General features: G+C 46.4%; 4 protein-coding genes across 8 annotated transcripts; 1 reads left to right on the top strand and 3 right to left on the bottom strand.

Moving 5' to 3' along the window:
- Positions 1-13,749: 13,749 nt before the first annotated feature.
- On the bottom strand, positions 13,750-22,537 carry ZBTB47 (zinc finger and BTB domain containing 47). The gene is made up of 6 exons (XM_056129361.1): positions 22,342-22,537; positions 17,724-19,322; positions 16,600-16,747; positions 15,237-15,352; positions 14,585-14,729; positions 13,750-14,139 (listed from the first exon to the last, which is right to left on the bottom strand). The coding sequence occupies exons 1-6, from the start codon at positions 22,465-22,467 to the stop codon at positions 13,775-13,777; spliced, it is 2,499 nt and encodes an 832-aa protein (XP_055985336.1). The 5' UTR covers positions 22,468-22,537; the 3' UTR covers positions 13,750-13,774.
- Positions 22,538-28,387: 5,850 nt separating this feature from the next.
- On the bottom strand, positions 28,388-81,645 carry NKTR (natural killer cell triggering receptor). Of its 3 annotated transcripts, none has more exons than XM_056129569.1 (17): positions 81,596-81,645; positions 81,369-81,449; positions 68,348-68,422; positions 66,204-66,311; positions 64,864-64,908; positions 63,093-63,180; positions 52,973-53,002; positions 51,746-51,891; positions 50,225-50,447; positions 48,221-48,364; positions 45,022-45,109; positions 43,993-44,138; positions 40,140-43,010; positions 35,336-35,431; positions 34,726-34,782; positions 33,386-33,490; positions 28,388-30,955 (listed from the first exon to the last, which is right to left on the bottom strand). In XM_056129569.1, the coding sequence occupies exons 2-17, from the start codon at positions 81,424-81,426 to the stop codon at positions 30,868-30,870; spliced, it is 4,368 nt and encodes a 1,455-aa protein (XP_055985544.1). In that variant the 5' UTR covers positions 81,427-81,449; positions 81,596-81,645; the 3' UTR covers positions 28,388-30,867. The 3 variants fall into 3 exon arrangements, with proteins under 3 accessions (XP_055985544.1, XP_055985545.1, XP_055985546.1); XM_056129570.1 differs by having other exon boundaries at positions 28,389-30,955; positions 33,386-33,487; XM_056129571.1 differs by lacking the exons at positions 68,348-68,422; positions 81,369-81,449; positions 81,596-81,645 and adding an exon at positions 64,532-64,559 and having other exon boundaries at positions 28,390-30,955; positions 66,204-66,240.
- Positions 81,646-91,968: 10,323 nt separating this feature from the next.
- SS18L2 (SS18 like 2) lies at positions 91,969-96,348 on the bottom strand. The gene is made up of 3 exons (XM_056129577.1): positions 96,168-96,348; positions 95,836-95,912; positions 91,969-92,497 (listed from the first exon to the last, which is right to left on the bottom strand). The coding sequence occupies exons 1-3, from the start codon at positions 96,234-96,236 to the stop codon at positions 92,410-92,412; spliced, it is 234 nt and encodes a 77-aa protein (XP_055985552.1). The 5' UTR covers positions 96,237-96,348; the 3' UTR covers positions 91,969-92,409.
- Positions 96,349-101,467: 5,119 nt separating this feature from the next.
- On the top strand, positions 101,468-131,121 carry SEC22C (SEC22 homolog C, vesicle trafficking protein). Of its 3 annotated transcripts, none has more exons than XM_056129574.1 (7): positions 101,468-101,581; positions 112,950-113,158; positions 116,266-116,429; positions 121,221-121,400; positions 124,342-124,460; positions 126,533-126,598; positions 129,710-131,121. In XM_056129574.1, exons 2-7 carry the CDS (start codon positions 112,977-112,979, stop codon positions 129,908-129,910), a joined length of 912 nt encoding a protein of 303 aa, XP_055985549.1. In that variant the 5' UTR covers positions 101,468-101,581; positions 112,950-112,976; the 3' UTR covers positions 129,911-131,121. The 3 variants fall into 3 exon arrangements, with proteins under 3 accessions (XP_055985549.1, XP_055985548.1, XP_055985550.1); XM_056129573.1 differs by lacking the exon at positions 101,468-101,581 and adding an exon at positions 101,687-101,928 and having other exon boundaries at positions 129,710-131,115; XM_056129575.1 differs by lacking the exon at positions 101,468-101,581 and adding an exon at positions 110,146-110,226.
- The last annotated feature ends 9,251 nt before the right edge of the window (positions 131,122-140,372 follow it).

Genomic DNA, 140,372 nt, shown 5'->3' with positions numbered 1-140,372 from the left:
GCTCTATCCCTGTGTGGCTATTCCGTTGGAATATTCATATGTGAAATATCTCTTCCATTCATCGAGAACCTGCTATGTACTGTTGTCACTGCTGAGGGTTCAGCAGTGAAAATGAGGCAAAAATATCCTCTCTTGGGCCAGAGAGATAATATGGAGGCTAAAGCGCTTGGCCAGGATGCAGCTGTGGCTGTGACATTGGTTCGAACCCTGACACCACATATGGTTCCCCAGGCACCACCAGGTGTTACCCCTGAGCACAGAGGTAGGTGTGGCCCCTGGACATTGCTGGGTTTGCTCCCAAAACCAAAAAAAAAAATCCTGTCTTGTGGAAGCCTATGTTCTGATGGGGTGGGGGCAGATAACAGCAAATAAATAATTATGCAGGGCAGCGATTATTGCTATGATGATAAATACCAGGGAAGGGGGAGGGAAGTAGCAGTCAAGGTGGTATCTAATGTATTCTTAGATTATTCTAAGAATTATGCCATTATTCTACCATTATTCTTAATGTATTCTGAAAAGATGACTTTTCAAACTCTGAAAAATGAAACTTCCAGGGGCTGGAGCGATAGTACAGCGGGGAGGGCATTTGCCTTGCATGCGACTGACCCAGGTTCGATCTCCAGCATCCCTTATGGTTCCCCAGCACTACCAGGAGTAATTCCTGAGTGCATAGCCAGGAGTAACCCTGAGAATTACCAGGTGTGACCCAAAAAGCAAATAAATAAATAAATAAATAAATAAACTTCCAGGAACAGCTTGAGCAAATGCCCGAGGCAGGAGGGCAGGAGAGCAATTAGAAGATTCTAGGAAAAGTGAGGCGGACAGCCGGGTGAGGGCAGTGAAGTAGGAGGCAAGCAGGAGAAGAGCCTGGAAGTCATGTGGGTCCTGTAGGACAGTGTACAAATCTGGGCTGTTCTTCATGAACTGGGGAGTCACTTTTATTCAAAAATTGTAATTATATATATACACACATATATATAATTACAATTTACTTTACACAGAGACTATAAAATCCAGATTCCGGACGAGAACAGTGCAGTCTCTGCCCCCGCGCCTGGGTGTTCCTTCCCGGAGTCCCTTGGAGGGGAGCGGGTTGAGCTTTCCTCCCCGCCCCGACCAGGGTTCCTGCAGCCGAAGACCTCCAGGACCAGCCACCACCATGCTGAGACCACTCTCCGCACACATGAAGGTACTGGCAGACAGACAAAGCCACGCGGGTTCCGGGGCCGAGACCTCCAAGCCTACTCGAATTGGAGTCGAGCATCTTCCACCCAGATCCTCCAAATTCCAGTAGGCGGGGGTCACACCCAACACCTGGCCCCCTGGTGCCGTGTAATCCCATCAGCGGCCAAGACTCAGAGACTATAAAATCCAGATCCCAGAACCGCGCGGCCGCAAATGCGGCCGCGCGACATCTTATCAGAACTTTTTTTTTATGACATCTTATTGTCTCATTACTACTTTGGACAAACTTGCAGACTATCGAATGTAGCCTGCCCACAGGGCAGAGTCTGGCAAACTCCCCGTGGTGCACCAAATATGCCAAATACCAGTAACTATGATGGGTCTCATTCTCCTAAAAAGCCTTGAATATAATCTCAGGGCTAGGATGAAAGAGACGTTACTGGGGCCTGCTCGAGGCAATCGACGAATAACAGGATGATGAAATGAAATGAAAATGAACTTTACACACACACACACACACACACACACACACACAGAAATAAAGGGCTAGAGCGATAGCACAGCAGTAGGGCATTTGCCTTGCCCGCAGCCAATCCGGCCGAGCTGGGTTCGATTCCTCTGCCCCTCTCGGAGAGCTTGGCAAGCTACCAAGAGTATCTCGCCCCCATGTTAAAGCCTGGCAAGTTACTCGTGATGTATTCAATATGCCAAACACAGTAACAACAAGTATCATGATGGAGACATGACTGCACCCGCTCGAGCAAATCGATGAATAACGGGAGGACCGTGACTGTGACAAAAGTAAAGAGAATAACATTTACCTTCATGTACCCATCATCCCCAGTTCAAGTATCAGTTCATGAAATCATGACCAATCCTGTTTATCTCTGCCCACTCCCTCACAGCACCCCCTGTTCATCTTTGTAGATGCTAGGAATTGGATGTGTGTATAGGCAGGAGATGGAAAAAGCATGGCCTCATAGCTTTTAGTTGAATTCAGAGAAAATGTGATCTCACCATAGACTTTAAATTTTACTTACTTAATTTTCACACCAGTATTATAAGGTAGGTGTTATTTATCCCATTCTACAGAAATTGAAGTTTAGAATGGCCAGCAAATAGGCAAACGTCTTTTAGGAAGTATATTTATAGAGGTGTTCAGGAGGCCATGCCCGGCCAAGATGGAGATCCATGGCCTTGAGCATGCTCGCCATGTGTTCTACATCGTTAGCGCTCTCCCCAACCCTGCTGTTGGATACTGTAAGAAGCATTTAGACAAGCCCAACACCTCCCTACCCCCATGCTGAGGGCAATTCTGGCTCTTCCATTTGTCATCCTGGGAAAGGGGAGTGGGAGGAAGGAAAGGACAAAGGAGCAAGTCAGCACCAGGATGGTTTCTTCTGTCCCATTCAAACAGAAGACAACCCAGCCTTGGCTTTTTCTGATCCCAGCCTGGCAACAGAAGGTAGCTCAAGCAGGCTCCTTCCTTTTGCAGATGGAAGCGGAATTCCTGTGACAACACCAGGCCAACAGACAGCAGCAGCAGGGGCATTAATCAGGTGCCCAGTGGCTCAAGCTACCAGGGAAAGCATTTTCTTTGCCACTTCTGGCCACTCCTTCCCCCTTCCCAGCCAAAGACACTGGGAGGCCTGACCTGGGGAACCCTCTTCTATCTTTCAGGCAATAGCAGCAGCAGGAGGAGGAAGAGAAACAAATGGAATCTCCAGCAACACCAAATAGACTGAGAGGATGAAAATAACACTGCAAAGAATCCGTAATTTGTCATTGGAAACCCAGCACACCACAGCAGGTCAGCACCTGCTTGGTAAACTTTAATAGGGCCATCGCCTTTTACAAGGAAAGGACCAACCAGAATACAGAGTTTCTAACCTCATAGCAAAATATCAAGGATGCACTAAAATATCCTCCATCACCAGGGCCAGAATGCTACAATCTTGAGTGTGGAGAGGATTGACCGATGTCAACACCAAGATGCATCTGATGTTAAACTCATCTGGAAAGAACTTTAAAGCAGCCACCATAAGAATATTTCAAGAATCATGGCAAATTCTCTTGAAACAATTTTTTTCCTTTTTGGGTCACATCCGGCGATGTGCAGGGGTTTCTCCTGACTTTGCACTCAGGAATTACTCCTCGTGGTGCTCAGGGAACCAAATGGGATGCTGGGAATCAAACCCAGGTCGGCCGCATGCAAGGCAAACACCCTACCCACTGTACTATCACTCCAGTTTCCTTGAAACAAAATTTTTAAATAGAAAATTTCTTGGACCTGGATGATGGATCAATGGCTTAAAGTTCTATTCCTCAAGCAAGAGACCAAGAGTTCATACCACAGTGTAGACTACCCTCTACTGTTTGGAATACCCTGTAAGGAATAATTTTTTAAAGCAATGACTAGATAGAATACTTCACCAGAAATACAAATTATATGTAAGAAACCAAATGGGAATTATTAAACTGAAAAATAAAATAATAGGAAAATGGAGATCCATCTCAGTGCCTTAAGTATGCTAGTCCTGTGTTCTACCATTTTAGCTATCTCTCCAACCCTGCTGTTGGATTCTTTAAGAAGCATTTAGACAAGCCCAACATCACTCCCCAGGCTGAGGGCAATCCTGGCTCTTTCATTTGTCATCCTGGGAAAGGGGAGTGGGAGGAAGGAATGAACAAAGAAATGAGTTTGCTGGATCTTGCTAAATCATTTAAGTAGGAAAGAAAAGAAGACCTAGTATAAAATCAGTATTAATGAATTGTATTTAGTCAGTCAGAACAACAGAGAGAGCAAAGTGGGGAGGAGCAGAGAACCACATCTCAGGCCCATGAGACTGTAGCTCATAGTGGAATGTTTGTATCATTACAGACCCAGAAGAAGAGGAGAAAGAAAATAGGACTTAAAGAGTAATTGAATAAATAGTAGCACTGTAGCACTGTCCTCCCGTTGTTCATCGATTTGCTCAAGCAGGCACCAGTAAAGTCTCACAACAAATTGTGAGACTTGTTGTTACTGTTTTTGGCATACAGAATACATCACGGGGGAGCTTGCCAGGCTTTGCCATGAGGGCAAGATACTCTCGGTAGCTTGCCGGGCTCTCTGAGAGGGGCAGAGGAATTAAACCCAGGTCGGCTGCGTGCAAGGCAAACGTCCTACCCACTGTGCTATTGCTCCAGTTCATAACTGAATAAATAATGGTTGAAAATTTACAGAATTTAATGAAAAAAATACAAAGCTACAAATTTAAGAAGCTGAGCAAATACCAAACAAGATGCTTCCCCCCAAAAAAGACCCATGCAAAATCATACCATTATTACAGTTGTAAGAATGAAACACAAAAGAAAAAAAGGTGGGGGTGGAAGTCTAGACCACATCGGGCAGTGTGGGGACCAAACTTGAGTTGGCTGCACACAAAGCAAGCACCTTAATCCTTGTGATCTTCTCTCCAAAGTGAGGGAAATTTGCCAAGAATACAGGTCAATGGATCAGAAAAATTCCACACCCCAAGTACCTTGTTGTGTAGTTTCACAATACCCAAGACAAAAGACCTGGTACTACAGACAGGAAAAAAAAAAAACCCCTGTACATACACATAGGACAAACATACAAAATCCCAAAATGGCGTTGGGATTCTCCACAGAAATAGAAATTTCTCGCAACTAAAAGTCTGAGGGAGAATTCTATACCCAGACAAACTATTCTCATGCAATATTAGAATGATAAAAAATCTTCAGAGGCTAGAGATGTGGCTTAGCGGTACAAACCTCCCATGTATAATGGTCTGGTTGGGTTCCATCCCCAGAGTTTTGATCCTTCCCTCCCAATTCATTGAAGTGGTCATAAGGAGAAGGTAAATTTTAGAATTAGGTAAGACATACAGAGATATTAAACATCAATGAATTAACCATTTCTGCCATGAACATTGGGGAAGACAATCTCAAAAAGAGTCGCACTGTACCCTGGCTGTAATATGTTAATTAGTTTTTCCAGACTCTCTGTGGGAGATGGTTCCAGTTTTCTGCACATCAGGGCTACTGCTCATGGGTTTTATTAATGGCTAATTGTCATACCTGTGGTCAGTTTGGTAGCTGTGGCGACAGGCTTGTTGACCACCAACTTTGTCATCTTCCTATTAAGGCCCAGTCACATCAGGCCTGGCCACAGATTTCTCTGTGCCCCTAAGCCCCTCATTGGGAAGCTCTTGAAAGAGTTGCTTTGCCGAAGTGAAGGAGCACACCCAGAATACGGAAGATAGAGGAAGATAGAGAAATAGAAGATTCATATAAGAACTAGGGGAGGGGAATCCATGAGGATGAGGAAACGAGATCATAGGATGAGAGCTGGAGAGCAGCCATTCAGATTCAAGTGAGGGCTCTGGAAGATGACACCAACCAAGGGCCTACTGTATCTCCACCTGCTGGGAGAAGAATTACACACATGGCCTAGAGTTTGGGGACACAGAAACCCAAGTAATTATTTTATTATTATTATTATTAATTATTATTATTATTATTATTGCTTTTTGGGTTACACCCAGCAATGCACAGGGGTTACTCCTGGCTCTGCACTCAGGAATCACTGCTAGTGGTGCTCAGGGGACCATATGGGATGCTGGAAATCGAACCCGGGTCGGCCATGTGCAAGGCAAATGCCCTACCTGCTGTGCTATCGCTCCAGCTCCCCAAGTAATTAATTTTTAAAAAGAGATAAAAGTTGTACAAGAAATGTAGGGGCCAGAGCAATATAGTAAAGTGTGGGTAGGGCATTTGCCTTGCATGTGACCAACCTGGATTCAATCTCTGGCATTCCATATGACCCCCTGAGCACCGAAGGAGTGATTCCTGAGCATGGAGTCAGGAGTAAGCCATGAACACCACCAAGTGTGGCCCCAAAACAAAATAAGAAAAGAAATGTAAGTATCACTTATTCTACTCCTCAGTTGATTTCAGCGATTCCATTCTCATATAACATGTACAGGGACTATTACTATAACCCTATATGATAATATAACCATAGTGGGAGAAAGGGGAAGGGAAACCATATGTTTATACATATGATATAGTATACAAATAAATCAATAGCTGATGCCTAAGCTGAAGGGGAGGAAATAGAGGTGGCATGAAATCAACAAAATGCCAATTGAACTGGAACTTGCCGCCCATTGAGACATGAAAGAAAGACACAAGGAACTGCAGTTTGGGAGTTTGATGGTTTTGCTGTTGTTGAGTGCCTCCTTGGTGCTCAGTATCACAGTGACTGAATTTAGGGATGACCAAGGCCATACCCAAAGGTTGGTTAGGGGCCACTAGGGCCACTCCCAGTGGTGCTCAGAGGTATGCATTGCCAGGGATCAAATTCAGGGCCTTACTTGCAAGGCATATGCTCTACCACTTGAGTCACTTCCCTGCATTCCCCATTTTTGTTTTTGTTTGGGTTTTCTTGGGGGGGGGTCATTAGTAGTAACCAAGGAACTGGGGAGGCCCCTAGAAGAAGAGGAAAGTGGAAAGCCAGAGAGATTGCACAGGAGGTGAGGCACTGGCCTTATATGCAGCATGGCAACTGCAATCCTGGTTCAAAGCCCTGGGGCCACATATTGTCCCCTGAGCACTGCCAGGTATATCCCCCCAAAAAACAAACAGAAAAAAAAAGTATGTTCAAGTTCAACTTTAATTTTACTTTTTTTGGGGGGGGGCAGGGTCACACCCGGCAATGCTCAGGGGTTACTCCTGGCTCTGCACTCAGGAGTTACTCCTGGTGGTGCTCAGGGGACCATATAGGATGCTGGGAATTGAACCTGGGTCGGCCAAGTGCAAAGCAAACGCCCTACTAGCTGTGCTATCTCTTCAGCCCCTCAACTTTAATTTTAAAAACTAGATTATCTCTTGGGGCCAGAGAGATAGTACAGCAGGTAGGACACTTGCCATGCATATGGCTGACCTTGCTTTGATCCCTGGCACCTCATATGCCACCCCACCCCATCCCCCACCAAGTATAGACAGGAGTAAACCCTGAGCATCACTAGGTGTGTCCCCAAAACCAATCAATCAATAAATATTAGACAATTTCCCCAAGAATTCACTAGAAAATAATGTGTGGCATTGAAAATAATGTCAGAACATGAACTGATCTTACTTGTCACCTGGGACAGCTGGTGCTAGAGAAAGATGACACTGTCCAGGGAAGGATGGGTTCTGGCAGAGCCAGACACTGCTTTGCAAAAGTTGGGGGGCCTCCCACAGCAGGCAGAGGACTCTCAGACTGTGCACGGCATATTGTGAGGGTTCTCTCAGGATGCCTGGGTCCCAGGGTCATGATTTGGGGTGGGAAAGTGACTTCCCTTTTCCCATAATCAACAGTCTGCTCACAGAACTTGTTATCTTGTATCTTAGAGTCTTTGCTATTTGATTCAGAGCTCCCTTCTTCTGGAAGAATACAAAAAGAGGGAGTCAGAGCTCGGTGACAGATCCGGCTTTTAAGGATAAATGTGTATGCTGTCACATAGTGGAAACAGGAACTGGCCTGTCAGGAACCTGGCCTCTTTGAGGGTGATTCCTCTTGCTCCAGATCGAGATATTAAAAACAGTGGGATATACTCTGCTGCTGGGTAGCTAGCCATAAAGAGAAATGGAGTAATAGTACACAGAACAATGACATGTGTTACCATAAGGATGAGCCTCCAAATTCACACCCTGAGAAAAGATAGGCACAAAATAGAATATTTTTAGGGGGTTGACCATATCCCAGCAATGCTCAGGAGTTATTCTTGGCTTTACTCTCGAATTACTCCTGGCAGTTCTCAGGAGACCATATGGGATGCTGGGGACTGAACCCCAGATTGGCCATGTGTAAGGCAAACAGCCTACTTGCTGTCCTATCACTCTGGCCAAGATGGAACATTGTGTGATCCTACTTTTGTGAACTCTTTAGAAAGGTTAAATCCACAGAGACCACATGGATGCATGGTTTCCAGAGGAAGCAGAAGGGGAATCAGGAGAAATTGCTTAATAGTTAGGAGGTTTCTTTCTTTCTTTTTTTTTAATTTTATTTTTTTATTTTTGCTTTTTTGGGTCACACCCGGCGATGCACAGGAGTTATTCCTGGTTCATGCACTCAGGAATTACTCCTGGCGGTGCTCGGGGGACCATATGGGATGCTGGGAATCGAACCTAGGTCGGCTGCGTGCAAGGCAAATGCCCTACCCACTGTGCTATTGCTCCAGCCCCGAGGTTTCTTTCTAAGGTGATGAAATTTGGAGGAAATTAGAGGTGGTGGTGACACACCCTTGTGGACACACCACACTCCACTTTAATGTCATTAACAGTCACTTAAAGATAGTTGACATTATATGATGAGAATTTTACCTCCATTAGAAAATAGAAGGGAAGAAAATGGAAGGAAAATGACTGCACCCACAGTCTTCCCAGTGCCTGTCACTTCGGACTTGAGTGTCTGCCCCGCGGGTTCCAATGACTTCCCAGGGCACTGTCTGGAGGCCCAGCGCCATCTTGGCCTCACACCCAAAGTCTAAATCGGATGGGACCCCTTCCCACCTCTCCCTCACGCTTTTACTCTTCCCTTCCCTTCAGTTTTGTGGAGGATTCGTTTGGTGCTGGCTATGCTTATTTACACCCGCCCGTGTCAGAACACCGAGACCGGAGCACAGTTGAACCCCAGCAGCTGTCCCCACAGGGCTGGACTGGGGACTGGATGCGGTCAGTGGTAAGAAACGACATTATATCTTTTGGTGGTGGTGGTGGGCGGGAGATGAACTTGTTCGTACTTGTGTAAAGGATGTTGTGAAGACCTTTTCTTCTTCACGTATCAGAGTGTGCTGTGACAGTGAGGTAGGGAAGGGCGAGGCTGAGTATTTGCCAGCACTGTGAACAGCCTCTTTCTGATTGGGAGAGGCCCACCTGCCTCCAGCAGGAAATGTCACTGACTTTCCCAGCCTCCCTTGGGGCAAGGTACAGGTATGTGCTCTGACCGTGCCCTTGAGATGCACCCAGGATAGGAGAGCAAGTAGGAAGGCAACAGGCTCCAGTGTTTTGGGGGTGATGGTGGCAGAGGAGTAGTCTGCTTTGAATTGGGAGGGAGGCAGTGCAGACAGCATCTTGTTCATCTTCAGCATCATCATCGTCAGCTGGGAAGGCTGTCACACATCCCCTGGAGCAAGTCTCCCAGAGCCTGAATCATAGGCTCAGTGGAGATTTAATTAACACCCTCTGAAGGAAGCTGGGGGTGGGGAAAGAAGCAGCGAGAGGGGGCCTCGTCACTTGGAAGCAGCAGCCCCGGTTCGCCACCCACCGCCCTGCTGTGTGGAGCACCTGAATGGCCGGCCGGCTCTGGGAGCAGGAAAGGAGTGAACAGGGGGAAACAGCATGGTCGGGGGCTTTGGAAGTAGACTTGGGTTCCAGTGCTGGCGCTAACGCTTCTGGTCCCACATGAGCTATGTCCCATCTCCCTTGGGTGCTCGATTGCCTCAGAAGGTTGTGGAGTGAGGGGCCACTGCATGGCACTCCCGACATGAGAGAATCTGTCAGCAGAAGGATGTCAGAGTGACTCTGCTCTGGGCAAGGCCACAGTATAGAGTCACTGCGGGTGGGTTAAGCCACAGAAACCGGAGGTATTCTGTCACTGCGGCAGAACACGGCCTGCCACCGCTTACTCTGCCAAAGCTTTGGGCAGAGTTCTCAGGACAGTGCTTAGCCGGCTCTCACCTCCTACCACCCCGGCTTGTCTCCAGCAGGCCCGCCACACTCGGCCGCTGCTTCAGGCCAGGGTGCTGAGTGAATTGCTCAGGCCCAAAGAGCCAAACCTGGGGGAGGGAGGGGAAGTGAGTGCTGGAGAAGACAACCTTGGTGCCCCCCAGCCCATGGCCCCCAGCGTCCTCGCCTCCTTACCTGGAGTGCCAGGTACCCCGGAGGTCCTGGAATGGAGTGAGAACTGGTGAGGCTGCAGGGGGGGCATTGTGGGAGGGCCCGGGAGCGGAGTGACCCACAGAATCTTCCACGCTACCAGAGAGTAGTCAGGCCCCGGGAGCCTCATTTGCAAGGTGGCTTGGGTGTACCCCGTTTTTCCAGAAGGGTGGGACTGTGGGGGACAGCAATGTCCCTCCTCTCTGGCTGTGCCACCTCAGCGGCCCCTCAGCGCTTTCTCTGTGTCCGTGCTGCAGAGGGGCCTCAGCTGCCCTGTTCCACACAGCCTGTGCTCCATGGGCCCTGCCAAGAGCTGCCTGCTCCCTCCCACGAGGCCTTGATGGGCTTGCACCGGCACCAGCATCACTGCCACTTGCCTCCTTCAGGCTCCCCTCACCCCTCTAAGGCTGTACACAAGGCCAGCCTCTTGTGTATTCACCCCTCCCTCAGCGCTGGGCACCAGGAGAGGCTGGTGGTCCCTGCCGGCCTGGGGTGCCTAGAGCTCCAGGCCTGGTACTCCTGGAAAACCACATCTGCAGGGACTTCCGGGCCGGGGGGTGGAAGCTTCTGCCTCGCGCACCCCAGGACCCCCGCCTCTTCTCCAAGCCCCTTCTGCATCTCTGCACTGGTCTGGGGTGCATCTCTGTCCAGGCCTCCGCTCCTGCAACCGGATGTCCTGCCAGGCCCGGGTCTCAGGGGCTCTCCAGGTGTTCCGGGTCCAGAGGCTGAGCTGGACAGCTCCTCCCCGGCACTTGGACCCAAAGCCATTCCAGCAGGCAGAAGAAAGAAGAGGCCAGGCCAGGGGACAGTTGTATTGAATTTATTCTTCCCTCTTCTCACTCGAGCTCCTGATGCTCCCCACACACTCAGCGTGCTGTGGGGTGGGGAGGGGGTGGCCATGCATGACCACACACATCAAGGGTCCACACGCCCGGGCACAGCTTCCCTGTGTGGCTCCCACACCTCGGCCACTGGGCTGGCGGCCCACTGGTCCTTCTCCACTCACCCTCCCCCATCTCGTCTGGGCCCAGGAGCCCAGGAAGAGCTGTGGGGGGACGGGGGAAGAGTTCAGGTGCAGGTCCTGAAGTCTGACCAAATGGGCTGAGAAGTCCAGAAGGAAGGAGAAAGCCCACCACCACCCCAGATGGCCAGTGAGAGGTGATGATGCCAGGCTCTGCACCCCCACCCCCTCCCCCAGGCCCCTCACTCCAAAATCCAGGTGCTTGTTCGTTTGTTTCAAAAAATAAAAAGGAAATGTGAAAGCTGGTAAAACGAGAACCCCGCCCCTTACTGGCACTGCCGAGGTTCCATTATTGCTTCAGACCTTGTGGCCTGGCCTGAAAGAAGTTCCCGCCAGCACTGGCCCAGAGGGGAGAGCTGTTAGCACCAGGGACATGGGCCCGGCCCCATGGGGACAGTTCTAGGAGAGGGGCCAGCCATGCCCACTTCAGCTACAAGGACCATTTCCTCCAGTACCCAGCCTGCTGCCTCCATCCCTTCTCCCTGCCCTCAGTGGGGACGTTAGCAAGAACAGGACCCCCAAGTCTTGGAACAGGTTTCCCCACCAGCTCCCCCCTAACCCACCTCTGGTCTCGCTTGTCAGCACAGTCTGACACACCTGGGGCCCCCAGGCTTGCTATAGCTGCTGGGTAGCTAGCCAGTGACAAGGAATAGATCTTGGGGTCAGTGACGGGCTTGGGGAGCCCATCGGGACCCTAGGCTTACAGCCCATGGCTGGGGGTGGAGGGTGGGGGGAGGGAGAGACCAACGTTTTGGTTTTTTTTTTTCTGTTTTTTGTTTTTTTTTTTTTTGAAAACGTGAGCCAGCTCTGAAGAGCTGCCAGGCACTGGACCAGAGGTTAGAAATAGCAAGGGGTTGGGGGGTCAGGGTGGGGAAGCACAGAGGGGCGGGAGGGGGGACCCTGAGGACATCGTGGAAGCCCAGAGATCAAGGGGTGTAGGAGAGGGAGAGAGTCGCAGGAAAGCAAGAGGCTGGGAGGCCCAGGCCTGACCCCATGAGGCTGGAGTCAGCCTGCTGTGGGGGGGAAGGAGAGACAGGGGGGTGGGCCTTCCTTCCCCCCCAGGGGGCAGCCTGAGAAGCCAGGCTCTGGCTTGGAGTCTGCAGCCCCAAACTCCGCTGGGCCAGGGCACTGCCCCTCCGAGCCCGCGGGACGAGCCGGGCTGTGTGGACTGCTGGACCATCCACCCTCAAATCACTCGGGCTCCTGGGGCCTGCCCACGTCTGTACAGAATAAAGTGCTTCGTTTATTGATGATTAAAATGATCCCAGCCCCCACCCTGGAGCCCTGGGCCTCACAAGGTCGGGGGTGCTGAACCCCATCAGCCCTGAGGCTGGCAGGGCCTGATCTGCCCCCCTGGCCCCAACCAACTAACTCCCTTGGACTCGGGCCTCTCCCCCCCTCCAGCCATGCTGTGAAGGTGGTGGCCGTGGGGGGGTGGTCGTGGAGGTTTAAGGTGCAGAGAGTGTAACAAACAAAACTGTATAAACACGCTAGGAAAGGGCTTACCTAGGAAACGTAGCTTATGGAACCTTCCTCCCCAATCTGAAGGCAGGAGTAAAGACGTTTAAATGGCAACCAAAAAAAAAAACAAAAAAAGTGTCCTATGAGTCCTGGCCTCACGGGGGCAAGCGCCAGGCATGAGTGGGGACTCCCCAGGCTGCCCCCACCTGGCCTCCAGGGCCTGAAATGCAAGAACCTCTTTCTGGCTGTGCCGCGCCTGCCCGTGCAGAGGCCAGGAGGGCTCAGGACGCTGGACACCAGCGCCAGTGGGTGGTGATCCCGCCGGAGGATGAGGCCCTGTGCTGCCCTCAGGAGTGGAGACAAACATGGATACACGTGTCCTGCTGGCCAGGGCACGTGGGCAGCTGGGGAAAGGCCGGGAGCGCTGCAGGCCCAACTCAAGCCCTCCTGATAGCACCATAGAACCTTCACACCTTTGACCAGGCTTCCTCCTAGGACCCTGCCAGGGGGGTCTTCACCTGCAGGGGCTGGGGGGTCCTTGACTGCAGAAGCTGGAATTTCCGGTGGCCGCCCCCCCCCCACCCAGGAGCATGGAGGGTCCCTCTGTTCTGCCTGGTATGGGTGGTAGGGTCCCTGGGCCTGCGGGACAGGGGCAGTGGGGGTGAAGGGGGAAAGTCAGTTTTTGGGGTCCAGCCCCTGCCTGCCCCTCTCCCCACCAGACGGTGTCCACTCTCAAGTCCCTGCTTCCATGTCCACTACCCTCAGAATGGCTCCCCAGCTCCTCCAAAAGGGGACTGGCACCCCAATGTCTTCGGGAACCCCCAGAATGAGGGGGGTACATTTGTCGGCATGGGGAGGTCGGGAGGAGAAGCTGGCTGGGACTCAGGCCCCCTCCAGTGACCCCCTCCCCTCCCTACCTCCTTTGCACCCCTCTCACCTGGAGAGGGGGGCTGCAAAGTTTCACTTCGGAACAAAAAAAAAAACAGCTCCCCCACCCCAAAGCGAAGGCTTCCAGGAGTCACTGCAAAGGGGGCACTTGGGAGTGCGGTGGTCTCCAGGGACACGGGGTGCCTGCGCCCCCGGGGTCCCGCGTCCAGCTGGCTCTGGATGGAAATGGGGACGCGGCAGGTCCACGCCCTGAAGGGAGGCTCCAGGGTGCAGGTGGAGGGTCTGCAGTTAGTTGGCGCCCAGCCTCCCGCCCGCGGGGGCCGCCCCTGGGGCGGCGGTGGGGAAGAGCGGTGGGGGCGGCGGCAGGTGGGGCTGCGGGGGCAGGGTGGGGGGCAGCCCCGCGAGCAGGGGCAGGGCCGGGGGCTGCGCGGGGGCCAGGCCCGGGGCCGCGGGGGCACCGTCGGCGGCCAGGGGGTGCGTGACGCGGAAGCACTTCTCCTTGTGCGCCTTGAGCATGTTGGAGAAGCGGAAGCGCTGGCCGCACACGTCGCAGGGGTACGGCTTCTCGCCCGTGTGCGTGCGCCGGTGCCGCTTCATGTTGGGCCGGCTCGTGAAGCTCTTGCCGCAGATCTCGCAGATGTACGGCTTCTCCCCTGCAGGCAGCAGCGGAGTGGGGCGTCAGGGGGACACCCACCCTGCCCCAGCCATGCACCGGCGGAGCATGCATGTGTGCGTGCATGGGCGCGTACCTCCGTGCATGTGTGTGTGTGTGTGTGTGTGTGTGTGAGTGCGTGCACGCGGTGCAGGTGTGTATGCCTGTGCACGTGTATATACACATGTACATGTGAGCACGTGCACACATCCGCGCATGTGTGTGTGTCTGCCCACGGGTGCCCGTGCATGTGTACATGTCGTGTGAGCATGTGTGTTGCATGCATGTATGCATGTTTGCACATGTGCACATGGAAGTGTGCGTGTGTGCACATGCACACAGCCCAGACATACTGATCCCCCCTCCCTGGGCCATGCCACACCAGCATTGCCCTGAGGGTGCCCTGGAGTCCCTGAGTTGGGGGGCGGGGGCAGGGCCCTCACTACCTGTGTGGGTCTTCATGTGCTCGTCGAAGTACTGCTTCATGTTGAAGTCCTTGCCGCACCACTGGCACATGAACTGCTTGTGGCCAATGTGGATGCTCATGTGGGAGCGTAACTGGTACTTGTACTGGAAACGTTCGTTGCAGTTCTGGGGGCAGTGAAGGAGGGACACACATGGGATCACTCATTTCCTCTCTTTTTCATGCCCTTCTGAGCAAGGAGGTGCTCCTGGGGAGGGCAGTGTACGGGTGGGGCATGCAAGGCCTAAGTGGGATGGGGTGAGGGTGTCACAAAGCAGGGAAAGGCCGAAGAGCCAAAGGGAGTCCTTATGTAGAAGGCCCCAGGCCCCCTCACCTTTCCTGGCTGTTGGAAGATCCCAGCCCCACCGGCAGCTCCCCAGCCAACCTGACACCCTCCTCCCTCAAGCTCTCCAGACAGCCTGTTCCTGCCCCTGGCCCAGGCTGCAGCCCCCCAGATGGCCCAGCCTCAATGAATGGGGCCAGCTAGGTGTGCCGGGTTCAGGGAGGAGATGGGGAGCAGGGACCCTCTTTGGGAGCACCGTGCTCTACCCCCGACACCTTTAAGCAGTTGTGTCCCTGACGACCCCCCACCGCAAGGCCCAGGGTGGTCAGGGAGTGGGGTTTGGGGCACTCACCTCACACCGGAAAGGCTTCTCCCCCGAATGCTGCAGCGAGTGCACCTTGAGAGACATGCTGCGCTTGAAGGACTTCCCGCAAGTCTCACAGGTGAAGGGCATGTCCTTGGTATGGGCTACAAGGTGGTCACCATGGCTGTCACAACTCCCAGGCAATTCCTCCCCCAGGCACAAGGCCACCTCCCAGCCCCCACCTTCCCCGGAGCCTTCCTGCCTTCTGGTCCCTCTGGGGAAGCACCCCTCTCTGCACAGAAGTTTGGCTCTTCAAGAGTGAGGGTCACCATGCTCCTTAGCCTCTGGCCAAGAGAAACAAAACCTCACCCCCAGTGCTTCAGGGGTTCCCAGTCGGACTGGCCTCAGCTCAAACCCTGGCCCAGCTACTGGCTCTGTTTGGCTTCTGGAGGCTTCAACAACTTCTATAAAAGGAGACATGACAGTGGGTAGGGGGTGCCTGCCTTGCATATGGAGGACCTGGTCTCAACCCCGACACCCCATGTGGTCCCCTGAGTACCACTAGCAGTGATTCCTGAGTGTACAGCCAGGAGGGTCCCTCTACCCCCATCCCTCCCCCCCCCCACCCCCCCCCCACACACACACATACAACCAAAGACAGGAAGAAGGCCTAAGCATTGGCTGACTGGCTGGTGTGTGAACTCAGCACCCTGAGTTCTAGGTCCAACTGTGGGGGTCTGGGGCACTAAGCAGTCCAGAGGGATAAGTGAGTGCCCACAGTCTTCCAGAAAAATCTGGGAGGAATCAACAGAAGATGGGCAGGACCTCCTCAGTGCTCTAAGCTCAGACACTCCAGTCCAGGAACCCCCTCCTCCCCCCCCCCCCCCACACACACCAGCTCTGGGTTACTGGGCATATTTTGCAGGGAGGTGCAGCTCTCCACCAGTTTATACTAGACAGGTACTGACCAGTGTTATAAGGGGCCTGGGTCTGGCCAGGAAGAGAGGGTGCCTGGACACTAGCATTGATGGGGCCCCACGCGCCTTTGGGAGGGACCTTCTTGCAATGTGCAGGGGTGGCCCTGGGGGAGGGGCGCACTAAGAGAAGGCAGAGGCCTACATCTGAGAAGCCTGTGCTCTGGCAGGGCTAGAGGGGGAGGAAGTGTCCCAGGCTGGGCTGTCCTCACGCTCTGGAGGCCGGGTCCCTAGGAAGCTGCATTGATCGATCGATCCGGAAAAGGCGCTCCTTTCCCTGGGGCACACTGCCCCCACACAGCAGCGCACAGCCTGGTGGGCAAGGGCCAGCCGGCACTCTGGGGGAAACCTGCCCCGCCCCCTTGGCCAATCAGTGCTGCCCGCCCCCCCCCACCCCCCCTCCCCGGTGCTCACGGGCGCGCCCTGGCGGGACTTACCGACCATGTGCTTGCGCACGTGCGCCATGGTGTAGAACTTCTTCTCGCAGATCTCACACGAGAATTTCTTCTCGGCGTATCCGTGCACGATCTTGTTGTGCTCGTGGAGGGACCAGAGCTTCTTAAAAGCTTTGCCGCAGGTCACACACTGCGGGGGGTGGGGGGCGAGAGAGGGCGTTAGGACCAGCGTCCTGACCCTGCCCACTCCCTGAATGTGTCTCCACCTGCCTCCCTGCCCCAAACTCAAGTACGGTGCTACTTGGGAGGGGGGAGCACAGCAGGGGGGAGATCCGCTGCCCCGTCCGTGGGGCGGCCCCTCGCTGGCCCAGGCTATCTCTGCTGCGGCCACGTTCACTAAAAGAGGGCTGGAAGATGCTGGGGCGGGGTGGGGGTAGGCGAAGGGGGCTCATGGAGCCACCTCCTCTTTCCTGGCCTCGTCCACCCTGCATATACAATTGGGAAGCCAGGGTGGGGGTCCACATGGGAAGGGGCACAGGTGTGGCAGGCCAGGCAGCAGGTAGGCAGGTGGAAACCGGTGCTGCACCGGGGTGGGGTAGGGCGGGGCTGGGGAAACCCCTGGGGGCAGACTTTCTCCACCAGCAATTAGCACTTAACGCAGGCAATTAGCATCCACCTACCTGCCCCTCACGCCCCCTGGGCCCCTGGAAAGGTGAATCTCTGTCTGGCAGCCCTGGCCTGCCTCACCGCTAGGCCCCAGGTGGACACAGACAGGCTGGTGCGAGACCTGGCAGCCCCCACAAAGTCCTCAGCACGACCGCAGCCCCTCCAGATCTTCCCAAATTTCATTTCCGGCCCCCGCACCCCCCCCCCTTTCATTCAGCCTTTACTGCGGGTGGGAAAGGGCGCCCCCCTCTGGGCGAACCTTGTGCGCGCAGCCTGGGCCGCAGGTGCTCTGCGGGAGCACTGGAAACAGGCTAACCCGGCACACAGCTCTCCTCTCGCCCCTACCTGGGCCGCCCTGGCCACGAGCAAGGGAGCGAGGGCTGCGCCTTCCGATCCTGTGCGCAGGCTCAGGCCCCGGTTGCCCCCTCCCCCAGGAAGCTCTCCTCCGGCAGGGGCCTCGGAGCCCCCGTGCGCGTGGCCCACCTGGATGTTGCGCCCACCTGGATGTTGCGCTCGCAGTCCGTCTGCCGGTGCAGCAGCAGCTCGCTCTCCAGCAGGAAGCGCTTCCCGCACTGGTCGCAGATCTGCATGCGGCTGTGGGTCACGTTCATGTGCTTCTCCAGGTACCAGCGGTTGTTGAACACGCGGGGGCACTTCTGGCACGGGTGATGCTGCTTCTCCTCCAGCTTCACCTTGGCCCCAAGTCCGTCGGCGGCGGCGGTAGCCGGGGTCCCGCGGGCAGAGGCGGCGGCGGCGGCGGCGGCGGCGGCCCCCCCTGGGGGCGGCTTGGACCGCTTCCCACCCCTCCGCCCTGCCTCCTCGGGTTCAGGGGCCCCCCGGCTCCGGGCATTCTCACGGGACCGGGTGGCCATGCGACTGTGGGGAGTGGGGTCTGCTCGGCCGCCCCTGCGGCCCCCGGGGCCCTGCCTGGCCCCCGCCTCCCCCTCTTCTTCCTCTTCCTCCTCCTCTGAGCTCTCTTGATCCTGGTCGCTGTGCCCTTCCTCTTCCTCCTCCTCTTCCTCCTCCTGCTCACTCTGCCCTTCCTCACCTTCCTCCTCCTCCTCTCCCTGACTGCCACCCTCCTCCTCTTCCTCCTCCTCTTCCTCCTCCCTTCCACTGCCACCACCTTCCTCCTCTTCCTCCTCCTCTTCTTCCTCCTCTTCCTCATTGTCCTCCTCCTCGTCCTCCTCTGAGTGTCTCTGCAGCCCCTCCTCCTGGCCCAGCACCATGGTGGCAGGGCCCGTGGCAGGGCCCGGCTTCCCCTCCGGCCCCGTGGACACGTGCAGCGTCTGGTTGTTGAGGTTCACCTCCACGATGATCTGGGACTGCTCCCGGCGGCTGTAGGTGCCCGAGTCTCCCAGCTCTTCCTCGGGCTCCTCCCCTGTCTCCAGCTTGCACAGGCTGCCCGGGGCACCCCCAGCCTCATCCGCAGCCCCTTCTTTCTCCTCCTTGAAGAAGGGCTGGGTGGGCGCCACAGGGGCGGGCCCAGAGCCCCCCGGGGTGCCAGCTCCGTCCTCCACGCGCACCGAGTAGGGGTCGGGGCCCTCGCGAGCGAAGATCTTCGGCAGCCCCGGGGTATCGGCCTCCTGCTTGATGTCACAGTAGTAGGGTGGTGTGGCCGGGGTGCAGCTGGCGGCCGGCTGGGCCAGGGCCACCGTGCCGGGGCCCGGGGGGCCCAGGGAGCGGGCGTCCAGCAGCTCCTGGCAGGAGGCGGCGATGTCGGCCATCTGTAGCAGCGAGGCGGCGCTCAGCACCTCGTGCACGTTGGCGGCGTTGACCAGCAGCTTGGACGTGTAGATGAAGTTGAGGATCTGCTGCAGGCCACCAGGGGCCAGCGCCTCCAGGGACAGCTCCACGCGCTGCAGCTGCTTGTTCTGGGTGAAGAGCGAGTGGAAGAACTGGCTGTAGGCGGCCAGCACGCCCTTGTGGGCCGGGAAGACGCTGCGCTGGGGCACCAGCACCAGGTCCACGTCGCAGAGGTCGGGCTGGAAGAGGCGCTGCTCATTCAGGCGGCCCATCAAGCAGGCGAAGTGCAGCGCCACGTCCTCCACCAGCGAGAACTCGGCCGCCGGTGAGTCGGTTGTCTTCTCAACCAGCAACTGCAGGGCAGAGGGGACAGGAGAGGTCAAGGGCCAGGTGTGGGGGTGGGGCGCCCGCGAGCACGGGGACGAGAGGGGGATTTGGGCCCCTAGAAGTGCAAACACCAACAATGACCTTCTGAAGTCCACGGTGGGTGGGTTGGGGGTTATGGGTGGGTGGGTGGGTGGGGCCCCCAGCTCTCTCCTGTGAGATGAGAAAAGTCATCACAGAAGGGAAGGGGAAGCAAGGGTTGGGGAAAACCTAGTGGCCTCGGGAACTTCTGGGACTACAACGAGGGTCTTCCTGGGCAGGGCCCAAGGGCAGTACCTGCCACGACCCCCAACAGCAGTCACCTCCCCGCAGGTTTTGCCACCACGAGGTGGCTCCCGGTGTGTTAGTACAGGAGGGCTTCTTGGAGCCACCATGGGAAGTTACCTAATCCCCTAAACCTGAGGATTAGGTGGTGGGTTTCCCAAGAAGTGACGTGGGTAGCATTTCCGGAGCCCCTAGGACCTGCTCACAAAGGAAACAAGCTTGCAGGGCCCAGGCACCCGAAGGCTGAGGGCTGGGAGTCAAGCTCACTTGCTCTCTCCCGTGCCTCTGGCTGAGGAGTGATCAGGGCATTTATTTAAGGGCAGCATCTAGAACAAGCCCCCTTCCCCCCCCCAGCAGTGGCCCCCAAGGCCCAGGCTGCAGAGGGAGACGCCTCTGAGAGGATCCCGGACTCGGAACTTCAGCCCACGCTGGCCGGCTCCCTGCTGCAGGAGGTTGGGGAAGCACCAACTCCTTCATTGCTCGTCAGAGCTCAGGCCAGGCCACATGCATGCACAGACACGCATGGACACACACAGAAGCAGGCACACGCCCAGTCACCTCAGTAACTCCCCTGGGGGGGCGGTGGTTCTGAGGACACGGGAAGACACAGCTGTGTCACCTCATGCTTGGAGGCAGGATGCCCCCGGATCCCTTTCCTGCTAGGGGTCCAGATGGGAATGTCTGGGCCAGAGGTAGCAAGAATGTGTCAGCCTGGAGCTGACACCACAGGGGCCTCAGGGAGGCCCAGCCTGGGGGTTGGCTGTAGTAGGGGTTGATCTAATCATCCCTGGTTCCCCCACAGTGGCCTCCCCACACAGGGGCTGCCAACTGTCCTACAGGCTCCAGGCATTGGCGCTTCTCAGGCCCCCTACAGCTAAGGGGCTCCTGTCCACTGCCACAGACCATTAGCTCCCTATTCTCCCCTAAGAATCTCCCGGGGGCTCCAGGAAGTTCCGATTCAGTACATTCACTGCCCACTAGGACATGCCAGCTGGTGGGGCAGCAGCAGAGGGTGGGGCCAAGACTGGGCAGGGGAGTGAGGTCTTTGTGCTCAACTTTCCAGGCAGGTGAGTGAGAATCCAGGCCTCAGGATGACCCTTAAAGTGGCCCTCAGCGCCACCTGCTTCCAGACCTGCCGGGGGCCTCACCCACCGCTGCTCTCGGGCCCCATGCAGGCCAGGATGCCCTCCACTCTCCAGGGTCAACATCTTCGTCTTGTTCTTGCCACCAGCAGGCTTCCTTCCCCCACCCCACTCCCCCAAGACACGCCCCATCCCTCCCTGTCTCCATGCTGCTGGCCATGCAACAGGGGAGAGAGGGCCAAGTCCCCGCCCCTCCCCCTGACTCAGTTTGATTCATCCTTGGGCCCAAACGCTAGTGCTCATGCTCAGTCTAGCCGGGGACACTGAGGTTCAGAGCAGTGGGGCCCCCAGTGAGCGCAGAGGACTCAGCAGCCCAAGGCTGGCTTTCTTGGTCTGTCTCAGAGAGCCCCTGACCCCAGGAGCTGCTCTGCTGACCACTCCCCCAATCCCACTTAGAGCCACTTCCCACCTCCAGGGCAGAGGACTGGGGTAATGTGGGGCTCTGAGGAGTGGCAGGGACCAAGGGAGGCGGGGGAGGAGGCTGGAATGAAGAGGTCTGTTCGGGGAGCCCACTCAGGGTTCTGCTCCCCCTTAAGGTAACGCCCTTGGTGCTCACCTGTCAGGGAAAGGTGAGGCTGGGCTGAGGGCTGGTGCCACCCTGAAGAGTCCATGTGAAAGAGGGTACCCCCTGCCGAGCCATGCCCTCCGGGGTCTGAGACCCTCACAACCTGCCTGGATTTCCCGCCAAGGGGTCATCCAGATGTCCCTTCCAGTGCACTGCTGCCCGTCCCAGTGCCCCGCCCCCAAGTAGTGCCCACCAGATGTGCCCGTTTCCCACACTGCGGTCATACACCCCACTCCTGTGTTCAGGCCAGGAGGCCCGCGGCAGTGGTCAGGCACTCCTGTTTCAGACCCGGAGATGGGCGGTGGGAGTGTTCCTGGCTTCAAAGGTTCCTCCAAACCGTGCTGCGGCAGGGGGGTGGGGTGGGGGGTGGGGGCTAAGTGCCCAGGGCACCTGCTGAGGCGGCCCCCTGCACTCTCCAGCCCCTCAGCGATGCTCCTAGCGCTGGGGAGTGAGGAGGGGTCCTGGGTGCTGGCTCCTCCTTTGGGGGTGGGGGTGGGGGGTGGTCTGTGTCAGCCTCCCCCCCTCGCCCCCCAACACACACCGGACCCACCCTCCTTCCTAGGGAAACGGGCCCAGAGAGGGCGGGGGACCGGCCCAAGGTCACACAGGAGTTCGAACCCAGATTGCGAGCCTCGCCCCCACCCCGCTGGGCCCAGGCGCCCCCCGCGAATCCCGAGGCTGGGCGGCTCCAGCGCCCACGTGGCCCAAGGCCCAGGCGGGAATCGGAGCTCGCCCCCCGGCCACCCCCTCCAGCCCCCGCCCCCAAGCCCGTCACCCGGGCGGAGGGCGGCGCCGCCGCGTCCGTCCGTCCGGGGCTCGGGGAAGCGCCCCCCGCGGCCGTGCCCCGCCAGACCGCAAGGCGCGCGCCCCCACCCCAGGAATTTAACCCCTTCCTCCCCGCCGGGGCAGCGGAGCCGCGCCGCGGGGGAGGGGGGCGGGCGTGGGGGTCGGGGGGGGGGTCACGCGGGCGGCGGGCAGGTGGGCGGATAAGCGGGGGGACAGGCGGGCCTTGCGTACCATGGTGCCGCGGCGCTGGGGGCTCACAGGGCCCCGCGGGATCGCGCTGCCCCCGGCGGCCGGGCCGGGGGCCGCTCCATGAAGCGCCGCGCTGGGGGCCGCCCCCGCGCTCGGCCCCGCGACCATGGCCCCCGGGGGCGCGGGCGGGCGGAGGCGCTGGGCCGGCGAGTGCGGCCGCCGAGCAGCTGCGGCCCCGGAGCCTCGGGCGCGGCGGGCGGGCGGGCGGGGGGCGCGGGGCGCCGATTGGAGCCCGCGCGTCAGCTGGGGCCGCCGTCTGGACGCTTAAAGGGCCAGGCCGCCCTGCGCGCCGGCGGGGGGCGCGGACACGCGTGGGGGCCGACGCGCGCGGGCCGCCCGCAACCCCGCGCCTGCCCCGGGCCGGTCGCGACCCCGGCTCGGGTGCCAGGCGGGGGAGGCCCGCCCTGGCTGGCCTGGAGTCGAACCCGGGTGTCCTCCAGCGGCGGCCCCCTGAGATGGGGAGCCCTGGGGCGCCCGGGGCACCTCCCCCCCCGCCCACCACACACACACCCCTTCCCCAAGCAGCTGCAGAACGGGCTTCCTTGCACCTGCTGGGATCCCTGAGCGACCCCAGGCTTTGGGACCGAACCCTCGGACCCCAGCTGCACTCAGCACCCGACTGGAGAGTGAGTGGGATCTGCAGGCAGCCGGGCCCCTCGTGTGCCTCCCCGGGGCTGCCCGCTTCCGAGGGAGCAGCAGTGCCTACCTGGCGGCGCTGCGGGGCCCCAGGTGCCACAACCCGGACCCCCAGTTTCAAGGGACCAGGAGCAACGAGGCTGGAGCCGTGGGGGCCCGAGGCCCAGCTTGGTGACCCGGCTGCTGCCGAGGAGGCGCCGGCTCGGTCTCTGCTGGGGAGATGCAGCCAGGCCTGCGGAATGCTGCTCTGGCATGGGCACTGGTGGGGGCAGGGGGCTGGCTGGGCTGGCAGGAGGCTGCAAAGGAACTGCCAGGCTGAGCAGTCAGTCGGGTGGAGACCACGGCATGCTGGGCCTGGCAGGGCCCAGGAGGTGGAGGGCTCCCCCCATGGGTAGTGGGGCCCTCTCATGGGATGCCTTTCTAGGCCCCCAGCACACTCCTTGCTGTGTCAGCCCCCACTTTTGGTCACTCACTTGCTACCCTGGCAGGACCACTCGGACCCCCTAACCACCACAACCACACACACACACACACACACACACACACACACACACACAGCTCAGGATTGCACTCCAGCTCATGCCCCATGCAGCAGCACCCCTGGGATTTACCACCTTTCACTCATGGGCAGGATTCAGGGACTTGCTCAGCATGCCCTGGGAGGAAGTGGAAGCCAAGACCCGAGGCAGGCCCTGTTACCAAGTCTGGTAAAAAGATGGGGAGATCCTCAAGACCATCTCGGAGCCAGAGAGAACATCTCAGGGGCAAAGACGGGGCTGACCAAAAAATGGGGAGCAGGAGGGAGGCATGCACAGAGCCCCTGGGTGGAGTGGGGTGGGGTGAGTGAACAGAGGAAGGGTGGGAATGCAACCTTGGAAGGGGCCGCTGCAGACTTTTAGCACCTGTGTGGCCGTGGTAGGTATTGGTTTAGCTCCCAGGGGCCACAGGCTGAGGCCTGGCCCAGGCGGCCGGCATGCCTGTCAAACCAGTCACCTCGGCACTGCCGCCCGCCTCTTCCTCTTCTCCCGTCCCAACCCACTTCCTCATCTCACTGTGGGTCCTGCAGCGGCCTTCGAGGTGGTGGGCAGGGCTTGCATACCCAGTGGTCAGATAAGGACCAGGAGGCCTAGCACAAGGGCAGATCCCACAGCCAGAAGCGACCCTCAGGAGCCAAGGAAGAGGCTGGGAGTGAGCCCCCTCCATCTCTCCCACGGGCTGGGAGGAGCCTGGCAGAGAGGGTTGCCTGGGACCCCAGCCAGGGCTTGGCAGGGGGTGTGGCTGGCGTGACCAGGATTGATTGGGACAGTGGTAGTCCAGCAAAGTTTGGGTGAGACGAGTCTGGGGAGCTGATGTCCCTGAATTCCCTTGTGTTTTCCTTCTCTTTTCTCCTCTGGCCCAGGTGCTTGGGCAGAATCTGGGCTCTCTCAGATGCCACAGAGCCATGCCCCACCCCGCCCAGCAGGATCGCTTTGTTTGAGGAGTTCAGTCTGGTGGCTCAGAGGGGACTGCACAGAGTAGAAACTTCTAAGTTGATTATCTAAAGCAAAGGAAAGGGACTCCAGGCAGAGACCAGGAGGCAGCAGATAGCTGAACCCCAGCAGTGAACTAGGTCAGACTGTGATGCCGTGACAGCCAGGTTGGGAGTGGCAGGTCATGGGAGGGGAGTGGGGGGGGGGGGCAGAATGGATGGAGGTGAGCCCTGCTGTGTTGGCCTCAGTACTGGCCTGGCCCAGAAAGCTGTTCCTCAGGGCCAAAGCGGGCTTCATGGAGGGGTTAGGGTGGGACTGCATTATTGGGAAGGATTCCAAACTAGGATTGTGTGCCCCAGGCAGAGCTCAGTGATCTGGCACTGGGGGTTGGGGATCAGCAAGGTCAGTGGAGTCCTGTCTCTGCCTCGAAGGGCAGCTCACCATGTCCCTTTCCACACCGAGCCCTTAGATTCTTCCGGAGGGTGGGGAAACAGACCCACCTTTCTCGGAGAGAGAACTTGGAGAACCAAACTCACCCTTTCTAAGTCTGGAACAAACAGCACAGGCCTTGTGTCCGTGCACCCGCGTTTAACCAGATTCTCCCTTTCTCAGCCTGCAAAGCAGAGTCCAGGCCTGGGTGTGCGCCTGTGGTGCGGAGCCTGGCCTGCCAGGGCGTGGGTGTGGAGCCTGCGTGCGCTACAGGGCTGGCTTCCCCAAGGGGTCTGCAAGGGTGGAGCTGCTGTGGCTGAGATGGGGAAAGAGGGGGAACAGAAACGGCACTGCAGGGTGGCGGGCACAGATCTATGGCTGTAACAGGGTGGGGGGACCTCCTGCCTCCACTGAACTAACAGATTACAGCTGTTGGGGAGGAGGGGGTGGGGGGCACGCAGAGCACTAATGCAAACCAGCAGATCTCCGTTTCCTCAGCATCCGCGTCACAGCCTTGGCATTCAAAGCTTTCCTAGCAGTCTCCAGGATCCTCTCCCACCCAGTGGTTCAAGGGAGCCTGGCCCTCTGTGTGGGACATCTTCCCTCTTCCTGGAGACAAGCCCAGAAGCTAAGACCCCAAGTCACTGATGCAGGCTCCCCAGTAGGCACTTCTAATCCCACCCAGTTCTAGGAGTCGCTACGATCTGTTTTTCCAATGAAGAGCTGAATCATAAAGACCCAGCAATTGATCTCGAGGTACCCACCTAGAAGCGGGGCAGGGCAACACTAGAACCCAGACAGGTTGGCTTTAGTTCCAAACCCTGAAGGACTGTATCAGATCGAGTACCATGGAAATCAAATCAGAGTCAAATTAGGTCAGTGGGGGATCCTTCAGTCATTCTCTGGAAACTTGCCCTTACAGTGGTTAGTTGCACGAAGCCCTGGGTGACCAGTGGTTGAAGTGCGCCCCAAATCCCTATCCCCAGTGGACCCCCTGGCAGGCCAACTCATCCCTAGCCTGGTCCGCATGCCTGGTTTCACCAGTCTTATGCACCCTCTTGGAACTTGAGTGGAGCCAGGCCTGTCTAAATGAGCAGAAGCGTGGGGTCCAGTGCAGAATCCAGGTCACTCCTTGTTTTACTCTGACGTCTCGGCTGAAACGGGACACTCTCCATTCTGGTCTGGGCCCTACACTTTGCCTCAGTTTGGGTTAACTGGAGCTTGATGGGCAACAGATGGTTCATGGTGGGTCTGAAATCTCCAGGGACAGAAGTACTTCCCCTGTGATGGGCACAGCCCCATTCAAGACTTTCTGATTCACAGGGATGAGCGAAGGCAGGACAAGGGAGCACTGCTTCAACCCTGTATGAAAACCTTTCAAGAAAACAGATGAGGGAGCTGGAGGAGAGTGCTTGTCTTCCTTGCATGTGCAAGGAAGGTGGGTTCGATCCCTGACATTCGGTCCCTTGACAACCACAAGGAGCGATTCCCTGAATGCAGAATCAGGTGTAACCCCTGAGTATGGCTAAGTGTGTTCCCAAAACAAAAACTAAGGAAAACAGATGGTCTGCAGCCCCCTTCTCTCCCTCTGCCTTGCTCCTCAGGTGCTACATGTTATCAGAAACTAGAGGCCTTGTCCAGTATAACCAGCGCTTTTCCCTGAAACCCCTCAATGGGCCAGCCACCACTTCAGCACTCTTCCCAGTTCATTCTAACTGTGCCCCCTGAGGACTCCAGCTCTCACCTCTGGCCCTGGCAGCAGACAGCTCATTTCTTTCTCAATACCTGTCACTGGAGGCTACGTAGCTTCCAGGACCCTCCCCTTGCCAGTTTGCACAACAAGCGTGCAAGTTACTTACTAAGTACAGCTTCCTTTCCCTTCCAGCAAGGCCCTGTGTGCTTGCTCCTGCTTCCATTTCCTGCCCAGCTGATTCAGCACAGTCAAGACCTTGCACTCCCTGGCCAGCTCCTCCAGAGCTGCTCAAGATTATCTGGGAGACAGCCTGAAGCTCACTCAAAATATAAGACTCAGAACAAACCTGGGATTTCCCTACAACAAAGACTTAATGGATCCAGATTTCAGGAACTCCCTAAGCTGGGAGTCTCGCTGTTCATTCACTTGAAAACTCACTACCTGCAAGTCCATGAGAAGCTATGTTGTGTTCACCCCCCCCCAAAAAAAAAAAAACCACAAATTCTTTTGAGTTCTAAGAAGAAAAAAAGTTAATTGTACTTGCCCTGTAAAATTCTCATGTGGATGCTAAAAATATGTCTGAGAGTGAGTGCCACGTGTCTGGTGAGCAAGCAGGCGTGGCAGCTGTGAATTAGCAAGGAAATGTGCTGGCCTTAGGGGCCGGACCTCTTTTTTTCTCCCCTTTTTTTTTGGGTCACACCCGGCGATGCACAGGGGTTACTACTGGGGCATGCACTTAGGAATTACTCCTGGCAGTGTTCGGGGGACCATATGGGATGCTGGGAATCGAACCCGGGTTGGCCGTGTGCAAGGCAAACACCCTATCTGCTGTACTATCACTCCAGCCCCTCAGGACCTCTTTCTCCCTTAGGGGTCATCTATCCTGTCCATGGCAGGACAAAGACCAGCACCATCAATACTGAGCAGCTCTGTGTGAAATTCTCTCTAGTTCCACCTCTTGCCAATATCCACAACTAAAACCACCACTTAGCTAGAAGATGAAAATGAGTTGCAAAGAGAGGAAGTCAATCCACTGAATCGGTCAGCAAAGAGAGTCAATGTTTTCATTTCTACTTCAGAAAGACTATTTGAAGTCTGTATGAGTAATGAAAGATGAAACATGCGGAGATGTGGTCTTAGATTAAGTATATATATTTTAATTTTTACAGGTCCCCTTTTCAAGTTTTAGGGAAATTAAAATGAAGTATATACACATTAAACATTGACAGTATGTACAAAAGAATTTCTATAAGTTCTGAACACCAGCTGTATCAGGTTTCATTTGCAGTAAACGGGACATTACAAAAACAGTCCAGTGATGCATTTTCTGTTGAGAAGCACAATACATAATTCAGTTTTATTAAAAATAACTTAAAATACAGAACAATCCCCTTTAGGAAGAAAAGCTGTTTCTGCAGTTCATTCAGCAAGCACACGGGTTGAAGGCTGCACTAGAGGGCTGTTCTCTTCCATGGAGAAAACAAAGGAAATTTCTAAGGGCCACCCTCTGAGGACAGAACGTCACCCACAGACAAGATGGGCAAAGTTACAGCCTGTGTTAGAAAGTTCTAAACGTTCCTCTTCCCATTCCATGCCTCAATCCCAAGAATCTGTGAATAAATCACTGTGGTATGTCACTGTCCTCCTGTTGTTCATCGATTTGCTCGAGCAGGCCCAGTAACGTTTCCATTGGAGACTTTGTTGTTACTGTGTTTGGCATATGGAATACATCACGGGTAGCTTGCCAGGCTCTGCCGTGCAGGTGAGATACTCTCAGTAGTTTGCCGGGCTCTCTGAGAGGGGTGGAGGAATCGAACTCGGGTCGGCCATGTTGGCTGCGTGCAAGGCAAACGCCTTACCGCTGTGCTATTGCTCCAGCCCGTGAATAAATCACTCCTGTACTAATATGTTAGATGGTCATGGGTCATCTAAACAGGGATTTTCTTGGTGGGCTTGATCTAATTACGTGAGCTCTTACAGGAGAAAGGCAGAGAGCTCTGAATCACAAGGAATCCATGGGCCACAGCTGGTTTGAAGAAGGAAAGGACACAGAAAATGTGTGCAGCCCGGAAGAGCTGACAGAGTTTGTGTCTGACAGCAAGGGACTGAATTCTGCCAACCTGAAAGAACCCAAAAGCAAATTCTTCCCCTGAGCCTCCCCAAAGGATTGCTACCCTGCTGACTCTTGTTTCTTGTGAGGACCCTGAGCTGAGAGTCCTGCCTCTCCAGGCTGGACTCATGAGTTTCAGAACCACCCAGGAGCTTCCTAAATAGATATTGTTGTTTGGTTTTGGGGCCACACCTGGCAGTGGTCAGGGTTTACTCCTGGCTCTGCACTCAGGATCACTCACTCCTGGTGGGGCTCAGGAGAACATTTAGGGCGCTGGGGATCAAACTTGATGCAAGGCAGGCGCCCTACCCATTACACTATTTCTTTTGGCCCCCTGAAACAGATATTATTCTATGATGCTAAATCTGGGGTAATTTGTTACACAGCATCAGAGAACTACACTGCTCAAGGGTAATTTTATTTAACCTAATTAGATTTGGCAGTTTTAGTTGGGTTCTAAGTGGGGCTTTTTCCCCCCTGAGCTCTATTAAAGTAATATTTTCCGCTGTGACAACTTATAAAAATCTAGTGATATAAATTACACACTGTTTTGTATTCACTATCAAACAAGTTTCTTTGATTCAAGTCTTGTTGCCTAATATACTGCTATCAGTCAGGTAACAACCCTGTGTATGAACAATCTATGGATGATGTTTAAAACTTTGAAAGTCACCCCTCCATTCATCAAGGGTGTCAGGTCCCTCCAGTTGAGGGTTCTTTCGCCTGGGAGAAGGCAGCACAGAGCTCTACATCAAACATCCAACAGGAATTTCTTCTGCATAACTGGGTTAGATTGGCACTAAGGTGATTAAGTACACTTGGGGGGGGGGGGGGGAGAATGTTGTTTTTTTTTTTTTTAAATAACACAGGTTTTTACAGGTAAATTAGTTTTAAAGGAATCCCCTCCAACTGTGGCAATGTGTGATTTATGTAGTCCTCTTCACCCTAGTTCTGTTATCCTGAGTCGATTCTTGGCATGGCTTTATTGCATCACAGCAGAAATAAGAAAAACAAGCTGCTGGTGCTTAGAACAGTTCAGCTGCTGTGGTAGCAATCTCACTAGATGTGAGATGTGAAAAGGAAGCCCTGCAAAATGTCTCCAGGATGGTGGCAGTTAGATTTTTGGTGTTGCTTTTGAAGTCTGTATTTAGTTTTCCAGATGCACATGCACTGGTTCTATGCAACAGACCTAGTGGCCACACAACTCTCCTCCCCACCCCCCGGCCAGTACTGGCTGCTCCAGGGACCCAGTCCACACCCGTGTGCGAGAACAGCACTCTGAATATTCAAAGGAAATACAACTTAGAAGAACCATATTCAGTGCCAGTGAGTTTTAAAAAAAAAATCCTTTTCCTCTCCTGTGAGATTCAAATATATAGCACAAAAGAACATGCTTAAAGAGGCACAAAAAAGTACCCAGCACCAAAACATGAACTAGAATATAATTGTTTTTCTACAACTGAAACTTCTGGGAGTATTTATTACAAAGTATCATAAAACATTAGGTCCTTAGAGACTGAACAGGTATAGTTAAGGCTGATTTATTCTTAACTTGCCCACTAGGCCTGAAGTGTCAGTAGACTACACGAAAACCACTTTCCTATCCTCTGGCACAACAAAAAAGTAAAGAATGAATAAGAACTCCAGAGCCACTGCTCTATACTCTGGGCTCCATCAGTCCTAATTTTGGGTGGTTTGTTTTTAAGAGCACATTATGTATAAAACTCCCTATAACTGGCACATAAACATTTGGCCACCTTTAATAATTCTCCTTCGTGGTTTTATACTTGGCAGCATATATGCTAAAATATGAAAGAAAATTTAAAAAAGAATCAGAAGAATCTATTTTCTAAGGAATATGTTAAATAGTTTATATCTAGTACAATACTGCAAAATACACTTAAAATTTCATGATTTCTTGATTCAAGAAAATGAAATTAATTTCCAGAGTTGGCTAATGAAGAATGAAGAATGTGGCATAAAAATATTTCTAGGAGACATCTGTATTTTAAATTCTTCACATATATAAAAGAACAACAATTAAGCATCTATTACTAAAATTCATATCTAATACTGAAGTAGAACAACAGACTGCATTAAGTTTCTTAAACTTTTAAGTTATCAGATATTTACAAATAAGATATGATTTATATCAAAAAGAGGGTGCATTTTCAACTGTATCTGCTGCTTTCACTGGGGCTCCGGTGATGAGAATAACTTCGGTCACTTTCACTGTCAGAGCCGTAAGATCTACAACTCCTATATAATAAGAAAACACGTAAAATATTAGGTCCTTAGAGATTGTATAGCATTCATAATTACAAATACACAAGAACCTTCTCAGCATTCAATTATTAATCCCTCACACTGTTCTTTTTTAAATCTGAGTGCCTTGAAAGTGCAGTACTTAGTTCAGTAGTGGATGAATGAGGTGCTGACTGGCAGTACTGTAGACTTTACAAAGATGTTTTAAGTGGAAAATGGTTCTAATATAAAGATTAAGATAAAATAAAGAAATATCACATCCTGGGATATTACTTTAAATCTACTCATGCAAATGAGTGGAATGATTCCTCAGGTTACCCAAAACAGATGTCAATAAATAACCTTGACTGAGGAAGCAATGGAAAAGGTGCAGAATGTTTTTTGTTTTATGACTACATCTGACTGTGCTCAGGGCTAATTCCTTCATCTCTGCTCAGGGGTCACATCTGGCGGTGCTCTGGGGAACCATAAGTGGTGCTGGGATCAAACCAGAGACAGTGGCATGCCAGGCGAGCAAGCACCTTACCTCCTGTACTATTTCTCTGGCCCAAAGTTTTATATTAAAAAAGTTTCATTACAGGGGCTGGAGTGATAGTACAGTGGGTAGGACATCTGCCTTGCATGCAGCCAACCCAGGTTTGATCCCCAGTATCCCATATGGTCCTCTAAGCACCGCCAGGAGTAATTCCTGAGTGCAGAGCCAGGAGGAACCCTGTGCATCACTGGGAGTGACTCAAAAACCCAAAAGTAAATAAATAAAAGTTTCATTACACATATGAAAATAAAAATTAATGAAGGTGGGCCCAATGAAAGGTTGATGCATGGGCAGTATCACTGGGGTGAGGTAAGGGGACCTGGTTACTGTCATCAATAACAAAAGTTCACCAACACAAATTTTTGGTATTTTTTTTTCAGTGGTGCCAAGAATTGAACCCAGGGCCTCATACATACAAGGCAATAGCTTTACTGCTGAGCCAGTCACTTTGTGACAAAACAAAAAACAAAAGCTAAAACAGACTTAGTTCAGCTCCGGGACTGTACATAAAATAAGTTAAGGATCATATGAGACTCCGATAAACAAAGGCTACCCTACAGATGCACAGCAACCCTAGGTCACCTCTCAGGGCTTCTAGAGGGGAAGGGTACAAAGAAATCTGACACTGCCTGGGAATTGGCCATTTCAAGAGGCAGGAGAGTTGAGATACTGTGTTCTAGCACATTTAAGGAGGACTGTGGGGAGTTCTGTTTTTGTTTTAGGGCCATGCCAAACTAGTGGCCAGGGTTTACTAACCTGACTCTGCACTCAGAGATCATGCCTGATGGTGCTCGGGGAACCATACAGAGTGCTGGGGATCGAACCTGGGTTGGCTGTGTGCAAGGCAAATGCCCAGCCTGTTGTTCTATCTCTCCGATCCCCTGACCAGTTTCAAAAAAGGAAGTACCTAGGTCACACCAGATCATGCTGACAGTCTATAACGATTTTCGTAACTGCAGTGGATGGGAGAAGTGTAACATAAAAAAGCACTAACCAGGAAAGGATGATAAAATACAAAGTCATGAAAAAGATTTTTGCAGTTCAAGGACCTAATGTGGTTTAGCAATAGAACATGTCTCATATGTGAAACGTTGGGATGGATCCCTAGCACTGCCAAAACAAAAAAAAAACCAAAACACCCCAAAACCTTTTAAGTTCTAGTCAACATATGTTTTATAAAATATGATGTTTACATTAAAGCATTCTTATTAAACTGTGAAGGTTTTTTGTAAACCTCAATTCCGCTGCTGTAATAAATTATTAGGGCATTTTATTATGCATTACCTCTTATTAAATAAAAAAATTGATAAACTGGCTTTTCTAGTTCTAGTAACTAGCCCCATTTACAGACCATTACGTGATTTAGGTAGCCTCACTTCATTCCAAAGAAATGTTTATCTACGGTTATGTGAATATATAAAAATCAATTTCAGAAAAATTGTAAATCTACAACTTTAAAAAAAATAAAATAAAATAAAGGGAAAAAAAAATCAATTTCAGAACCGGAGATACCTCAACGGGCTCAGTGCATACAAAGCTTGCTTTGTATGTGGAGGCTGAGGGTCGGTCTCTGGCACTGCCCAGTGCCCTTAGCACTGCCAGAGTGAATCTCAAGCACAGAGCTGGAAGCAGCTTCTACTCCTACAAAGGCCCAGCACTGCTGTGTGTGGCTCCCAAAACTCCACTGCAGAAACAAACATATTAATAACCAAACAACATTACCTGACAACTCTTATGATGAGCCACTATTAACAGCTATATGTTGGTTGCTAAAATTCAGGGAAGCATAAATATTTGTCTTCGGATTATGTTTTCTCCTCCCAAAATAGTCAATCACCATTCTGCCACGTACCCAAAGTAACTTACAGTGCTCCAAAACAGAAACTCACCTGGACCGCCTATTATAACTTCTTCCTCGGTGGTAACTGTCACTCCTCTGGCTTCTACTCCGACTCCGACTTCTGCTGTAGTAGCTATCGTAAGTGTAGGACCTGCTTTAACAGTAACAACACATACTAAATTTTCTTCTTTTTTGTTTTTGGGCTATATCTGGCTGAGAACAGAATTTACTCTTGGATCTGCACTTAGAAATCACTTTTGGAGGGGCTCAGGAGACCATATGGGGTGCTGAGTCACTCGGGTCAGCTCTACGCAAGGAAAGAGCCCTGCCCTCTGTGTTATCTCTCCATCCCCAGTACATAATAAAATTTCCCATAAATGTATTCCATTTCTTTCTAGAATCTTAGATATCGGTTCATTATTTATTTATTTTTCTGTTTGGGTTACACCTGGCGATGCAGAGGTTACTCCTGGCTTTGCACTCAGAATTACTCCTGGTGGTGCTCGGTGGACCATATGGGATGCTGGGAATCGAACCTCGGTTGGACACGTGCAAGGCAAATGCCCTACTCGCTGTACTACTGCTCCAGTCCCCGGATATCATCCGGTTTAGAACACAGTACAAGGATACACTAGCAAAACATTGCTTTTTGAAAACATTTAACAACTGTCCCAAATCAAACAGTAAAAGCTCATTTATTTTTTGCAACAAAAATATCATCACAAAATTTAAGACCAAGTTAGTTTTGATTAAATCTGCTAAAAGATTGTCCAGAGGCTAAGGTTACTTGACTTGCATGCAGCTGACCCTACTTCTATCACCAGCACTGAAAATAGTTCCCTAAGCACCATCTGGAGTGGAGAGCTAGCAAGAGCCCCTGAGCACTGACAAGGATATCACAACCCCACCTCCAAACATGGTGGCTTTACATGTTCACTTCAGCAGTACATATACTAAATCTTATGGTTTATTTTTTGGGGGTGAGGGGTCACATCAGCAGTGCTCAGGGCTTACTCTTGGCTCTGTGCTCTGAGATCACTCTTGGCAGGGCTTGAGGAACCATATGCAGTGCTGGGATCAAATCTGGGTCAGCTGTAAGTGCCCTATCCATTGTGCTATTGCTCCAGCCCCTAAGTCTTATGATTTTTAACAGGCAGTTGTATTCAAAAAACATCTGCATTACAATTTGATGCCAATGGTCACTTTTGACACTGACATGCAGTGGGTCAATAGGCAAATTTGTTAAAAGACCGCATATAGAAGGTATGCTTTGAAATAAATACATGCATTTAAGACACTCAATAAAAGGAGAACATAGATCTTTTTTAATGTGAACTAAGGGTCTTCTAAAACAAGGTCTTTCAATTCCGCCCCCACAGCTGGCCATACCTTGATCGACTGCGGACATCATATGAGCTGCTCCTTGATCTGCTCCTGCTGGATGTCCTAAAATTAATCATTAAGAGGGAACATCAGGGTAAGAGTGATAGTCCAGTGGGGAGGGCGTTTGCCTTGCAAGTGGCCGACCAAGGTTCGATCCCCAGCATCCCTTACGGTCCCCCACGCTGGGAGTAATTCCTGATTGCAGAGCCAGGGGTCACCCCTGTGCATTGCCAGGTGTGATCCAAAAAGACAAATCATTTCAAAACAAAAAGAGGGAACATCACATGGTCAGAGCAAAAGATGCCATATCAAAATCCAGAGACATTTATTTTCCCATCAATAAGAAAGCACAATAAAACCCAGCATCTTTACTCATTTTAGTCAGGAGGGATCCCTGAGTGTAGAGTCCTGAGCACTGCCACGTGTCCCCTCCAAAAATCCAAAAACCCAAACAAAAACAGAAAAATAGGAATTCAACAGCTCTTTGAAAGAGATGGAAAATCACATCAGTCTGATATTCATCAATAACAGGATTCTTCTCAACAGCTACCTTGCTCTACATGTACAAAGCTTGAAAAGCAGGAAGGACAGAATAGGGCAGGAGTCACAAACTCACCTATGACTTTTGTAACTGCGGTAGGAGCTGCTCCGGCTTCTGGTGCGGCCTCTACTGTACCATCCTCTGCTCCGACTCCTGGAGTAGCTTCTGGATCTATGATTAATAGAGTAAATATCGAATTATATTCACTCACTGTGAAGTTAAAATCAAGTGCTAGTGAGGGACACTGAAAACACAAGAAGGCTTGGAAGAGTTTTGTGGAATTCTCACGGTGCACAACAGTGACAGCTTATGAAGCTTTAAATCGAACAGAATGGAATAAAGAACCAGAAAAAGCTGGTACAGGTACAATGATAAGGAGTCCTGTTAGTAATAACACGGGAAAATCATCTCCTTGTCCATTTACAGTAGAGTGAATTTTATAAAAATTAAAGCAGGGGGGCTGGAGTGATAGCACAGCGGGTAGGGCATTTGCCTTGCATGCAGCTGACCTGGGTTCCATTCCCAGCATCCCTATGGTCCCCTGAGCACCACCAGGAGTAATTCCTGAGTGCAGAGCCAGGAGTAACCCCTGAACATCGCCAGGTATGACCCAAAAATCAAAAAACACAAAACAAAAACAAAATTTAAGCAGGGACCCACAAATGGCTCAGTGGTAGCACTTGCCTCCCTTCTATGCCAAAGGCAGCAAGTTCAATTCTTAAACAAGTGCATGACTTCTGGTACACCACAAACAATTGTGTGATTCCTGGCGAGGACCCCAACTGGCGTGCAGCCCCTGCAGCACCAATAAATGTATAAGCACTACAACCATGACAGAAACAAGGGGAAGACACAGGAAATGTTAAAAGCATAGACCCATACTGAAATATTCTAAAGCAGGAGAGGCAGTACAGAGATTAAGGCCCCTGCACTGCATGTAACCAGCTTTGTTGGTCCTTAGCATCACATTTGGAATCAGCACCACTGGGTGTGGGCTGAATCTGCCCTCTCCCCTAAATTCAAAGTAGGAAAATGAATAAACTACAGAAGTATATCTTTGGAACATAAAATGTAGAACAGTTATAGAGATATAAATATTTATCAGATCTAGAGCTATATGTAGGAGCTATATAAACTCATATATGTTTATAGATAGGGACTTCAGACAATGCAACATTATTATTTTTGGTCACACCTGGCTATGCTTAGGGCTTACTTCTGGTTCTGTACTCAGGAATTACTACTGGCAGGTTTGGGAGACAATATGGGGCACCAGCATTTGAAGCTGGATCAGTCGTGTACAAGGCAAACGCTTCTCTTCTATACTATCACTTTAGAGGCAAAACATGTAACTTTAAGTGAAGAGTGAAGAACTATTCTCCTAAAAGATGCCAAGCCAAGGGGCAATGAAACCCACGGGTACACCGATCTTGTATGGGAGGAGGGTAGGCAGAGTCCTCGCCCTGCTGCAGCCCCAACCCCCACCATATAAACGGTCCAACTTCACTGCTTCATAACTAATCTCTGAAGAGACGTGAGCTGAGGTAACACACTCAGGTACACAGGTTTCCAGGATGAAAATTTTGGGGTCTTCTCAGAGTGGGGAGACACCCATACCACCCCTCCTCCTGTACTGCAAGAAGCCACATTCAACATCCCACAGCCTCCAGCAGGTAAAAAGCCCAACTTCATAATTAACCTCAGAAGAGACACAAAACTGGTAAGTCAGAGGTTCAACAGTCTTTAGGCTGAAACTAGGAGTGGGGCAAGCTGAGAATCACCCCAGTTCTAGAGATTCTGGAGCTCCTGGAGTACCTGGCTACATATGTGGCCATACAACACCTCCCAATTCCTCAATATGATAGCCAAGTAGAAGCATACCAAATTAGATGGTGAAGAAGCCAACTACGCTCAATAAGCAAAGAACAAAAACAAACCACACACAGAAGGCTCAACTAGCAACAGACAGCTCAGTAAATCCTCAATGATTTTACTAACTCCATTTTGAGATATAAGAATTTACAAAAATTTTCACTGAAAAAAATTTTTTTTTTTTGCTTTTTGGGTGACACTTGGTGATGCACAGGGGTTACTCCTGGCTCTTCACTCAGGAATTACTCCTGGTGGTGCTCAGGGGACCATATAGGATGCTGGGAACAGAACTTGGGTCGGCTGCGTACAAGGCAAACGCCCTACCCGCTGTGCTATCACTCTAGCCCCATTGAAATATTTTTTGTTAATTTCACTTATCATTTTGTTCTAACAAAAAATATAAATCATTTTGTGCCTGTCAAGGGGGCAGGCTTGGGGTGTGAGGGTGAAATGGGTGACAATGGTGGTGGAATTTGTTTTGCAACACTGAATGTCCAAATAGCCATATTATGAACAACGTTGTACACCACAGTGTTAAATAAAATTTAAAAATAAGTAAAAGTGAAGAAGAATGCTAAATCTACCATAGCTAAAGCAGGGTTGTATCGGGTAGGCTATCAGGTACAACAAAGCTCTGCTGTGTTGTCTATATGGATTTTATCACATAGTAACTTTATTTATTTTGGTTTTAGGGTCAAACCCAGAGGGGCTCAGGAACATTCCTGGCAGTTTTTAGGGAGACCATATGGGTTGCCAGGGATCGCATCTGGGTTGGTCTCAGGCAAGTCAAGCATCCTACCTGCTATACTATTGCTCTGAGCCCCATAATAACTTTACCTTAATTTTTATCCCTTACCTCCTACCTTCTTCTTTCACTTCGATATTGTTGTGATGATCAGGGTCAGTCACAGACACACACAGCTGGCTATGTAAGAAGGCTGCTCGTCAAGCTAGATTATAGCTATACAAGCTCTCTATTTGTGGGGTGGGTGAGGGGGTCTCCCAAGCAATGTTTAAGGGAAGTTCAGAGGTGACTTCCAGTGACACATGGCCAATGTGTCTGGACAGTTCCATGACAGGGCCTAAAGATGACAGTGCTGCTCAAGCCCCGGGGTTCAGAGAACACCAGGATCACCAGAAAAACACCACATCCTGGCCCCTGGGCTATCTCTTATCCCCTTTGCTTTATTTAATAACGTTTTATTTTTATAACTAGTATTTTTTTTTCGGTCACACCCAGCAATGCTCAGGGGTTACTCCTGGCTTTGCACTCAGGAATTGCACCTGACAGTGCTCAGGGGACCATATGGGATGCCGGGGATCGAATCCAGGTCAGCTGCATGCAAGGCAAATGCCCTACCCACAGTGTTATCAGGCCCTTATAACTAGTATTTAATGAAACATAATTTCTGACCCTTTGAGTTCACTTGGTTCTTCACCTTTCTCCCCGAACTTTAAATCTGTATAAAGAATTTTTTAAAAAAATCACTCTAATTTATTTATATAATCTCTCTCTAGGTTGTATTCAGTATGGAGTCAACAGTTCAGAAGACAATATCTACTTCCAGTTTATCTATAAGACAGCAAGTATATTCTAGTAAGACTGCAGTTATTTACTGAAAATTCAACTGTAGAGTAGAACCTTTGAGGTAATCGATGAATGAGTAAGACCCCGTCCCTGACTTCAGAGAGTTCTTAGTGTATCAAGTGGGGATGTTAAGGTTCAGGCATGTAACCACAACCGGGAGGCAGAGGTAATCAATCACCTCAGTACCCTATCTTAAAGTCAATTCCTTCCTTACTTTTTACTGCACACTCTTCATTTATAGGAAGCAGGTAGAAATGGAAATGAGAAGGCATAACTAACAGATGGTGAGCATGCAGGATTGCTCAGAAATGGGGGGGAAGGGAGAGGAAGAGGAGGAGAAGAAGCTAGAGAAGGAGGGCCGTGGCAGTAGAGGGGAGGAGGAGGGTGGCAGTCAGGGAAAGGAGAAGGAAGAATGGCAGAATGAGCAGCATAACCATGAAATGGTTACAACGAAAAACGAAGTACACAAATTACTTATAAAATTCTTTTTCTGAAAAGGGAGGGCATCCCTGGCAGTGTGCAGGTCTTATTCCTGGTTGTGCTCAGGGGTCACTCTGGCAGGCCCCAGGGACCATCTCTGGTGCTGGGGCTCCAATCTTGCCTGGCCACTGCAAATTGAGTGTTGTACTATTTCTCTGGCCCCACTTACTGTCTGCCACCAATATGTTACTTAAAAAAAAAATTCCTTTTCTCTGCAACAACCTAGTCTACTCTTATAAAAGTTAGATGCAATTTGAAAAACAAAACTTCTAAAAATGATCGTATTCTACCGTTTTTTGAAACGGGGTGGGGGTGGGGTGAATTGGGGAATGCCCTATCTGGCAGTGCTCAAGGTTAACCACAGCTGTCTGCTTAAGGTATGATATGGGATGCAGGGGAATCAAACCTGGGTCGGCTGTGTGCAAGGCAAGTGTCCTACCTGCTGTACTATCACTCTGGTCCATCTTTCAACTGAATGAGTATCAATCAGACATATGTCTTGAACCTCTGTGACCTTCACCTTCAAAAAGGGAGGGTTAAGGTTTTACCTGAAACCCCTCTTCACTGTGTAAACTCAGGATTCTCTTCTAAGGAAATAGGTAACAGGCAGAAGAGCAGCCTCACACCTTTAAGAATAAATTTGACATCTATGGCAACTGATTGATTCCTACTGCCAGAGAATGGAAATCAATAGAAACAGTTTTTCTGCACTGAGCCCGAATTTCTTCCCCAGAAATTGCCACTCCCCATGTCCTCAATTGGCTCTCTGAGTCAGAAAGCATGCGACTTCTGACTCCCCTTCCGGTTGTTTGGAAATAGTGATCTGATCCCTAACTGATTATTCCAGGCTAAACAATAACAATCTCCTGCAGGGTAGGGAGTGGGGGTGGGGTGGGGGTGAGGCGGGGGGGGGGGGGGGGGAGAAAAATCACTGCTCACCGGTAAGATGATGTGGAACTTCGAGATCGACTCCTGGAGGGACTATAGGAGACAGATCTTGTTCTGTGTCTTGATTTGGTTTCAGATTTACTTCGAGACCTGCTTGGACTCCGGGACTGGCTATCACCATCCCGACTAGGCGTCTGCTCATCACTTGAACTCTCCTGATTTCTTGGTCTTCGGTTTAAACGTGCTGTCTTTCTTACTTCATCAAACAGAGAGCCAGGGCGAACTTTATTTTTGCTTTTAATTTCTATCCTCAAGCCCTGCGGTTTCAATTCAGATGTAGTAGTCAGTGTCTTTACTTCCACAGTGCTAAACGCTGTGGCAGCTGGGGTCACCAAGTTCCCCACCCCCTGTAGGGGCTTCCATTTGTTATCCATGAGGCTGACCTGACTCTTCTCAGCCCCCTCCTTGTTCACAGTGCTCTCTCCAGCACTGGACAAGCTGACAGAGCTATTGTCCTGTTTTCCCACTTCAACTGCCGTTATGTTTTCAGACATGCTGCTCTCCTGTACTATCTGCCCTGCATCAGGATGCTCTGTTTGTACATCCTGCTTTAGAACAATGCTTACATCTGTGGTGTCAGGTCTTGAATTTCCAAGAGGGAAAGCTCCCTCTACCTTTGCCGGGGAACTCCTGTCAGGAGTACAAATTTCCATGTTGTCATCTGTTTGAAGCACATCCTCCACTCCATTAGGGGCATCTTCTTCAATGTGCTGAGTGTTTGGGGTACAAATGGTGACACTTTCCTCAGCTGTGGAAGAAATGCTGGGTTTACAATCACCTTTCACAGGCTGTTCAGTATCTGATGAAATAGCTACTGCACTGTGTTTATCTGAAAGGTTGCTGTCTTCGCATGGAGACTCTGCTTTTGAAATGTTTTCTTTTATAGTTTCGCTGTTTTCAGAAACATGTTTTTTCTCTTTTGATTGGTGAGTAACTTGCTTTTCATCAATTTCCTCCTCTTCTTCTTCACCAAATTCTAGTGGAGGCTGCCAATGAAATGTCTGTTTTCTTTTTGGAGCCTTATGCCTTTTGTCTTTTTTCCCTTTGAACTTATCTTTCATTTTTTTGATGTGTTCCCTTTTAGGATTTTCCTTTGACCCATGCTTGTGCCTCCGTGGTTTTCCTACCCTGTTTTCTGAATTGGAATAGGACCCATCAGAATCAGAAGTTGAAGACTGCTGTTTGCTTGACTTCCAAGCATAATTACCATCAGACAATGACACATTTGCTGAAGACTTTGTTGTGGGCTTAGTTTTGATGCGAATTTCAAGAAACTCTGACTCGGAATCTGATGTAGCTTCACCTTCTTCCTTGTCAGAAGATGGTCGGGAATTATTTTTACTGTTCTTAGTAAAATCTCGTTCTGAATTTGATTCAGAGTCCCATTTACTCCCAGCGTAATTCTTCTTTTTGGTCTTACTGCCATTTCTAAAGTGATCCGAAAGATTCTCTCTTATACTTCTTTTTTTTGAATGAGGATGTTGCCTTTCAGACTTGCATTTCTCTTCATTCCTCTTTTTCTCTTGTTTATTTTTCATTTCCATTTGGATATGCTTCTCTTTTTTGTGGGCTGACTGAACAGCTGGCTGTTCACTGTCTGAAGAATAATCTAAAGATGATCTGCTCTCACTATACTTTCTTTGACCCGAAGACTTATCTCTGCCTCTGTATTTTCTGTTAAGTGTCCTCTCAGAGCTACTGCTGTGCTTTTTATTTGAAATGCTATTTTTTTTCCCACTGGATCTAAACTTTCTTTTGGCTCGTCTTCTATCATCACTGCTGTCAGAAGAGTATGAAGATGATCCACTACACTGTGAATGATTGCTGTATTTATTTCGTGAATGAGATCTGGATGAGGGTGATCTAGACCTCGAATGGGAACTAGCCAGACTTCGAGCCCTTCTGTAAGATCTAAAGTAAGATCTATTCCTAGAAGATCTGCTTCTTGATCTTCCTGAACTTTCTGAACTTCTATCACTGTATTTTGAATAAGCACTTCGATCACTCTCTGAATTTTTTTCCCTTTTATGGTAGGATGATAAGCTACTAGTCTCTTTAATATTTGCTAAGCTATAATTGCTTTGAATGGGCAACAAATGGGTTGTTTTAGCTTTCATCTCCTGGATTCGCTCATAAGAGGGTTTCCAGGGCTTCTGTCCGGGCTTCCACCTTGAAGGAGGGGGACTGTCACTCAGTGGTATTACAGGAATATTTTCTGCCACCACTGGTTGTGCTATGGCATTTTCATTTTGTGGCACTGTTGCTCTTAAAGGTTCTGTTTTAACTGGTTTATTTTCACTTAACTGAGAGGTTGTTCTTTTTGGCGATTTTGATGCTGTCCTTTGGCGCCCTGACTTGGAACTTGATCTGGATTTTGATCTACTTCGAGAATGTGATGGAGATTTTGAGGGAGTCCTTGATCTTGAACTCCCTCTAGAATAAGACTGTGAGTGAGATTTTGATCTACAGGATTCTCTGCTGGAATGGGTTGAAGAGCTCTGGTCATCCTTATCAGATTTAGACCAGTCCCTCTTAGATGAGTGATGAGAAGATAATGAGGAAGAACAAGATCTCCTTCCCCTATCACAAGAGGATTTCATTCGTCGGGTGGATGATTTTGAGGATACTATGTTGGAGGGTACAACAATCCTTCTCTTTTTAGTCTGTTTGTGTCTTCTGCAATGTTTTTGCTTTTTAGCTTTCTTTTTATGTTTAACCTTTTTATCTTTTCTGCGTTTTTTATGGTGACCATCAGAATGTCTTGTTGTACTAAGATCAGAATAATATCCATTATAGGACCATGATCTGGATCTCTGGGACAAACTTCTTTCATCCCAGCGGCTTGAACAGGGGTCACTTAATCTAGAGAGAAGAATGTACTATGTAGTTATTTATACACATGTTTCAATGCCTTAAAAATACAATATATTTGTTATCAATACAAAGATACTGAAAAAATCTAGTTACAAGAAAAGTACTAACTCTACCAGCACTACGAAGCCTCTGTAATAAGGATAAATGAAAGAGTAAAGGGCCTGGTCTTGACCTTTTCTTTTTAAGAAGAGACACTGACAGCTACATAATTACTCACAATCGGTAAGCAAGTAATTCCAAATGACAGAAAAATGGTTCTGAGAATCAAACCAACTATAACAAGTAGATAACAGTATCCCTATTTCCAAGAAGAATTTTTGAGAGTTATGTCAAATCCATAAACAATTCTGTTGATTCTATGCAGATAAAGACCAGCCAACTCAACTTTAAAAGAAGCCTCTTTTTCTTATTACTTAGCATGACTACCATTTTAACCTCAGTCTCACTGAGGTAATCATGACTTCTTCCCTAAAGTTCGGTAAAATTACTGATTATGGAAACTGAGAATAAAGTTCACTCAGGCTTTAAAATCTCATGACTCAAATTTGAGAATTTTCTGTATCACTATGGATAAACCACTTTCATTAGGCAAATGCACCCTTTTCCCTCCCTTATCCAATTTCAAACCTTTCTGCTGGACACTCAGAGAGGAAAAAAAGAACTCAACCATAAGTAATTTTACAGGATCCCACTGGTATATTTTCCCCTAGCTCATCTGAAGCCAGCCACATTTCTAAAAGCCATTACACTCTGAAGCGTCACTAGGGAATGAAATGAGACTTCTGAAGCAGGACCTGCCTGGAGTCAGGTATTAAACAATGAGAGCAAGGGATAAAGCCCAATGGCAGGGCACAAGTCGTCATGTACGTGACACCTTGGGTTTGATTCCCAGTAACTCCCCAATTACTCCCTTCCCTAATTGTGAAGAAAAAAAAAAGTCACTTTTTTTTCTTAAATATTTTTTTCTTACTTATCTCCTTTACTCCACTTTTCTCCACTGGGTGGTCTATATGCTCTTAATCTCTGCATTTCCTCTTTCCAGTGAGGAGGAGTCTCACTGCTATCATCATCATCTGATTCAGAACAAGATCTTGATCTTGGAGGTGTGTGATAACGCTTTAAAAACAAAGATAGAAATAAGTATTTTAAAAGACTTCTCATTATGGCCTACTATAGGACAGTTCGATACAAAACCCAACCTCAGGCCCCACTCAAAAACAATAATGAGGTACATAGGAAAGGTATGAAGTAGTTTTTAACATACAAGACTAAAAGATAGGGGAATGTTTGAGATTCATCTATAATTAGACATGAGTTTCCTCTTTGAATCCTAATGGCTACATTCATTAATCTACATTATTCACCATATTAGTATTTCTCAACAGGTAAGACAGTACAGAGATTATTGAGGCACTTGCCTTGCATGTGGGCTGGCCCTGGTTTGATTCCCAGCACTGCATATGGTTCCCAAGCACCACCAGGAGTGACCCCTGAGCACAGAGTCAGGAGTAGCCCCTGAGCACCACCACCAGATGTGGCTCACATCCCCCTGGTCCCCAAAAAGATTTTTCAATAAACTCAAGTCCATTTCATCCTTAATCCACTTCAAACATAGCAGTAAACTTTTATCTTTCCATAACTCTGGCGAATACAACTAGAACCTTAAATGAAGTTTGGATTATACCTAAGATTAAAGTTAAGGTTTTGCTTATACATTAAAAAGGATGTGGCTTACAGGTTAAAAAAAATTTCAGTTTAGATGAGCAATTTAAATTAAGGATACTCTTGGACTGGGAGGTAGTACAGAGGTTTGGGTACATTCCTAGCAGCATTAGCTGCAGCCCTGAAGGCCTCCAGTACCTCTGAGGTGGCTTGGGTAACCCTGGCACATAGAACCGAGTGTTAAACTGCTGGCCAGCTGGCTGAGAACCACTGGTGGCACCCCTGCGCCTCTTGAGCACCGCTTAGGATGTCCCTCAAAATGGAAAGTCTTACATACAATTGTACCCCTTCCTTTGATCTTCCGTCCGGACTTTGATACAGATGGTTTTTGATCATTTGCAATAGGTATAGCATCAGGAATCTTCCTAGGGGGAAGAGGGAAAAAAGAAAAAAAAGCAAGTGATAGGCAATTTTCTTAATGTATAAATGCAGAATTTGTGTCCCTATAATACAAAAGAATCTAAATATCATACTTTTACTAAATGAGACACTCACATAAACTAGTAAATCCTTTAAATGCCAAAACTTGGAGGGAAAAACATAACCCATCTGGGTAGAAATACAAAATTCTAGTATTAAGTATCTAGCAGAATTTTTAATAAAATTGTTTGTTTGGCTCTTGTCTATGGTGATATGCCAAAGAAATTCTTATGTATTCCTGAATCTAATGCATAATCGCAATTTTAAAAAATGTTCGGTTTGGAAGCTGAGGATACAGTTCGAGAAGGCAGAGCACATGCTTACTCACGGGGATCCTGGCACAGTATTTTCCCCACTTTAATTTTATATACTTTGTCTTCCTCATTATACTATAAGGAACACCTCCTTTGGTGCTCTAAAACTGCTCTTTTTATGGGCAATGCTAAGTGTATCACTTTTGTGATAGATACAGTCTTACAGGAGATCTTTTGTTACCTCAGTTTATTTTGTACATGTTATTAACTGAGACTAGCTTTTGTTGAGTTCTTACTACTCTGCCATATATTCTGTTAACAAAAATACTTACATACTATTTTTCAAAAATAAAGTTAAATAAAAATTGGCCTTAAAAAATATACAACCCAGTCACGCCTGGCAGTAGTCAGGGATCAAACCTGACATGAAAATCTAGCTCCTTAAGCTATCTTGAGTTCAGAACTCACTTTTTTTTCCAGAATACAACTCACTAGCATTATACTCACAGAAGTGTGCAACCACCATTATTACTATCTTTTCAAAACTTTATCATTCCAAACCAGAATTCTATTACGGTTAACTCTCCCATCATCTTACATTCCCAAAGCCTTTGGAAAACTAACTTATGGCTGAACAACCTTCCATTCTATGTCTACAACATCATTCATCTATTAACATTAGAATTATTTCTACCTTTTTACTACTATTAATCATGCTGCAAGGAACACTGATGTACAAATACTATTTGAGTTTCTACTTTCAGTTCCTTTGAATACACAGCTTGGAGCTGAATCGCTGGGTTACACAGCAAACCTATGTTCAACATTCTGAAGAATCACCAAACTGTTTTCTGTAATAGTTACAGAGTTTTCACATATCAGCAATGCCTAAAGATTCCAATTTCTCCACATCCTCATCCACATTATTTTTTTGACTTATTGTAGGTGATAAGAATCTCACTGGAGTTTTTGTTTTCATTTCCCTAATAATTAATGATGTTAACCATTTTCCACTCATGTACTTAATAATCATTTGTGTATCTTCCTCAGAGAACAGAGTCCTTTGCTTCAACTTTTGAACTGTCTATTGTTATTACTTGTGTTCTTGGTGTCAATATAAGAATTCATGACTAGGGGCTAAGGAAATAGTGCAAGAGTTATTGGTGCTTGCCTTGCATACAGCTGACCCTGGGTGAATCCCCAGCACCCCATATATTCCCTAAGCACTGAAGGAGTGATCCCTAAGTACAGAGTCTGGAGTAAGCTCTGAGTTACAGCTGAGTATGACCCAACCCCAGGTCCACCAAAAAAAATTTCACGGCCAGGAAAGAGGATCAAGAAGTGCACATGCTTAGCAGTGTTCTGAAAGGCTTACTGTGGCATGACCCCATTGCACTGCTAAAAGTGGTCCCTATTTAGAAAATTAAAAAAACTAAATTTTGTATGTGATACATAGGAAATAGGTTGGTTTTGTTTTTTAAATACCCAGCAATGCAAAAGGTTTACTCTTGGCTCTCTGCTCAGGGATCACTACTGGCCCTACACGGAAGACCATATGCTATGCTGGGGATTGGGCAGGGGCAGTTGTATGGAAGCCATGCAAAGCATGTGCTCCATACCTTTATCTCCCTAGCCCAACATTTCATAGTAATACACACACACACACACACACACACACACACTTTTTTTTTTTTTTTTGCTTTTTTGGGTCACACCCAGCAATGCACAAGGGTTACTCCTGGCTCTACACTCAGGAATTACCCCTGGCGGCACTCAAGGGACCATATTGGATGCTGGGAATCGAACCTGGGTCCACCACGTGCAAGGCAAAAGCCCTACCCGCTGTGCTATCGCTCCAGCCCCAGTAATATATTTTTTAAATTAAGACAATACCAGGTTTTAAGAAGAACATTTGATGAATTAAAAGATAATCTTATGAAGAGACCCAATTTGAACATTTCCATAAACTCTCGTCTGGAAAATCTCCTCACAGGAAATTTAACAATTACACCGATCATATTTCTGTTCATACAATATGTCTTTTAATAATTTTAAAATTTATCCAGTATGCACCAGACAATAGGTAGTTTATTTATGCCAAACTTAAAATGCCATATTAGCTTTTCCAATGTAGAGAGGGTATTGCTAAGTAAGTTAACAAAAGTTACTTCTTTTTGTTTTTTTGGTGTTTAGGCCACACCTCAGGGGTTATTCCTGGCTCCACACTTAGAATTTATTCTATGCAGTGCTCGGGGAACCACATGGGATACTGGGGATCAAACCTGAGTTGACTGTGTGCAAGGCATGCACCCTACCTACTATACTATCGCTCCAAATACAACATATTTATGATACCAAATTAAACTCCCAGACACCATGAAACTAACTATGCAATAATCACATCAGAAATGTTTTATCATTTGATTGGTCTCCTCTTATGTTTCTTTTTTTACTTTTCTTGTATTTAACTTTCTAAAGATGAATCTGAAGAGGATGAGGAATCAGACGAGGAACTCAAGTCTTCTAAATGTTCTGACATCCCAAATCTCACTATTTAATGAAATAAATTTTATCTTTCCAGAACTCCCATAAAAATGTTTCCCCTGACCAACCTGCCTAAGCCCCTTTCCCTACTTACAGAATATAAATTCTGAAAAGATAGGGTACATGCCATTCTTGAATGTATTTCCAAAAGTATCTTTGAAAGTAGTCGTAAGGCCATCCTCAACAAGTGTGAAACAGCTGTGAGTTGCCAGAATCATCATTCAATGGTAAAACATGTAACTCAATCATCTTACTTACGGTTCAGGCTCCACTGTGACATGAGGCATGTCTCTCCTCAGTAAAAATCGGTTCTCAGGCACTGGAGGAATCTCTTCTGGGCGAACTACAGGCTTTTCCCGTTTAGCATTTGAATCAACTAACTTTTTTTCATTGGTATCACTCCTTTCAGAATGACACGAGAATAAACCAAATAACCAATTATAATTTGTAATGTCTGCATTTCATAATGAAAAGCACATAAAATTATACATTAAAATAGTAATAAAACAGGATGGGAGACTAATACCCAATGACAGTAGAGGTAAGGATCAGAAGAGTTGCTCCATGGCTTGGGAGCTGGCCTCACATGCTGGGAGGAGCTGGCCTCACATGCTGGGAGAAAAGTCAGCTCAGATAGAGAAGGGACCACCAAATAAAGGATGCTTGGAGGACCTGCTTGGGATAGGAAAGGTGTTCTGAAAGTAGACTAGAGACCGGACATGCACTGTAGCACTGTCCTCCTGTTGTTCATCGATTTGCTCGAGCGGGCACCAGAAATGTCTCCACAGTGAGACTTGTTGTTCCTGTTTTTGGCATATTGAATACACCATGGGGAGCTTGCCAGGCTCTGCCGTGCGGGCGGATAACTCTCGGTAGCTTGCCAGGCTCTCCGAGAGGGACAGAGGAATCAAACCCCGGTCCGCCACATGCAAGACAAAACAGACCGAACATGATGGCCACTTAATATCTGCATTGCAGACCACAACACCCTAAAGGGGAGAGAGTAAAAGAGAATGTGCCTGCCACGGAGGCGGTGTGGGTGGTGGGTAGTGGGAGGGATACTGGGAATGTTGGTGGTGGAGAATGGGCATTGGTGGAGGGATGGTTTCTGGATCATTGTATGACTGAAACATGGAATCATGGAAGTCTGGAAGTCTGTAATTGTACCTCATGGTGATTAAAAAAAAAGTAACAAAATAGGGGGTTCAGGACAGAGAATATGCCTTGCATGTGTAAAGCTCTGGGTTCAATCCCTGGTTCCTCTTTAAAAACAAAAAATTACTGGGCCTAGAGAGATAGTATAGTGGGTAGGGCACTTCCTTACACAAGGTCAACATGGGTTCAATTCCTGGCACTCATATAACCTCCCAAACACTGCAGGGTATGATTCCTGACCTCAGAGCCACTCCGCCCTGACTGCCTCCAGGTGTGGCTCCCTACCCCTGTCCCCATCAAATTTTGGATAACTTACAAATCTCACTTTAAAGTTTATAGAATTTTCTCAAAATATTGATAGTTGTAAGTAAAATAAAATCATGAAATAAAACTCCAGTATAAAAATAGTCAAATGAGTCTACATTTTAATCTTTTAAGAATTTCACGTACTGAGCTGGAGCACTAGCATAGCGGGTAGGGCGTTTGCCTTGCATGCAGCTGACCTGGGTTCGATCCCAAGCATCCAGTATGGTCCCCTGAGCACCACCAGGGGGTAATTCCTGAGTGCAGAGCCAGGAGTAACCCCTGTGCATTGCCGGGTATGACGCAAAAAAAAAAAAAAAAGAATTTCACGTACTATTTTTACCTGAAAACACACAAATCTGATGTGGTTGTATTGTCCCTATAATATTTGCCAGATTAAATTCCCAAAAATACTTCCATTTTCAAAAATGGGTTGTAAAACTGGGTTTATACATACTATCCTCATTCCCACATGTTAATTTTCAGGGATCACATTGGTCAGTATTGAGTGGTTGCTGGGAAGTTAGTGTCCAGGAGGACCACGTGGTACCAGGGATCAAACCTGAGCCTCTTACCTACAAACCATGTGCTCAGCCCTTTAGACTACTTTTCTGGAGTTTGTTTGGTTTGGGGGCCACATAGGCAGTGCTTGGTGGCTACTTCTGGCTCTGTGTTCAGGGAACACTCCTGGAGATGCGTGGGATGGGGTCAGCGCATGCACGGCAAGTGCCTTTACCCTATGCTAACTCTCTCGCCCCCCCAGTGTTTTTTAAGTATACAATTATGCAGGAATTCTATATTTACCCTTTTGGGCTCGTTGTATGTTTATTCCTTAGCTCCTCTGAACTGCTTGCTTCCTTTCGTCTCTTTTTAGAATATTTAACTTTTGGTCTCCTCTTGTGTTTCCTTTTTCTGCTTCTCTCGTGCTCAATTTCACTTTCTGAAGATGATTCCAAAGAGGATGAAGAGTCAGAAGAGGAGTCCAAGTCTTCTGAATGAGTTGGTTTCTTCCTTTTCTTCTCAAAAACTTTTAATAAATATGAGCAAAATTATTGGTACTATATTTCAGTGAATACCTTTCCAAGTTAAATAAATGGTTGTAAAACATGTTTTATGTATAACTAATTAAAAACAATGTAAATATGCCTTTTTTCAAGTGATAATGTAATTTTCTAGAGACAGTGGTAACAAAACCCTTTCCCTCATAAAGTCTATATTACAGCTGGATTAGTAAGAAAAATAAGCAGTACATGCATAAAATGACAGTGATAAGTACTAAAACAAAAAGAAAATAAGGTAGTGTAAAGGGAAGAAGAGGGAGGAGCTAGAGTTAGTTTAAGTCAAACTGAGATCTGAAGGAAGCGTGCCATAGAGAAATGTGAATAAAGAGCGAGCTAGACAGAAGGAACTGCCAACGCAAAGTCTTGAGTGTTTGATATGTCTGAGTAAAGGTTACATGGCCAAATAATGAGGAATGATGAGGTCAGAAAAAACATAGAAAGCCAGAATTCCTTGTACACTACTGAAAAGATTTCAGCATTCCCTGACTTAGAAGGGAGCATTAGGACTAGAGATATTCAAAGGGCTAGAATACATGCTTTGTATTAGATCCATGGGTTAGATACCTGGCACCTTAACCCAGGTACTGCATACCCCTAAAGAACCACTGGAATAGTTTCCTGAGTGTCCATGAGAAGACAGCACTTGGGCCAGAGACAGTACAGGAGGTAAAGTTCTTGTCTTGCATGCAATGATGTGGGTTCAGTCCAGCACCATATATGGTACTATGAGCACCACCGGGGGTCATTCCTGAGGATAAAGTTAGTAATTGTCCCAACATCACAGGATATGGCCCAAACCCCCCAACAATAGAAAAAGCAGCCACCCTTGAAGATCACTCTGGTTCCTGTGAAGGAGACTGTTAATGTGTAAGCAAAGAAATCAATTAGGAGGCAATAAGTATTAAGAAAAGTTAATAAAGGAGCAAGGACAGAGTCAAAGTGAATAGTTTTGAGGCTACTGTTATAATCCAGAGAAGAGATACTTAATTTGGACAAATTAAGAAAAAAAAAATTAAAGTTTGGTAAGATTTGCTGATAGAATGGATACAACGTACGATACAAAAGCAGTGGTTTTCAGCCACTGAACTGCACACTAGTGGCAGTCCACAGAAATTTCTTGCCAGTCTGCAAAAAGTTCTTGCTGCTGGGCCAAAAGATAGTATACAGCAGGCAAGGCGCTAGTCTTGCAAGTACCTGACCTGAGTTCAATCCCTGGCATCCCATATCAGTTGCCTAATTTCCTCTACCACGCAAAAACTCTTACCATCTTTTGTTGATTTTGTGGCAAGTACTCCACAGTCGATAACTCTCACATCTGCATATGGTCTACTTGCAGCATCAGTTTTCAGATTTTCAATTTGTTCAATTACTTCAAAACCAGAAATAACTAGTCCAAAGACAACATGGACCCTGTCATAATACAAATTCAAGAAAGAATTGGCTTGCTTATAGGTGGCGAGCAATAATTAAAACAAATGTTATAAAAAACACATCGACAGACATGAGAAAAAGGCAGTGCTTGATGTGTGAAGCAACTAAAAGGGAAGTAGAACTGGTAATCTGCTTTATAAAACAAAAGACAAAAATATCTCAAACTGGGCCTCAGTTTGCTGTCTTTAAAATTGCAATCTGAAAACAGTTTACTGCAGAGTCAGCAACATGGTACTAAATACTCAAAAAATCATCCTTATAGGGTGGGTCACTCAAAACTGAACAGTTAAGAAGCCCATTGATGGGGTCAGAGAGATAGTAGGTAGAGCACTTGCTCTGCACACAGCCAAGTTGGGTTCGATCACCTGCACCATCATATGGTTCCCCAAATCCCACACAGATTTACGAGTAAGCCCTGATGACCAATGCATGTGGCCCCCAAATTAAACAAACAAAAAAAGACTATATAAGGATTTAGGTAAGTATCCCGTTAGTGAAATGAGAGCTAGGGGGTGCTCTCATTTCAGGACATTTGAGGACAGAGATAGTACAGGGGTTAAGGGACCTGCCTTACATGTAGCCAACCCCAGTCAATCCCTCATATTGCCTATGGCCCCTGAGCATTGTTAGGAGTGACCCTGTAGCACAAAACTGAGAGCTGCCCCACTGGGTGTGAGTGTGACACAAAAACGAAAAAAAAAAAAAAAGGAAAAAGAGCCAAAGAGATGTACTGTATTCAAGACTACAACTATAATATAGTAGGTATGGTTTCCCTGCATGAGGTAGACTTGGGTTTGATCTCTGGTACCATATGTGGTTCTCTCCAGCCCTGGCAGGAGTAATTCCTGATTGAAGAGTCAGAGTAAATCCTGAGCACTACTAGGTATGGCAGAAAAAAAAAAAAAAGGTACTGCATTTGATCCTTTAGGAAGAGCTTGGCAATGAGAGATTGACTCAGGAATCAAGAGTGCCACCTTGAGAGCTAACCCATGGTACCTGTCTTGGGAGCAGCCACCCACCCAGTCATCTTCCCCAGAAGGTAGTAAACAGTATCTCTTACCCATCCAAGTGTGGAGCAGGTTTCGTGGTACTGTACAATAAACATCAACACAAAGAAGGTGGCAAAAACCAGGTGTTCAGGTGAATAGAGCAGAAGGGTTTAAAAGCACAGCATGTAGAAAACAAAGAGGCAAAGATAAAAAGATAGGAAAAAGTTAAACATGGTATGTATCTACATTTAAAAACCTTAAGAGTAATAGCTATTTTATATGTATTTTAGATCCTCAAGAATATAACACAAAATCTTAACTTCCCCAATATGAAACAAATGTATTTTAAGTATGAAATTTAAGTATATGTTAAAAATGAACCTACATTTGCCCTACAGAAAGAAAAGGATGACAAACACCATATAGTAACTAATTTCTTTTACTTGATCATATATCATACTTCTCACACAGAGTCAGTACTCATCTTCTAGGCAGGTAGATGGAGGTAGGACCATGAGTTCTTTTTCAGAACTTCCTGCCCCTTTTTTATACCTAAGGTTAAAGCTCCTGCAGCTATTCTGAGAACGTTATAGGGAGCAAACCTTCAATCTGACAATACTTATTTACAGCAAAATAATAGTGGAAAGTGGAAATAGCATTATAGATATTTTAAAATTCCATAACCCAGAAAATACCTACAAGGCTTCCTGTACATCACAAATAGGCAGAAAGTCAATCTTGGGTACCTAGCCTACAGGTACAGTATTGACCAAGATAACCCAAGATGGTTTTCCCATAGTATTTTCACAGATTTTGGCACTATGTGAATTGTGTGGAAAAATAAGCCCAAAGCAGCAATTCAGACTCAGAAGTACATATCACCAACATCTTAGTTTTAAGGATAAGCAACACATATTTGAGAGAAACGTCACACTGAGTGTTAGGTCATGTTAAACCAGTTGATTGCATTAGAAGTTTCTATATCAATTTTTATGACAATTCTAAGACATGTAAGTCAACAGAACACAATTTTTAATCTTTACAACAGTGCTAAAAGTCCCGATCCTACAAGAATTGTAACACATCACAACGCTTAGTTCAGAGTTTAAGATTTAATTTTTAAGGGGCTGGAGCAATAGTACAGAGGGTAGGACATTTGTCTTACACATGGCCAACTAGGGTTCGATCCTGGGCATCCCATATAGTCTCCCAAGCAGTACCAGGAGTAACCGCTGAGCATTACTAGTTGTGACCCCAGAACAAAGCAAAACAAACAAAAAAAAGAACTAATCTTAGGGGGCAGAGAGATAGTACTGCAGGCTGGGAGCTTGCCTTGCATGTAGTACTACATATGGTCCTCTGAACACTGCCAGGAGTGATCTCTAAGTGCAGAGCCAGGAGTAAGCCCTGAGCACTGCCAGGTATTGCCCCTGCCATCCCCCACCAAAAAAAAAAAAAAAACATATACGTTAAAATTTAATTTTAAATAATTTGAATATCAATTTTAAAAATTTCAAATTTCAAGAGGAATTTGGAACTTAAAAAGCATTAATTTCAGGGGCAGAGATTATCACTAAGCAGTAGAGCTCTTTCCTTCATGTGGGAGGTCTAGGTTTGATTTGTTGTTAACACAAAAATAAACACCACAAGTCTTAATCCGTGCTCATTCAATCAAAGTAATAGTAATAAAAGTCAAAAAGAGGCAGGAAAGAGGAGAGGAGAAGTGGGGAGGAGGACACAAAGAGAAGAGGGAAAGGAAAGGGGGTAAGTGCAAAGAGTAAAATACACAAGCAAACTAGTGGGGCAAACTAGTTTAAGTCAAACTAGAAGTCAGAAATTACTCTGGACAGTAGACCGGCAAGCTACTGAGAGTATCCTGCCCACACGGCAGAGCCTGGCAAGCTCCCTGTGACGTATTAGATATGCCAAAAACAGTAACAACAGGTCTCACAATGGAGATGTTACTGGTGCCCACTCGAGCAAATCGATGAATAACGGGAGGACAGTGCTACAGTGCTATAAGCTAGATAATAATTCCACTGTAAAGATATAAAAAATTAAAAAATTTCATAGTAAGCCCATTCTACCATGTTAAGAGATCTCAAATATGTATGCAGCAGTGAAACAGTTGACTGATTAGATACAATCCTTCCTTTGTTGATTTCTTTTTTAAAATTTTCAAATCTTCAAGTATTAGAAAAGGCCTACCTAATTTTTCTTTAAAACACAAAGGTCTGTTTAATTTGCTACCTTGGCTAAAACAACTGATAGCAAACCTTTGGAGCAAATGATGACTAAAACATTCTAGGGCCAGAGCAATACTACAGTGGGTAGAACGTCTGCCTTGCACAGTTGACTTGGTTCAATCCTCAGCATCCCACTTGGTTAGTTGAGCCTGCCAGGAGTGATTATAGAGTGCAGAGCCAGGAGAAATCCCTGAGCATTGAGGGTACGGACCCCAAAAATAAATATTATAATAATATTCTAGCTAACTGCAGTGATGCATCAACATAGTAGTTGAGACTCAATTGAGGATGAAATATAGCTAAGTTTTATTTTCAGTTGAAGCTGCAGAACAAACTTGGTTCTTAATTCCAATAAAGAAGAAAACAAATTTAGACAGGAATTCTTTCAAGGATGAATCTTAGCTGTCCAATTATGCCTAAACTGGTGTGAAAAAAAATTAAGTTTAATATCTGCAATTCAGAATGCAGAAATACTTATTTATATTCTAATTGGGTTAAATCACATATCAAGAACATGAAAAAGAGAGATAGCTCAACAAACTGAGTACATGCCCTGCATATAGGAGGCCCGACCTAGTAGTTCACCCAGCAGTACCTATCCCAATATAAAGAAAGCTCATTGGCTCTGGACAAATATTAGACATGGTGAGAGGACACTGCCAAATGTGGTTATAAAAGGAGAGGGGTAAATGATATGCTCAGGTGGTTAATCAGTTCTGCAGAATATAGATAAAAAGATGTCATCTCACCAACTCTAATTGTAATGATCTTTTAAAACTATATACTCATTTAAAAACCCATGCAAGAGACATGTTTTACTACCATGCCAATACTTAAGTTATTACCTTAAGAAAGCCAGAAACTATAATGAATTTGTAAATTTATATATGTTTATGAACACATACCTAAAGGAAAAACCACATTTCAAATTATAAAACATTCAATATTTCCAAGATTTTCATTTTCTCTTATCACACAAACAATGATTTCCCAGTTTTCTCCATTGCTCAATTTGTTTTAACATGTATGAGCGAGGATTCATTTAAACTATTTAAATATTCAAAACTGAAAAATGTCATCATTATTCACACACAACCTACATTTTTATATCATTACTACACTTTTCACCTTCACAGAAATTAATAGTTCTATACTGGAATGAGATCTAAAACCATTAAATATTCAATACAGACCCTCCACCCCCAAATATATATATACATATATATTCATATATGTAAACTTAGTGGAAACAAGCCACTGAAATTAAAATAGTCTTTCCCAGATTTAATCACAAACAACAAAACACATTTGTTTTACATGTACTGCTGCCATACAGTAAAAGAAAAAGGTTTTCTTAAAATGTTGCAATACACATAAAAGAGATACACTCTAAAGAGATAAAGGCAAAGAAAGAAAAAGAGAGCCTTAGAGTAATGAGACATTACCTTTGGAGCGCACGGTGTAACACTCTTTCTGTAAATTTTACACAAAAATGGCAAGAAATAAATTGTAATACACTTTTAGACAAGACTGAATATGTTTTAATATCAATATAACTTTTGAAATTAAATATTTTCAAGTTTATGCAAAGCAAGAAAGCTTTTGAAAACGGAGGGCTCTAAATTTTCTTTCACACAGAGTATGTATGTAGAGATGAATTATGCTTAAGAAAAGCCTTGTTGTGGTTGATGTGGGGATCTTCTCAGATCTTTAATATAGTGTGTGAATAACAATTACTAACAAAACATTACATTTCCTTTCATAAATCCTAGAAATTAGCTAAGTCATCTTTCTCAAGTAAAGAATACCATATCTTGAGTACAGGCATAAAATGTCCAGGATCTACCCACAGAAAACAAAAGTTTCAATGTAATGAATTAAAAGAATTCAAAAAATAATTTGAAAGGATTTTTTAGTTTTGTTTTTTCACTAACTTAATTCAATTAAAGAATACCTGATGCCTCTACATTTGTAAAACACTGGGGAGATGAAGACTGGGATCCCGTATCACACGAGATGGAAGCAATGAGTAAAACTAGACAGTAATTAGCTTGTTGCTATTACACATACTCTGTAATTTTTAAGTCATAGAAAATAATAATAATAATAATAATATTAAGGCAACATAACTAGGATCATAGGGATCTTCAAAAAAGACTAAAAAGACCAGGGCTGCACTATATAATAGCTCAATGGTAGAGTGTATGCTTTTGCAACTATGGGGGCTTGATCCCCAAAACCTCATACACCCAAAAATAAATAGAGAGAGAGAGATCTGAAGTAAAAAAATACAAAATGTTGAAAACTTTTTGAGAGAGAGAGACAGACAGAACTAAAGCAAATAAAACAAAAGGTGTTAAACTTAAAAGGTGAGAGATGAAATTATCATTTATTGTTATCAAACCTTGGTCATAGTCTATTCTTTCTTTTTCTAAGTCTGATTTCCCTTTCCTGCTAAAAATTTTTTAAAAGAAAATACATTGACCAATTTTATTCTATTAAAGTTTACATACTCAGTCTAGATACTACATTATATAGAGTGGATAAAATTCTTTATGGAGGGATTTCAGACATATTTAATCTTGCAATATTTAAAAATAAGTTTAATTTCTTGTAAAGGCATTGATATATGAATTAGTCAAAAATAAAAATTTTTCAAGTAATATGGAGTTTCAACAACTGCTGTGAAAAAGTGACTCTAAGTATGAAACAGTATGGAAGAAGGAAATAAGTACAACTTATTTCAGTCTAAAATAGCCTCTAACATGCAAATTTTTAAAAATTTTACCCCTGAAAACATTATGGAAGAGGTACCAAATTGGAGAATAACAAAGTCTATGAAAGAAAAATGGAAACTATCCCAAGTCATATTATAGTGCTGTACTATCTGAAATGTTACCAAAACTATAAGAGCTTTTGAAAATCCAGCACTACTGTTAACATAATATAGAGCAACTACTGCTAGATACAAAATTTCTTGCTAATACATATGGGATATAAACACTGAAGCAATATTCAGACTGGAAGTTAAGAATAATACCTAATGAGATTACTTGGTTTATGGTTAAGTTTCATGCACCTCTTAATAAAAAATCTCATATTAATATGTGAAGTTATATCTAAAAGGAAGAAATGACTAGAAATCCTCAGGTTACTAACAGTTCTTTTTACACAGACTCATTAATATATGGAAGAAAATAAGCACTTCTACCAAAATCTGCACTTTACTACCAAAATGTCTACCATGTTTTTTATAAGCCCCTTTAAAGGAAATTTCTCATCAACTCCTATTGTCCTTTTGTAGTGGCAACTATAACTCCACTACTCTGAAATGATACTCTTACCACTCAGGTACAGAAGTCTGATTATTAAATACTCTAGAGCATCTTATCTGTTCCTCACATTATTCTATTTGTAATTTAAAATGTAAAAGAAATTTGGGGCTGGATCGATAGTACAGCAGGTAGGGCGTTTGCCTTGCAAGCGGCTAACCAGGGTTCGATTCCCAGCATCCCAGATGTTCCCCTGAGCATCGCCAGGAGTAATTCCTGAGTGCAAAGCCAGAAGTAACCCCTGTGCAACGCCGGGTTTGACCCAATAAACAAAAATAAAATAAAAGAAAACAAAATTTTTGATTAAATTCAAACGTTTTATTTTTCATCAATATTTGAAAAACGTTTAATTATCATATCCTCTGACAGTGACCCACTGACAGAAACTGTATTCCAAAACTCCGGAGGCCTTTCTCCTGCATTCGTTCAGTTGTGCTGAGTCAGCCTCAACTGTGGCCACTATATTTTTTCTAATACCAATGCTCTCATAGAAGCTAATGAGAAGACCACTGCTTTTGATTTAAGCAAGTCCAGAGGTTCTCTACATCACTTTTGATACTGGGCAATTATAACTATTTCCTTTAAGGCATAGCGATATTTGCATAGAAATCATTCCATACATTCAAGAAACTTGGGATCAACAAACACCTTCTTCCCTTTATATACACATTTTCACACCAAATTATTGGTGTGAAAATAATAGCTGTTTGAAAAACAAAATGCAGGGTGAATAGCAAACAAGACAAGAAATATAGCTCCTGGTATCTAGGTTAGCGCTCTAACCCAGAAGAGATATTTAATGCAAAGCTAAACTAGTGACCTAATCTTTTAAAATTACCTGATGCAATACCTTCTTAATCTTTTTGATATATATAAAGACAATGAAAATTAGAGCCAGAATAGAATACATATCACTATCAATCAAAGGAAAATAAGTTTCCCAAAAGTCATTATTTTATAATAATGCTTGAGGCTTCTAATACTTACTGAAAATAAATTTGAATAGAATATTAAGATTATATAGCTATTAGCTTCTTCCATGTTATATAAAAAGCATAACCTGAGCTGCTTTATATTGTTTTAATTTTATTCCTTACTTCTATTATCAGAAAAGTTGGTCTAGATATCCTTTTATACTCTAGGATTTACCATCAATAGCTTTTATCATCATTTCTTCCTAGTCTTTAGCTTGAAATAATAATAATAATAATAATAATAATAATAATAATGGCAAATTACCTTAATTACTACTTAGGGCACAGGTTTCTGAATTCCTTAACATGAAAAAAAAAAAACACTGTTTCTCCTGTGATTCATAGGAACAGTGTCACATCTCTTACTTGTTTCACTTTTCTTGAGCAGTGTTATTCCAAAAAGAAATCAGTTTTCTATGTAGGTACTCAAAGCAAAATCACTGTGACTAGCAGCAGACATAAGCTACTGGAAAAACTACAAATAGCTTTATAGAAAAAAAATCTGATTGGCACCCCAATTTTCCCACTCCCAAAAAGAAATCACATAAACAAAATTAGTTAACAATAATAATGCATGCCTTAGGAAGAGGAGGTTTTAAATGTGAAAGTAACGAAGACAATTTTTTTTTTTTGCTTTTTTGGGTCACACCGGCAAAGCACAGGGGTTACTCCTGGCTAATAATAATAAGTAACATTCAGGAGTTACTCCTGGCGGTGCTCAGGGGACTATATGGGATGCTGAGAATCGAACCCAGGTCGGCCGCGTGCAAGGCAAATGTCCTACCCACTGTACTATCTCTCCAGCCCCATGAAGACAATATTTAATGTAAAGCACTAGAATCCTAGAAAAACCCTTTTTGTAAGTACTCTAATAGCACTAAATTTACACTAAACATACTATTAACACCAAATTTATTGTTAAGGAACTGCAGAGATAACAATTTATAATGCAAACTAGAAATACAAATCTGCAGGGGTATAGGGTAAGTTCTCATAAAGCCTATAAAAGAGGATCCAATTCTTGACATTTGATCATTTTTCCACTACCCTTTTTCAGACTCCAGACAATTGCTTAGAGGTGATATAAATGTGGTAAGAGGGTAAAAGGCACAGTCACCCAACCACATAACTTCACCTTTAAGCAACAGTATCTGTGGTCATTTACACTACTAGAAGATAATACATCATACCAAAAAATAGTAATAACCCAATTCTAAATAACCTAGGTTTACAAAGCAGTTTTCAGATTTTTCTTTTATTATTCCATTTCCATCTTTCCTATCATTACTAAAAAAAGCAAGGAAATGTTGGTTTGTAAATATGAATACTGGTTCAACTTTATCCCATAACAAATGGGAAATGGTACTTTGGGCCAGCACTGAAAGCAAATGCACAAAAGCTTTAAAAATAAAATAAAATCTGGGTTTTTTTAATGTGCAAAAAATATATACTTTCTTTTCTAGATTGATGTTAACAAACTCCTAGAAGTTGAGGCCAGAGTCATACGTAGTACATGAGTTGCATTACATACATAACATACCTTGCATGCAACTGATCTGGGTTCAATCCCTGGCACCTCACATGCCCCCCTCCAAGCCCCCAAGCACTGCAAGATGTGGCCCCCAAAAACATAAAAATCAACAGCAAAAAACCTCTTTTCAGAAGTACAAAAACTGTCTTTCAATCACAAATTCATAGTGGTTTCTAGTGTAATCTCTAGTTAGGTAATTATGACAATTCCCAAGCGTTTTTTTTTTTAACCCAATTTGTTTATGCTAAAACAATTTTAGGGCCAAGATTTTATGACACCTGCTTACACACAGCCAAGTAGGGTTAGATCCCTGATACCATGTATGGTTTCTGGAGCCCTGCCAAAGTTATTTCTCAGCACAATGGCTTGAGTAAGGCTTGAGTACGGCTGGCCGTGACCCCAAATTTCAAATAAATAAATAGATAAAAACTGACATTCCTTGTCAAAAACAGTAGTCCCAGAGTAAAATAAGGCTACACAGAAAATAACAATGAATTTAATTTGTGTCAAGTCCCAGAAAAAAATTAATCAAAGACTAACATAGAAACAAGATACTCTAAATTTTAAAATAGAGAATCTGAAATAACTGGATTTTAATTAAAATATGCTGATACATGTTTTTTAACTCTAACACTTTATAAACAAGTTTAATTATGTAACAATGAGAAGAAACTGCCGCTTTCCAATAAAATAAAAATTTAAATGTACTGATACAAAAAAGGAAATCTAAAAGAAATTTTAGAGCCCTCAGATGGTAGCTTCTTGACCAATGAATCAATAATTATGTTCATAGTTCAGATAAGCTTAAAAATGGAAATGGCAAACTTGAATCAAAAAGAAAATAGCTTTTGTATTAAATTACTCTCAAGAAAAAATTCAAAATGTCTCTCTCTAATTCTCTCAGTCTTTTAAGAAGATTAAGAATAGAAAAATATTCTAATAAATAAGCACAATAATATTCTGTGAAATCCAGTAAGATAGAGAAACAATTGTTTTAGGTCTTCTTTTATCCCATACAACTTCAAGCATTATAATCATCTAACCAGCTTTCCATTTTTAGGACATTCCTTAGGAATAAAATGCCCCTTATCTGAACTTTATCAGACCATGTAGGAAATCTATTTTCAGTTAAATTTAAAACGTGAGATTTTCTATGAATATGTTACTCCTTTAAAGACAGGGAAGCGCCATTCATACTCATCCATTCAGAAAGAGATGACCAAAAAAATCTTTTTTTTTTTTTTGATAAACCACAAACAAAATATTATTCCAACCTATACAGCACAACAATAGAGACTTAATTCCAATCAAAAGCCTTAAACTTCAGCTAGACAATTTATTTTTCATTTTATAATTACAGAATTATGAAGATTTTGGAGTTTTAAATAAATATGTAATAAAAGGTTTTTACAATTTAAAATTTTTTAAAGGTTTTTAGAATTTAAAATTTTTGTTGTGCATGAATGTACATGTAAAGATTTTTTTTAAAAAAATTAACATTCTGAGGTTTCCCTGAGTAATAATCTTTATAAACTGTGATGGAAATGACAGCAACAATAGTTGATTCAATTTTGCATAGAGATCTCACAAGGTTTTAAAAATGCTTCCCCTATAGTATATTACCTATCTTAATATAGTACCAGAAAATACTGTAATCTCTCAAATTTGCTCAAAGAGATACAGTGAGAGAAAAAGCAACTACACAAAGATTTACTCAAATCAATTGTTGTTCATGTTAAGGATACATCGCATCTTAGTCTATCAACAATTTTTAAATGTTCATCAATAGCTCATGTCCCAATCTAGCTTTGGTAAGCTAAGCCCCCAAATTTGGTCAAAGTTAATTTCTTAAGACGACAACAGAACATGAAAATAATGTACACCTTCAAGTTAAACCTTTAAGTGCAATTCTTTAAATCCAGGATACATGCTGAACACTGGGGTGGTATTAGAGCTTACCAGTTACTGTAACATAAGAAATGAATAATGAAATTCAAGTTGATGAAATTCTAGTATTAAAACTAGTTTAAGATTAAACTAGTTTAATCTTTCTATGAACAGCGCTTCTCTGTTTAAGAAAAGCTCATCTCTGAATTATGCCTACTCACATGAAAAACTGGGAACCATTGGTATGTTTCCCTCGATTTGCCATTGACAAAAGGAACGCTCTGTCATGTTTGAGAATAAAGTTTTCATCTGTTTGAAGAAAACACAAACTCGTCAGTCTCCAATTATAAGTTACTTTGAAAGTGTAATGTTCATAGTAATAAACAGAAAGTAAAAGATGAAATTCCTCTTCTGGTCAGTACTGATACTTGACTGAACGTTTAGAATAAATATTTTTAACTACTCAAGTAATAAAAGCATAAAAAGACCAAAAATACTACTTAAAGCCTTGAGGAAAAGAACATATATTTTAATACTTTATACAAACAGCCTTAGAATAGTCACTTTTAGAAGCAACATCTTTTGGCTAACTGGTAAACTTCATAACTTTCAGGGAAAACAGAAATTTTAGTAAAGTCCCTATAGCAAAACTCATTTTCTAAAATATCTCCAATTATCTTCCCTAATGAAATGAATACATGGAAGAAGTTTAATAATCCCGGTGCCTAATTTTTATATGGCAAATTCCTCAATTAAATTGAAGCTAGACTCTGAGAGCAAAAACTTTAATTGAAGTAGACTTTCTCATCAGTCTGATAACAAAATTATCTAAGGAAGAAGTCCTGTAAAAACAAAAAAAGAATCCCAATGGCAAAATATAATTTTAAGTTATATAAGTATCTGCCACTAGAAACAATCATATTAAAGTGGACCACAGCATTAATTTCAAATTGTTAACAGCGAAAAAGCTGCTTCTTACTACTTCAAAACAAAAAGTCTGCTATAAAGCTCACTTAGAAATAATTTTTATTCCAAAAGACTTATCTTGAAAATCAATTTAAGTTTCCTTTTAACAAGATACAAACAAATTTTTCTTTAGAACAAACAGAAACATATAAAAAAATTTTTAAATGATTACCTTGGGAACAGGCTTCTGAAAAACAGTAGTAATCCATTTTCCCCAAAAGAAATATAAAAGACTATTATAACACTGAAGCTATCAAAGCATTAAAACCTAGTAATATTGGATCCCATTATAAATCTCTGCAACTGACTTTTCTAAGGCTTTTTGGGGCAAGTGTAATAGTTAAGATTTACGCAAATACTACTAATGTAGGAATAAAACAATCATGTAATTCTATTATGCAAAAGAAAACATACAAACCTTTGAGAAAGGAAGAAATACCAACTTTTATGCAAAGAAATTGCTTTGTTTAGGGAAAAAAAAAACAACAGATTCTTTTCTCTAACATGGAACTAATAACCCATTGAGAAAAGAAAAAAGATTCAGAAATATGTATGAAGTAGTATACAGATTTTTCCAAGTCTTCAAGCAACATAGAAATCCAGCCACAACTTGACCCAGGCTGTCTAAAAATTTATTAGAAAGGGTGCAAGGGAACAGAATCGGAGTTTGTGTTACTGAGCTTTGTTCTCTTACCTTTTCATTTTGCAAAAGACCACATTCTCTATAAACAAAAGAATATGTTGACAGTTTTAGGCAGGAAGATAGGAGTTTTCATGTATATAGTTGCCTAACCTCCATGCTGAAAGTCATGTTTAACCATAAAGTTAGCCTTAATTAATCTTGTAAATTAAGTTATATATTACGATATAGTTTATCCCCAAGTTCATGCAAATAAAGTATTTTCATGCAGCATTAGTTTCATGCAAAAAGTGAACTATAAGTAACCTCTTCTCATTAAAAGTATATGACCATTCTTGCTTTAATATCAGAACTGAAATGAAAGACCATACAAGATTAAACCTTACCTTTAAAATATCCACCATAAATTGATTCTCCACCTTTTCCATTACCTGAAAATAATGAGCTACATTAAACTCAATATTAACATATAAATTATGTTTATGATTTATTTGCTAAAGGAACTTGACAACTTAAAATTTCTGCAGATAATCAACATTTTAAAAATCTAAGATTCTTTTAAAAATCTCATTTTATTTCGGAGGTAGAGAAAGAGAGAGAGACTTCCTAAGTCATGCAAAGGAGGGCCAGAGGCCTCTTTCATATAATTCTTGGCCAACAGGGCCTGAGGTATGGTGCTGCTTAGGCCCTGCAGTGCTGGGGATTACTATAGCTACTCCACCTGTGCTGGGTACTGAGGGACTGACCAGGGTCACCTGCACGCAAGAACTTAACCCCTGTACTATTTCTCCAGCCTTATCTTCATTTTTAGCAAAACCTATCATAAGAAATACGATCTTCAAAATGATCTCTTGTAACATTTGTTTCAAACAGTAAGCAAACAACAAAATTCTGTAAGAATAAAAATAATCAGTGTTTTGGTATTCATTGTAAGGAAATCCACCAAGCAACTGTAGTATGAGAGCTGTATAAGAACAATTTAAAGGGCCAGAGAGACAGCACAAGGATAAGACACTTGCCTTGCACACAGCTGATCCTACTTCAATTCTCAATACCACACATAGTTCCCTTGTGCACCACCAGGAGAGATCCCTGAGCACAGAGCTAGGAGTAAGCCCTCAGCCCTGGTGTGGCCCAAAAAGCAAAATAAATGAGACAAAAAAAATAAAATGCTTTTTTTTGGGGGGGTCACACCCGGGCATTGCACAGGTTACTCCTGGCTCTGCACTCAGGAATCACTCCTGGCGGTGCTAGGGGGACCATATGTGATGCTGGGAATCGAACCCGGGTCGGTCGCGTGCAAGGCAAACACCCTACCTGCTGTGCTATCACTCCAGCCACGAAAAATAAAATGCTTTTAAAATTTGTGCTCGACAATGATTTTTTTTGGGGGGGTTACACCCGGAGATGCACAGGGGTTACTCTTGACTCTGCACTCAGGAATTACTCCTGGCGGTGTTCAGGGGACCATATGAAATGCTGCGAATCGAACCCGGGGTTGGCAACGTGCAAGGCAAACGCCCTATCTGCTGTGCTATAGCTCCAGCCCCTCAACAATGATCTTTTAACCAGCAATGATTCACTATGACCTAATATTCACATTATACTAAAAGGGAAATAATATTTACAACTAAGTACTACAATTAATTGTAATATTGTCAATTACAATTAGACACTTTAAAACCCAATAACTGAGTGATACGAATATAACAACTTTTAGCTCTACCTTCACTGAAGTCCCCACCCTGGATCATAAAGTTTTTAACCACACGATGGAATGTAGACCCTTTATAACATAACTTCTTCCCAGTTGTTTTTCCAAGGCCTTTCTCTCCTAGGGGGGAAAAAACAAAGATTGGCTAGAAACATATCCTTTTATGAAAATTACTATCCAATCAATTCTGTATCAAATTCCTACACCCCCCACCACCGCACACACATATACCCCAAAATACAAAGCACCATATAAATGTTAAACTATGTTGTGTAGGCTGTAAGTGCTATCAGAGAAAAGATTAGAAAATGGTTATCATCATTCCAATAAAACTATGTAACCAGAGTTGTTGCAAAGATTATATATCTATGTGTGTGTAACTAAGTATAAATCTAAAATTTCTCATTTGTTCTTCGTACTTGAAACTTAAAAGAAAGATGTAATAAAAGCCCCAGGATTTACAAAACTATTTGTAGTTGGGTTTTAGACATACTATGTTCCAGAACCAATCCCACCATGAATGTTTTCTTCCCTCCATCAGGATTCCTTCAACATACTTAAAACTTTAATATAGCTTTTTTTTAATTAATTTTTTTGCTTTTTGGGTCACACCCGGCGATGCTCAGGGGTTACTCCTGGCTCTGCACTCAGGAATCACTCCTGACGGTGCTCAGGGAACAATATGGAAAGCTGGGAATCGAACCCGGGTCGGCTGCGTGCAAGGCAAACGCCCTACCCACTGTGCTATTGCTCCAGCCCCAAGTTTTTCTTTTTTTTTAAATTATTGTAATACCATATTCCATGGTGCTGTTATGACCAGGCAGTGCTAGGAATCAAACCCAAGACCTCGTACATGTGGGTTATACCACATGAGTCACATACCCAGCCTGGCATTTCTACTTTTTAAAATTTTTTTATTTGGGTACCATACCCACTGGTGCTCTGGGGACCAAGTGGTGCAAGGGATTCAAACTTGGTTGGGGATCCTAATTGCAAGCCATGCATTCCATTCTTTGAGTCATATCTCCCTAGCCCTTAGGTTGACTTTTAATTAACATAATGGCCTTTTTCCTTCCTATTTCTCTACTTAAAATAGAAATCAAATTACATAAACAAAAAAATTTCATTATATTGTACCCATTTTCTAATCTTGTATTATGCAATCTGAAAAGCTAAATTTGCTCAAAGTACATAAATTTATAAATTCCTGACAATCAGTTCTGAACATGCTATTATCTGATAAACTACACTGATAGGAAACTTTCATTAGTATAGTATCTTCTTTTTTACTTTGGAGACTTGATCTCAGTTTTTAAGAAATGCTTCCCAGCAGCAAGGATATAGCTCAAGAAGTGGGGCACAGGCCTGACCACAGAGACTCCCAGGCCTTCCAGAGCCCAAACTGGCTATTGCTGGGGGGATGGCCCCTATAAAAGGGGGAGGAGAGTGGCAGAGAGACAGGATAGGGGGCAGGACACTCGCTGTGCATGCTGACCCATGCTCAATCCTCGGCACCACATGTGATCCTCAGAGCCTCACCAGGAGTCATCCCTGAGCACAGAGTCAGGAGTGAGCCCTGAGTACCACTGGGTGTGCCCTCCACAACAACAACAAAAACAACAAAACAAAGAAAAAAGATGGGTGTTGGGGAGGAATGCTTCCCTGAAAACAGTATTTTATTTGCTAAACTCATCTTGATGAGTTATTGATTTTTTTATTATTGATATTGTTATTGATTTTGTTGATTTTTTTGTTTCTACTGAGTTATTGATTTTTTTGTTTCTACTGTGATTAAAACAGAATAAGGCAAACATGCCTTATTAAACACGCAAGGGAAATGCTCTACCACTAAGCTACATCCCCGGCCCCTTAGAGGCTGTTTCTTTCAAAAGAAAATGAGTACCTACTTTATTTATTTTTGCTTTTTGGGTCACACCCAGTGATGCACAGGGGTTACTCCTGGCTCTTCACTCAGGAATTACTCCTGGCGGTGCTCGGGGGACCATATGGGATAGTGGGAATTGAACCCGGGTTGGTCGCGTGCAAGGCAAACGCCCTATCCGCTGTGCTATCGCTCCAGCCCCAAGTACCTACTTTATTAATAAGAAAGTTATTAAAACTATGTCATGACTTCTCACCGGAAATAATTCATTTACCTGAGCATAGGCAAAGGAAGTTTTTGCATGTTTTTGGACATATGTCTGAGAAGAGTTGAAACATTATACGGCCAACTGAAACAAAGCACAGAAAAAACAAAAAAGGTAAGCAAGTCAATTCATTTGCCGCAATTTTAGATAGGAGAAACAGAATAAAATAAAATTAGAAAAATAGAATAAAATTAACAGAATAAGCCACCCATGCAAAGTCCATTTTTATAACTCATTTAAATTTTGGCAAAGACTTATCAGAAAATAATTTAACCAAATAACAACTGGACAACTAGTAACAACTATACTTCTTATAGCATTCAAGACTAAAATACACTTTGTTACTTGAGAGTAGTAAAATACATCATGATTCCCCAAAAAACCAACCTCCTCCACAGTATACCGTAGAAGAAAAAGAAGTCTGAAATTCTATTTATCTATACCATAGAAGAGCTCCAGACACATTTTTGCCTGAAGACTCCCTTAAACACTTAACAATAATTACTCTTAAAATGTGAACCCTGGGACCGGAAAGATAGTACAGCAGGCAGGGCGTTTGCCTTGCATGAGACCTACCCAAGTTCCATCCTTGGCATCCCAATATGGTTCCCACCACGAGTGATCCCTTAGCACAGAGCCAGGAGTAAAACCTGAGCTCTACCATTTGTGGCCGAAGTACAGAAAAAAGAGAAAGAAAAGTGAACTGCATCTACTATTCCATATTATTAAATTATTAAAACTCAGAAACTGTTTTGTTTTGGGGCTGCACCAGCAATGCTCTGGGGTTACTCCTAGCTTTGCACTTGGTAATTACTCCTGGCAGGGCTCACGTGCGGTGGCCCTCATTTCTGGGGACCATATGGGATGCAAACCTGCTGTAGTACTGTATGTATCCTATATACATAGGTATGTACCCTATCCACTGTTTAATTGCTCTGGCCCCTAAAACTCAGAAAATTTAAAAACAATGTACAAGTACACATTTCATCAGCTGTCAAAACAGTAACATCATTATATATATTATATATTTTGCAACATCTGGAAAGAGGGCGAAAGGTAAATAAATTATAAAATAGTTTTGACTTTAAAGACTCAATATAGAAATTAGGTTTTAATTTAAAATCACTCTTCTGAGTCACGTTTCCCTCCTACAGAACCTTTTTTTGTTTCTTTGGACCACACCTGGTAGTGCTAGGATTTACTCCTGACTGTGCCCAGGGTTCACTTTTGGTGGTTCAGAGGACCTTATGGTACGCTGGGGATCAAACCCAGATCAGCTGTGTGCAAGGTCAGTGTCCCACGCACAATACAACTGCTCCTGTCCCAACAAAATATTTTCTATTATAAACATTTTATTTATCCAAAGGGAATTATAAATAAAAATTAACCAGGAATAATGATGTCCTATAGAAAGATTTTCCTGTGCCAACATTTCTGCCTATAGCTTTTTCGACTTTTTTTTTTTTTTTTTTTAGGGGGACTACCAACAGGGGTTGTTCTAGGTGTTGTCTGTACAGGGCCAACTGTATACAGGGCACATTAGTCCCTATACTATCTCTCTGGCCCACAGTTTTTTTTTTTAAGTTCCCCGGTCAGATATTTTTATTTGAAGCAATATATATTCAGAGAGATATAACTAGAGGGAGAAAAAAAATAGGGCTTCAGCTTATACTCACTCTTACCCAGACTACAATGATGATTACAATTGAAGTGACAATAGACAGCCAAGTGGTGCCAAGTTCTGTGTGACTGAGGCTTTATATACAAGGCAATGTATCAGTACATTTGAAACTACCCAGAGGAACAGTTAGGAGCTCAGGTGAAGTTTTAATGAAGTCAAACCTAATAATCAATTTCAAAAACTTGTTAGGCAGAAGTGATAGTGCAGTGGGTGGGGAGTTTTTCTTGCATGCAGCTGACCCAGGTCCAATTCCTGGAGCACTGCCAAGAGTAATTCCTAAGCATGGAGCCAGGAGTAACACCTGAGCATCGCCAGTTGTGGCCCTGAAACAAAAATGAATAAAAAAAAAATTCTTCTAGTTGATATTCCTAATGTCATGGATGTCTCCCTTCTTGAACAGTAGTACGGACCGTACTACTGTTCAAGAAGGGAGACATCCATGACATAGGCAACTATCGCCCGATCTGCCTATTGTCTGTCATCTACAAGCTGTTCACTCGAGTCATCCTGAATAGGATTGGCAGAACACTAGATGAAGGACAACCATGCGAGCAAGCAGGGTTCCGCAAAGGATTCAGCACCATCGACCATATCCACACGGTAACCAAGCTCATTGAGGTTTCTCGGGAGTTCAAGATGCCGCTCTGCTTAACGTTCATTGATTTAAAGAAGGCCTTTGATTCTGTTGAGACGGAAGCGGTCATTGAAGCCCTAGTCAATCAGGGCATTCAAGCCCAATACATCAGGATCCTCCGTGAGCTGTATTGCGGATTCACTACCAGGATCTCACCATTCTACAAAGAAGTGATCGTTGATGTCAAGAGAGGGGTGCGGCAGGGTGATACCATTTCACCGAAACTCTTCAGTGCCACCCTCGAGAACATCATGCGACGACTGGAATGGGAAGGAATGGGAGTGAAGATAGATGGTCGGCAACTACACCACCTCCGCTTTGCTGATGACATTGTTTTAATAACACCAAACATCAGCCAAGCGGCACAAATGCTGGCCGACTTTGACCGTGAGTGTGGAAAGGTAGGACTACAGCTGAATCTTACGAAGACAATGTTTATGAGAAACAGCCTTGTTCCTGACGCCCCATTCGCTCTCAATGGAACGACCATCTCCGAATGCAACAGCTATGTGTACCTAGGTCGAGAGGTCAACATGACAAATGACCTGGCACCCGAGCTGCGCAGGAGGAAGAGAGCGGCTTGGAACGCCTTCAAGAACGTCGAAGAAATAGCTAAGAGGACGAAGAACCTCCGGCTCCGGGCACATCTCTTTGATTCCACTGTTCTTCCTGCATTAACATATGCCTCAGAGACCTGGGCCCTACGCAAACAAGATGAGAACGCCATTCAGGTCTCCCAAAGAAGAATAGAAAGAGCTATGCTTGGAATATCACGTTTCACTCAAATGAGAGAACGAATCCGGAGTTCTGACATCCGTCGACGATCAAGGATCAGGGACGCTGTCTCATATGCCAAGGTGTCGAAAATCAGATGGGCTGGTCACGTAATGAGATTTAAAGACGACCGTTGGACTAGAGCTGTTACTGATTGGATTCCACGGGATGTCAAGAGACCGCGTGGCCGCCCACCTACCAGATGGTCAGACTTCTTTGTCAAGATCATGAACGATCGGTTTGAGGCCCTCCATGTTCCCGGAGTGAAGAGATGCCATTGGGCTACACTAGCACGCGACAGGGACAAATGGAGATGTTACTGGCGCTCGCTCGAGCAAATCGACGACTAACGGGAAGTTAAGTGATTAAGTGATTAAGTGATATTCCTAACAAGAAAAAGAAAAAGATAAAAGAAAAAGAGAAAGATAAAAAATTCCCTTTAGGGGAAAAAGCATGATTTAAGGGACAATTCAGAATTTTTAAAAATGCAACTAGTGGGGCCGGAGCAATAGTATAGGAGGGGGGTGTTTGCCTTGAACAAAGCCAACCCTGGTTCAATTGTGCTCCCCGCAGCACCACCAGAAGTAATCCCTGAGTGCAAAGCCAGGAGTAACCCCTGAGCATCGTCTATGTTACCCAAACTGGAAAAAAAAACCACAATTAGTATCAATAATATGAAATAACCACTCTGTATTTCATAGAAACAATTTTCCAGTGTGTTTTTTTCATTAATTCTCATAAAACCCTGGAAAATGATTAGGTGAAGGTTAAGTTTAAAATCATTAAGTTTTGCAGACTTAGATGAACATACTTGGGTCTTTGGATTCCTCCAAAACAGCTATTTTTCAGAATGTAAGACACAATCAAAATAAAAACTTAGGCTTTTCTTTTAGTAGGACTATACTAACTTCGGGCTGGAGCGATAGCACAGCGGGTACGGCGTTCGCCTCACAAGCGGTCAACATGGCCGACCCAAGTTCGATTCCTCCGCCCCTCTCGGAGAGCCCGGCAAGCTACCGAGAGTATTCGATATGCCAGACACAGTAACAACAAAGTCTCCAATGGAGACGTTACTGGGCCCGCTCGAGCAAATCGACGATCAACGGGAGGGCCTTTACCTTTACCTTTACCTATACTAACTTCAATATTCTTTTTAATTTTTAAATCTATGCAGCCTAGGGATGTTGACTCAGTGATAGAGTACATGCCTTGTATATGTGAAGCCCTGGGTCTACCTCCAAAACAAGAAAAAAATCTGTAATGAGTTAAGATGAAAGCTGGTCAAAGTTTTAAATGCGGTTTTTTCCTATACATATGATCAGAAGTTGCAAGCCCTCTAAGTGGTGTAACTGTTAAGTGTCAAGAAACCAAGTTATCAGTAATTTTTTTAATGCTTACATCTGTATTTTACCCCCAACTATGATAAAGAAAAAACTTCTATTGAAAATTGACTTCTCAATCTTACGGGCGAAGGATTAGCGGAGGCTTTTTCTGGTCTTGAGTATTATGTTAAGAACAAAAGGAAAAAATAGAGCAAAACCAAATTGTTTCAGCCTCAATATTATCGTGTAAGATCCAAACACTGCCAAATTTAGAGAAATAATTTTAAAACCAATGGGAGGAAAAAAAAAGATAAACCAGTTTTTCAAGGCATAACAAAGGCTTAGAATACTTTCTTAATTTAAAATGTCTATATGCACTGATATGCACTGAAGAATCTAAAAAAAAGTTAGGTCAGAAAAATGCAAAAATATTATTTCTACCTACAGGATGAACTATTAATTCCCACCAAACTAAATTTTAAAACATAGACATACAGAAATGAAATACCACATGACACATAACAATCAAGAGTAGCCTGAATATGTTCGGCTCTGACTGTCCAAATGAGTTCACTTCCATTTTCAAATTTCAAGCAATCATATTTTCAATTTATATACTGTATTTCTTAATTATATTATGACCAAGAATTTTATCAGCATTAAAAAAAAAAGAGTAGCCTGAATAAAGCTTATTAACCAAACCATAGTTTTTCAATATCTGGTGTCTGTCAAGAAGGCTGGAGAGATAATACAATAGGTAAGGCATTCTGCCTGGAACACAGCTGACCTGAGTTCAATCCCTGGCAACCCATAATGTTCCCCAAGCCTTACCAGGAATAATCTCTTAATGCAAAGTCCTATAATAAAGTTTCCTGTAACACATTAACCAACACCAAAACAAGGGTATCTTGTAGACAGTACAAGCAAAAACTCAGAACAGGGGCTGGAGAAACAGTATAGAAGATAAGGTGCTTGCTATACTCATGGGAGACTTAGATTTCACCCCTGACACTACATAAGTTCCCCTGAACACCACCAGGAGTGATCCCTTGAGTGCAAAAGTGAGTCCTAAGCACTGGTGGGTGCAGAACAAAAACAAAAAATAAACCCTCAAAACAGAGCTGAAGAGATGTGGCCGACCCAGGTTTGATTCCCCAACACCCCATATGGTTCCCTGAGGTTGAAGTGAGCACAGAGCCAGGAGCAAATCTCAGCATTGCTGGGTGTTGCCCGCCTCCTCCCCAAATCACAACAACAAAACAGTATTTTTCATTGGAAAACAGAGTGGTGAAACAGAATTACAGGGTTCAACAGGAACAATTCTTTGTTCTTTTCTGGTGTTTTTTTTCTCGGGGGTGGGGGCAGCAGGGGAAACTGAAGGAGTTTAGACCACAGACAGCTGGCTATGCTCAGAGATCTCAAGGGATCACTCCTAGTGGTGGTCTGGGACTATATGATGTGGGGAAACAAATCTGGGTCAGCTGCACACCAGGCAAATACCTTAATCCCTGTGCTATCTCTCTAGCCCAGAAAAGATTCTTTAAGAGCAGAGAAAGCTCATTTTAACCTAAAAGTCATTTACAAATCCTACAACTGACCATATCTACTTTCTGTCATTAGACAAATGATGCTATTATTAGGAGAATTCTTTTCTTTTTTCTTTTGGCTATAAATTACTATTAGGACAAAAACTGAATAGCAGTACTGGTTCAGCTGCCTTTCCCTTCTCTCACACCACCAGTTCCCCTACTTGTTATCTGACTGTAGTATAACACAGTAAGTACACTAATTAAAATTGTCTCCTATTTAATTAATCCAGTAAATCAGAGTAAATCCATGCTATAAAAATACTATCTGTAAAACAGGTGGTTATATTAATTATTCTAATTATTATGTAGGCACTGTTATACTGCAGTTCCATTTGTCAGTATAAAAAAGATACCATTTAATAGTTCAGGCCACTGTATCTGTCACTATTCACAGGCTTATATAGCTCAGGGTGAGAGACTGGAACGGGAGAAGCACTGAACAAATCTGGTCATACTACATACCTGCCACCTTTAGAAGCACTTTAGGATATAACTGCAAACTATTATTACCATTTTACAAATTTACACAAGTAGCCTACCCATGGCCATAAGTAGTACTCAAGCATTATTTTACTCTCAGGACTAATTTTTTGGTATCACATACAAAAGGCCCTCCCGTTCATCTTCGATTTGCTCGAGCGGGCCCAGTAACGTCTCCATTGGAGACTTTTGTTGTTACTGTGTCAGGCTATAAAATACTCTCGGTAGCTTGCCGGGCTCTCCGAGAGGGGCGGAGGAATCGAACTCGGGTCGGCCATGTTGGCCGCTTGTAAGGCGAACGCCCTACCGCTGTGCTATCGCTCCAGCCCATCACATATAAACACATTACAATATTTAATTTACTACAAGTATATTTTTAGTTTCTTGGATGCATGTGAAGCTTAAGCAATAAACATATATGCTGATTTTTTTTGTCTGTTTGCTTTTGGAGCGGGGGAGGGACCACACCAAGAGGTGCTCAGGGCTTACTGCTAGTTGTGCTGGGGAATTTGAATACAGCTCAGTGGTTAAGTACAGTACACCAAAATAAAGGTGTGTGGGGAGTTGGGGGCATACTCCTCTAAAATATCAAAATTATAAAACAGAAAAGAAGTTATCAAAATGATAAAGACTAGAGAGCTGAATTACTACCTGATGCCAGACTGGATTTTGTGCTGGGAGAATAAAAATGCTTCTCTCTCTCTCTCTCTCTCTCTATATATATATATATATATATATTTAGACCAAATGACAAAAATGAAATACAGAATATAAATCAAAATATATTATCTATGTAAATGTATGAAGTTAATAACCATCTGTGGGTTTCTGTCAAATCTTCCCAGATAGACTGGTCAGGCTGAGAGTTCTGGAGTTAACGCAGAAAAGGGCAAAGTAGATTTCTCTTTCTGTCTGAAGGCACAGCAGCGTGTAATCACCCCTGATACTCTCCAAAAGAGAAAGGGCCCAACTCCACAACTGAACCTCATCAAACTGCTAAGCCACCAAATTGTTCCAGATCGATGGCTCCTGGGTCATGCAGCTGGCTGCATACTTCCAAATTACATAATATTGTCGGCCCAGTAAAATCACAGAATTTGAAGGGAAAGTTGTACAGAAGATCACCAAGCTCAATAAGCCTAAACAATGACACAGAGGCTCAACTGAAAAATCAAAGTAGATAATCTGGATTCTCTAGAGTAATCACTAAAAAAACAAAAAGACACGGATTTCAACAGAAAAATTTTAAACATGACACCATAACCATACTGCCCAACCTTGCACTAGGCTGTTTTATTCTGGGCCCAAGAGACCCAGCCCCAGTAGCCAAAAACCTCCAGAACTCAATCCCGCCATACTCACTGCCGTTCTCCACTCACGAGTGAACCTTCTTCTGGACCACACAGCCACACAGCCGCAAATGACACTTCATACCACACACCACCCATACTGCAAGAGCACCACATTTGATGGGGTTCAAAGCAGAAGGCAACCAATCTTAGAGGGAAATTATCCTTATATGTAAATTCATACAAGGCTCAACCTTTAACAACACGTTAAGTGTTATAGAAGGGCTTAATAGCCCCAGGGTGAAATACAACAATCTTCACACTCTTTTCTCTAAGGAAATTTTTTTGGAGCATTTTCAGCGGCTTTTCATAACAAACAATACAAAATATATTATTTCAGTTCAGCTCTGGGGGAGGGGTTGGGGTTTATATCACTGTCACTGTTCTGTTGATCATCGATTTGCTCGAGTGGGCCCAGTAATGTCTCCATCGTGAGACTTGTTGTTACTATGTTTGGCATATTGAATATGTCACGGGGAGCTTGCCAGGCTTTGCCGTGCTGGCGAGATACTCTCGGTAGCTTGCCGGACTCTCCAAGAGGGGCGGAGGAATCGAATCCGGCTCAGGTGGGTGGCTGTGCGCAAGGCAATCGCCTTACCGCTGTGCTATCGCTCCAGCCCGACTTTATAAAATAAAATAAATACATAAATAAACTATTAAAGTCTGTGGGTACATGCAATTTGAGGATTTCCTCACATTCAGGGAGATACATAGCATTTCATTTTCATATCAGCAAAGTTCAAGTTAACAACCTAACAAGTAAAAAGAAGAGAAAAAAAAAAAACCAAAGCAAGCCATTAAAAAATAGACAAAAAGTCGAAGTCAATGAAGTTGTAAGAAAAAAGTCACTGAAATAAAAATCTGGTTTTCTGAAGTGGCAGTCAAACTGATAAGCTTTTAGTCAGACTGTCCAAGTGAAAAAGGTAAAAGGAACAAATTACCATTATCAGAAATTAAAAAAAAATTAAATTAGTAATTACATAAACTCTTATCACATATACTTGACATTAGAAACACTGGGCTAATTTCTTAAAAGTCACAAATTCACTCCAGAAGAAATAACAATGTGACTTAAAAGAAACAAAAATAATGGATAAAAACTTTCTAAAATTTATAAGGGAAAAAATAATAAAATTTATAAAGAACTGTTCTGGAATTATTTCAAATAGGAACTATCTTTCCAACCTTAAGAGAAAAACTGATATACAGGCATGTCTTAGACACATGATACTATAGGTCAAGGCCAATGTAATAAAGTGAATATTCCAACTGAATAAATTTTTTTTCCTAGTGCATAAAAAAGTAGGGTGATATGGGGCTGGACAGATAGTATATACAGTGTACATAGGATGTTTGCCTTGCATGCAGACAATTCGGGCTCAATCTTTCCACACCACATATGGTCCTCTGAGTTTCACCAGGAGGAAGCGACCCCTGAGTGCAGACCCTGTGCACCACCAGATGTGACCCCAAAACAAACAAAATACATACTGTGTGGTATTCAGCTCAATTTTTATTAATTCTTTTGTTCACGCAAAATATAGACTTCATGGTCCCTCTTACGGGATTTTTGCTCATCAATGTAAATAGATAACCACTTACATTTTAATCAAGTGAATTATTAACTATATAAGAACTTGAGAGTAGGGGCTGGAGAGATAGCACAGCGGGTAGGGTATTTGCCTTGCATGCGGCTGACCCGGGTTCGATTCCCAGCATCCCATATGGTCCCCTGAGCACCACCAGGAGTAACTCCTGAGTGCTGAGCCAGGAGTAACCCCTGTGCATTGCTGGGTGTGACCCAAAAAGCAAAAAAAAAAAAGAAGTTGAAAGTAATAATTGATTATATACTCAGTGATAAACGGACTAAAGGTTAAGTCCTAAAAGCAGGACACACCTCACTTCAATGGCCCTTAAAAGTTATATAAAAATCAAGTATTTTCTGGCAGCTCAGATAAAGGGAGCACCAAATAAAGGGTATTGGGAGGATCCTCCCAGGATGGGAGAAGCATGCTGAAACTAGACTATAGACCGAACATGATTGCCACTCAATGCCTCTTTTGCAAACCACAGCACCCAAAAGGAAAGAGCGAACAAAAGGGAATGCCCTGCCACTGAGGCAGGGTGGGATGGGGGGGGGGATGGGGGTGGGAGGGATACTGGGATCCGTGGTGTTGGGAAATGGGCACTGGTGGAGGGATGGGTATTTGATCATTGTATAATTGAAACCCAAGCACAAAAATTTGTAAGTCTACAACTGTACCTTTTGGATTGTCACTAATAAAAATTTAAAAAAAAAATCAAGTATTTTCCAACTAGAAAACAGACCGAAAGTACAAGAGATTGAATCATGTGAATACAAGAGATTGAATCATGTGAAATTGCCAATTCCCAACCTAGAACAATACAAGTGTTCCTTGTTTTAAATATAACTCAATGTTCTCAAGAGTGCTAGTCACTTCTACCAGAACTTCTAAGAAATTACTTTGTATGTTGGGTACTGAAAATCATTTAACCATTATCAAGCACAAGTGGAGACTACTCACAATAAAGGTTATTTGCAATTCTAGGATAGAAACATGTACTAGGAAAAAAGTAGTTTACTTGGGTAAGTATGTAACTTGTTTGCTTTACTTTTCAGAAGTCTGCTATTTTTATTGGGGGAAAGGAAGGGTTGTGTTGGGGCTACACTCAGTACTGCTCAGAGCTTATTCCTGGCTCTGAGCTCAAGGATTACTCCTCGTGGCGCTGGGGTGGGGGAAACCCTATGGGGTGCCTAGGATTGAATCATATTGGCACAGTGCAAGGCAAGGAAAAAATAATAATAGGGTCTGGAGTGATAGTACAGGAGGTATGACTCTTACCCTGCAGATGGCCAGCCCAGATTCGATCCCCAGGCAAACCCATATGGTGCCCCAAGCTAAGCCAGGAGTAATTAATGAATGCAGAGCCAGGAGTAACTGCTAAGCATGCCCAGTTTAGTTCAAAAACAAAAAATAACAACAATAAACTGCTGGTCTGACGGATGGATTCAACATACTAGATTATAATCTATTAAATTACAAAATATTAAAAGATTTTTTAACAAAACTGATAGGATCACATAATTGCTTTGCTCAAAACCCTAATATCTTCCTGAGTCCTAAGTCCCTAGTACAGCCTGTAAGACACTTCCTGCTAGCATGTCCCCTCCCCTGCCATCCAGGGCTGCAGCCTGGGCTCCCTTCCTAGAGCCTTTATTTTAACTCCATCTACCAAAAACACTCTTCTCCATGAGAATGATAGTACAGTAAGGTATAGCACTTGCTTTACATGGGCTGATCCCAGGCACTACAAATGGTCCGTAGAGTCAGCCAGGTTGAACCCTGAGTGCCAAGACAGGAGAAAGCCCGGAGCAATGGACCCACAAACATAAATAGAGCAGAAATGCTCTTCTCAAAGGCCTCCAAGCCTCTCACCTTATCTCCTTCACATACTGGCTTTATAATGTTCTCAAAGTGACCTTTCCTGACCCCTCTAGTAACCAGAAAGAATTTAACAGTAAAGCCCTAAATGGCCTAGTCAGGTTCAATTCCCTCCCTCACTCACACATGGCTCCCCAGCACCCAGCCAGGAGTGATCCCTGACCAAAGAACCAGGAGAAAGCCCTGAGCACCACCACCAATGACAGACTCTTTGGCTCTCGCTCTCTCAAGAGGATCAGGAGAAAGCCCTGAGCACCATCAGAAATCACTCACACACTCTCTCTCTCCTCTCTCTCACACACACTCTCTCTCCTCTCTCACTCTCACTCTCTTTCTCTCTCTCTCCCTCTCAAGAAGACCAGGAGAAAGCCCTGACACTACCAGTGATCACACACTCACACTCTCACTCTCTCTCTAAAGAGGACCAGGAGAAAGCCCTGAGCACCACCACCAATGACAGACTCTCTGGCTCTCCCTCTCTCTCAAGAGGGTCAGGAGAAAGTGAGCACCATCAGCGATCACTCACACACACTCTCTCCTCTCTCTCTCTCTCTCTCTCTCAAGAAGACCAGGAGAAAGGCCTGACACTACCAGTGATCACACACACACACACTCACTCTCTCTCTCTCTCTCTCTCTCTCTCTCTAAAGAGCATGAGGAGAAAGCCCTAAGCACTACCAGCAATCACACACACACACACACACACACACACACACACACACACACCTCTCTCTCTCTCTCTCTCTCTCTCTCTCTCTCTCTCTCTCTCTCTCAAGAGGACTAGGAGAAAGCCCTGAGCACCACCAGCGATCACACACTCACACACACACGCACACGCACACACACACACACACATTCTCACTCTCTCTCTCACACACGCACGGAAACAGTACCCCTCCTGCATGCCACCGCTGCATTTCCCCTCCACTGCGAGTTTTCTGTCAACAGAGGAACAAATTACGAGGCCTCTGTGTTCCAACACGGCTCCATCCCCGAAGAAGTGCAACCGCCCCTCAACTGCCTCCTGTCCGAACCTGAACCTGGGTGACCCAACAGTGGGGCACCCTAGGAACTCTGCTGCTCCGAATCAAACGAACTACCTTGTCTTGGACGGGGGGAGCAGGGGAGAAAGGAAAGAGAAAGGGGGGGGGGGGGAGAAAAGAAAAGAAAAGAAAAGAAAAGAAAAGAAAAGAAAAAGGACGACGCAAACACAACTTCTATTTTCAACCCGGCCCGACCCGCGGAGGGCTCGCCTTCCCTCGCGGCGACCTGCGCCGCGCGCGCTCCCGGCATCTGCCCCTCAAGTCACTGTCCCGGGAAGCGAGCGAACCCCGCCGGGGAGGGGCGGCGCGGTGGCGCGGCGCGGCCAAGTTCACCACAGCCCCCCCGGCCCGGCCGTGACGAGAGGAAGTACTCGGGGGTCCACGCCGCGGGGGGCCGGGCCCTGAGCAGCGTGCGCCCCCCCCCCCACCGGCCCGAGACCCCCTGAGGAGGCGCGGAAAGAACTGCGCCCCGCTTTCTTTTTTTTCCTTTCTCTGTCAGGGGCCAGGTACCCGAGGGTCCCGCGGCCGAGGGGCAGGCGGGGTTCATGCTCCGGGAGGGACCAGGCCCGGGTTCCGAGCTGGGAACGGGGGGTGGGGGGGAGGGGGGAGTGGCGCGCCCCCCACACCACCCCACCCCATCCCCCAAGGCTAGCCCGGGCCCCCGGCGCGCGCCCTCCCCCACGGCCCCGCTCACCCGGTTCCCGGTTGATCTCGATGTCGAAGTGGCACTGCGGCCGGTCCTGCGCCCCCATCGCGACCCAGGCGACGGCAAGAGCTGAGGGGAGAGGGGGAGGAGAGCGGTCAGGGCCGGCGCCCGGGCGGGGGCGGCGCCGGGAGGGAGGCCGGGACCGAGAGCCGGGGGGCCGCCCACCCGCCCCCCGGGGGTCCCTCCCCGGCTGCCCAGGCGGGCGAGCGCTTCACCTGGCTGGCCTCCAGCCCGAGCAGCTCCCCGAGCGCCGAGGAGAAAGCGCGGCCACAACGCCACTTAACGGACCACCGCTGCCGCCACCGCCGCCGCCGCCGCCGCCCCCCTCAGCCTCAGCCGCCGCCGCCGCCGCCGCCGCCGCCGCCGCCCCTCGGCGCCCGGCCTCCCCAGTGCCACGCTAAATCCCGCGAGAGTCCGGACAAACACCGCGAGATCACCGCCCCGGTGGAGGGGGGCGGGGGGTGAGGCCAGGGGCGCCGCGGGGGCGTGTCCACGAGCGCCCGAGAGCCTCCAGTCCGGCGCTCGCTCACCTGAGCCGGCGCTCCGGGCCCCGCCTCCGTGGGCCGCGTCTCCAGGGGAGTCGGCCGGCGCCTGCGCTCTAGCCCGTGCGGCTCTGCCCGCTCGCGGGCTTCGTGGACTGCGGGGCGCATCTCCGGGTCATCCCGGATGCTTGCTCTTTGCAGCTGGGGCCGCAGCCGTCTGCAAGTGAAGCGATTCAGCCGATCCGAGAGATGGTGCTGGGGGAGCTGTCTAAGGCCTTTTCCTGTGCACAGCTGACCCAGGTCCAGCACCAAACACGGTCTCTCCCAGCCCCCCACCCCTCACCAGCAGCTCATCAGGTGTGGCTAACGTCCCCCTACCCTCACCGCTATCTGCGCATCCTGGAGATTTTCTTGATTTTTCTAGAAGTTTGTGGTCTTGCCATTTACGTGTAAATTTATGACATTAAAATTTTTTTTTGTGGTGTCGGAGCTTGAGGTTCATTTCCCCACCCCCACACCCTGGGCCCCCAAACCTCCTTAAGGGATATGCAGTAGTTGTACCATCGTTTGCTGAAGAGACTCCATGGATTACTCAAGGCAATCCACTGGATTACCTTGGCTTTGTGTAGGTCTATTTCTGAACTCTATTTTGTTCCATTAATCTACATATCTTTTATTCCAATGCCACAACAGTTTATTTTTGAAATTATTCTTTGGCAGTATAGTTGTTAGAGATAGTACAGCAGGTGGAATGCTTGTCTTGCACGCAGGGATCAATCCCAGGCACCCCAAATGGTTCCCGAGCCAGTCAGGAGTAAATCCTGAGTACCACTGGGTGTGGCCAAAAAATTATTCTTTTTAAATTGTGAACAAATGTACAGAACACGAAAATTGCCATGTCAATCATTCCTTCCTCTTCCTCACTCTCTCTCTCTCTCTCTCTCTCTCTCACTCACTCTCCCTCTCTTTCCTTCTCTCTTTCCTTTTCCTTTTTGGGTCATACCCAACTGGTGCTCAGGGCTTACTGCTGTCTGTATGCTGGGGCTCACTGCTGGCGGGTTTGGTGGACTATGTGCAGTGAGGGATACAGAACCTGAGTTGGCCTAGTTGCAAGTGCCCAACCTGCTACACTATCTCACCACATCAGCTAAGTGCATAATTCAGAGGCATTAAGTGAATTCATACTAATGTGCCATCATCACTATTATCCATCCACAGAACATGAATTTTCATCTTCTAGAACTGAAATAATGTACTAAAATTAAGACTTTCCAGTGTTTTCTCCCCCAAACTCTGGAAACTACTAGGTGTGTGTTTTTTAAGTATTAATTTTAGTAATAATGCATAGATTCTATACTCTTAATGGAATTATAAGTGCATAATAGGTGTTATTAATAGACATAATATTGTACAGCACACTTGAATTTATTCACCTTGTGTCTCTTAATCTCATACCCATTGATACTGATGGTTAACAACTCCTTCCTTTGCCCCCAACCCTGATAGCCACTATTCTATTCTTTTGCAAGGCAAGTGCCTTACCTACTCTACTGTCTCTCTGGCCAGAGTTTGACCATTTTAGATGTCTCATGTAAGTGGAATCATGCAACATTTGTCCTTAGTTTACTTAGTATTGTGTCCTTAAGGTGCATCCATGTTGCTACATGTTGCAGGAATTCATTTTCAAGACTAGTATTCTGGGGTTTGAGAGACAGTATAGGTACTTGCCTTGCATGTAGCTGACCCTGGTTTGATCCCTTGAGCATTATCAGATATAGCCCTGGAGGCTCCAGAACATCTTCAGGTGTGCGTTAGACACCCCAAAGCAATCCCAAACATCTCAGGACCTAAGCCATTTCGTCCTTGGGTCCCTCATGGAACTGCTGGCCTGGAGTTACCAGGAGTGGTCCCCGGGGTACCCTGGGGAGCACCACTTGAGTGGAACCCCATAAAAGGCTAATATCTATTTTATGTGCATACAATATTCACGATTCACGACCATCCTGTTATTTGTCGATTGCCTCGAGCAGGCCCCAGTAACGTCTCCTTCATCCTAGTCCTGAGATTATAATCAAGGCTCTTTAGGAGAATAAAACCCATCATTGTTACTGGTATTTGGCATATTGGGTACGCCACGGGAAGTTTGCCAGACTCTGCCATGTGGGCAGGCTACATTTGGTAGCCTGCCAGTTTGTCCAAAGTAGGAATGAGATAATAAGATGTTATAATAAGATGCCGCGTGGCTGCAAATGCAGCCGCGCGGTTCCGGGAGCTAGTTTTTATAGTCTCTGAGTCTTGGCCGTTGATGGGATTACACGGCGCCAGGATCCAGTTGGTGGGTGTGACCCCCGCCTACTGGAATTCGGAGGATCTGGGTGGAGGATGCTCAGCTCTGATCCGAGTAGGCTTGGAGATCTCGGCCCCGGGTCCTGCTTGCCTTTGTTCCTCTGCCGGTACCTTCAGGTGTGGGGAGAGTAGTCTCAGCATGGTGGTGGCTGGTCCTGGAGGTCTTCGGCTGCCAGAGCCCTGGTCGAGGCAGGGAAGAAAGCTCAACCCGCTCCCCTCCAAGAGGCCCCAGCGAGGACAGCCAGGCGCGGGGACAGAACAGTGCAGTCTCCTGCCCCCGCATACAATATTATCACTTGATATTCATGTAGACTTTCTCTTTTTGGTTACTGTGAATAAAGCTATTATGAATCCAAGTGTACATATTTCTCTGAGACCCTTATATCTGTTCTTTTGGGTGTACACTAGAAGTGGAACTACTGGGATATGTACTTATTATACATATATATATTCTTTTGAGGAGCTACCTCTTTGCTTATTCTGAGTGATTACACTATTTTATATTCTCATCAGAAGTACATAATTCCCCTTTCTCCACACCCTTGCTAGTTTTTGCTTCTTGTTTTTTGTAATCCATCATCCTAATGAATATCAATTGGCACAGTGTTTTGACTCCTGAAGCTTTATAATACATTTTAAAATCAGGATCACTTAGTTTCTAGACTGTGTGCCACTGAGCCCTATGTGTAAAGGGGAGTCTTCCATTGGCATTTCCATGCCATTAGAGACATGGTGGTCCTAGAGAAATGGCCAGTTTTAACTCCCTAAAAGTACAGTATCTCATTCAGAGCAACAATCTCCCAAGTTTCATTTCAACAGAGACTAAATCTAGAAGCTCTAGTGTTCTTGGGTCTGATTTTGCTCACAGTATGACAGTAAACATTGACAGGTTTGAAAGAAGTGAAATGAGGAGGCCAGAGCGATAGTGGGTAGGGCATTTGCACACGACCAAAATGAGTTCAATTCCCGGCACTCCATAAGGTCCCCCAAGCCTGCCAGGAATCACCGCTCAGTGCAGAGCCAGGAGTAAACCCTGAGCACTGCTGAGAGTGGCCCCGAAACAAAAACAAAAGAGAGTGAAATGGGGCAAAAAGGGGGAAAGGGCAAAGAGTCTGTATTACAGGTGAAAGGCCGAGAGTTTGAACCCCAGTGCCTCCCACATGTTCAGAGATACATTCCTAATCCTCTGGATACTAGTTTTTGCAGGTGGCAAAATAATAAAATAAAAATAATTTAAAGGTTAAATTTTTTTTCATCTGCCTAGTGCTAATAGCAGTTATATTGACTGAGTCAATTCATTCAGGTCTACCTACCAAGGGTAATGCATTAGACAACTGGTATCATCCTGTTTCCATTTACCTCACAAGATGCTGAGACAAAGATTTGAGTGAAAACTGCTTATTTTGGAAGTGGTCCCCAGAAACTTCGTTCAAAGAATGGGAAAGAAAACAAGGAAGGTAGTCAATAAAGGATGCTGTTAAACTAGTTTACACAGTGGATGATTGAGGCTTAATCTCTCTGAGAAACTCTGGCAACCTGTGTGGAAAAAACAGCTCAGAACTGTCCCCATGTAGGGGTGAGGGAACAGATATTAATACAAGTCCTGAATCATTATTGGTTTAGGAGCTATTTTCAGGATGGTAAGCCCTAGTTTTTTCTGATCTGCTATGAAGGGGCTTAGCAGATTTCTGCTGTCTGATTCCCAGTGCTGCAAACAATTCCTGGCATCATTACAGCCAGATGTGTGTGAGCACAACTGAAAAGATTATGTGAGCACCTCAGCCAGGTAGTATCACTTATGCAGGCATACATGAACACCTCTGCAGCCCCCCAATCCTGCCACCCCTGGGCAAGCACTATAGTCATAACTGCATCTCAACTAAAAGAGTGGATCCTGGTCAGCACGTGTGCAAGCACCACATGTATGGGAGTTCAAACCTTCTCAAGCACTGCAGCCAAGTGTGTGATCCTGGAAGCACCACAGCCAAAAATAAATAAAAATAATTGTGTGAGCACCACAGCCAGGGAGGTATGCAGCTTCTAGTTATTGCAACAACAATGAATAGTAGCCAGAAGAGAGAGAATAGGAAAATGAGGGGGCTGGAGAGATAGTGCAGCAGGCAGAGCATTTGCCTCTCATGTGGCCAATCCATGTTTGATCCCTTGAACCTTATGTGGTCCCCTGAGCCCCACCAGGAGTGATCCCTGAGCGAAAAACCAGGAGTAATTCCTGGGCACTGCCTGGTATGGCTGCAAAACAAAAATTAAGGATACTGGTATGGAGTATTGGGAGTTGGTTGGACCATAAATAGCTAAACATGTGATAATTGGACCAAAGTTTAATGAATGAGAGCTAGATGTGGGTAGCGTCTGCTACAATTGGTCACTTTTCTTTGTTTTAGACAAAAAAGAGAGTCCTGAATGCTGTTCAATTCCTGAAATTGGAAAGCAGAGACTTTTTCTATGAAATCTAAGCGGCACTTGATCTTTTTGACATAGAATCTCTGCAGCCTCAATAACAGGACAATTTCTCAGGCAACTCTGGTGTGTTCCATCACTTGGACACACCTGAGAATGACCCTCTGTATTTTTGCTAGACTAGAAGCTTCCGGAAAGCATGGCCTGGTGTCCCTCCTCCTCATTGTACATCCTAGTACAAAGACTGAGCCAAGGAAGAGTAAGTACTTTCTTAAACATTAAAAACAATTTTTTTAAGTAGGTGGTTTTTGTATTTGTTTTTGTTTCTATTTATGGACCATACCTGGCAGTGCTTGAGAGACCACGTGGTAGCAGGGATTGAACCTGGGTCTCCCACATGCACAGCATGTGCTCAGCCTGTTGAATCATCTCCCTGGCCCATAAACACTCAGTTTTTAACTCAATTGATGACCACATAGGTGACTACTACTCTATTAATGAACTCTAGAGTTAAAAATAAAAGAAGCTGGAATGAGGGGTCTTTGCATAAGAGTTCTTGCTTCTGTCTGTACCTCTAGTTTCCTTAATGTACACATCTGGTTTCTTGATGTCCATTTCTCAGTTGCAGTGCTACCTCCTCAGGTAGTTCATCCCTTAATCTGTAATCTAAATTCTTCACACAGACACTCCCTAGTACATTGCCCCATTATAATTCTCTGCAGAGCACTTATTACCACGTGAACATTTCTTGATTATATTTTATTATCTATCTCCCATAAAAGCAGATTATACTGACACAAGAATAAAGTTTTCCTAAGAGTAGGGACATTATTTGTCTTTTTTCATTGTAGCTGTTGGGAGGTCAGCACATACTAGTAGAGATATTTTGTTTTTGGGGATACACCCAGCAATGCTCAGGGGATACTCCTGGCTCTGTACTTAGGGATCACTCCCGGCAGGCTTGGGAGACCATATGGGATTCTGGGAATCAAAACCTGGGTTGACTGTGTGCAAGGCAAGTGCCTTACCTGCTGTACTATCTACAGCTCCACAGAATATTGAGATTTTTTAAAATCAAAAATTACATAACAAATTGTTGCATGTGACTTATGTGAAGTGGGGAGGTGGGTGAGATGTGGCAGCCTGAAAATGGAGGTTCCCTCTCTACCCACCTCGGCCACTCAGAGACCGGTGGAAGTTCCTGAGGAAGTTTTAGACTGATGAGAGTCTGCTAGGAGCTAGTGTCTCACTAATCCCATGAGGCAGCTGTCAAATTGTGTCTCAAGTTCACATGCTCTGCATGGGAACTGGTCCCCAGCACCTGTGTTCTTAGGCAGGTGTGGAATTGGGCCGGAATAAGGAATTGTTCTTTTTTTTTTTCCTTTTTGGGTCACACCCGGTGATGCAGAGAATAGAGGTTACTCCTGGTTCATGCAGTCAGGAATTACTCCTGGTGGTGCTTGGGGGATCATATGGGATGCTGGGAATCGAACCTGGATCGGCCACGTGCAAGGTAAATGCCCTACCCGCTGTGCTGTTGCTCCAGCCCCAGGAATTGCTCTTTGTGGGAAAGGAAAGTCAGTCCTAAACTCTGCCCAGGTTTTCCAGGAACATCACTTTCCTCTCACAGAAAGCAATTTCAGCAAGGAGACAAATAGTGAAGTACACTTATTTGGCAAATGAGGGGAGAGAGTTTCTCACTCGAGAGAGAGTGTGGATCTCTCCAGAGTGGAGAGAGTCAAGAGCACATCCTAAAAAGAGCCGTAGGGAGTTGCAAGATGGAGAATGCACGCCACAAAGTAAGAAAGCCCATGTTTCAGGCGGAGAGGTGGGCATCTTTTCCAGAAAGAACAAGCATGAGCCTTTCCCTCTGTATACCAACTTGGCAGAGGAAAAGCTGTACATCTCTTTGAATTTCCCCCTGAGATGTGGACTTGTTTACTCTCGGCCTCTGACCCACATCTGCCTGCACCTCTGCCTGGGGGGTGTACTTTGTGTGCTTTCTACTCTGGAGAAATCTGTGTTCTCTCTTGAGTACACACATCTCTTTCTCTCCTTTACTTCCCAAATAAAGTTGTTTTACTTCTCTATTCTTTGTCTCCTCCTGAAATTCTTATGTGTGAGTGAAGGTAAATTACTGACCTGAAAAGTCTGGTTAGGATTTAGGACTTTCTTTCCTGCAAAGAGCAATTTTTCCCTGCAATCTGGTTCTGCAGCTCCCTGAGAAATCAGGAGGCAGGGGGCATTTCCCACGCCTTGCAGAACAAATGGAGTCCAGGTGTGGTTTAACATCTCATCGGGATACTGCGCAAGTGCTCAGTAAAGACCCTCATCAGTGTGTAGAGAGAGAAGCAATGCACCCCCTTCTTAAGGGTGGTTGCCTCTTTTACCCACTTCACATAAGCCACCCACACAGGGACCCTACTCCTGGACTCCCACTCACAACACTCTGAAGAGAACATCTAGATTTCAAAGGAATCTATGAAATTTGCATTGGAAACATAGGTAACACATTAACTTCTTTTGGGGGGCCATGCCTGGCAATGCTCAAGACTCACTCTTGGTTCTACTTTCAAGGATCATTTCTGGTGGGCTCAGAGGATCATGTGGGTAGCTGAGGACCAAATCTGGTTGGCTACATGCAAGACAGCCATCCTATTTACCTCCAGCCCCTCTTTTTTTGTTTGTGCTTTTGGCTTTTGGGCCACAACCTGTGATGGGTTGGCTGGTGTGCAAGGCAAACACTCTATGTACTATACTATCACTCTGGCCCAAGCAGCCCCTCATCTTAAGGTAGCTTTTGTTAAGAGAATTGACTGGAAAACAAGGATGTGTGAGGCAGAGAGTAACAATCAAATGAAGGTATTATGAATCCAGTCTAGGGAATACATTCAACTTATCTTCGGTAATATAAATTTATTGCAGATCAAGGTCACAGGACCTTATTTCCTCCCTAGCAATACTGTCACATGGAGTCCCCGAAAGTCAGCTTCAACTGTCACAAATCCTCAACTAGGAAGTGAGAAAATAGCTTAACATTTTAGCTGTCTGGTTTCTTTGTTTTAGCTGCCATAGCCTCATCCCAGGAGAATATGATGACAAAAGTGATCACAGTTGCAAATCTTGAGAAGCAGGCTTGGAAACCCACGAAGAGGCTCAGACTCTGTGTTGCTGGGGGAGTCCAAACTGACCCCAAAGGTGAGAGCTTACCGACTGCTTGGAACCTTGGTCTGGAAGCCGTAGATCCACTGTGAAGAAAGTATGGTTGACTGAGTCTTGGTCTATGCCTTTGTAAAATCACCTTTTACCACTAGTTTGAATTCTAGGTCATTTAAGAGGGTGGTGGGCAGCTATTTGTGCTTCAGGTTGTCTCTGAGTCAGATAAAAAGAGATGGCTGGGGGTTCCTGGGGTACGGCTGGCTGGCCTGCATGTGCTTCTCCACAGTTAGACCCTCACTTACGCCTCTGTTCTTCTCAGAGGCCCCTGCAAGCAGAAGGAAAAACACCTTTCCAAGGGACAAAGCGAGGGGGCATAGTAAGTCACAAACACCTCACTGAGAGTGAGCTAGGCTTTATCCTCTAGGCCAAGAAAGAAGTACCATTTCACTGTCATAAGTCACGGGGCTTGCTTAGGGTCCAAACTCCTCAGCACTGCAGTCTCAGGGACTGCCACTGACCCTTGACCCTCAGATAGGAGCAGCAGACAATATGAACAAGGCCAGACTCACCTGTGCGGCAGAGGCTTGACCCAGGGGCCTACCCTACACCTCTATTCTGCCTTTGTACACATCTGGGAGCCAAGCTGGCAACAAACCCTGTTAATAATCTAGGGGGACCTGATTCCCTTGCATACAAGCCCTAACCGGTATCTCTCAGATGGCCACTTCTGAGACCTGCACGGTTCTGAGATCCCTGCAATGTGACTTCTGTACACATCTTTCGGTCACTCTCACTCCCATTTTTATCCAGTTTCCTAAGAACATCTTGCAAATAAATTACCTGCACCCAAGGCCTTTCCTCCGACTCTGCTTTAGGTGGTTATTCTCAGTAGGTACATATGATCTGGAGGCTGAATTTTCCTCTATGATATACCAGTTTGCAGGAAAATGGTCCCTAGTAAAACATTTGGGATAGTGGTCAACATCTGAAATGCTCCAGAGTAACCCCGGGTGGTGCTCATGAACCATAAGCTGTACTGGGGCCTGAGCTAGGGTTGGCTGCATGCACATGCTTAAGAATTTTACCTTCTGCACTCTCTGGCCCCAGTAAGACCTCTATTTCCTTTCTGTTGTCTTTTTGGGTCTCATTTGGTGGTAGTTGGGGAGAACATGCAGTATATGTATCAAAAGTGGAGTTATTGGATGTCTTTTTGAACCATCTCCCTGGTCTTACTGTTCCTTATTCTGTTCTTGTGGTCACACCCAGCTGTGTTCAGAGCTTACTCCTGGCAGTGCTTAAACCATATGCAGTGCGAGGTACTGAACTAGGGTCTGCAATGTGCAAGACAAGCACTTTAACCCTATACTATCTCTCTGACCTTGTACAATTTTCATTTTACCATGTTTCCCTGCATAATCAACCCACTCTGCTTTAAATACCAGCACAGTGGGTAGGGCACTTGTCTTCAGTCCCTAGCATCCCATATGATCCCCAGAGCACTGTCAGGAGTGATCTTTGAGCCCAGAGCCAGGAGTAACCCTTGAGCATCACTGGGTGTCGTCTCCTTGCCAAAAATAATTAAATACCAACTTTTTAAAAAGTTTCACATAATGATTGCACTTCACTATGTATTTTTGTTTGTTTTTTGGGTCACACCTGGCAGTACTCAAAGAGCTTATGCTTCTATTCTCAAAGCTAACTCCTGGAAGTGCTCAGGGGACCTCTCTCTGCTGCTGGGAATTGGTCAAGTGCATCCAAGGCAAGAGCCGTAACCCTGTACTATCTCTCTGGACCCAGCATCACACTTTTTCTGCAAAAAAGTCTGGCATAAAATCTTGAACAATTGTGTAGTGAAATACAACTATGTATTTTTGGCCGCTCTTGACAGTTGCTCAGGGGGCCATAAGATACTAGAGATCAACCCTGGCCTCCTGCACACAGATCATGTGTTCAGTATTTTGTGCTATCTCTCTCATACCATTATGAGTTTTTTGGGCCACACCCCGCAGTGTTCAGGGGACCTTGCAGTGCCTGGTGCCAGGGATCAAATCTCCCACACACAAAGCACGCACTCTAGTCGTCTGAACTCTCTCTCCAGACCTATGGTAGCTTTTCCAACCCATAAGTTATTTAAATAAACATGTCACAAATACTAATAATGAACAGTTCTATATCTCATTAGCAACATTTTGTGGGAAGGCAAACTTTATTTGAAAGCAACCCGAGAGACGTCAGGGGTCAGGCCCTACAACTGGCTGGCAGAGGCACGGTCACAGGGCTCTGAAGTCTTAGCCGAGTCCTGTCACTTTCTGCTGGGTGCCCAATCCCTGGCAGTCTCCTCTTCAGGGTGAAACAAAAAATATGTGTTCTTAAAGATGCTCATGACATCCGTTATTCAAACACCCTATTTCAGGAAAGAGGACACCCAGAGTCAACTTACGGACGGAATATGTTTAGTTGTTAAAATAAATATTTCTGTCAAAAATATGTAGCTTTCTTCACATTTTAAAATGAGCCACAGAGGTTTCATGTGTATTTGACGCAGCTGATTGGTAAAGATCCTATCTCCACTTCATAGGAACTGAATTGTATTCCATGACTCCTCACAGCTATCAACTGGAACGTTATTCCATAGCTTTTGCTGTGCTGGCTGGGCTGGCATCTGCGATGGTAGCCAAATAAATGAGATTTCTATGTAACACGTGCTGGTACCTATGGGTGAGAAAATAGCCAAAATTGATTTTTATTGAGCACGCATGATGAACTAGACAAAAAAAAAAATCAATTCTAGAAGAATGGTTGGTTCAGTGTTATCAACTGATGATAGAAGGTTGATAGTGCCATCAACCTTCTTGTTTAACACTTGAGGTCAATAAATCTAGAATAGAATCTGTTCTCCACTAATTACTTCCAGAGCTATCTCTTCAAGTCAACACTTCTCGCTGGACAACTGTATTGGAACAATATTCTAAATGGTCTCCCAGCACCCCTCTAAAGTAGTTTGAGTGAAGACTGTACAGTTTAGTCAAGATCATGCCATGCCTCTATTTCAAACCCTCTGATCTCCCATCTCATGAATAAAGCTGAGCCTTTCTCATAATCAGTGCCTCTGGTCACCTAATTTCATCTCTTAACACTTTCTCTTTGCCCAGTCAATTATAGTCACATTGGTCTCCTTGTAGTGACTGCTGGGGGCTTTCCCACCTAATAGTCATAGAGCCCAACTCTCTGGCTCTCTTCTCACCTCAGGCATCACTCACAGGCATCACTCACAACTCATATCAGAGATAATGTTGCATAAAACAGAAACTCTCTGTCCTCTTATCCAGGTTTATTTTTATCACAAGCACTTGTGTGCTAATTGTAGGATTATCCCTCTAGGTCATTCTTTCCCAAAGTGGGTGATACTGTCCCCACTGAGGTGAAAGAGACCTCAGGTGCAATCTGGCATGCTTTGTCTTAAAAAAAAGTAAATATCTAGATGTGAAGGTGGGGAGGACTAACACTAGCAAGAATTTTTTTTTTTAACTTTTATTTTTATATACACCCTGGCTTTCCCCTCCAATTCTCCCCAAAGGAGCTAACAGGCCAAGTAAACGTGGAAACTACTGCTCTAAATTCTAGTTTACTTCATTAAGCACAGTGAGAACAAAGCTTTACCTACTTGGGTAATGATTTTCCAATAGTTGAAACTGTTTGGTACTTAGTATTTATCATAAAATATTTGTTAAGCAGACTTTTGATTGTTTTGGGGCCATACTTGGTGGTGCCCACGGGCTATTTTTGGTCTCGTGCTCTGGACTAATCCCTGACCTGCTCAGGGAACTATATGTGTTGAACCAAGTGCCTTATCTCTTTTGATTTTTTGTTTTTGGGCCACACCTGGTGGTGCTCCGGGTTTACTCCTGGCTCTGTGCTCAAGGACCACACCTGGTGGAGTTCAGGAGACATATGAAATAATGGGGATGGAGCCCAGGTCTGCTATATGCAAGATAAGCACCCTGCCTGCCAGACTATCTTTCTGACCCCAGGCAAGTGCTGAATTTATCTCTGTACTATTTCTCCAGTCCTTTGTTGAACCAACTTTAAAGAAAGATGAGAACCAGGGAAAGGACTCAAAGGGCTAGAGTGCATGGCTTGCATGCGGAAGTCCAGGGTCTGTCCTGATATAACAATTATTCTCACTCAGGGAAGTGCACCAGAGTAGGAATCAGGAAACATGATCTGTGAGAGAAGCTCCACTAGCTCACAGTTGATAACTTCATACTCATAGGCTGAAATTCACTGCACCAAATGGAATGTGTTACAAATATTTTCCAAGTGAAAAAATGATGTTTATGATAAACTGAAATAAAAATTTTCAAATGTCCAAGTCAAATTGCCAAATGTCAGAGCTAAAAAGATGGACTATCTCTATTCTATTGAGGGGAAGGATTATAGGTTAAGTGAATTGAAAAAAAAAAACAACAAACAAACCTTGGTGGGGAGGTTCTCAAGCAAGTTTAGGGGACCCGGGACTACTCCAGTGACTGGCAAGAGGGTTCTCCCCTACCAACAGTGGTAGGGGTCAGACTGGTTATTCCAGGTGTGCTGAAGGTGAGGCATGAGGTATGAGGACCCCAACCTAGGGCCTAGTCCATAGACATGCAATTCAGCCCTATGAGTTAGCTCCTCCACTCCTTAAACAAGTCTTTGGTACAATAAAATAAATATTCTTCTATAATAAAGGGAGTGGGCTGGAACGATAGCACAGCGGGTAGGGCGTTCACCTTACAAGCGGCCAACATGACCGACCCGAGTTTGATTCCTCCGCCCCTCTCGGAGAGCCCGGCAAGCTACCGAGAGTACTCGATATGCCAGACACAGTAACAACAGTCTCCAATGGAGACGTTACTGGGCCCGCTCGAGCAAATCGACGATCAACGGGAGGGCCTTTACCTTTTACCTTAATAAAGGGAGCATACTTCCTGGACCACATAGAGAAAAGGGAATGTCTCATTCTCTCTTTTTCGCACATGGCTAGGGAGTATATTAATTTATAATTAATTAATTTAATACAATTATATTTATATTAATTTATTGTGCGGTATCTATGGTATCTATGGTTGACCACTCTCTGCACACACGAAGGTACCGGCAGAGGAACAAAGGCACACGGATCCCGGGGCTGAGATCTCCAAGCCTACTTGGATCGGGGCTGAGCACCCTCCACCCAGATCCTCCAAATTCCAGTAGGCGGGGGTCACACCCACCAACTGGGGGTCACACCCACCAACTGGCCCCCTGGCGCCGTGTAATCCCATCAACAGCCAAGACTCAGAGACTATAAAACCCAGCTCCCGGACATCTTCTCATGACATCGTATCATCTCATTCCTACTTTGGACCAACTGGCAGGCTACCAAATGTAACCTGCCCACATGGCAGAGTCTGGCAAACTCCCCGTGGCGTACCCAATATGCCAAATACCAGTAAAAATGAAGGGTCTCATTCTCCTAACTCTGAAAGAGCCTTGAATATGGCACTTTAAAAAAAAATCTCAGGGCTAGGATGAAGGAGACATTAATGGGACCTGCTCAAGGCAATCGACAAGTAACAGGATGTTTGTGATTGTTGTGATCTATGGCTGACTTAGAAATCTTCTGTTGGTCTTTGTGTTACAGACTGACCACAGATTAGACGACCTAATCCCCTCACTTATAAGACCTTCCAGGGCTTATACTGAGAGCAATCACTGTTTTCCCATCCCATACTAGTTTAACCCACCCCAGTATAATCTGACATGGCCTGGCAATGGTGTAGTTAAATTCTGTTTTGTTTTTCGGTCTCCCCAAACCCTGCTTTGGGCTACTCCCAGAGACACTCGGTTCAGTCTTTTATACTACCCAGAATTTAAGTTTGTAACGAGGTTTCACAACACATTGGCAGGTATGGGAAGGGCTGGTAAGTGAACTCTGAGTCTCTACTGGCATCCATCACTCAAGTCTCTTAGATCCAGACGGCTGCATCACCACACTGGCTTCCTCCCACTCGTCAGGGGAAGGAACTTACTGAACACACTCATTCGCCCGTCCCTTGTTCTGATATTCCACGATACAACGGATCAGCTGGTCATTCTCTTCCAGGAGCTGCAAGATGGAACAAAGGGTCAGTGCAATGAGACAGGGAGCACAGCACCACCCTCCCACCCACCCCCTTCTCCCAAGTCAGGCTACTTAGTTCCGGCGTCTTTGCAGACTTCCCGTCCGTCATTCTACCGACTCACACTAGTCAACACCTGCACCCACCTGGCTCTAAGCCACCGTGCCCGGCGGCTTCCTGCACCCTGCCAGTTCTCCGGGATATCGACCAAGGGTCGCCTCTCCGCTCGCGCTGGCACTCACCCGCTGGATAGTCTCCTGGTTGACTTCCGCTTTGCCTCTCATCCAGTCCGGTACGAAGGCCACCGACATCCCGGGAAGCCAGGAAAGAGCCCAGCCCTTGTCCCCTTGAGCCCCAGGGCGCCACGTCCGGAGCCCAGCAGCTGCTGCGAGACGCGCCCCCGCCTCAGCAGGGCCCACGGTAGGCGCTGATTGGATCCTCAGTTTGGAGGGCGGAGCACAGGAAGAACGTCCTTTGCGATTGGGCGCGGAAGCGCTAAGCTCGGCGTCCTCTATAGGCCCCGCCTCTAGGATGCAGGGGGACCTTTTGCGCTTGCGCAGCCGGGAACGCCAACCTCGTGGGCGTGGCTGGTGTCAGGACGATCCCGCCCTTTCAGGCCGTGTGTGTAGGTATTCCGGGTGGAGTTTGTGGCCCAGGATAAAGCGATAATCAAGACTGGAGCGCGGATATCTGGCTTCAAGTCTCCTTTGACAGCACTCGGGTGTCTCCATGTCCGTGCGTGGGGTCGGAACCCTGGGCACTGCCAAGCCGAATCCTGCAGGACCAAGAAAGACATAATCAGTTTTGCTTAGGGAAAAACTCACATATATATCTATTTGTCCTTTAGGGAATAATACTGTTTATGAGGCTTACAACCCTAAAAAGCACCATATTTTCTCCATTTTACAGTTAAACAAGGGGGAGAGAGAGAGAGAGAGAGAGAGACAGAGACAGAGACAGAGAAGGAGAACAGTTGGGTAGTGCTTGCCTTATAGCAGCTGGCCTCACTTCGGATCCTGGCATCCCATTTGGTCCCCAAGGCCTCCAGGAGAGATCCAGGAATGCAGAGCCAGGAGTAAACTCAGAGCTAGGTGTGGCCAGATCTACCTCCCCACCTCCCACCCTAAAACAAACAAACAAACAAACAAACAAACGGCTAAGTAACCTGCCAAAGATCCAATAGCTAATAAGGGCAAAACCAGTACCTGAGCACAGGCAGTCTGGTTTTAGAACTCTCTACTATTAGCCCACACCACACCATCCTGCAGAGACAATTAGCTGCCAGGAAGAGAAGCCCAGCTTCCTAAACTAGGCTATATAGTGCACTGTCCTGTTGTTCATCAATTTGCTCAAGTGGGCACCAGTGACATCTCACAACAATTCTGAGACTTGTTGTTACTGTTTTTTGGCATATCGAATGCGTCACGGGGAGCTTGCCAGGCTTTGCCATGTGGGCGAGATACTCTTGGTAGCTTGCCAAGAGGGGCAGAAAACCAAGACCTGGGAGAGGCTGTCTTCCTTCTTGTGCAGCCCACCCACAATGGATGTGGGAACAGATTAGTTTTCCATGAAACATGGAGTAAACAGTGGTCACTTCACTTAGGTGGGTGATCTTGGTAGCCTTATCATTCAAAATGGGCTTGGGGGGGCAATTCTTCCTCCTTGAGCTTCATTTCCCTGCACGGTGACCGTGATCCTGGTCAGGGTCATCTGTCTTGTGGCATCTGTCTCCTTTCACACCCCTCAATGCAACTTTGTAAGGAGACAATTTTCATCCATTTCCCAGGGGAATCTCCAGAGTGAGAAGTTGCTGTATCAGGACCATTCCCAAGTTGGTCAGAAGTGATCACTGAGCACAGAGCCAAGTACCCACAGTCAGGTGTGGGTAAAAAACAAAAAACAAAACCAAAGCAAAATCATGGATACCTCTCTGGAAATCTATCTTCTATAAGCAAACCCAACTCCCTCCAATTATACCTGACTATAGCCCCCACCTGGATCACTCCAGTGGCCCAACTGTCTACTTCAGGCAATATTAGTCTGGGACAGGCTCCTGTAGTACACTGGCTGGAGAGGAAGGCTCTGGGGATCGCATCTCCCTCACTGCTATCCAGTCCACTGTGATGCCCTTATACCAGTTAGATCCTGTATAGACCCTATTTAAAGCACTCACATTGTAAGCTCCAAAGCCCCAAGGCTCCCTATCTGAAAGCTTTGGGGTTCTGTGGAACTAGTGCCAATTCCTGACACCACTTACCCCACCCCCCCATGATTCCATCTAGGTCAGAACTTCATTTTGTCATTGGGGTGGGAAAATCAGGTTTTCATTTATCTGTGTGAATGCACCAAGAGGGAATCCTAGCCCTTTCACTGGCACACACAGGCTGCACGGGTTTTAATCTCTGTGACCATCCCAACCTCCTGTTTCTTCCCCTCTCTTCTTTGTGCCTTATATAACCCAGCCTCATGACTTCTTGTCATTTAGTCCAACTCTGAGTGAGAGTAGGAGGGATCAGACATTAGACAGTGTGGGAGGGAATGCCTGGATTCCCAGGGGCAACTGGACTCAACACAAATCTCTTTTGTTTTCATTTTGTCATTTTCCTCGCTTAGCAAAGCTATATTAACCTGGTTTACGTTCCCTCCAAGTGATGACAAATTTCAAGAGTCTAAGTTCAGTGCAGACCTTTACACTGAACTGCAGCTGTATATTTGATGCTGTGTGCGCTCACATGCCAGCCCAAGTCTCAAAGGTACTCAACCACTTGAGCAATATCCTTTGTTTTATATATATGTACATATATACACACATATATCACTGTCACTGTCCTTCTGTTGTTCATCGATTTCTCAAGTGGGCCCAGTAACATCTCCATTGTGAGACTTGTTACTGTGTTTGGCATATCAAATACGTCACGGGTCGCTTGCCAGGCTTTGCCGTGCTGGCGAGATACTCTTGGTAGTTTGCCATGCTCTCCAAGAGGGATGGAGGAATCGAACCTGGGCCAACCGTGTCGGCCGCCCTACCTGCTGTGCTATCGCTACAGCCCCATGCACATATATAAGTACATATATATGTACATATATGCATATGAAAAGTTTTCGATTTTGATAATTTGGGGAGACACAGGGCTTACTCTTGGCTGTGTTCAGGCATCCTTCCTGATGATGCTCAGGGGTCATTTTTTTTTGTTTGTTTCCACAGCAGCATTTATTAAAAAATTTTAAAAAAGATTAGCATGGCCCCTGCGCAAGCATTTATCACTAACATAAAAAAAAATTAAAAAGAAAAAAAAATTCACCCTTAGTTCTCCAACGACTCTTATCCCTCCCTCTTGCCCATACAATTCCTGACCCAGTTCCTCAGGGTTAGTTCAAAACTGAACCTGTTCACTGTTGTTTTCACAGAAAACAATCAATGACAAGGATGCAGGGGTAGAAGGTTGGAGAGGGTGACAGTACAGTCCAAATTCCACCAGTTAGGCTTGGTGGAGATTAAGAGAACTCAAACAGAAAGGCTGGTGGCCTCATAATAACACAGTTAAACTGAAGTGGGCTGGCAGGGAGAGAGGGGAGGTCCTCAGAGACTTGTTAGAGAACAATTCTCAGGCCAGTGTCAAACCCAAGACACAGATACTGGGGAAAGGGAGGAACGGGGAGGCAGTCCATTGGAAAGTTTCACAATTCTCCATGTTTCAGGGGTCATTTTTGGTGCCAGGGATCAAACTAGGGTCAGCTGGAAGCAAGGCAAGTGGGCTACCCCAGTGCCTTACCCCTTGTACTATCTCTCTAACCCTTTGATCAATTGTAAGTGTATCATTTTGTGGTATTTAGTCCATTCACATTGTTGTGCAACCCTTACCACCATCCACTTCCAGAATTTAGTGATCTTGTCCAATGGAAATACTGTACCTTTAAAACTCTAAATCCCTGGGCCACATAGATATTATAGGAATTAAGGCACTTGCTTTGCATGTGGCTAATTCTGGTTCAAATCCCCATCACCACATATGGTCCCCTGAGCACAGAACAAGAAATAGCCCCTGACCACTGCTATATGTCTCCAAAATGGCAACAACAGCAAAACACAAAAACACTAAATCCTCATCCCTCTTTGCCTGGGTTTTGTTTTTTCATTTCTTTAAAGAAACCCTGCTATGGGGTTAGAGAGATAATACAGCAGGTAAAAGCACTTGCCTTGCATGCATGGCGTTCAGTGGTCGCCTAAGCCCCACCAGGAGTGATCCTTGAGTGCAGAGGCAGGTGTAAACTCTGAGCATAGCCTATGGCCCCAAAGTAAACATCATCAACAACAAAGTCCAGCAGCCCTTCCACAGAGGGTTTTGTTTTGTTTTGTTTGTTTGCTTTTCCCCTTTAAGTCTTTTGAGGTCCACTCACTCAGGTGAGGAACTCTTTTCTATTTTCTTTTTTTTATACCCTCCATCCTCTTTTCCCTACCTCCAGTTGTTTGCAAGGCAAGTTCTCATTTAATGTAGAATGGATCTTGGAAACTAGGATTTGAAGCAAAATGACTACAAAAAAATTTAAAAAGCCCTCAAATAATACCCTTTTATTGGATTGTCAGTTGTGATTTTTCCCCACTCTGTGACCTTAAAACTAAAGTGTGCTGGTAAAGGGACTTTAGCCCCACATCCTTCCAGGACCTGTAGTAATCCCGGGTCCTCTGAAGCACTTTTCTTTCTTCCTTTGCTTAGTTAGCAACTTTCCAGCTAGTGTCAGAAGTTCTTATGGATTCCTCCTCCAGACAGCATCAGCCCAGCTCACGAAAATTCCCTCACAAATCTTGCAACCTCTCAGAAAAAGCACACAGGGCCATTAGTTGGATGGGTGCTCTTCTACTGACACCTCTTTACTTGGGGTTTCTTCTTGTTTTGTTTATGCCTTTGGATGAAGGGGGTGCTCCCTGCGGTGCTCAAGGGACCACATGTTGCTGGAGACTGAACCCCAGGCCTCCAAATGCGTAGTAGGCACACTAGCTCTTTGTGCTATCTCCCCTCTTCCCTCTAACCATTTTTATTTTTAAAATTTATTTATTTATCTATTTATTGCTTTTTGGGTCACACCCAGCGATGCTTAGGGGTTAGTCGTGGCTCTACACTCAGGAATTACTCCTGGCGGTGCTTGTGGGACAATATGGGATGCTGGGGATCGAACCCAGGTCGGTAGCGTCCGAGGCAAATGCCCTTCCCGCTGTGCTATCGCTCCGGCCCCTCTAACCATTTTTGAAGGGAGTTAAATCTCGTTTCATCCCCAGTGCCCGGCACACAGTTGATGCTCAAAATCTGCTGGCGCCTCCGCACTCCCCCCGACCCCCCCCCCCATCACTCCCTCCTCCTCCCCACCCCCTCACCTCCCCCGGCCCGGGGTGCTTCCGTTCAGGGTCGGACTTTGCCACCTCATCCAGGCTGGCAGGAGGCTTTGCTCTTTGGTTTTGCCTATCTCGGGTCTCCCGCCCAGCCGCGCGGACCGGACCACACACGCCCCGGGTGTGTCGCGCCGTCACGAGGAGCCTCCCAGTCTCCGTACGTCAGTCAGTCCCGTCTCAACACTGGCTGGCACCGAGTTGAGACGTGCGACGCACTTCTCGCACTCCCGGGCGTGGGAATATACAGATTCGGACCTCAGAGCCACGCGGGTGAGAGCCGGGAGGAGGGTAGAAAGTCGGGACGCGCGCGCTTGGGGCACTCGAACACTGGCGCCGCTCACCTTTAAGAATCGTCCCCTTCGCCGCTGGGCCCGGGACCCGGGACGCGGGAGCGCGCCAGGATTGGTCGGTTTGGGTGCGGGTGTTGCTTAGCAGCAGCCAATGAGAACTCGAAGCTCGCGCGTGCGCACCGTCGCCTACCTGCACCCGGCCGCCGCGAGGCCAGGGCCGGCTGCCCCGAGCCGGGTGGGCTCAGGTTACGGTGGCGACGGGTGGTGCCCGTGGCTCGGTGGCGCGGCGGGCGGGCGGCGATTCCCCGGAGCCGCCGTCGGGGTCAGGTGAGGGTGGACCGAGCCGGGCGCTGCGCTGTCCGTTAGCTGAGTGCTCGAGGGGCTGGGTGTGGCGCAGGGCGGGCCTGGAGGTGGAGGCTGTCCCGGGTCCGCTCCGCCCTCAGTCCCAGCCGGGTCCCTCGGAGTTCGGTGGGCTTGGCTGGCGTCCCGTGTGCCCTCCTCTTCCGTGGCTGCACCCCAGGCGCGGGGCGCGCGTGCAGCGGGAACCTCCGGCTGACAGCTGCGCGTCCCGCGCGGCCACCCCGGTGGGAGGAGACGGGGTGTGGCCCAGCCTAAGAGGGGGCGTTTGTTTTAAGGATCACGTCAAACTGTTACTCGGTTCTAATAGCGAACGCTCCGTCGCTTACCGCTTTGATGGACTTGGCTCACCCACTAGTGGGTGCACGGGACCAGCTTTTCTGAACAACCCGGGGGTAGCAGCGGGTGCACATTTATTTAGTCTCTATTCTAGGTTTACGCCGGGACTTTCCAGAGCCAGAGGGTTAAAAAAATAATAATAATAAAAAAAATGAGGAGTGTGAAACTCAAAAAGCCACAATAGAATATTCCCAACTTTGAAGAGTAGTCGGTGAGATTTATATCATAATTAGAAAAAAATACAAAAACAAAATCAAAACCTAGAGCTTAAAGGATGATGGATAGATAAATCTTCATTGAGTTTTAGGAAGGAGTTAATCCTGAGAAGGGTACTTTCAGTAAAGCAAAGCGAAAGTGGTTTAATATTGCTTAATGAGTTAAATTGACGTACTTAGATATAGTTCTGGAAAATACGTTTTGGGCAGTGTCGTTACAGTTCTTAAACAAAATTTGTGTTTACTATGTAGAGGATATTTTGGATTTGGTCTGGACTTTTTTTTTTTTTTTGGCTTTTTGGGTCACACCTGGCGACGCACAGGGGTTACTCCTGGCTCATGCACTCAGAAATTACTTCCAGCCATGCTCAGCGGACCATATGGGATGCTAGAAATTGAAGAATCGACCCCCCCACCACCACCATCCGGTAGGCCTAGGCAAACACTTTACCTGATGTGCTGTTGCTCCGGCCCCCATGGATATTTTTTGTTCTTTGTATGGACCAAAGAGATAAATGCAAATGATGTCAGGAAGGAAAACTGGCTTATTCAAAGTAATGCTGTGAGAAAGAAACAGATGTTCAAGTGTGACTCTGGGTCAGGGCTGCTTCTGTTTACCTGCCTCTGATTAGTTTTAAGTATTAGTCCTCTAGGAGAAAGAATTGTTTAAGAGAAGCAAAAGAATTCTTTTAAGTTGGTAATTGTTATAACAAGAATTGAGAGAATAATGGAAGGATCAAAGGCTTTTGAATATTTGAAGTATAGAAGTTTGGGTTTGAGTCCTGGCTCTTCCACTTGAGCCTTAAGCTGATTTTCCATCTGTTCATTGTAGATTGTGCCTACCTTATAAATAGGAATATTAATTATTAACGAATGTGAAAATATCACTACTGTGCCTAGATGTTAGTTGTTAATGGATTTCAGTTCCTGTTCTTCTTAGTTCCTAACATGGGACAGAATTGAATTCTGCCCTCTTCCCCACCCCGTCCCCAAGGAAACCTTAGGAGCCAGCTCTTATGTCCTGTGGCTGAAGGTGAATCCAGTAAAGATGACATCATCCATTTTTGTCTTCTATATTTGAGTGAGCAGCATGTCTTATGACACATGTTTGAATGTTTGTCTGTCAAAAGCAACTGATTTTGCCTGTTTAAGTTACTGTTTTGCAAAACTTGGTAATTTAATCTTGTTTATTCTCTTTCCCTCTCTTTTGAGGGAGGAGGGTTGTATATGGTAGGGTTTTGTTTTGTTTTGGTTTTTGGATCATACCTGGTGATGTTCAGGGATTAATTCTGCCTCTCTCTGTTCAGGGATCACTCTTGCCAGGGCTTGGAGGACCATATTCGGTGCTGGGGAATCTAACCAAGTCAGAGTCCATGCAAGGCAAATTCCTTAACTGCTGTGCTATCTCCCCAGCCCCTGTTTTGAGGTTTTGGCATATGGTTTAAGGTAAAAGGGAGAGAAGAAAACCATGTATCAGGGGCCTTCAGCTAGACACATTGGCCTTTAGCTGGTAGCACAGGGATAATCTATGACATGAGCAGTTTATAAATAGATGAGCAGTTTATAGATCTGAGAAGAGGATTTGGGAAACAGGGATTAAAGTATGATTTTTATGAAATCTAGTAGTTACTGAGGTTTTTTTTTCCATGCAATTACTACCTTTAATTTCTACTACCTAGAAACTAAATAACATCTATATAACTTTTTTCCCTTTCCAAGATTTATTGCATTACAAAAAAATATTCAAAACATAGACAGTGGAGCAACAGTGGGTAGGGTGCTTGCCTTGCACATGGCTGACCCAGGTTGGATCCATGGCACCCCATGTTGTCCCGCATGTACCACCAGAAATGAGCACAGAGCCAGGAGTAACCCCTGAGCATCAGCGGGTATGATCCCCAAACCAAAACAACAGAAAACGTTGACAATGGCAAAGGATATTGAGAACTGTATTACTTGTTTCTGGAAGCAAAAATTAGGTTCATTCATTTTGCTGCTTAGTAGTTTTTAGTGAGTACTTTATAATGTACTGGCTTGGAGCAAGGTTTTGGTCCATGGAAGTTGCTGGTAAAACCTAGAAGACAGACTTATAGGAATACTTGGTGTGAGCACTCTGAGATGATCTTAGTGTCTGTGTAATCGGTACTATTCTCTCTTGGTGACATGATTTTCCAAATTCATACTATTGCTTTCTTGTTTAAGCTTAATACTAGTTATCTACAAACAGCTTTCATTTTTAATGAATATTGAGATTAATTGAGTTCATTCCAAATTTATTCCAAACCTTTCAGTTTAGAAAGGTCATGTAGTTGTGAGGCTGCATTTGTAAAATATGTTCTTCACCATTCATGCATAAATCATCAGAACTGTGCTTAATTAGCAAAAAAAAAGATTGTTTATTAGTGGAGATATTTCAAAAAGACATTTAAACACAAAAAGCAAGTATGAGCATAATTTAAGTGTTGTATAAAGACCTTAAGATAATGCTTCCCTCGCTCCCCCCACCACACACACTGTTATTCTAAAACAAATATAGTCACAGGAAATTGTCTGCAGTGGTATATACCTGGGGATGTGGCTCACTGGTAAAGCACATGCCTTATATGCATGAGCCCTGAGTCTGAGCCGCAGCAACTAAATAACTAAACTATAATACTATATCAAAATCCAGAAAAAATCAGCATGGTATAAAGTGTCATTTTCCCATGTTATTTTATCATGTGTAGATTTCTGTAATCACTGTTATTAAAGACACAGAATTATTGTCTCCATAAAGATCTTTCTCTTGCTATCTCTTTATATCCACCTTAATGTTTCTAACATCTTTAGCAAACACTAATCAGTTCTGCATCTCTCTATTTAAAATATGGTAATTTTATTCATTTAATTGTTGGAGTTTTGGGCCACACCCTGTTCAGAGGCTTTCCCCAGCTCCTTGCTCAGGCATCACTTGTGTCCATGCTCTCTTGGGACCATATGGTGCTGGAAATTGAACTTAGGTCTCTACGGGTGAAGCAAGCGCTCTAACCCACTGAGCTATCTCTCTGACTCGTATTTTTTAGTTTTGAGTTTGGAGCCATACCACGTGATACTCAGAGGTTGCTTGTGTGATACTCAAGGAACCAAGGAACCATGTGGTGCTTGCACACTTGTGACTGAGCTGCAGTCAGAAATTGCTTATGACACTCAGGGTCAAAATCATTGTGCTGCCAGGATTATTCTTGGTGCACATGGGACAGCAGAGGTTTGGACGCCTGACCATATGCTTGAAAGGCAGGTGCTGTAAGCCATTGCTTTATTTCTCCAAATCCTACAATTAATTTCTATATGTTGATTTTATGTTCTGCAACGTTGTTGAAATCCTTAGTTCTGGGTACTTTTTTTTTTATGACATGTAAGGATTCCCCATGTAATAATGACATCATCTGAAAATAGGTTTTGTTTCTTGATTTCTGATCTATATGCCTTTTTATTGTTATTTTTAATTTTTTGGGCCATACCCAATGATGCTCAGGGGTTACTCTTAGATATGCACTCAGGATCACTTCTGGCAATGCTCAGGAGACCATATGAGATGCCAAGAATGGAATCTGGGTCAGCTTCATGCAAGGCAAATGCCCTATGCCATCCTTGAATCCTGGAATTATTCCCATTTGTTTGTGCTGTGAAATTGTACTTACTGCTGAATTCTAGTTGTGTGGTTGTCAGCCACACCTGGTGGTGCTCAAGGCTTGCTCCTGGCTCTGTGCACAGGACTTATTTCTGGTTCTGTGCTCAGGGATTACTCTTGGAGGTGTTTGGGGAACCATGTGAGATGATGGGGATCAAACCTAGGTCAGCCATGTGCAAGGCAAGTGCCCTACCTACCGTACTATCACTCCAGCCTCTAGTGCTAATATTTTGTTATAGATTTTTACATATAGATTCTTGGTTCTTGCAAAATTCTTGCTAGATTCTATCTTGCACATAGATTCATGGTTTTCTGATTTTCCACTGAATTCTTCTGATTTTGATACAGGGTAAGATTTCATTTTTAAAACCAATTTGGATTTGATCCTTGGGAAGAGGTCATGCATAATTGGTACTAATTTAAAAAGGAAAACAACATTTGGTGGGAGGAATGGGTAGAGGGATCTCTTTGGTTATAGCACCGGAACTTTGATGGTGGGTATGGTGAGTACAGGTACATTTTCCAATCTGTCATAGATTGTTCAGTTTATGTTCTGAACAATATTCTGTCTTAATGTTTATTGATTAATTCTTCTATCCCCACCATTTTGCTACTCAGTTTGTCACTTGAGTTTTTATTTCACTATTTTATTTTTAAATTATGAAATCTTCATAGGCTGGAGCAATAGCACAACGGGTAAGGCGTTTGCCTTGCAAGTGGCCAATATGGCCAACCCGAGTTTGATTCCTCCGCCCCTCTCGGAGAGCCCGGCAAGCTACCGAGAGTATCTCGCCCGCACGGCAGAGCCTGGCAAGCTCCCCGTGACGTATTCAATATGCCAAACACAGTAACAAGTCTCACGATGGAGATGTTACTGAGCCCACTCGAGCAAATCGATGAATAACGGGAGGACTGTGACAGTGAAATCTTCATATTGGGTTGGGCTCACTGCTCAAGGAGGTTGGGCCAGCAATACTCAAGACTTAATCCTAACTCTGTGCTCATGGATCACTCCTAGTAGTGCTTCAGGGACTATATGTAGTGCTGGTGATTGAACCTGAATCAATTGCATACATGGTAAACACCTTACCCACTGTACTATCTTTCCAACCCTTAACATTTTCATTAAAATTTTTTTTTGTTGATATTTCTTTTGTTTGTTTGAAGCATGTAGTTGCTCACTGGAACCTTTTTTTGATGACTATGTTAAAGTGTGTCAGAGAATCCTGACATCTCTGTCATGCTGGTGTTACCATCAGTTGATTGTCTTTCATGCAAGTTGAGGTTTTCGTCAGTTTTAGCTTGATAGGTTAATAGGTGATTTCTTTTTGATTTTTTTTTTATTTTTGGGTCATACCTGGCAATGCTCAGGGGTTATTCCCAGCTCTGCACTCAGGAATCACTCCTGACGGTGTTCAGAGGACCATATGGGATGCTGGGTGCAAGGCAAACGCCCTACCCACTGTGCTATTGCTCCAGCCCCATCATAATAGGTGATTTCTGATTAAAATCTGGATGTTTGGGTCATTTTCTTGTAGAGTTCTGGATTTAGTGTTTATTCTTGGAGGGGGGCTTTACATTAATTTCTAGTTGCCTTTCTGAACCTTCCCCCCATCAGGCGGGGGTTCGGGTTTTTTGTGTGACTTGTGGTGTCAGGGCTGCTGGTTCTAACTGGGCAGAGATGGGACTTCTGGCTCCCCACAACTCAGTTGGAGGGGTTCACTGGTGGATGCCCCTTGGTACCTGTCGCTGTCTGCTGACCCTTTCATATACGACACCACTGGGTGGGGAGTTGGGGAAGCACTTCCTTTCCACTAGCTGAGGGTGATGTCTCTTGTTTGTTTTTATTTTCTTACTGTGGTGTTCCGCGTGAGCAGAGTGGCTTGTCTAAGGTTTTTAAAGTTGTTCTGGCTCACACTGTTCCTGCTTCTTTGTCTGGAGAGGACAGTGTTCTTGTGGTGGCGGTGGTGGTAGTGGTGTTGCTCCCATTGATGTTTCTGGGTTGCCAGCTTCTCCAGCGCCAACACTGGGCAGGGGAGGAAAGAACATGGAACAAACACGGCCTTGCCAGACCTCTGCACTCAAGGTCCCTAGCCAGCCTGCTGCCGCCTCCCCTCTACCTCTCAGGATAGTATGCGTAGTTCAAACTTGATGCCTTAGTGTCAGTTGTAGTTGTGGTTGTTGTGTTGTTGTGGGAGGAAAAGTATCTAAACCCGCTTTTCCAGAAGAAGTCCCCGGTTTATTCCTCTTTGAATATCAGTCCCATCTCTTGCTTGGTTCCACCCTCTGGTAATTGTGTAAGACCTGACTTCACCGTCGTTAAACACCTACAGCGTACAGAGCCCTTCCCAGGCGGCCTGCAGCAGACAAAGATGAGCCTCTTCTGTTCGTATTAAAACTTAAGAACAAAAACGCCTCATGGAAACAATGTGCGAGGGTGTTGTGGCCGCTCAGACTCGTCCACAGGAGCAGGTCAACTCCCCGGAGCCCTCAGACAGCTGCTGCACTTCAAACGCGCCGCCTCAAACAAGGTCATCACGGTGGCACCTCCACTTGGGGATGAATATTTCTAAAAATGCGTGTGGGTTTCACTGTTTTGTACCACTAATAACTGCACGGATGGAACTGGGAAAAACGGCAATGACAACCACCACCAAACAAGGCTTTACCTGTCTTGCATGCTGTTTGAGGAGAGGGAGGTTTGATCACAGAAAAATGAAGTGGCTGAAGTCGGTTAGTCCCTTAGAGCAGCAGAACTGGTTCTTAGCAGTGCCATCACCTGGAAAGGTCACTGTTTTTTGTTGGTTTAACACAATCCCTGGCACCTAATCAAAGCTCTGTGAAGTCAGCAATAGGGTGTGTGTATATGTGTGTGTGTGTGTGGGGGGGGGGGGTGATGGTGGGAGTGACAGGTGGATAAATGCAAACTTCTATTTCTGAAAAGAGGGTACAGTTTACTCAGAGCCCTGAAATGAAAGTGGGTCTTGGTTCCCCTGGGAGTTTCCACCCTGTCTCTGACTCCCTGCTTATCTGTTTCATTCTCACTGGTTCCCTGTCTCTCCCTACCTCCCTCCCCATCCCTGTAACAACAGCTGTGTCTTTATATATTGATTAATTGATTATAGGCTCTTGTTGAAGTTCTTTAATTCTTTTTTAATGAAATTTGCTAATAATGTTCTTAGAAACATCTTTATTACATTATTTGGTTTAGTTTTTTGCACCTGGCTATGCTCAGGGGACCATACTTAGTACAAGGTATCAAGCCGGGGTCAGCCACTTGCAAGGCAAACACCTTACTAGCTGTACTATTCTCTCCGGAACTCTCTAGCTCTTTTAAGTATTCCTTCCCCCCCCCCCCCCGCCTTTTTAATTAAATTTTAGGGATTTGTTTGTTTGTTTGTTTTGTTTTGGGGTCACATCTGAATGTGCTCTGGGCATACTCCTGACTCAGAGATCACTCCTGGTGAGTTCAGGGGACTATATATGGTCTTGGGGATAAAATCCAGGTTGGCCATGTGCAAAGCATTTATTTGCTAGACTACCTCACTGCTCCCTAAAAGTGTTCATAAACACTTCTCTGCATGCACTGCACAATGGTCATAACTTCCATTCACTGACATACCACTGTTCTCAAGATAGAAAGTAAGTTAAAGTTGTTTAGATACTAAGACATTTTATAGTTTTCTTTTATTTTCCATCAGAGTTATGCCCTATGATTCTTTAAAATATTGTCTATAACTTAAAGGATTCAAATATTCTTAAACATTAAAGCAGGGCCCTAAAGCCATCAGGCTACATGCCTTTGTAAGTCTGGTCAGTTAGAATGGAACAACCTGTTTACATTCTGTCTTGCAGGAAATACTTGCAGATACAGTAAATATATTTCCCCTGTTTAGTTCTCAAGGAGCTGCAAATGAAAACTCTCTTAGACTTTTCCCCCATTGTGGCACCACTTGCCTTTTACCTTCTAAATGGCCGGAAGAACCTAAGGCCTGAGCCAAGTTATATGTTAGTTTATCCTGAAACTGCCTCCTATTTTCCAAGGTTTAGACATGATAGAAGTTCATGGCACTCTGGACTGTGATAAAAGCTTGAGGCCTGCAGAAGCCGGTGTGATGTTGTGATAGCATTTGACTTTCTCAGGCTCCAGCAGCCGACTCTCATGTGGCTTCCAGAGCATAGAAGATAATACATTCCGGGTCAGAATCATAGAACAGAGAGGAAGGTGCTTGGGGCTGACTTGAGTTTGATCCCTAGCATTCCATATGGTCCTGTGACCTCTGCCAGGAGTGATCCCTGTGCACAGAGCCAGGAGTGATCTGTGAGCTAGGAGTAAGTCTTGAGCACCTCTGGATGTGATCCATCCTCCCCCAATACTCCCCCGTTCAACACCCCCCCTCCCCCCAAAAAGAAGAAGATACACACTTGGCCTCTGGGCGCTTTCTGAGATCAAAGGTCTCAGCTTTGGCCAGGCAGTTTGGGGTATAGCCACAGGCCTGGCATTAACTCTGGTCATGCCAATTGTCCTGAGATCCTGAGGGTTTTTTGTCCTGGGACTTTCCACATTTTCACTCTTCAGTGGAAAATGCGGTGAAATTAGGACAGTTGCACTGTGCCGGGTCTGTTGACCAGTAAACTTGTTTTTATCTTTTGGCGTGTGTGTGTGTGTGTGTGTGTGTGTGTGTGTGTGTGTGTGTATGCACATGTGAGTGTGTGTATGCCTGTGTTTTATATACCATTGCTGTTCCTCCATGCATAAAATGGAATATTCATTTATCCATGCTAGATACGCTCTTCATTCTTAGAACTTAAATGTAAGTATGGAACCTGAGTTTATTTAGACTGATGAGTCAGTCTAAAAGAGAAAAAGAGGCAGCAGATTTGTTGGACCTTCCAGGTCAGAGAACTGCTATCTGCTGGATGGAGCTGGGAAAGCTCCGTGGCCAGCAGTGCAGTTGAACAGCCCTCGCTGTGGATTTGGACACCGGGACCTAGGGCTCAGTGGATGTCAGTGAAGCATGTACAGGGGCGTGGAGGGAAGGGCACAGTCTGTTGTGGGAGGCTCCCTTTGCTACTGCTCACAGAAATCCAGATGCCAGAGTAGGGTTATGGCTCTCAGGTTCCTTGGAAGGAAAGTCCACTCCTTTGTTAACATCCTGTTGATAGAGGGCCTGACCACCATGGATGGGAGCCTGGAGACCCCCTTTAGCTGTGGAGGCCTCTTCCCTGTCTGCACTGAGGGTTTAACCCTGGCCAGTCTCTTCCACAGCACTGACTCACCATTTCCTTAGTGTAGTGATTATCACGTTTGCTTAACCACAGCCCTGACCCAGGGCCGTTTCTGCCCCAGAACCATTTTGCCTGATTCTCCAAAGGCACCCTGAGGACTTCTGTGAATTTCAATCTCTCTCTCTCTCTCTCTCTCTCTCTCTCTCTCTCTCTCTCTCTCTCTTTCTCTCTCTTTCTCTCTCTCTCTTTCTTTTTCTTTCTGTCTCTCTTTCTCACACCCAGCAATGTTCAGAGGTTGCTCCTGGCTCTGCACTGAGGAATTACCCCTGGCGGTGCTCAGGGGACCACATGGGAATCAAACCTGGGTCTGCCGAGTGCAAGGCAAACACCCTACCCGCTGTGCTATTGCTCCAGTTTCCCTTTAGTTTCTTAATGGCGCTCCTGGTCAAATATTTAGTATTGCACTGTACAGTGATTTGCCCAATGATTCCCTTTAGCCATCTGTAGGCACCCTGTCATACCAAAGTCTGGCTCCGTGTCAGCATTTCAGAAATGCAGGAGGACCATACTGCTCTCTCTGTCCCATCTGGTCTTCTGCTCTCTCTGCTGTCAGCCTTCAGTTAGATGCTCAGACAGTGTTCACTGCCCATCCTTCCCTCCCTATCCCTGGGCAGATGAGGCAAAGGCAACTAACGTGTTTGGCATTTACCTCTATTCCTACCCTATGGTGTCTAACCCTCCCTGTCTCTCACCCCTTGGCGGGGGTCAGGGCTTTGCACTCAGGGATCACTCCTGGTGGGCTCAGAGGACAATTTGGGATGCTGGCAGGTGAACCTGGCTTGGCCCCGTGCAAGATGAACATCCTACCCTCCGCACTATCACTCCGGCCCTCCCTCCCTGTCTCTTTGGGGGCTGTGTCACCTACTGTGATTGCCACCTTTACCCCTCCCAAATCTTGTTTTGTTTTGGTCCTACTTGGTGGGGCCTGGGTACCTCCAGTGTAGTGTTCTGGGGCCATTCATGGCAGTACTTTGGGGACTGTAAAGTGCTGGGGATGGAGCCTAGGGTTCCCATATGTAAAACCTGTTCTCCAACCCTTTGACCCTTGCTCCCCTACACCCCCTGTCCCCAGTCCTTCAGTAGAGAGGATTGGAAAAGGAAGATTTCACGTGAAGGTGATTCGGAGGTCTAGTAAAGGGAGGAAAATGGTGTTTTTGGTTCTTTTTTGGTTTTTGGGTCCCACCTTGGTGGTACTCAGGGCTTACTGCTGGCTCTGTGCTCAGGGATCACTCCTAGTAGGGCTCAGGAGACCATATGGGATGCCAGGGATCCAACCTGGGTGGTCCACGTGCAAGGCAAATGTCCTCCCTGCGGTCTTTTCTCTCTGAGCCTGGAAAATGGGGAGTGGAAATGAGGGCAGGGAACGATAATGAAAGAGGCCTCTGCAGTTGGGTGGGGTGTGGGCGAGGCGGCCCCCTAAGCAGCATGCCTGCAGCTCTAGCTTCTGGCCTCTGACACGGTGACCTTGCTTTCCCCAGGTGTCCTCATGACTTCTCCTGCAGACCATGTCCATGATCCTCTTCGCCTGTGTGGTCAGGGTGAGAGATGGGCTGGCCCTGTCCGCCTCCACTGACTTTTACCACACCCAGGAGTTCCTGGAGTGCAGGAGACGGCTCAAGATCACAGCTGCACGACTAGCCCAGTACCCAGGACGAGGCTCCGCGGAAGGCCTTCACTTCACCGTTCAGTAAGCACAGCAGGCACATCGCCTGTGGCCGGAACAGTGTGGGGTAACGTGGGTAACGTGGTAACGTGGTGTCAGTCTCCCTGTGGTCAGGTTGTGAAACAGCTGGGCATGTCTGCGGTGGGTTCACAGGAGCAGAAGCACCGCTGCCCCAACTCCTGCCCTTCTGCTGGAGTGCCGTGGGCGCCAGGAAACCCGGTTCAACCAGGTTTTATTGTTTTGTTTCTGGTCCATATGTGGCGATGCTCAGGACCGACTCCTGGATCTGTTCAGGGATTACTCCGGGCAGTGCCCGGGATGATATGTGTGGTGCCAGGGATTGAACTGGGGTCGGCTGCAGGGGTGACAAGCTCCTTACCTACTGTCTCTGGCCCTCTCAACCAGTTTTTATGCCTTCAGTTTGACAGTTTTTGTTGCATGGAACATAAGGGTGGTACAAGGGTAAGGAGGAAGGAACTAAATGAAAATGAGAAGAAAGTCAGAAAGTGAGAAGCCAAGAAAGTAAGAAAAAGACATAATTAAAAAAAAAATTTTTTTTGCCCGTTGTTAGTGGGGCCCACTCCTGACAGAGCTCAGACTGGCTCCAGAACCAATAGGGCGAGACCCTGTGGGGCGGTGGCAGCATGCAGGGCACGTGGTGCAGGGATTGAACCCAGGTTCTTGCCCTGTAAAACACATGCTCTGCACTTGAGTCACAGCCCTAGTCCTTGACTTACAATCTTTTTTTGTTTGTTTGTTTGTTTGTTTATTTTGGGTTCATACCCAGTGGTGCTCAGGGTTTCCTTCTGGCTCTGCTAGGTATCTCTCCTGATGGTACTTGGGGGACCATATCTGGTTTTCAGGATAGAAGCTGTAAAGCAAGTGCCTTATCTTCTGTACCATTACTTCAGCTCCATAACTTAGGATTCTTGCTTTCATTTTTTGCTTTTTTATTTGGGGGGGTTGGGGGGGGTCAGAGTATTGGGTAACGCTTGGCAGTGCTGGGCACTGTTCCTGGCCCTATGCTCAGGAGTGACCTTTGGCACTCTGGGACCATATGTGGTGCTAGGGATTGAACTGGGGTCAGTTGCAAGCAAAGCAAGTGCTTCAACCCCTATACTACCTCTCTGGTAGCCGTTCAAGGTTTAAAACAGAATGAAAATATTTTTTGTTTTGTAACGAAAGCAAGAGAATGAAAACAATGAACACAAATAAAGCCTCCTCAAGGAAGTACAGTCTAATGAGGGAAACAATAGAAATATACAGGAGTCAGAGAGATAGTATAGCAAGTAAGGCTCTTGCCTTGCACGCATTTGACCCTAATACCACCTATGTTCCCCTGAGCATCACCAGGAATGATTCCTGTGCGCAGAGCCAGGAATATCTGACAACCAAAAGGAAAAAAAGCTATAAATGAATATGATGGTGAGAAAATGTTCCAATGGAATTTGGAATCAAGCGGGCACAATAATTAAGAGTTATAATGGCTAATGCTTTCTGTGTGCTGAGGGGACTGTTTTAAATGCTAGGTGGCTTCTGAGGTAGGAAATAATAGTTGTACCTGCTTTATAGGGGCTGGAGCAATAGCACAGCGGGTAGGTCCAACCAGAGTTCAGTTCCTCTGCCTTCGATTCCTCCGCCCCTCTTGGAGAGCCCGGCAAGCTATCGAGAGTATCTCGCCCGCATGGCAAAGCCTGGCAAGCTACCCGTGATGTATTCGATACGCCAAACATAGTAGCAACAAGTCTCACAATGTTACTGGGCCCCCTAGAGCAAATCGATGAACAGCAGGAGGACAGTGACAGTGACAGTGATCTGCTTTACAGAGTAGGAAGCAAGTTTCACTTACTTAAGGATTATGTTGTTAGTAAGGAGTAGACCAGGAGTTGAATGCAGGCAGCCAGGCCCTAAGCTCTGCTCACATATCATTTTCCTTTCCTTTTCTTTTTTTTTTTTTCTTTAAAGAGCATGGAGTCACACCCAGTGGTGTTCAGGGTTTTATTCTTGGCTGTGGTTCACTCTTGGTGGATTTGGGGGACTGTATGGTGCTGGGGATCAAACCCAGGTCGACTGATTGCAAGGCAGACACCCTAATGCACTATTCTGTTTCTCTGGTCCCAAGGGAAGGAGTCCTGTAAGGTTACAGTCTGAGTGAAATGAAGATGAAATGAGAAATGGTCTCACCGATGTAGAGGGATAACTCATATTTTCTTGGCTTAGGATGAGAGGAAAATAATCTTTCATCAGGATGTTGAAACTCTTCTTCTATGTTTCTTATGGGGCTAGAGTTTGAATTTAGATTTCCCTTGACCTGGAAAGGTTTACATATCAATATTGGTTCTAGACTGGTGACCCTTCTGTGGTAGTGGCCAAAGGACAGGCAGAACCGCCCTGCACGTTGGTACGTTGCATCTTAGGCATCAAGGAAGTCCTGCAGAAAAGGGGCTCCCAGCCACTGCTGGGTTCTCAGCAAAAACTGACAGTGTGACTCAGTAGTCACTGCTGGAACTCTAGCCCCCAGAACTTAAAATGCTAGCGCAATGCTCTAAAATGGGAGCTGCAGAGGATGGAAAGCCCCACGTTCATTTTATGAAACCAGAATAATCCCAGTACCCACAGCAAATGAAGGTACTGCCAATAGGGAAATCATAGGCCAGCCTTTTTTTTTTTTAATTTTTTGCACAGCCACAGAAGTCCTAAATAAAACATTAGGAAATGGAATACAGCACTGGTGTGCATTTGAATATGTATAAGCTCACAACCCGGAAGGGGTTTATTTCAGGAAGCCAGGATGATTTAACTTTAGAAAATCTATTGATGTCGGTGACAGAAGAAAACTTTCTTCTGAGGAGGAAGAGACGTCAGCGGCTCCATATATGTCCCCGATGGCGCATGCATCCCTCACGTGTGAATAAGAGGGAGCCCATGCTCTCGGGGCAGACACTGCTGTCTGTTTCAGAGGAGCCGCAGGGAGACCCCGTCCCAGGCAGAGAGAGGGCCTGTGTGCAGATAACAACTCCCAGACGGTCCCAACCTAGCAAGCGTGTAGTGGAGGCCGGCCTCTGTGTGGGTGTGGGTGAGACTGCATGGATCTCCTCCCTGGTAATGTGAGTGTCATTCTTTTGTTGCAGTGTCTCTTCTCTGGGGGATGTGGCCTGCATGGCTATCTGCTCCCGCCAGTGCCCGGCAGCCATGGCTTTCTGCTTCCTGGAGACCTTGTGGTGCGAATTCACGACTTCATACGACCGTGCCTGTATTGGTCTGGCCACCAGGCCATATGCCTTTCTCGAGTTTGGTAAATCCTCTCTCGTTTATTGCTCTCTCTCTCTCTCTCTCTCTCTCTCTCTCTGTCTCTCTCAGCACCATGTGCCCACACGGAACTAACAGTTTAGGTTTGGCTCTGACCATCAGGGAAAACCCAGTGGAGGAGGTGTAATGTGTGACAGTCTGGATCTCAGATTTCACAGCGATGGAAATGGCCCAGGAAGCTCGAGTTTAATAGTGGCTCCTGTTTTAGTGGAGAGAGTGTGGAACAGTCACACATTCACTCCGTGGTGTCTGAGGCCACTCTGTGCCTGCAGGGAACTCTGAGATCTCTGAGCCTTGAATATTTACCCTTTGTCACTTTAAGGACATTTCGCCACCCCTCTCTGGCGCTGCTCGAAGGTTGGTAGATGAACTTGTTTTTCCATCACGAGGTAAGTAAAAAACAAAAACCCTGTGAGAACAAGTGAATAAAATTCTTGCCGTCAGAGAGTTGTGTAGATTTTTTTTTTTTTTGCTTTTTTGGGTCACACTCGGTGACGCTCAGGTTTCCTCCTGGCTCTGCGTTCAGGAGGAGTTACTCCTGGTGGTGCTCGGGGGACCATATGGGGATTGAACCTGGGTCAGCCGCATGCAAGGCAAATGCCTTACCCACTCTACTATTGCTCTGACCCCCCCTTTTTTTTTAAGGTAGTATGTCTGTTTAATGAAGGAAGACTCAGCTATCACGCACACCCCCACTTACCCTTTCATGCCCCCAAGGTTATTATTTTTTTTAAAGTGTTTTTTTTGGGGCAGTATTTTGCAATGCTCAGGGTCACTCCTAGGTCTGTTCTCAGGGGACCATATGGGATACTAGGGATCAAACTCTACCTACCACATGCAAGGTGAGTGCTCTACCTACTGTACTATCTCTCCCGCCCCAGAAATTTGTACAATTTGTACATTCTTATACTTGTTTTATATTACATTTTATTGGTATTACCAGCCTGCTACAGTTAGGAAATAAGGGAAGACGAGGGGTCCTTCACTCTGAGGTTTGAGAAGTCTGACTCTGGAAGAGGGGGTATCCTTTCTTTTTCTTCTTCTTTTTTTTTTTTAACATTTCCTAATAGTTATTTAGTTTTTTTATATGAATCTCATAAATTTGTTGTTTTTAGCAAGTAAAAGCAAAACTTTGGACTTTGGACACAGCATTTTATCTCAAATTATCAAACTGTATTATCTACTAACATTTCTAATATTTGTTTCTTTTTTTATTATTGAATCACTGTGAGATACGGTTACATTTCTAATATTTGTTTCTTTTTTATATTATTGAATCACCGTGAGATACGGTTATAAGCTTTCATGTTTGAGTTTCAGTCGTGCAATGCTGGAACACCCATCCCTCCACCAGTGCACATTTTCCGCCACCAGTGTCCCCAGTGTACCCCCCAGGAAGAGGGAGGAATCCTTTTTTGGGTGCTGCAGGCAGTGCCTGGTGAAGGCCCAGGGGTCTCAGAGCACAGTCTCCCAGCTGGACTGCACGCTGCATACTCACGTGGTTGATTTGTTTTGAGCTCATGGGAGAAAGGGAGTAGAGATGGTGCGGGGGCAGGGTGTGTTCTCTGGGCCTCTGTGAGAGCCACCAGCCCCTCTGTGATGCTCCTGAATGAGGGAGGGCACAGGGTGGCATCTGGAGGTCATGTAGGCTTTCTGTTCGCACCTACTCATGCCCTACCACTCCTTGTGGCCTTGCAGCTGGCCCACTGATACAGGCTCAGCACCCTCTTTTGGTGTTAGCCTGAGGTGCTGGGGTGGCCTTTGGTGCACTGCCTGAGCCTTAGTAGGCCTTGAACCCCCATTTTTTTGGGGGGTCACATCTGGCGATGCACAGGTGTTACTCCTGGCTCTGCACACAGGAAACACTCCTGGAGATGCTCAGGGAACCATATGGGATGCTGGGAATCGAACCTGGGTCGGCTGCATGCAAGGCAAACGCCCTACCCGCTATGCTATCACTCCAGCGCCTTGAACCCCCATTTTCTTTATTTTAGAAGGAATGCTTTTATTTGAATTATAATAGAAATTTTCAAATCTTGATGTTATTGTATCAGGTCACAACTAAATGTTATTTGTGTTACATTTATTGAAATACTTTTTTTTTTTTTTTTTTTTTTTGCTTTTTGGGTCACACCCGGCAATGCACAGGGGTTACTCCTGGCTCTGCACTCAGAAATTACCACTGATGGTGCTCAGGGGACCATATGGGATGCTGGGAATTGAATCCAGGTCAGCCACATGCAAGGCAAACGCCCTACCCACCGTGCTATCGCTCCAGCCCCTGAAATAGCTTTTTAATAACTGCTTAAATTTGTTCTTTTCAATTATTGGAGCTTTCTAGATATACATAATCATAAATCAAAATTCTAGCTTTCAGAAAGAATGTCACCAAAACTTGTCTTGAATTATGGATTCAGCTCCTCTGTTGCCTGGAGTTTCCTCCAGAGACTCCCTGGGAGGCCGTTAGTCAGAGCATTGCTCTCAGCCTGCCTCAGCAGGCAGGTAGCCTCAGGAGGGCTCGCCACTGCAGCCCTTGGCCGCCAGTGGGTTTGGAGCTGATGGACGGACGGTCTTCCTGCTCCCCCTGTCTGCTCTCTGGGCCTTCCTTCTGAAGTGGGCAGCCCCACCTGACAGGAAGCCCTTCCCCACCAGCGAGCATCACTTCTGCTGACTGCTGAGAAGAGAGTGGGAGTAAAATTCCTCTGATCAGAACTTTCTCCTGGATTTTGTCTTACCAATGTGCATAAAACTCCATTTCAAAGACTTTTTCAGGGACCGGAGACGTGGTGCCCAGGCTCAGGCGCTTGCCTGGCAGGCTGCTGCAGCCGCAGTGCTGATTTGAATCCTGGCACTGCATGTGGTCCCCCTGCACCCCTGGGTGTAGCCTGAAAACAAAACGGAACCAAAAAAAAAATCAAATGCTTGCTCCAACTCAGGAATTGATTAATACCCGTATAGTTCAAATCATTAAGGTTAATAACTTTAAAACTTAGTTCAAGCTGATGTAGTGCATTCATATCTTTTTTTTTTTTTTTTGCCGTGATGTAGTCAAGAATAATTATTCTGGGTCTGGGGAGATAGTGCGGTAGTTAGAGTGCTTGCCTTGCACACAGCTGACTTGGGTTCAATCCCCAGCATCCCATATGATCCCCTGAGCACCAGTAGGAGTAAATCCTAAGCTCATAACCAGGAGTAACCCACCCTGAGATTTGCTGGATGTGGCTCCAAAGCAAACAAAACAAAAAGGAATTAAAAGAATAATAATAATTTGCAAGCTGAGAAATCATCTGTGAAAGTTACTGAGGGAACAAATCCTGAAAGTCCTCATTGCAAAGAAAAGAGCACGTTTTCCCTGCCCTCTGAGGTGATAAGTGTTATAGTGGTAAACATTTCCCGAAGAATGATGGTCGTAACTAGCATGCTGTATACCTTATGCATACACACTGCTGCATGTCACTGATTTCTCAATTAAATTGGAAGCCCAAAGAAAGGCCATGAGTCGCTCAGGGTTTCACTCTAAAGCCCCTGTCCTCTGACTACCTTGTCGCTGAGGTTCTGACAAGGTCCAGAGTGCTGTGGCTGCAGAAATAGTTGTGGCATCATTTCCTTTTTGGTAGATGCCCGCTCCTGTGTAACTACTCCTTTCCTTCCTGTTCTTTGTTCCTTTTTCTCTTTCTGCCTTTTTTGTCCTTGCCTTTTCTTCTCTTTTGTCTTCCTTTGTGTGTGTATAACACCCAGCAGTGCTCAGGGCTTGCTCCTGACTCTGTGCTCAGGGATCACACCTCGTAGGCTGAGGCAACCACAGGGAGCACCAGGGATTGAACTTCCATTGGCTGCATGCAAGGCGAGCATCTTACCTTTCTCTTCAGCTCCATCTTTCTTTCTTTCTTTCTTTCTTTCTTTCTTTCTTTCTTTCTTTCTTTCTTTCTTTCCTTCCTTCTTTCCTTCCTTCCTTCCTTCCTTCCTTCCTTCCTTCCTTCCTTCCCTCCTTCCCTCCTTCCTTCGTTCCTTCCTTCTCCCCTCTTCTCTCCTCCCCACTCTTTCCCTTCCGTTTCTTTCATTTGTTTAATGTGCCAATGATTAAACTTGGCCTCACACAGGCAAGGCAAGTGCTCTGTCACTGAGCTGCATCCCTGGCCCACTTGCCCTTTTTTTCTTTTCTCTGGTGGGGAGTGGGATGAGGTTGGGCTACACCCACCGTTACTCTGGAGCTATGTATAGCCCTGTGAACCCTGGCAAAACTCAAGGGAGTATAAGTGGCACTGGCGATCGAACCTGAGTCAGCTGAAGTGGCCACATGCAAGGCTGGTGCACTAGTGCGTTAATGCCTTATATCTCGTACTATCTCTCTGACTCCAACCCCTTGTGCTCCCCCCCCCCCCCCCGCCTCCCAGAATCCCCCCAGTGCTGTGGATCTCACCCAGGGCCTCACATGCAAAGCAGGTGCTCTACTACTTGAGCCACATCCCAACCCCTGAGAACCATCACATCTTAATTACTCTGCTTTGAAGAGAAACTAGCAGTGATTGTGTTGCGATCATTTGACCTTTGTGTGCAGCTTGACACGCTTCAGGATCCGGCTGACATTTAGCTTGCCCAGAGGTGTGAAAGGCGTTTTGTTCATCATAACGTCTTAGGGTACCCATCCCAGTGGAAGTGCTCATCTTGACTTGCTCTCTCTCTCTCTCTCTCTCTCTCTCTCTCTCTCTCTCTCCCTCTCTCTCTCTCTCTCTCTTCTTTCTCTCCGTTTTTTTATTTTATTTTATTTTTTTGGCAGACAGCATCATTCAGAAAGTGAAGAAGCATTTTAACTACATGAATCTCACTCAGCTAGGGAGCAGCTTAGAGCAGATCCAGGAGGAGCTCAAGTCCCAGCCACCGGCGCGTCTCATGCTGGAGGACGCAGCTGTCCCCAATGGGATGATGAACGGCCACACAAAGGTGCATTTGGAGCCTGGTAAGTGGCCTGCAGGTCCCTCCTGTTCATGGTCATTTATGCCGTTTTTGTAGGAAGGTGTTTGTTGGTGGGGTGGGGGAGAGGCGGATCTGTGGAAGATGTGAGGACGTCTGCCTAGATACCGACACTGTTGCCAGTGGTGGTTGTAAAAGCTTTACTCTTAACAATAGTACGTTCATCAGAGGGACGGTGACACTTAATGATGAAATTCAGGATGAAAGTGACTTGGCAGATTGTTTTCTTAACCAGGGTGAAGTCGGCAAATTTAAATTTTGAAAAGGAGATTCATTCTCTTTTGCTGGAGGTCCCTTATGGAACGGTACTGATTTGTATATGTTCTTCTCTCCTGTCTAGCCGTCTTATCTCTTGTGTTTATATTTTTGTGGGTTTTTTTTGTTTTATTTATATATTTATTATCTCTAAATATGTATGCTTCTTTGAGATCAAATTTTTATCTCTTCCTATCAGCTTGGGGAAGCATTGCACATCTCCGCTGAAGGACCCCTGTCCTCACTGAGGGAGAGAGAGTTGGGCAATGGGGAGTGGAATGGGCCTCTGCTGGCTTAATTTCTGGCTCCGTGTAGGCCTGAGGACATCCTTCTCTCCCTGTGGATTTCTGAAAAGTGAAATGTCCACAGTGCCTCAGCACTCCAAGAGTTAGACTGGCCTTAGCACCATCAGACGCTCAGTGTTCATAACCAAGCATGACTGTTTTTTGGTTTGTTTTGCTTGTTTATAATTACCTACAACTAAACCAATTTTTAATTACAGTGGATATGCTCAAAATTCTGTAATGGTGTCAACTTTGAGTTCTTCCCAAAAGAGCTATTTACACTGTAACCATCTAATTATTTTGTTTTCTTATTTACTAAACTCATTGCTTGAATTAAAAACAGATGTGTTAAAAAATGCTCACATTTTAAATAATTTTTTTTAATTTTTATAAAGTTGTTCCCAATAATTTATTACTTTCAGTATTACAACACCAATGCCACCACCGTTACACATTACACCTTCCCACCATCATTATTTTGAATTTTCCCACTACCACCACACCTGCCCCAAAGGCATATCCTATATAATTTATTTTGTATTTTATGTTATGAATAATCTGGTAAAAATGATCCAAAAAATTTCCTCAGAGGAAAGTGTGAAAAACATTAACTTTTTTTTTTACTTAACTCTTCCTTTTGTTTTTATCTGTTCCAATGAGAAAATTCTTGGATTTGTTTCCATGCCAGCAAGTTGTTGTAATTTATGCTGGGAATAAACTTAACTTTTGTAGATGGAAGACTGGGAAATTGAACCCCAAACTTCTCGTTTGCCAAATCTGAAGACAAGGGTAACTTTGTTATATTATGTCTTGTTTTCTTAAACACTTAGACAAAGAGATGCACATCCAGAAACTGTCAACTTGCCCATCTTTCTAGGATATTTTACCATTTGACTCACCCTGTTACCCTGACACTAGAATTTTGACAGGTAGCATGTTCTGTTCTAACAGGTGCCTGAATCTCTCACTGGGAACTCTAACACACTAATAATAGTCCTCACTTGTGTAGTGACTAGATATACTATGTATGTGTGTGTGCATGTGTATGTGAGAAATTGTAAGGACAAGAAAGGATGATTAAAAAAAATTTCTACAGGGGTCAGGGATGTGACCTAGCTGTAGGGCACACTCGCCTGGCATGCCCGAGGCCCCAGGTTCAGTTTATCACACTGCAAAATGAAATAAGATTTTTAAAAGCCTAGCAAGAGAATGAAATGGAAGGGAGACCATTTAGCTGTGTGGAACCAGAGCCAAATCCAGCAGTTATCTTCAGGGAGAGAATGATCACTCGCTCTAACTAGAGTTCCAGAGACCTCCGCTGGCTTAGTCAGTGTTTCCCTCCCCTTCCTAATTATTTCAGAACAAGGTAAAGGTAAAGGTAAAGGCCCTCCCGTTGATCGTCGATTTGCTCGAGCGGGCCCAGTAACGTCTCCATTGGAGACTTTGTTGTTACTGTGTCTGGCATATCGAATACTCTCGGTAGCTTGCCGGGCTATTTCAGAACAAAACAGTTGCATTTGCTGTAAATTGCTTTAGAAGCACATGTCACCATGAGTAATCTCCTTGTCAGAAAAAAAAAGGTAGAGATAAGTGCAGAGTTAAGGCATGCTCTGAGCCTGGTGTGCTCCCTGTCACCCCCTGGCCTCAAGAACGTTGCTGACCAAGAATTAACAGGAGCGTTCCCTGGGCCCTCTGAGCAGTGCTTTGAATCCCCCTCCTCCGCAAAAATAAATAAAATAAAATAAAATAAAAATAAAAGGGAGAGATTTACTATCAGAGGGTTGAGGTGTGTAATGGGAATGTCTTTGGAATCTGACAGCCGCTTTACAGATAAGCCATAACTTGCTTTGAATCAGATTTCTCAGCCTAAGCCCTGATGACATTTGAAATTGGCTGTATATTTTTGGGGGTTGAGTGGATTGAGTGGGGTGTCCGGGCTCTGTTGAGCTCTTAGAATGTTTAGATGCATTCATGGCTTTTACCCACTAGATGACACTAGCACCCTGTCTCCAGCCGTGATGACGCAGATTGTCCCTTACATAGTTCCAGATGCCTGCCAAGGATTTTCAGTGCCCGTGGCTGAGAACCACTGCTCAGGGAGAAAGGAAACGAAGGCTGTGAAAACCCGGCCTCGCTCTGGGAAGGAAGGGGCTGTGCTGAGTGAGAGATCCGCCTCGGTTCCCAGATCCATTTCTGTCCTTCATTTCTCGCCTGTCCTCCCCGGCCTCCCCTAACCACAGCAGCTTGTGTAAATTAATGTTTGTAGTCGTGTGCTTCATGTAATGAGCCTGTCATTAGTGAGGTCTAGTTCCTGTCTCTACTTAACTTTTCTCTCTGAGAGAAATCACTTCCACTCGACACTGCTTTCTTTTTTTTTTCACTGGGAAGCTCCTAACTTCCGACTGGAACCCGTGACCGCCCTGGGCATCCTTTCCTTGGTCCTCAACATTATGTGTGCGGCTCTGAATCTTGTTCGTGGAATTCACCTTGCAGAACATTCTGTACAGGTATACCCCCCTTCCCCCGCCCCACCACACACACACATTTTTTTTTTCTTGTTATAGTGGAGGGATCTGTGCTGGAAGAAACTGATGACGATCCATTCTATTTCTAAGGTTTTCTTTCTAGGTACTAAGGTTTTACACTTTAAAAATATATAGGGAGGGGCTGGAGAGATAGTACAGCAGGTAGGGTGCTTGCCTTGCGTGCGTCTGACCTGGGTTTCATCTCTGGCATTCCAGGTCTCCTGAGTGATCACGAGGAGTGATCCCTGAGCACATAGCCAGGAGTAAGCCCTGAGCACCGCCAGGTGTAGCCCCCAAATGAAATAGAAAAAAGAAAGCAAAGACACAGGAGATGAAATGAAGGGCTGGAGGGCATACTCGCCTGTGAGGCCTGGGTTTGATCCCTACTGCTGTATGGTCCCCTCAGGACTGCTGGAAGTGCCATGTCTCCCCCATCCCAGCCCCTCCCCAAATAAAGATTCTTAAATTAAAATTTTATTTCTAATTTTATTCTTTGTTGTAAAGTTGAACAAATATGAAACTTACTCATTTGTACCTGTGGTCCTAAGAAACCTTTATGAAGGCCTGCTGGGATGTTGATGAGGAACCAATGACTTGTTCTAAGGACATCAGATCACCCCTTAGGACCCCAGGAGTCACTCCAGGGCAGGTTGATCATTCAGGACCAAAGTTGCATCTCAGACTTTAAGGATCATATTCTTTTTTTTTTTTTTACTTTATCTCTTCTTCTTTGGGGAGGAGGGGCGGGCAGGGGGTGTTGGGAAGGTGGAGGATTTGAGTCACATCCAGCAGTGCTCAGGGCTTACTCCTGGCTCTGTACACAGGGGACTATGTGTGGTACCAGGGATATTGATCTGGGGTCAGCCATATGCAAGGCAGGAACCTCAATCCCTGTACTGTCCTTGCCTCAAGGATCAGGCTCTTTTTCCCAGGGATAGTTGTGTTCTCGTCTCTGGTTCTTCGATGTGTTGCACTTTTGTCTCTGTCAAAGAGCTGTATCACCAGGAAGTGGGCTCGCCAGCCTGCTCATCTCAAAGCAGATTTCTGTTTCAGTGCTTAGGGGTTATTCCTGGATCTGCTCTCAGAAATTACTCCTGGTGGTCCTTGGGGAACCATATAGGATGCCGGGGATTGAATCCAAGTCAAAGCAAGCGGCCTACCCACTGTACTGTCTCTCTGACCCCATAAAACTTTCTGTTTTTTTAATTTTTTTAAAGCATATAAAACACCTTTCAAAGAGCATAGCATCAGTATAAGCCTAAACAGATAGTTTTTTTGTTTGTTTTTGTGGTGCCATGTGAGTCCCAGGACTCACATGGAAAGCAAGTGTTCCCCCACTGAATCACATGCCCAGCCCAGATGTTGCTTTTCAAAGATGGAACTCAAATGTTCACACCCATTTGTGAGGTGGCTAACGCTGCTGCTGAGTCCCAGGAGACCAAAAGAAAATGGCCTGGTGAGAGAGCATCAGGCCCGTGCTGTCAGAGCAGTGAGAGGCCATGAGAGGTCAGAGGTCAGAGGCCTCTCTGCATCCCGGCCGCAGTGTGCTGTGCCTTCCACCTCCTGGTTATTCCTATGCAGGTACTTGACTTGTGAGTGTGTCTGCTGAAACAGGTGTCCAGCCCTCAGGATGGTTAAGACCACCTTAATTAAATATCTTGGGGGGAATGAAGCCCCCAGAGAGTGGTGTGGTGACATTGTTTGGGAGTTTGAAGTAACCTACAGGTGGGAGGGATTAGGAAAATCTACAGGTGAGTAGGGGTTTTTATAGGCTTGTAGGGTTGGGTGGGCGTGGGGGGGCACATCCTGGGTTGAGGACTTAGCACAGCTGTGTGGGAACACGAGGGCTCAGGGGTGTCCAGACCATTGAAAGTGGTTGTGAGCCAATCCTGCCTCTGGCCCCTGTGTGCAGGGGATTTTTGTGGCCCACATGTCTTACCCCGGGGGATTTTGCTCTCAGCCACACCAGACTGAGCGAGGAATAAATTTCTTTGTGTCATAATATTTCCCTCAATTCTCTCTTTTTTTTTTTATGTTCTTCCTCTTTGCTTTAGGTTGCCCAGGAGGAAATTAAAAATATTCTGGCCTTTTTCATTCCCTTTGTAGCCTGCATTTTCCAGGTGGGTGAAATATTGATTTTCTTAAAAATTCTTTTTTTTCTTAATTGAATCACAGTGAGATACACAATTGTACAAGGTTGTTCATGATTGGGTTTTAGTCATATAATGTTCAACACCCATCCCTTTATCAGTATACATTTCCCACCACCAGTGTCACCAGTTTTCCTTTCTCCTGCCCACCCACACTGCCTCTGTGACAAGCACTATGGGGACCTCTCTCTCCCTTTCTCTCTCTCTCTCTCTCTCTCTCTCTCTCTCTCTCTCTCTCTCTCCCCCTCTTTCCCCCCCCCCCCTCTCTCTCTTGGTATTTGGGGGAAATCACTTAAATCCATGGCTTTATTTATTTATTTCTCATTTGGAGTCATCAATAAGTTTCTAAGTCCTATTTTTATTCTAGGAGGACCTTGGTTTAAAATCTCAAGGCAATAGACAAAGCAGACAACAACGACAAAATTAAAAAAAAGTATCACAGACAACACCAGATCCTTAGTGCAAGGTCCATCCTGCCCAGTCCTCTCTTTTACAGAGGAAGAACTCTGGCTTCAAAAGTGGGGAAGCGCTGGCTCATGGTCAGTGGCCTCTGATGGATTCAGAACAGGAGTCAGGAATGAGAATGTGAGATTGCAGACAGGCCTGAGAGTGTACAAACGGTCCTGTCTCCTGTCATCGGGGCAGTTCAGGTACAGAAGTGTCCTTCTGCAGAAATCACACCTGTGGATATGTTTGTTTTAAAACACAGGACTGAGTATGTCTGTGTATATATGTAGATCTGTGTTTGCAGGGCTGGGTGTTTGAACTCCGGGCTTCACACACGTGAGGCATGCATACATATCACTGAGGCTCGTCCCTGGTCCCTAAAATTTTTTTTTTTTGGCTTTTTGGGTCACACCTTGCGATGCACAGGGGTTACTCCTGGCTCTGAACTCAGGAATTACCCCTGGCGGTGCTCAAGGGACCATATGGGATGCTAGGAATCGAACCCGGGTTGGGCGCAGGGAAGGCAAATGCCCTATCTGCTGTGCTATTGCTCCAGCCCCTCTAAAATTTTGTTCTAAATTGTAGTATCACTGGATTCAAGTCTGCCCTTAGGAAATGAAATAAAAGTTGTAAGATTTAACCTGGGACCCCAATTATAATTTAGTTATTTTCAAGTAAGCTTTATATTTAAGAGACAGGATTACAGAGGGAACTTTCATTTTCTAAAGACAGAGTTAATTCAAGTAAAAACCTGATCTGATAGAGAAGGGAGCACCAAATAAAGGATGTTTGGAGGATCCTCCCAGGAGGGGAGATGCATGTCGAAAGTAGACTATGGACTGAACATGTTTGCCACTCAATGCCTCTTTTGCAGACCACAACACCCAAAAGGAGAGAGAGAACACAGGGGATTGCCCTGCCACAGAGACAGGGGGGATGGGGGGATGGGGGTGGGAGGGATATTATCCATGGTGGTGGAAAATGGGCACTGATGGAGGGATGGGTATCTGATCATTGTATAATTGAAACCAAAGCACAAAAAATTGTAAATCTACAACTGTAAAAAAAAATAAAATAAAATAAAGGGAAAAAAATGTCAACAAAAATAAAAAACCACATTTATATCTTTCCTAAAAAAAAAAAAAAAAACCTGATCTGAGTTCTCTTTTCTTGTACTCCACATAAGCTAGGGTCTCAGTACTTTCTCGGCATGTTTACACTTTTTTTCTTTTCGTTTTTGAGGGGGAGGGTGTTTTGGTTTATACCCTGCAGTAGCACGGGCTACTCTTGGCTCTGTGCTCATTAAGTTACGCCTAGCAGTGCCCAGCGGACCATTCTCTGTGCCAGGGATGGAATGGGCACAGGCCACATGCAAGGCAAGCTCCTTGACCCCTGTACTGTCTCTCCACCCCCTCCAATTGTTTTTTCTTTTAATTAAAAATTCTGTTCTGCGGGCACCTCCCGTCTCTCTCATGTACATTCCAGAGTGGCATATGTTTTGAGGAATTCCATGGCTGTGCAAAAATGAATTGGTAACTCTAGACTGGAAATGTATTCTTTTCTCAGAAAACAAGTCTCCACAACCTTGGGTATTGCCTTTGGGTGCTGGCCAGTAATCCCTGTGGCATTTCAGGGCTGTAGTATTCCCGGGCTTCCACTTCCAGTCCCCCAGTCGTGTTCTGACTTGGAGCGTGTGCTGCTTTGATGGAGAACTCTTGAACTCTCTCCTAGCAGAGGCCGAGGCCTTGTCTGTGTTCTCTGTGCTTGGAAACTGTGTATATATATATATATATATTTTTTTTTTTCTGTCTTGGGAGTGTGGCTGAGAGCCACCTTTGGGCAATGCTCAGTGCTTACTCCTGAGTCTGTGCTCAGGGGTTCACTCCTGGAAGTACTTGGAGAACCATATGCAGTGCCAGAGTTCGAATCAGAGTTGGCTGCCTACAAGGCAGATATCCCCCCAAACCCTCTTTCCAGCCCAGTGCATTATTTTTCAAACACCAAATCGATAAGCTTTTTGTACCTTTTGTAGCACCACATCACCCGCTCAAAATAAAGCCCACTTTCCCTTCCTGCTACACGCGGCCCTTCCCTGACTGTGTTTTGAAGTCGTGATAAGACGGATGTCTAGGAGACAGCCCTTATGTTCCTGTAACTCAGGGCAAAAACCCCAGCGGGTGAAAGCGCAGCCTCTCCCGAAGGCTTTCTGGCCTGCTGAGTCTGCTGCAGGAGGAAGTCTTGCCAAGGACGGTCAGTCTAGTCAGGGTTGCCCCGTCTGGCTCCCCACGCCCACCTGCATCCTTTCCTCCTCTGTCACCCTCAGCCTTGACATCTCCATCTCTGTCTCTTCGACTTCTTCCAACAACGTGGGGTTCCAACTCCTCTCAGGACTGGCCTTTTGCTTTCCTTCTCTTTTTACCACTCTTCGTTCTTGCCTGGTGATTATCCTGGGAGTCCCAGCCTTGCGCCCTGGGCATCTGAGCGTCACTGTCAGGACTTTAGTGCGATGAACGAATGGGTGGGAAAGGACCTTCCCCCGCACAGCGGCGGCCGGCGGGGGCCATGACTCCCGATTCTGATCGTGTGGCCCAGTCACCATCTCTGATTGCACGTGCACCTCTTGTGTCATTTCAGTGTTACCTGTACCTCTTCTACAGTCCCGCCAGGACTCAGAAGGTGCTGCTGATGCTGCTCTCCATTTGCCTGGGCAACATGTACCTGCACGGGCTGAGGAACCTCTGGCAGATCCTCTTCCACGTGGGCGTGGCGTGCCTGTCCTCCTACCAGATACTGACCAGGCAACTTCAGGAGAAGCAGTCCGACTATGGCGTGTGAGGCGGGCGGCGTGGGCCCAGTGGGGCCTTCCGTGTTCCCGTAAGGATCGCCTGGGATTTCCCTCCTCAGTCCCGACGTTGTCTCGCCCTTTCCATCTTAAAGTTCCTTTTGACTGGCCCAAACGGAGGAACAGAGAGCTGGGGCGTGGAGCCAGGCGCAGGGGGAGAACTGGGGCTGCCAGATACCCAGTCCTGGTTTTGTGCTGAGCTGTTGCTGCAGAATCTGAATCTCTGGCTCAGCACGTTCACTTTGGACGGCCGAATGTGGGGGCTCGATCAGAAGGAGCACTGTTGGAAGCCCAGAATGGAATTATTCTGGTCTTTGACGTCCAATGATGCAATAAACCACTAGATTCAAGAAGCCTAGTTTTAGTTGTTGGCAGTTGCTTCCAGGAAGCCTCTTTGAAATCTTGTAGCCGCTTTGCAATCTGAAATGTGACTCAGTGTTGTTAGAGGGCCAGTACAGGGTAAATCCAAAACATAAATATACGGTTCGTAAATAGGAGCTAGGTAAGTTTTGTTTACACTTTTTTAATAACTTGGGTTCTGTAATGATAACCTTTGGCAAAAGATTGCAATGTATTTTGGACATCAGTTGGCCTTTCCTTCATTTAGGGTAAGGACAAACTTATGATGAGATACAGGGTAAGAGAGCCGAGTATTTAATATTTATGTCATGGTGGCAGGAACTCTATGGCACAGAAATGTTTCATATTTATTTGCAGGGTCCCCTCGACTATTTTAAAAAGTAACCAAATTGCCATGGCTGGAGTATTGGAGGCGGAGGCATGAGCAGACATGAGAATCACAGGTGGCTGCAAGCTGGCGTAGGTGAATCCGTGGGCAAGTGGTGTAGATTCACTCAGAGGTGCTCCCGGAAGCTCCAGGGTGCCTGGAGCCAAATGCCTGTGGTTTCACTGATGAGCACTTGACCCTGTGAACCTATTCCCAGAAGAGATTCCAAATTAACTACACTTTTACAGCATTCCCAGTTATCTTAATGAGATCAGGAATCTCTCTCTCTCTCTCTCTTTTTTTTATGAGAGTTAAGTAGCTGTTAACTTTTTAAAAGTTTTATGAAGATATAATTAGCCACATACCCACAAAAGTTTCTTTACCATTTCTCATTGTCAAAATGTTGGTTGATCCCAGTTTTCTAAGCTGCAGATCTGAATAAGGTCCCTAGGTTTCTGCTAGACTTTGGCCCTGGCTGGAGGCCATTTCAGGAGCTTGGTCTTCTGCTCATTCTTGGTAGACGTCTGGAATTTGGATAGTTCAGCCACAACTGCATGGGATTCTTCGAGTTGCGTTATTTGATTTTAATCGAAAGGGTCCTGATTCGATCATGTTTGAATGTTGGAAACCATTGCAAGAGCTCTCGAGTAGTTAGGAAAAAGTATATCATACAATAGCATTTTAGGGAATTCACTCATGCTTGATTATTACTGCTGGGGTTTTGTCTGTCATCTTGCTACCTTGGTATCACTTTGGAAAAAAAAAACAGACAAGTTCATGTGACTGAGTGCTGTGTTGGAAAAATGTTGCCATGGTAATTTTATTTTCATACAATAGATTTTTCTCTCTTTAGCCAAGCACAATATCTGGCTTTGTAAGTTTTATCAGCAGCGCTGTCCTCTGTAACAGGGTTCTTCAGCCCCTGGTCCACGCACCGCTGCTCGGCCACAGGTGTTGGAAGGCTGAAGACCACTGGTCTGCCACCTTGGTTGTAACTGATGGGCCGTGGAGCGGTACTGGCCCTCCGATGTAAGAAGGCCGAAGGACACCGCTCACTGCATTTCACAGGTGTCTGCCTGCCAATTTTTCATTGTCATCCTTTTCTGGATACCCAGCCAGTGCGTGTTCAGGCTTTCTAAAGGGGATCATTTTGAAGAGATGGTAAAAGACAACGGGAAGTCAAAGGGTGGAGGCGAATCTTTCTAGGTCAGAAGCACGAGAGTGTAGGACGATGTGGTGGACCCCCTATCAGGAGCATTGTGTTCTTCTCTGTGTCACCACATAGTCCCAGGTCCCCCCTCTGGGGGTCTGCCCCTGCCACCCAGGTTCTGCATACAGTGAAGAATAATCCTCAAAGCATTCCTGGGAATGTTTCCCTGATGCCGAGCCTCATGTGGAGATATTCTCCACACTTGGCTCAGCGTGGTCTTTTTGTCTGTTGAGAGCAACACAGGATTTGAGATTTTCCTTCACAAACAAAAGGGAAGAGATGCTCTAGACAGACCGTGCAAGAGAAACTCATGTAGACACTGTCAAACCAGGATCCCGCTGTGGGAGGCCTCAGCTCCCTTAACGATGGGCAGAACATCCTTCAGAGTTTGTGCCAGATTTCTCTCCAGGCTCAGGTTTTTGACGGGGCTCAGGCCTGGGTGTAGCACCCTGCTGTTGTTCCAGGAGGCCCTAAAGCTCTTCCCCTGCCGCTGGTGTTACCTCCCTCCTCTGGGGGCTCCCCATGTGCCAGCACCTTTGTTAGATGCTCTCTGTACCCCCCCCCCCCCCCCTTCACACGGGCTGGGGCTCAGTGAACGCGCTTGGGATTGCATAGCAGACACAGACCCCTGTTGTAGGGGGCTCTGGTGACAGACATCCTTCATCAGGACCCAACCCTTCAGAGTTCTGTAAAGACGAGGGCGAAGGCTGCATTGAAGACCTTTGGTCATCCAGTCTGCCCTCCCGCCCCAAGCTCTTCGTTCTCCGTGGGCCCCCAGTTCTTCATCTCTGGAGTCACTCCCATGAGGTGTGGGTGCAGGAGCCTCTGAGGGGGCAGATGACACAGCTGCAGCAGGTTAGGGTCACAGAGATGCCACTGACAGGCCCGTGTAGCTGCGCACAGCTGCTATTCTGGGTATGGAGGAAACTCGGCTGCAGGCTGGGCCTAGGTCTGCCACATGGAAGGACAGCTGCGCCCTGGCAGAGCTCCAGGCTCTCATGTGCTGTTCCCCGAGGAGGTGTTGAGGTCAGACCAGAATGAGGCACACTGGGCAGCTGGGCAGGAGTCCCCTCTAGAGCGGGCAAGCCTCTGGTCATCTAGCCTCGAGTGTCCTTATCTGGGAAGGGATGACCATCGGCTCTCTCTACCCCCTGAAGCTGTTGGGGGAGTCTGAGTCCTGGGCACACCCTGTGGCATGGTGCTACAGGAGAACTTTGGGTACACCTGCCCCCGCTGGAGGTTGGTGTGCATCAGACACCAGGCCAGATGGTATTTTCTAATACCGTCCGGTAAACTGTCCCTTTCTACACTCCAGACAGGTGGAGCCACCTGGCTCCCTTCCCGGGGCTACTCCTGCCCAGCTCAGCCCAGCACAGAGCCCTGGCACCCGGAGGATCCCCCGAACAGGAGTAGGGAAGCTGCTTTAGCAGGTGTCACCAAACCTCAAGGTCTGTCCCTGACCTAGAAGAGGGGATCCCTCTTCTGGTTGGGGTGAATGTTGTCAGATTCAGCTGCTGGGAAAATCTCATTGGCAGGGAACCTGTGGACAAGAGCTGCTCGGTAAAATCTGGGAATGGAGGGGTGGTGGGGGACAGTGGAGGGGGGCACAGGAATACCCATCAGTGTGTCCTGAGGGCCAAGATGTTGCCCACAAGCGCCTTTTATTTAGGGTAAAATAATCTAATCTGCTCTGCTCCCCCAGCCTGTGCTTGGAACGTAGTATCTTCTTTAACCTGTATATGATTCTGGGGTTGCTTCAGAAATACGATTTAATAAACGATTCATACTATTGATACCCCCTCCAGCCCAGCCCACCCCACCCCAGGATTCTATTTTTGTGTAATGGACTTAAGGATTTAATTTTCTACCAAGTGTAAAAGACGAGGTGCGTTTAGCCAGGGCTGAACCACGTAACGTCACCTCTTCATTTTGGAAGCTCGCTTGTCTGTGTCACACAAGCTTTTTACCATTTTCTCATGTACTCACAAAGATCTATTTTGAGTAAGGTTTTAACAAATTTTCACAACAGTAGTAAAAACAAAACTATGTTAATAACGTCTGTGAAGAATGTCGCATAGCTATTTATATACTGTGTATATTACAGTTGAAACCAGGTGGCTGCGGAAGTGGAGAATAAATTTAAGGTCTTTATTACTCCGTGTGTGTTTGTGTCTGTAGGGGAATGTGCGGCGAGGAGTCCCGTTGCTTTGTGGGGTGACGTGGGCCTGGCACGATGTGGGAGTTGAGAGAGATGAGATTTGGGGCCTCCTACACAGAAAACTCTGGACAGAGACAAGAGCTCGGCTAGAGTTGGGTGCAGGTCCTCAGACTCGGCAAGAAGGACCCTGGAGAAATCCAGCGGCAATTCCAGATGTGCACTGGGGGCTGGGGTACATCTCTCTTGGGTACCAAACTGTGCCCGAAGAGCCTGGCAAGCTACCGAGAGTATTCGATATGCCAGACACAGTAACAACAAAGTCTCCAATGGAGACGTTACTGGGCCCGCTCGAGCAAATCGACGATCAACGGGAGGGCCTTTACCTTTATCTTTACCTTTACCAAACTGTGGGCCCCGGGGCAGACACTGTCTCGCAGGAGTTTTCATTTCCCAGGACCAGCCTGTGTATGACACAGCCACCAGGAGGCACGCAGCTGCCACTCATGACCTTGGGTTCCCAGCCCAGGGACTGTGCCCTTTGTAGAAGCTGTTCCTCTCGCAGCTGATACAATTCCCAGAAAGGAAGCAGAAGGCTCAGCCTTTCTCCACTGGGGCTCTCTCAGAGCACATTGGGGAATACACACTGCAGGCTTCTCTCCGTCCTCTGCTCCGAGTGGAAACCGTTTGGAGGAGGACCGAGACTTCCAAAATAAACAAGTGAGTTTGTTGACACGGGCTCGCGGAGTCTTCCCACACCCTCTCTTTCCGGCCCCGTGCTTGAGCTCAGGTGTGGAAGTGAGTCCCAGGGAGCCAGTGATGGGAGCTCAGGCCCTGTCTCCATGCCGGGGATGGTGCTTACCTACTCCCCACAAAGAATCACCACCTTTCTTTTCTGAGTCCTACTCCCTAAAGGGTCCCCGGGCAGATGAGAGTTCCAAGGTTCAGTAAGCAGGTCTGGTAGAGGAGCCAGACCCCCCCCCGGGAAGCTGAGCAAGGGCTGGTTCAAGGCACAAACAGAATGATTCACTGGCAGTCAGGGACGGCAGTGCCTTTTGACCTGGGCTGGAAAACAAAACTGTCCCCTGGGACCAGCAAGATAGTGCTGCTTGTAGGATGCTTGCCTGGCATGCAGCTGCCTGGGGTTTGATCCCTGGCACCCCTGAGCCCAGGCCATGATCCCCTGAACCCTGCCAGTAGTGAAGCCAGAGCACAGAACCAGGGGTGATACCTGAAAACCTCTATGTGTGGCCCCCAAATAAAAACTCTATATTGTCCCGGCAGTGACCCAGGGATAGCAGAGGTAGAACATCTACTTTGCAGGCGTAAGGCCATGAGTTGGATCCCTGATTGCAATCCATATACCAAGTGCTCTCGTGGTGGCACTACCATGTAATATTCTGACATTATAACTGTGTATATGATTTTTCAGCACTCCCCAAACCAAGCGTATGTGAGCAGCACAGCTGAATGACCCCTCCATCAACTCCCGTCACTGGAACAATTATAAAAGGGAAGGGAAAAAGTTAAATAAACAACACAAAGCACATGGGACTCTCAAAAAATAAAGTCCCAGAATAATCCTTAAGGCAAAATGACTGATGAAATGCACGTGCCCCTCCAGCCCCTTCCCTCTGCTGAGGCTGCTGTGATGAGCTTGCTTCTGTGGTGGGTTTCCACTTGGCTGTGGAGTGAGTGATGAGAAACGGCCCACAGCACTGGAGGGTCGGAGACAGCAGAGCTGACGGGCAAGTGCTCAGCACACACAGCCACAGAGGGAACGTTACTCATGGTCTCACACTAGCCGGGCAGGGGCTTTATTTATTAATTAAATAATGTAGGAGTACTGCTATTTGTTCAGCCATCGATTAAGCTGATTGAATTGGGCATGAACTCCACATTATTATTTTCTTGTATCAGCATGAGATAGAGTTACAGAGCTTTCATGTTTGAGATTCAGCCATACAATGGTAGAACACCATCCCTCCCCCAGTGCACATTTTCCACCACTGATGTCCCAAGCATTCCTCCCCACCCCCCCACTCCTCCCCATATCCCCATATCACCCCTGCCTCAATGGTAGACAATTTCCTCAATACTCTCTCTCTAATTTTGGGCATTATGTTTTGCTCGAATTTTCCCACCACCATTCAAGCCTACCTGCTAGGGGCAGATGCTACATAATATATTTTCCATTGCTCATTTTCAATATCATGAGAGCTTGTGTGGCTGAGATTGTAAAAGTAAATTTCTAGATTGTAAATTGTTGAGTTCCAGAGACATCTCTGTATGGCACTAATCCATTTTGGGATTCAGTTGGGAGTCTCTGGGCCAGGGCTGTTGGTGCACTAAGTTGGGACCTGGAGACAAATTGTGGGTGTGACGGCCAGTCTTCTGGGTGGGTGGGGGCCCGGGGACAGACAGTGTGGGCCCTCTGCCACCATGTATCCTGGAGATTTAGTCCTGAATCCGTATACCTGGGCCTTGCTTGTGGAAGCTCTTGGTCCCTGAGATTCCATCTGGAGTAACCGGGGAGACTGCACCTGCTTCATCTGGGGTGCCCTGGTGATATTGGCTCAGTATGGGGTCTGTAGAGATCTCTGGCACTGTGGTGTCTCACACAGGGGCTTTAAGTCACTCAGCTTCCCCTGGGTCCCTGGTGAATCCAGAAGCATTCAAATAAGGGGGAAAGATAAAGAATGGGAGAAGAGGGGCCAAAGAGAGGACCGAGGTCAAAGCTCTAGTCCTGCATGCGACTGGCCTGGGTCCGATCCCTGGCATTGCATATGGTCCTCCGAGCGTGGCCAGGAGTGATCCCTGAGCACAGAGCCAGGCCCTGAGCATGGCTGAGGGATGGCCCAAGTACAATACAAAACTGGAGAGGAGATTCAACATCTGGAACCAGTGAAGGATGGATATGTAAGCCAGCCAACCAGCTGCTGCAGTCAGAAAAAGGAGACATTTGTGAAAGAGGAAGCCACCCTCCCCTCCAAAATTAGTATGAGAAGACGTTTAAAATCACTAAACACACAGAAATACATTTACAACAAACGTTTAAGCATCACTGGCTTATGGGATACCAAACTTAGCTGGGTTTGGCCAAACTTAGCTGGATCCTGCCTTCATGTTAGTGGGCGTGTGTGGAAATGCAGCGGCCTTCAAGGCAATCTGAGTGGCAGCGCTAGGATCCCAGGCTGAACCCTGCCGCGCCCAAACTCATAAGACCGACCCCCCCCCCCCACCCCCCGCCCAGTACCTCAGAATGTGGCCATAACTGGAGAAAGGTCTTTAAAGAGACTGTGAAGGGCTAGAGAGACAGTAGAGGGATTAAGGCATTTGCCAATCATGTGGCCAACCTGGTACCACACACAGGTTCCCCTGAGCCCCGTCAGGAGTGATCCTTGAAGCATAGGGCTAAGAGGAAGCCCTGTGCACTGCTGGGTGGAGCCTCCTCCCCCAAAGTGGGGGAGGCCTTGCTAGGTTCAGTAGGGTGGGGGCTGAGAACCCTGGGAGAAAGGGGGTGTATGTATATAGGCCCTGACACTGTCCTGGGGCCTCCCAGGCCTGATTGGACCCAGTGGGACTGCCAAGGCCTCCCTTAGGGGGCTTCTAATGTTCCGGCAGGTGTGGGAGGACTCCTGCAGACGTACGGGGCTGTGTGGTTCAGTGAGGGCTTGTAGACCCCTTGGGGGCTGGGGGAGCAGAGAGCGAGCCAGGAGGGTACTCTAGAGGGGAGAGGGGATGGGAATGAGGCAGTTGCAGCCACTAGGGACTCTCCTTCCCAGATCCAGACGCTCTGACCAGTAGTTTCCTGGCGGCGACGCTTTCCCATATGAGGCGCTGGGCTCACTGGCTCTCAGGACACACAGCTGCGGGGGGACAGAGGGGCCCCAAGGCCAGGCCTTTCTCTCACCCCAGAAATAGCTTGTCTTGGCCACGGGGAGGGGAGGGGAGCCTGAGGGACTGGCAGTGGGAGGGCTGAAGGTGATGGGGTGGGGTTGGGGGGCACCGCCCTGAGGGCTTGTCCCCAGCACATGTCTTGAGGCCCTCGGGAGGGGTGGGTGGAAGGAAAGCAGGGACACAGGCCTGGGTCACAGTGAACTTTCTCACGGAGTGACCAGTGGCGCCCAGGAAGGTACGAGAGAGCTGTGTGAGCATGATGCCCACCAGGACACACTGTGCCGCTCTCAAGACGTCTTGTTCTGGATGCCGCTGGCTCCCGGGGCCCATCTGTGTCTCTCCCCGCGGTGCCTCTGTGGTGGCTGTCCCACAGGCTGAGGTGGACGCCAGTAGCAGGAAACAACTGGTGCCAGCTTCCATTTGAAGAGTAAATATTAGTCTTTTTGAGAGCTGCCTGTTCCCCGTCACTTGGCACCAAGAACATTAAGCCAACGGGGACCTCTCGATCTCTGTGCCCAGATGGCCCACATGGCCGCTGCCGTAAAGAGCCGAGAGCGCGGGCTAGTCCTGTCCTGCTCACTCGGCAGCAGTGGACCCCGATTCCTGGGATGAGGAGGACCTCAGAAGGGTCCAGCTGCTCTGACTGAACTTCACAGTCTCTGAGCGCCAGCTCTGTAGTTTACAGCCTTCTGACGGTGGGGGCAGAGGGGAGCATGGATCCTCCTGGATCCCTCTGGGGGAGCCCTCTAGGATGACCCCCCACTAACAGAAAGTGCGGCCCTTCCTCTCAACCAGTGTTTCCCAAACCAGGCGATGCTGTGCCCCCCTAGGGGAGGGCACTGGGAAGTCTTGGGGCAGTAGGAAGACTGGGAACAATTATGAGGGCACGCTCTGTTTCACTTCAAGAAAGCAGATTTCAAGGCCACAACACTAGTACGGGCCGGTAGGAAGCTTGCCTTGCACGATGCTGACTCAGTTTTAATCCTTGGCATCCCATATGGGTCCCTGAGGCACCGCCAGGAGTGATTCCTGAGCTAGGTGTAAGCCCTGAGTACGACAGTGGGGGGGAGGGGGGAAGAAGGCTGTTTTTTTTAGGGGATGCTGAGTGTTTTATCATTTTTTTCTGAAAAGGAGGCGGTTGGTCAAGGAAGCTTGAGCACTGCTGCCTTCACCCCTCTCCTGCTGCTTGGTTAGTACCTTCCCCCATGTTAGCTGAAGGAAACCTTGAGGGAGAGATGGCTGTGAAAGCCCAGACCAGAGCGGGCATGGTCCCGCCTCTCAGGCAGCCCACGCTCCCAGTGACTAAGTGAACACCCGCACAGTGAGGCCCTGTGTGTCCAAGGGCCTGAGGAAGGGGGCTCTATGGAAGCTGGGGACCCTGAGGCAAGATGACCCTGCCTCAGAGGCCGAGGTGGAGGCCCCTCACACCAGGCCTGGTCCTTTGAGAAAGTCTGAGAGGCCCCACCTAGAAAACAGACTGAATATCCCAGCTCTTGGCTTCAGAGGTCCTGACCTGTGAGTGTTCCCAGAGACCCCAGCAGGGAAGGGGGCAGGAGCCTTTGTTTTTGTTTGTTTGTTTTTGCTTTTTGGATCACACCCGGCAATGCTCAGGGGTTACTCCTGGCTCTGCACTCAGGAATTACTCCTGGCGGTGCTCAAGGGGACCATATGGGATGCTGGGAATTGAACCCTCGTCAGCCACGTGCAAGGCAAGCACCCTACCCGCTGTACTATCGCTCCAGCCCCGGGGGCAGGAGCCTTTGGGTGCAACTTTTTCCCCTGTCACCAGGAGGGTGCCTGTGCTGGAGCCCCCGTCTGGGCCTCCCTTGCCAACTTGTTCACACAGGCACCTGGAAGAGCCTCAGTGGGGTGGCACCATACTTTCCTCTGAAGCCCTTGTGTGGGTTTCCTGCAGGACCCACCTGTCACTCACACTTGCCAAACTGGAAGGATGAAGGAGAGAACGTGGGCAGACAAGGCACCAGTGATGGGGCCAACGGCCAGTGCTTGCCGCTGCCTCAGGAGGACAGTTCTCAGGCTTGTTTATCCAGACCCTCAGAAGGTTCCAGACAGGGGGTGTGCGTGAGTCTTTGTGGCCACAGCAGGGACACCTTGTCTTTGGCTGTCCCCACTTTCCTGTCTCATGCCTCTGTTCCCGATTGCAATTTTCTGTTCCCAAATCCTTATCTCGGTCTGGGCTTGCTGGGCACTCAGGAGGCTTGCCGGCGAGAAATGACTCATGGGCAGTTGGCATCCTCATCTGACCACATCTCTGCAGGTCAAGGTGCTACATGGGTCTGGTTCCCTTCCTGGAACCCCCTTCCTGACCTAGCTCTGCAATAGGAAGACGGGGGCAGCAGATCACAGTGCAGAAAAAGGTGGAAGCCGTTGTCCCGGCAATGTGGTGGCCCGGCAGGAGGGCCCAGAAGACAGGAGTCTGCAATAGCTGGACTTGATGTTCCT

The sequence above is a fragment of the Sorex fumeus genome, unplaced genomic scaffold, assembly GCF_029834395.1.
Source record: "Sorex fumeus unplaced genomic scaffold, SorFum_2.1 ptg000072l, whole genome shotgun sequence".
NCBI lineage: Eukaryota > Metazoa > Chordata > Mammalia > Eulipotyphla > Soricidae > Sorex > Sorex fumeus.
The sequence above is the reverse complement of the archived record's forward strand: the minus strand, read 5'-3'. Positions and strand labels throughout refer to the sequence as shown.

What these genes read in the sequence shown, in the direction of transcription:
- ZBTB47 (XM_056129361.1), bottom strand. Translation starts at nt 22,467, where the DNA reads ATGGTCGCGGGGCCGAGCGCGGGGGCGGCCCCCAGCGCGGCGCTTCAT. An exon ending in CGTGCGCAAGCACATGGTCG is followed by an intron (nt 15,353 to 16,599) that starts GTAAGTCCCGCC and finishes ACCACCTTGTAG; the next exon opens with CCCATACCAAGGACATGCCC. An exon ending in AGAAGCCTTTCCGGTGTGAG is followed by an intron (nt 14,730 to 15,236) that starts GTGAGTGCCCCA and finishes CACTGCCCCCAG; the next exon opens with AACTGCAACGAACGTTTCCA.
- NKTR (XM_056129569.1), bottom strand. Translation starts at nt 81,426, where the DNA reads ATGGGGGCGCAGGACCGGCCGCAGTGCCACTTCGACATCGAGATCAAC. An exon ending in CACAAAATCAACAAAAGATG is followed by an intron (nt 50,448 to 51,745) that starts GTAAGAGTTTTT and finishes ATTTATTAAAAG; the next exon opens with TTTTTGAGAAGAAAAGGAAG. An exon ending in GTCACAGTGGAGCCTGAACC is followed by an intron (nt 45,110 to 48,220) that starts GTAAGTAAGATG and finishes TCTTCCCCCTAG; the next exon opens with GAAGATTCCTGATGCTATAC.
- SS18L2 (XM_056129577.1), bottom strand. Translation starts at nt 96,236, where the DNA reads ATGTCGGTGGCCTTCGTACCGGACTGGATGAGAGGCAAAGCGGAAGTC. An exon ending in ACCAGGAGACTATCCAGCGG is followed by an intron (nt 95,913 to 96,167) that starts GTGAGTGCCAGC and finishes TCCATCTTGCAG; the next exon opens with CTCCTGGAAGAGAATGACCA. An exon ending in CGGGCGAATGAGTGTGTTCA is followed by an intron (nt 92,498 to 95,835) that starts GTAAGTTCCTTC and finishes TCTCACCCATAG; the next exon opens with GTACCAGCACGTGTTACATA.
- SEC22C (XM_056129574.1), top strand. Translation starts at nt 112,977, where the DNA reads ATGTCCATGATCCTCTTCGCCTGTGTGGTCAGGGTGAGAGATGGGCTG. An exon ending in GGCCTTCACTTCACCGTTCA is followed by an intron (nt 113,159 to 116,265) that starts GTAAGCACAGCA and finishes CTTTTGTTGCAG; the next exon opens with TGTCTCTTCTCTGGGGGATG. An exon ending in TTGTAGCCTGCATTTTCCAG is followed by an intron (nt 126,599 to 129,709) that starts GTGGGTGAAATA and finishes GTGTCATTTCAG; the next exon opens with TGTTACCTGTACCTCTTCTA.